Here is a 127823-nt window from a genome sequence, read left to right as displayed (position 1 = left end):
GCTTTCAATCAGGATCAAATAAAAGTCGATTAAAGCACAATGTGTTTCTGTAGTTAGTGAGTTTGGCCATCACCTTCTCTATAGTAGGGAGCCAATCCAGCAAATTAATTAAAGAAGGAACATCACAAAAGTGAACTCATTTTCATCTTAGTTACGATCAGTTGCACTGGCAGCTTTACCCTCCGTTAGGAGCGTGGATGGTCTGTGCCGTTCCACAAAGCTGAGACGCAAACACCATGAAAGCTCCAAGTTCTGCATACACCTGCGCGAGAACCAAGTGCATGGGAGAGAACGTGCAGTTTGCTCCCGACAGATTTCTCAAAAATAAAAGCCCTCCTCCTATTATTGGAAGCTATTGCAATTCTTCAGCCAAATTTCCATGGAAAATCAGTGGATTTACCCTGTGAGAGCTTTATTGTAAATCTTCAATGTCAGACAGACACATTGAGATCTCAAGCACATGATAAATATTAGTCCATTTGCTGAAAATGGTAGTAAGACTAGCAGAGATCACACGCAGCTATAGCAGAGTGAGAAGCCGTGTGAGGTGAAGACTTAAGCCCTTAGGGAAACAGTTCAGAGAGCAGTAAGGAGGATGCATTTAAGTATTTGTATTTATGAAAAAATGTCACTAACCTGTTCTGTAGAGACTGGAGGAACTGTCAGAAATATTAAGCCAAATCTTGGTAAACCAGGTAAAAATTAGGTAAAACAAGAATTCATGTCAGTTCTCTCCTACTTGCTGCCAATTATTTCTGATTCCTGAAATGATGTCTGAATCCCCTCCTCGTAAAACCAAAAATTCAGTTAGTCCTGCGCTAGAGTCAGATAAGTATTAGGTTGCAATCAAGTTTTTTTCTATTGATTAAGGAAAAGAAAATCTAAAGATCAGTTTCAGGATTGCGTAGAGAGGTTCTTTTCCTGAAAAACTAGACCTTTCTTTCCCCCTCTTAAAAAAAAAAAAAAAAAGTAGATTCAGATGGAAATGTCAGGTACTTGGAGCTGAAACCTTGGTCCTTTCTGATCAGAATCACTTTGCACTGAAAAACACAAAAGAAAACCCCCCTTCTACCTTTGTACCCAAAAAAAAGGCAACTGTATAATGTTACAGAATTAGCATCCACCGCATGGGATTAGAACTGCAAACAAAGCTGCTGCCTCTAACATTTAAATGAAGTTGGTTTCCTACTAACATTTTTTTTGTGTGTGTGTCTCTGGTTTTGAACAGTTGCCACAGATAGACTCTACTCTGGTTTTTTCACAGGTATGCATGAAGTATTTAAAGGCACTTTCTCAAACTTTTCTAGGTTTTATTCCTTCTCTTTTCTCTCTGATACGCCACTGTGCAGCATGATAGGGCCAGGGCACGATCCTGTAAAAGGGAAGGAGGTAACCAGTGTAAGGCATGCTCTTTCACCAGGAAAAGAACTAAACTGTGTCCTGAAAACCTCCATTGAGGCCCCAGGACGGTCCTCGGAGGGAGAAGGTGGTGACAGACCCCTCCTGATGAAAATTTGCAGTAAGTAAATAATTTAAGAGGCATTGTACATGTTAGATTTGATTCAGGATGAGGAAAACAGCCTAAAGGCATAAACTAAGACAAAATATTCAAAAATTACTCCAGATTTTTCTCTGACTAGACATTTAAATGCCCATTGTATGAAAAACCGTAATTCCAGTTTTGAGCAAGTTGTCCTAAAATGATCAAGAGTGCTTGGGGAACTAATTTTTTAGTCTATCTTATTCAACATTTCCCCCCAAACCTACGATAATTTAGTAGGTTTTGCACATTAAGCCTACTCTATCACTACTATTATGAACCCTCCACGTAGATTTCCTTACAGATGTGAAAGGACTTTTGCATCTGAAAGGCACATGTATACATAACAGAAAATCTAACTTTTAGGGTGCCGATTTAAAATAAAATTAAATGCAAATCTAAGACCTCCTAGAAAAGCATTCTCCTTGCCTAGTCTGTATGAAGACTTTACCCCTGTAGTCAACCTAAATGTCTTATAGCAAAACGGTTGGCTCTATTTGAAAAACTGCTAGTGACATTTAATTGCTTTGGTTTTCTTTCTTTGTGTACTCAAGGATATTAATATCTCAGCCCTTTTGACCCCTATTAAATGCATCCTTGAGACAGCACTGGGATAAATCCCATCTGGGCATAACCAAATACAAAAGATGGTGGTGTAAGTGAGTCAGAGTGACTTTGAGAATCTGGGTGCAGGCTGGTGCCAGGTGCTTGAGGGGAGACTGGCCTGGCTTATCACTGGTTGGGCTGGGAAGCTGGTCAGTGAGTGTGTGTTCTGGGTGTCCGCTCAACGGTCACAGACGGGGGAATGACAAAAATTTTCTTTTCTGCCATGTCATGTGGGCAGGAGGGCTTGTTTTGTTGAAGGTGCGAAGTGAGCGAAGATTTTTGACAAGATGTAGACCGAAGGTGGTGGGGGGTGGGGGGGGGGCTTGGAGCTAGTAACCCAAGATGCATGCACTTTGCAAAGGTGGCAAAGATCGATGCTGCTTTTCAGACAGGAGGAAAGACGCCTCAAACAAAACCAAAAAATGTAACTCCCTAAAAACAAGTGGAATGGACCTTATGTGCTGATTGTTTTTGTTTTGTTTAATATTTCCTAGGTTTCCTGTACCTTTCCCATGAAAGAGATCGTCAGATTTGAGCCAGTGGGAATTGATGGAGTGAGAAGCGTGGTTGGCCATCAGTCTCCAGATGTTAGCTCCTTCAGACTTAGCCTCAGTGGAGGAGCAAAAGGCATACTCTTCCTGGGGCGGCCCCCAGCCACTGACTGGGCAGGTGGTAGAACAAGAGTCCAGCACTTTCCACCCAAAGCAAGCCTTCTCTAATGAGCAGTTTTGCTCTGGAGAGCCTAGTTGAGCTGACAAAGACACAAGTACTCAACAGAGGCAGCTCCAGTATGCCAAAATCAGGACCTAATTGGAAAAATCTTGTATATGTATATTTAATGCAATATAATTACATATATAGAATTTATTATATATATGTACACGCTCATACGTGTGTGTGTGTGTGTGTGTGTGTGTGTGTGTGTGTGTGTGATGGCATTATTTGGGTAGATAGATTTTGACTCTCCAGATTTCTCAAAATTTCCAAGCCCTCAGACATGTCCCACTCCACCTCATTAAGAGCTAACATTTATCCTAGCACAGGAAGACAACAGAGACGATTCATGCCCCTCAGAAGCTGCTCCCATCTCCTCTTCTGACTGCCAGGCCTATAATCAAGGCCAAGTGGCAGCAGAACCCAGCCAGGGACATGTTGGGCCTGACGAGGGAGGAAAGGGGCCACATTCCAAAGGAGTTGCAGGACCTACCAACATATCCTGGCATGGGACGGGGGAGGAGAGTATCCATGGGACTGGATTGTGAGGGTGCTCAGTCAAGGAGACTGGGCCATAACACAGAATAAAGGAAGGTTTTTGGATTTGGGGGCACTCTCTAGGGATACAGGCCTTAACATGCAAGGACCCCAGGGGGTGGAGCAAACTCGCTGCTAGGTCAGCTCCTGGAAGCCTGGAAAAAAAGTGAAGGCCCACACTGAGTGATGCTGAAATGTCTGGATTACTGTGGCAGATGGTAGAAGGGATTAAAGGCTCAGAGAAGCAAACATGCTGGATCAGATATATTATGTGAGTCTGGGAGACCCACCAAATGATCATGTCCCATGCTAAGGCCCAGAGGACAGACACATCCTCCACCAAAGCCAGCAGAACTATACTGGTGAGAGAAGCACTAGCATCACTAAGAAACTCAGGGGTGGCTCCCCTCTGCAGGCCAGGGCTGATGGCGGGACAGGTGATCATAAAACTTGGCTACCTGATAGCAGTGGAGGAGATGGGCTCCTGAAATGATAGAGACCAGGGGGCAGCACTCTACTGCCTGAAGCCAAGGAGGTCATAATCTTCATAGTGACCAAGCAGATCAGAGTGGCAGCCAAGGGGGCCTGATCCATCGAGAGTAAAGGAGATGATTAATAGAGCTTGGCATTCCAGGGCAAAGTAGATGAGCCGCTGACAATGGGATTGCTTACCATATATAATTAAAAAGTACAAAAATTGTTGATCAAGAGACTGAAGGCAGTTGTCTTCCCACCCTCCAAATGTTTGATCCCTTGCTCAGTTGATAGATCTGAGTCAGTTTTCAAACCTGGATCCTATACACTAAAAAGGTAACCAGGTCCCCAAAGAGAAGGAAACTTCAAGACCATGACATGTATGTGTGGTAATGATTCTCCCACTCCTTCCCCCAAAGACTTATGGCCATTTACTCTAGGGACTCTAGTAGAAAGAGGTAAGAAGTATTCCTACATAGTTGGAGGACTGTTGGATAAGGGGTTTGAGTTAAGATTGATACCCAAAGTCCCTGGTAGAGTGGGAATACCTAGGGACTAGGAAAAAAAGTGGTTCTGCCCAAGTCCAGCTTATAGTGGGTCCACAGGGGCTACAGACCCACCTGGATGTCATTTTCCAAGTCCTAATTGTAATTGGGATTGTAATTGTACTTGGCCCATTGGGCCTTTTGTCTTTGATGTAAGAGCTATCCTAGCAAGGAAGGAAATGGATCTCCCCACTCCAGCTAAGGTAGCAAATGTAAGAGTACTGCACTGGGGGTCAGAGGAGGATAGTAAAGATCAGCTCACTCTTATAGAGCAAGGGTGGTGGACTCTACCGTATTTCCATTTACCTGGCCAGGATGGATCCCGAAGAATGACTGTTGACTACTGCAAGCTCAATCAAGCAGTAGTGCTAATTTACAGCTCCTCTGTTAACATGGTATCTTTGCTAGAGCTGATTAATATGGATTCAGGTACATGGTATGTGGCCATTCATTCGGCAAATACTTTTTTTCTCTGTCTGAATCAGGAACAAGAATCAGAAGTAGTTCACATTCAAATGGGACAGATAGCAATATACGTGTATAGTTTTGCCCTGGGGCTGAGATATGGACCATTTGGATCCTATAGAACATCACCTTGATTCATTACTCCGGTAACATCAAGCTGACTGGGCATAATGAGCAAAAGAAGGCTACAGCCAAGAGGCCTTGGGAAGACACATGTGCTCCACAAGATGGGAGATAAATCCCTCAAAGATCCAGGGCTAGTACCTCAGTAAAATTTTTAGGAATCCAGTAGTCAGGGACATGCTGAGACCTCTCCTCCAAAGTAAAAGGCAAATTACTATATCTTGCAACCTCTTTACAAATAAATTCTTCCTTTTTTGTTGGTTTCCTTGGGTTCTGGAGGCCACATATTCCATACCTAGGAAAACTGCTCCAGCCCCCATTCCAAGTGATATGGAATTCAGCCAACTTTGACTTGGGCTGAGAGCAGAAAGAACTTTGTTGTAGCTCAAGGCTGAAATGCAAGTAACCTTGACACTGGGTCATATGTTCAGTAGACCCTTTGTTGGAGGTGTCAGTGGTGGAAAAAAAGATAAAATGGGGAGTTTCTTGCAAACCCTAGTGGGAGAACCACAATGCAGGCACCTGGAGTTTTAGAGCAAGGTCATGGCATCTGCAGCAAAGAATAACCACATCTCCTGAAAACCCACTCATGGCATGAAACTGGGCTTTGTGATGGAACATTTGACCAAGATACAAGTGACCATGTGTCCAGAACGTCCCATCATGACCTGGGTCCTATTGGATCCCCCAAGTCATAAAGTCAGGTGGATCCAATAGCAATCTATCATAAGATGGAAATGGTAAATCTGGGACTGGCAATGGCGAGCTGCCTGACTAGTAGCACAGACTCCACACCACCTGCCATAGCTGCACCAGCACTCCCCTAGCTCAAATTACACATACGGCTATATGTGGGGTGGGGGGTGCACACAATGAGCTGAAAGAGGAGGAAAGAGCCTAAACTTGGTGTATGGATGACTCAGCTTGGTGTGCGTATGAAAGCCTAAAGCAGATGGTAGCTGTTACAGCCTCACTCAGGGGTAGCTTTGAAACACAGTGATAAGGGGACATCTTCCTAATGTGTTGGAACTTGAGGCAATATATCTTGTCGTGTACTTTGTGTCAAAGGAGAAGTGTTCTGAGGTTAGACCATGCACAACCTTGTAGGCAGTGGTGAATCATATAGCCAGCTAGACAACGACCTGGAAGAATAAAGCTTGGAAAATCAGTGACAAGGAGCCTGGAGTAGAGACATGTGGATAGACAGATGGGAATCGACACGAAGTGTGAAGATCTTTGTATCATATGTTAACACCCGCAAAAAAAAGCATCCACTACAGAAGAGGGACTAAACAACCAAGTAGACAAAATGACTTCGCCAATTGCTGTGAGGCAGCCTCTGTCAGTGTTGGTACAATGGGCGACATGTATGAAGTGGCCACACAGCAGGGATGGAGGTTATGAAGAGGCCCAGGAGCAGGAACTCCCATTTAGCGAGGCTAAACTAGCTTCCATTGCCTCTGAGTGTACAACCTGCCAATCACAGAGACTAAAGCTAAGCCCTCCGCATGTCTCTGTTCCTTGGAGAGACCAGCTGGCCGCTTGGAGGCAAAATGACTACATTGGAGGGGTCGGTAGCTCCTTCTCCCAGGAGTAGACCTCTACTCTGTGTTCTGGGTTCGCCTTTCCTGCCCACAGGACCTCAGCCATTACCATTAATAAGAGGCTTGCAGAATGCCTGACCTATAGGCATAGAATTGCATCCTCCTGAAGGTGCCACCCTCCAGGATACTGCGGATGTATCGAGACCTTTGTGTGATGCAGTCAGTGTCCCCCATAGGAAGAATACATGGATCTGGGAACCGACGTGTGGAAGCAGAGGTGGCCTTGCTTGCCACTACTCCCAGTGATAACTGAGGGACTTTGTGCTTCCCACCCCTTGTCTCTGGGTTGTGCAGTTTGACATCCTCATCCCCGAGAGGGCACACTCTCACCAGGGGATCCAGCGAGAGTCCCACAGAGCTATACACTATGGCTGTGATGCTATGTGGGCACTTGGGCTCTGTGTTCAGAGACTAGCTGGGAAGAAGATGGGCTACCATCCTGTTAGGTGTCACTGACCTTGATGGGGGGGGGGCTGATGTCACATGACGGATTCAAGGGATAATGTGTGTGGGGCTCAGGTGACCCATTTTGGTGGCTCTCAGTACTCCCTTGCCCAAGTCTGAGCAGCATATGGTTCCCAGGGGCTCAGGCTATGTAGGAATTAGGGTTTGGGAGAAACCACTAGGTAAACACAGACCAGCAGAGGTGACAGCTAAGGTGATAAGAGGGACAGTCGAAGAGGGAGACAATGGGTACCAGTTGTGCCCCTGAAATCAATTGCAGTGATGGGGGCTATGGTTCATTCCCCTAACCTCCCTCTTCTAAGGTTCCACTCAGGAAGAGAGAGCCCCCGGAGCATGAGAGGAGCTGGTCCTCATCATGGAGAACTGGATCTATACATTGCATGGAGTGGTCTGTGGTAGATACAAAGGTGCACAGCTCAGATCCCCCTTCAAGAAAGGAATGCTTTCCTGCCACAAGGAGTATGGTTAGCTGACAGCTTCCAGCCATTGGCTCCTTCAGGATTTACATCAGTGTTCAAGCTGAAGTTATGTTCTCATTGTGTTTCCCCAATTGATGACTGAGAAAAGCGTTGGTCGTGGGCCCCAGGCAGGACTCCTCGTTGCTCCAGAGCATCGTACTGGGCTGGCAGACTGTCAGGTCTACAGCATGGTCTGTGGCCTCTCCTTGTACCCCTTCACTTTCCCAGGGGTTATTCCCCAATAAGCCCTTTGCACTTCTAACTCTACCTTAATGTCTGCTTCACAGAGAACTGAATCTGGGATGTTGGTGTCTTGAATAAGTTTGCAAGCCCTCTACAACGGAATGTTTTGCTTTGTTGTATGATCTGTCATGGAGGTTCCAGATATTTCTGTAGTGTAGTTGTTTCTACCCCTTAATCACTGATTCGATGACATTCGACCTCCTAGATCTAGTTCAATAAGGTGGCTACATCTAAGGCTATACTTACATTCTCCCTGAAAAATGGTAGTTATCCATAGCAGGATCCTTGAAATGGATGAGGTCATGTGGAAGCAGTTATGCTTCTGAAGACTTCTCCTGAACAGTAGAGACATTCAGAATGAAATGATTCTGAAGGGCATCACACATCTGGATGTTTACTTCTCTTACTGCCTTGGAATCCTCATTCTTAGACATCTAGATTAATGTTCATAAAATGGGATGTTCACGTAGTCTGTTGGGTTTTAATTTTTTCTGAATTAAAAAAATTAAAATTTAATCAAAGTATAGTTGACATATAATATTAAATTAGTTTCAGGTGTACAACATGGTGATTCAACTATTATATACATTACAAAATGCTCACCACAATAAGAGTATTACAATATTCTTGACTATATTCCCTATGCTGTACTTTCAATCTCGGTGACTTATTTATTTTATAATTGAATGTGTGTACCTCCTAATCACCTTCACCCCTTTAATCCACCCCCTCTCCTTTGGCAACTACCAGTTTGTTCTCTGTATTTATTTACTTAATTTTAAAGATATCATTTATTTATTTGAGACATAGAGAGAGAGAGAGAGAGAGCAAGAGCAGGGGGAGAGACAGAGGGAGAGGGATAAGCAGACTCCCTGCTGAGCAGGGAGCCCAATGCAGGGATCTATCCCAGGACCCTGGGATCATGACCTGAGCACCCAGGTGCCCCTGTTCTCTGTATTTATGAGTCTGTTTCTCTCTCTCTGGTTTTGTTGCTCGTTTGTCTTTTTAGATTCCACATATAAGTGAAATCATATGGTATTTGTCTTTCTCTGTCTTATTTCACTTAGCATAATACCCTCTAAGTCTATCCATGCTGTCATGAATGGCAAGCTTTCCCTTTTTTATGGTTGAGTAATATTCCACTATGTATACACACCACACCTTCTTTATTCATTCATCTATCAATGGGCATTTAAGTTGCTCCCATATCTTGGCTATTGTAAATAATGCTGCAATAAACATATATCTTTTTGAATTAGTGTTTTTGTTTTCTTCGGGTAAATACTCAGAAGTGGAGTTACTGAATCCTATGGTACTTCTATTTTTAGTTTTCTGAGGAAGCTCCATACTGTTTTCCAGACTGGCTGTACCAGTTTGCATTCCCACCAACAGTGCACGAGGGTTCCCTTTTCTCCACATGCTCACCAACGCTTGTTATTTCTTGTCTTTTTGATACAAGCCATTCAGTAGTTTTGTTTCTTAAAAGCAAAGTAAAAAAAAAACAATCCTGATGTAAAAATTATTTCTAAATTTTTTCATATAGATTAGTATCATGGTAATAATCATTTAACTGCAAGCTGAAAACATCAGGAGTTCAAATTGTAGCACAAATGATCTGGAATATGTTTTTTAAAGAATTAATATTATTTGCCTTTAAGGATTATTTCTTTTTTGGGCTGGCCTTATTCATTCTAGACCCTGAACTTGGACTAAGCTAAGAAATATGGCTTAATTATACAAAAAATGGCATTGGCTCTTTGAAAACCACATTGAATGACATTAATGTTTATTAACTAATCAGCAAGATTTTCTAGATCTAAGATCTAATAAAAGATGGTCATCTCTGAAATCCAAATAAGCATTCAAAGATATTTTCTGAAAGCAACTTTAGTATCTGTATCTAGCCAAGAAGTTTGGAAGAGTTAATTCTAAGGAGACCCATATAATCAAAAAAGCTCACAATTGGCATTATTCTAACATCCTTGCCAGCACATTAGCAATAAAGCTGGAAAGGGTGGGGGGTGCAGACACACTATATTCCCTCTTCACCACGTAGTACCAAGTAGTTCCTCTAAAAGAATTTCACTGATCTGTAAGAAGCAGCTCTGATCAAAGCTTCCTGTAGACAATAAGCAGAGGGTATCAGCGCTATTCATCCATCACTTTTCAAGAGCACTCAGCTGAAACAAATGCTCATACATTGTTATGGATAAATAATACATATACCTTCTCCTGCAGAGGGGAAATCTCACCAATGATTAAAAATTAGATTCCAGAGGAAAGATGGCTCATAAGATAGACGATGTGCATGGCTCATGCAAATCTATGTGTTGAATTCAGGTGCCAAGCTTTGCATGCCTAATTGGGTAGAACCCTCTCTTAGTTGCACATAACAGGATTCATATATCAAGAACAAGATCAGTAAAGTCTTTGACTTTGCAGGGATGTGACAAATAATAAAGCCAGGAAAAAAAATTCTTTTTATGTATCTCTCATGGAGAACAATTTGGCAATATCTACCAAAATTATAAACACATTGACCTTTTGATCCAATGATCCCACTTCTAAAAATGTATTCTATAGATTCATTTCAAATATGAACATATGCTGTTTACTGCAGCAAATTGAACATAGTAAATAAAAGAGAGGGAGATTGGGGTGGAGCGAGAGAGAGAGAAAGAGGGAGGAAGAAAAACTCAAATGTCTATCAATGAGGTTTGAGTCAAACAAATTATAAATTATGTCTATAAATGGAATATTATATATTATATTGCAAACAAAGGATAGTGTGATTCCCTGTATACTGCTATGGAGAGATCTTCAAGATATATTTCAAGTGAAAAAAGCAAGGTGCATGTTAGTGTATAATATGCTAACTTTGCTGTATAAAAGGGGAACAATATATATTATTTGCTATTATTTGTGTGAACCCTGGAAAGACACAGAAGAAACCAATAAACGGTGAAGGACAGGGAGTTAGAGTGGGATTTTCCAATGTATACCATCTTTACGTTGTTTGAGTTTTTGAAGCATGTGAATATTTTTTATTTAGAAAATAAATTCAAATGGTTTTTGAAGAGACTTCTTTTTGCAAACAAATTGAAAATCAAACCAAACAAAATTTTAACACAGCCAAAGCAATTCATAATGTCCCGTTTCTACTCTTTGGAGTGGAGTAAATCTTACATCTGCCCTCAAATATACCAGATATTTCAGAAAACATTTTTTTCTCTTTTGTCTGTATTTTTTGTCTGCCTCCTTTTATTCTCATTTGTTTAGCACCTTAATTGTATTACTTACAGTGACTACGAAGCATTCAAGGAGGAAGAGTCTGTGTAAGACTTGACAAACTGAAATTGCATTGTACTTTTTTTGGCAGATCTAGATCTTGCAGACCATAATAGATAGCCTGTCTCCTCTATTTTGTAAGCAACATTTATATTCTTCACAAGGCGCTGACTTACATTTTAAGGAGGAACAATAGCAGTGACAGCCTCATCCTTTCCTGTAACAAAACATTTGCAACAGGTTGCAGTCAATTATAAAACTTTTTTCCCTCTATAAACACCCATTTTAAGTCTACTTAAACACTCTTGCCTCTGACAGAAGTCTGAGTCTGAACTGAGTGACCTCTCTCACCTCTGACTGTTTACTGAAACAAAGTTTTAAGGCTCTAGAATGTCCTCAGGTTAAAAACCAAATTCTCAGTTTTCTTGCATCATATTATTGTCTCATTTATTCTTGTCAACAGCACCCATCACAAGTGTCCAAGTGGCACGTCAGAGGGGCAGGGAGGACAGTAGGTACATACCAATGGTCATCTCACAATTCTGCACGTGGCCTGAGGACAAATTCCAATTTGGATTTAGAGCCATCAGCCACATCAGTGACTTTGTTATAGAGCAAATCAATTTAGCAAATGGATACTGAGGAGCATCTCGTTTTAATGAGACTTAAAGACTGACAATAAAGGGGTGTGTGTGTGTGTGTGTGTGTGTGTGTGTGTGTGTGTGTAGGGTTATGGAGAACTTTAGCAGCGAGTACTACATAATAGATGTCAAATGCCTGGATTCCCCAGCCAAATTCCTTGGGTTTGAATCCTGGCTCTGCTACCCAACTGTTCGGCAGGGACCCTGCTTCTCCTTCTGGCTCCGCCTCTCTCTGATGAATAAATAAAATCTTAAAAAAAAAGTTATAAGTATATGAAATGACCTATACAGGTTATAAAAGTTATCTGGCTGAATTTGAGCTCTAAACTAAGTTGGAGACCACAGATAACTAACTTCCTTTCCAGAGGAGAGTTGGAAAGAGAAAGTGACTTCATTTCTTGAAGGTTAACTTTCTTGATTTACATGCATTCTAGAAACTGGTGGGAGTCACAATATCTTTCAGTCCAGTGGGTACTGGGTGTCTTGACATATGTCTACTTTGTAAGTATACTCGGAGAGGCTCACAATAAATAACTAAATAGCATTTAGTACAGAAGTTAAAAGTATACTCTCTGAAATTTGAGTAAGAGGCAGAAATATTTAAATTTAAACAGATCATGATACTCACACCCTTCTGGAGCACTGAGAGAGAAGTTAATGGTCTCTGTCTTCTAAATACAGAAATAAAGTATAGTTCTTGGACCTTCATTCTTGATATAAGGTTAACTCATTACAGCTTACCAAGAAATTATTGACAAGTGGGTAGGGTTTAAGTGTCCAAAACTCTAATTCTTACAGGAAATCATTTTCTGAAGGCACAAAAGTGTCGCTTGAAAGAAATGTAAATTTTTAGTGCATTAAATTGAGGTTTTCATCCTTACTCAAAAAAGAGGATGCCAAGTATCTCAAAGGGAGGTCTTTATCCTTAAAAGGATAAAAAGGAATTATCAACTACATGTTACAAGTATAAGAATTTGCTAACACAAAAGCAATGACACGCTTCCTATAAATCTTTGTTTTGCAGTTTTCATTTCTAACTGGCAAAATTCCAATGAAATTTGTCAAAATGGTCCAAGTCTTCCCGGCTTTGGCCAATTCCCCAGAGGACTCAGCCACAGCAGTGATGTCAACCTTTAGCTATATAAAAATAAGCACGTATCTTGACCCCAGAACTCCAGAAAAAATCAGAACACAAAGAGAAAGTGGACTTGGATTTTTAATTTTTTTTAAAGATTATCTCTATATATATACACGTATTAATAAAAAGTGCAAAGAATAGACCTTCATGTTTAAATTATACTCTAAAATAAAATATATATTTCCATTAGCTGCAGGAGACAACTGGCAAGTAAAGAGCCTGAGAGAACCCAGTCCCTCTCCATCACTACAACGGACATATTATAGTAAAGGAAGCACCTATGAAAAATAGAGTGTTCGCAACACATCTGGTCACACAGATAGATAGCTTCTGGGGGTACTGGAAAGCAGTTTGTTTTGCGTTTTCAATCTAACATGAAATGAAGGGAAAAATCAAATTCATAAACAGAAATGACATTGCTTAGAACAATCTATTATTTTGTATTCCTGTTTTATGTGCCCTAGAGCCTAGCACTTGCCATGGAGCAAGTCATGCTCACACATGCATTAGGAAGAGCCATCAGCGGCGTGCCTCGAATGGGGGTCAGTTCCTTGCGCAACCAGTGTTCTCTGGTCTGGACACTGCTGACTTAGCAACAGAGCAGAAACATCTGGTGAGGACTGAACTTGCATTTCTTTAAGTGAACAAAGTTTTAGGACATAGCATTGTAACATGTGGCTCTGTTACACATAGCTCATGTTTTGGGCTTCTTTTCACCTAAAGGTCTTCAAGAAACAAGGTGTTGTAGGATATCTGCTGCTTTCTTATGTGTTTATGGACATGGTGGCAATAGGTTGCAGAAACAATAGAAACTTTTAATAATAATAATCATCATAATCATAAAAGACACAGGACTCTAAACTTTTTTTTCCCTCCTTTAAAGCAATCTGAGATATTTCAACAATTCCATTTCAAAAGCTGATTTCTGTTGTGGCTTCGGCAGCTACATGTGGGCACAGAGGATCCCTTGGTTTTGATCTGGCTTTCTTCTATTACTCCTTTCCTTTTTCTCCACTGAAAAGAATTTCTATTTTAGAAAAGATATGTTTTATACACTGTGGCTGCAGCAACATATCTGTAATACTGGCTCTGACAGCATCTTGCCTTATAAATGCCAATAACAGGCTCTCGCTGTATGTGGATGAAGTCAATATTAAAACACAGAGAAGTTGCAGCCATCCATTATGCATAACTTTTAGACTCAAAGGTCCATGGTCTCGTGTCTCCTTCTTTTTGGCCTGTTACAAAAATAATTTGGGTTACAAGTGTCTACACAGCACCAATTTTATTTCAAAAGCAGCATCTTTACTCAGCCGCCCAAATAAATCTACAAGTACACATGCTCAAATAGCTTTTCTCTTTTACTTCTGTTCTGTAGCTCTAAAAGACCGGTAATTGCATTAGACTTTGTCTCAATCAAAAATTGTTCAGCAATTATTAAAACCATCAATTACAATGCCCTAAAAATAACCACATCCACTGAATTTGATGAGATGTTCCCCTGACATGCAACTGTATAAGAGAGGAATTATCCTGCAGTTGATGGACACTGTGTTCTGTCATAACAGAAGGAACAGGTCTCTGATAGTAAAAAAGCATCTCATAAAACTTCGTCATATATAAAATATCTTATTAATTGTGACCATTCCACTTATGATTAAAGCACAACCCAAGTGTTTGCTCTGCCTTCTGCTGCGGGACAATCAGGGGTCATACTACCTCAAAAAATAAGAGTGCATCTGTTTCCCAGGCTGACAAAAGGGACAGGCTCAATTACACAGTTTCTCTCTCAAACTCGTCTGCACTCATGCGCACATACACAAAGCACCCACAGTTTTTATCTTCATGACACTGTTTCCACACTTTTTTCCAACTTCCAAAAATCTGTCCGGAAAATGTGATTGCAAAATAATTATTCTTGTCTCTACCCAGCCTGGATCTCCATTGCTCATTCTTAGGATTTTGAAAGATCAAGTCTGCAGCAGGAGAACAGGCTTCATTCATCTTTCTCAAACCCTTTGGTTTCCACCTTTAATGTTACAGTGAATGTAGACTTGACTCAGTAAGCCTGGGTCAAAGGCTTTACAGATACTGAACCTGAAGTGCATTAAGAGAATAAACATCTGCTGTTATGGCATAGGAAAAATTTAAAAATAGCAATAATAATCACAACTCTGCAGAAGTGAAGAATTTACAAGAGTTATCTAAAAATTTCGTTACGAAATTAAAGAATTTTGTAGGAGCGGTGGAATCCTATAACAAAGGTCAAAAGGTCAAATGCAATCAGATAATGATTACATTCTTGGAAAAAATACTTCATGTGCACATCGCCTGCCCTTAGTGATGCCAAGTCTTCCCCGAGTCTCCCATCTGTAAACATGGCGGACCAAGAAAGACGCCTGTCACAGAAAGGGGTTAACCTGATTAACGAAGGACTACAAGAACAAATGCAAAGACTTCAGGGCAGGTGAGGAACGGGCTTTTAAAGAAAAGTGCTTTAAATATGCTTCTGCAAAAAATATGACTTGGAGGCAATTCTGAAGTTTTGACACTTAGACTTTACTCATAGATTAGGCAGAGTTGTTCTTCGGGAGGGGCAGCTAAGTTGAAACGTAAAACAAAAAGAACCGTCCAATTATGACATCACAGAATCCCAGGGAAGAACCGGGAATCAGAAATCCCTTTGATTAAGCTTTCCCACTTGTAATGCAAAGTGCAAGAGCCGGGGCTTCAAATGACGACACGGGCAGGAAGGTCACAACACGCTTTCTCCTGGATGGCTGGACTTCTCTCCCACTCTACTCCCTCACACGCACCAAGAACAGTCAGCTCGCTAACTCCCCACTCTGCAGGCACGTGTATCCTTTACTCTCCTGGGTCCCTCAGAAAGTCAGGCCTCTAGTCCCAATGGTTTAGAGTAAGGAGAAAGACCGCTAGAGATGAGGAAATACATTGGACAAGCAAGAATAAAAGAACTGGGGCACGTGACACGTTTTGGATTATGGAAGTGGGGGTGGGCATCAGGTGTGCAGGACGCGGACACGGGCCTGGGCACGTACAGAGGGGCCAGGGCAGCAGCGAGTCTTCCCGGGGTTTTAACTCTCCGTCGGCTCCTCTTCAAGATCCTAACAGAGTTCCAGGTTCTTACGGAATACCTGAGTTCAGAATCAGGTTGAAAATGCTTAAAGCACTACAATTACTTCAAAAGGGAGAAATGAAGAAAAAATTGCCCACACTGAGAAATGAGAAGTTACTTATGGGCAGGATAAAACTATCAGGTGAACACGTGCTGACAGGAGTCAAAATGAAAAACTGAACCGCAACAGGAAAGGAGGGAGAGAGGGAGGGACAATGCAAGAACTGGGGGAGAGAAGTGCTGGCCCTTCCTTTCAAGATCCCTGCTCCCGATTTAAATCCCACAAGTTGCCCTTCTGAGGGGGGACACACTGCTCACGCTATCTTCACAAATATACCTAAATGGTCGTGATAACCAAGTGGTAGACACAGCCCAGTGAACACAGTAAGAAGTCGGTGATTTCTTGGTCATCTTTCATGAGGGAGGGCACATGGACTGGAGACGTGGCCAATTCTGCTGGGTGAGCTGAAGAAATCTGTGGTAGAAAATACCAAAAACAGCCCCCTACCCATCCTAGAGGGAAAAAAAATATACAAAACCCCCTGAAACCTAAACAAAACAAAACAAAAACAACTTTCTCCCTCCTAAAGGAAACCATATTGGAAACAAATGCCCTGCAAGAAGTCCTTATGTATGTGTTTTTTACAAGGCTGGTCGAGGTTATTTTGTTTTGGATTCCACATAAATTTTATCTCCATCCCTAATGCCAAAAGAATGCAGTGCCCGAGAGCTGTACTTCATTTCCTCTGGGCCAAAGGGTGCTTCATGGTCAAAATAGTAGAGAAGCATGTTGCTTGTGGGTAACTGCACTAGAGTTTTTAATTGTTTCTTTAGTTCTGCAACTGTTTGGTCCAGACGAATGCTCATTTCTTCCACCTGATCGTTAAAGTGGACTTCTACTTTCGCACTGCTCTGGGGTCTTAGGTCCACTTCTGCCAAAGGCTCCAACTTCCCATATTTTGTAATCAGTTCATGATACCTAGAAGGATAAAAAAACAGTGTCAGCTTAAGCCAGTAGCACATGAACTACGAACTTCTTCAGAACTTCAGTAAATGACACTGCTACAGCGCTATCCTAATATCATCTCCATCTATTTGCCTGATGAACTATTTGTGTATCTGTGATCTCATACAGTTGCCCTTTTGAGGCCACAATAAAACCACATTCTTGTGGATAGGAGAAGAGTTTGTCCTAAAGATGGCCACCATGCCTGCTGTTAATCGTTATAGAAGAACAGACTTAGGGAGGAAAGGAGAACCTAGAAAAGTAGACAGCACAGGATTACAGAGAGAAGTCTAATCACTCTGTAGAACTTGCTTTCTTGGGTGTCATCATCAAGGGCATATATGTAAGCACATGTTCCTTGGTGACAGATGGGAAGATGGAAGGAAGATGGCCAGTTTCTGACCATCAGAGAAGACAACTTACAAACAACAATAAAAAATCTAGTTGTATGTGAGCTGTTAATCTAGCTTTTTCAGTGATGCTTTATTTGAATGTTCCAGTGTAGTCTCATTGGCTATAATATAAGGTCTCTGTAGAAGAGTCAAGAATATGGTCTTGTGGGGTGCCTCAGTGGCTCAGTCTGTTGAGTGTCTGACTCTTGATTTCTGCTCAGGTCATGATCTCAGGGCCATTAGATCGAGCCCCCTGTCAGGCTCCATGCTAGGTGGGGAAGGCTGCTTGAGATTCCTTTTCCCCTTCTCCCTCTGCCTCCCCACCCCCCCCAAAAAAAATAAATAAATCTTAAAAAAAAAAGAATACAATCTTGTGAAAAAGTGGTAAACGGCAAACGAGGAATACAAGTTCCTTGATCAAGGCAGGAATAAAGAGCAGAAGATACTAAGAGGAAAGTGAGTTATAGAGGTGAAACTAGGGCCCATAAGGTCAAATTTCCCATGTGGAAAATCCTGTCTCCACTGCCAGCCTTGGAGGATCTAGGTCTGATTTTACCAAGAAAGCTGAGCAATTTTCTACAAATCAGAGAAGGAAAAAATGATGAGAAGACCTGATATCAGCTTTATTATAACCAAGAAATCCTGAGGTTAATTCAGGATCAGAATACAATGGTCATGTAAGATTATCCCCCCACCCTACTTTCGGCTTTAACTCAGTTAAATCAGTGTTAAAAGTTTGGTAGGAATATTAAAGATGGAGTAAGACATGTGTGGGTAAGGACGGAGGTAATCATTTTCATTAAAGGGAGTAACAGGATATGGTAAAATGGTCCTGGCTTTGGAGTCAGAAGATCTGACTTCAGAGTCTTGACTCCATCTTAAAATTAGCTGTGTGACTCATCAAATCAATCTCTTCATATCTCAGTTTCCTCATTAGTAAAACGGATTAAAAAGTCTGCCCTTCCTACCTTATAAAACAGTCAAGAGTATTATATAACATAATAGATGAATAAGTATTTTGTAAATTCTAAGTCTGTATACAAATAAAAAATAAACATTACACTCCTATTCTGGAATTTACATTATTAAAATACACACACCCCTTTAGAAAATAAATGATTGAAATCTATTTAGAACTTCTTTGAAAAGATGGTGCTATGATAAAACAGATTACAGAATCTTCTTCTCCCGGAACTTGTGTCAAAAACAGTATTTTTTAAAGGGTAAGAATGTTACCAGCAACAATTAACAAAAGAAGAGAGGGAATAACCTTATTATGATAGGCTTTATTTAAAAGGAACCAGAAGCTGTGTACTATGTGGTTCTGCTAAGCAAAGATCCTAACCCCCAGAATCCACTATGGAGGAAGAAGATAAAGAGCAAATTCCTGAGTGTGTTAACACTTCCCAATTTAGAGAAAATGGGGCTGAAGGGCTAAGGAGTAAGCCAGGAGAAAGCCTGAGGAAACACTTTGGGGACTAGAAGCCTTTATGTCCCAGGCGCCTGGGTGGCTCAGTTGGTTAAGCGACTGCCTTCGGCTCAGGTCATGATCCTGGAGTCCCGGGATCGAGTCCCGCATCGGGCTCCCTGCTCAGCAGGGAGTCTGCTTCTCCCTCTGACCCTCCCCCCTCTCATGCTCTATCTCATTCTCTCTCTCAAATAAATAAATAAAATCTTTAAAAAAAAAAAAAAAAAAAAGAAGCCTCTATGTCCCCCTACCAGTATGTCAGGATCTTAGCAAAGGTGAACAAAACAAAACAAAACAAGCCCAAAAAGCAAAACCACCAGGACTTGAAATTTTCCAAATTGAAAGAGTGAAATGATTCAAACTCTAAGGGTATCTTTCCCTACCCCTATCTCCTACTATATGCCTTCAAACAAGTGAAACTAGGCTATGATAATTTCACAAAATCTTAGAAAAGACAGCAGGGGTCAAATAGAAGGTGAACCCAACTCAGAGATGTTTTCCCTTCAGACTACAGAAAAGTCGAATTGTAATACCCCAGCTCTCAAACTCTGCCTCAGAGGGACAAAAGAAACAATGGTGAAGGGGTCAAGGAGAGTTTACTTATACTATGTTTCAGTAAAGAGATGGTCTGGAGAGAGGTGCCCACTTTTAAGCAAAAGCAGGAGACAAAATGGCAACTAAACACATAACCGCAGCAAAAGGAATAAAAGAAAGAAACACACAGTAAGTAAAATGCAGAGGCAGAACTCAAACTGAAAGAAAAAATAATTGAAGGCAGGCGGTCCAGAACTTATTAAGTGCATGAATTTAATAAAACAAGAGCTCAAAGACAAATGATAAACAGAAGGAGATGAAAAGACAGATCGCAGATGAAACAAATTGAGGAACACAACAATGCCACTGTTGACCAAATAAATGAATTAGAAAGTGTGACCCAGGAATAGTATACCTCGCCAAGCTTTGTTCAGAAAGAAATTTAAAAGCCAACTATTCTGAAACAAGAAGAACTTAGGGAATAGGGTACCCATGCTTCCTTCTGAAAAAGAAAAACTCTGCTCAACAATGAGATTAAAACTAGTGATTAGCCCTAAATCTATTTAAATATAAAACTAAAACTTACAATAATCATTATATAATTCTAGACTTATTTATATTTGGCACTATGGCCAACTGAATTAATCTCAACCATAAACAGATTTGTACACAAAATTATGATCCACAGGCAGAAACTGGCCTACTTGCTACAACTGGCCAAGTCCATCTACAAATTAAATGACCTATAAATTAGGACACCAAGGTCCCATAGTTTTCTCAAATTGACACATCCAGAGATAATTCATTGTCACTCCCCAACCATCTCTTCCGGTCTTTCTCATGTCAGTAAATGGCACCAGGAATGATCGACTCATCCTAGGCTGTAGCTGGACAGTCATCCTGATTCCTTCCTCTCTCTCTTCTCTGCCTCTCTGATCCAATCAATTGCCATGTGCTAACAATTTGATTCCCAAATATTTCCTGAATCTATGTGCACCTCTCTTGCCCACTTGTAATCTTATAAATTCAAGCCACTGTCATTAATAACCTGGAGTGCTAGAACATTCTGTGGATGAGCTTCCTCGGGATCTGTTCCAGCCTCCTCTGGGATGCCTTCCTCCCATACTGCGAAGACTGGGAAGGTAAAAACGGTATTTTCCACACTCATTTGCAGGTGAGATTTGGCTTCTATCAGTTACATTCAGCAGCCCTGGGGACAGATATAATGGATCTAGCAGATGCTGTGGGCACGGTTTGGGTATAGGCTCCCCAATTACCAAACTGCAGTTCAAACACTGTGTTCCTGGAGTTAAGACCCCTGGCAGCAGTTTGCTGAGCCCCCAGATCACAGCTAAGCTGGTGTGATCCAGCACCAGGGACAGCAGCTTCATGAATGTCTCCTTATCTGATCCCACCAGAGGCAGCAGTGCCATTAGTGGGCCGGTTCTGTGGTAGCACTTTAAGGCAATCCTAGCGACACAGCCCTTCCAAAATTTTTTGTTAAGCACCTACTCCCTGTATTAAATTCCTTTCTTCTTAACATAGCTAGCATGACTTCTGTTATCTATAACCAAATCCCAAATGATACTCCTTCCAAAGGTTTCCCATAACTTTAGGGCGGCCCCACACTGACCCTTGTCTACATTACAGCCAAAGTGACTGCTATAAAACACAAATGTGACCACATCACTCCTCTACTGAAAATCACACAAAGCCCATCAGAATAAAGCCTGAACTCTTTATCATGATTGTGGAAGGCAGAATTTTGGCCCCCACAATCTTCATCCCCTGGTGCTATTCTCAAGATTATATTATATTGCACTGTTGACCTTAAGATAGGGAGATTCACTGAATGGGACTAATCTAATCATACCAACTGTTAAAAGCAGAGAAGCTTCTCCAGGCAGCAGCAGAAGAGGAAGTCAGAGAGATTCTAAGCATGAGAGAACTTGCTATATCATTGCTGGCTTGAAGATGAAGGTGGCCACATGGAAAGCAGGAGAAAGTACAGAATTCTCCCACCATCCTGAAAGAGCCTGCAAGGTGATTCTTCACCAGAGCCTTCAATAATGAACACAGCCCTGCTAACCCCTTGATTTTGGCCTTGTGGGACCCTTAGTAGAGAACCCAGTTAAGCCACATTGTGCCCATACTTCTGACCCACAGAAACCATGACATAATAAGTACGTATTGTTTTAAACCACTAAGTTTAGGGTAATTTGTTATAGCAGCAATAGAAAACTAAGTGACCTATAAAAGGCCCTTCATTATTTGGTTCCTTCATAACTTTCCATCCTTATTTTGTACCATAAACATTACCACTTCTGCACCTGCCTTTCCACTTGTTTAAATCTTAAAATCAATGTTTATTTATTAATTTGCAGGTAAAGCCAATAGACTTTTGTATATGGATAAAGTTTTGATATGGGCTATAACAAATATTCATTCTTTATTCTATAAAAATGAAGGAAAATATCAGAATTGTGTATCACTATACACACTAAATATGCTCCCTTAAAAGTTACATAAGTAAAAATTATGACTTTTTTTTTAGAGGCTGGGGAGGGGCAGAGGAACAGGGAGAGAGAGAATCTTAAATAGGCCCGAAAAGGGATTTGATCTCACGACCCCAAGATTATGACCTGAGCTAAAGTCAAGAGTTGGATGTTTAACCAACTGAGCCACCCAGGAGCCCCTAAAAAGCATGAAAGTATGATTTTAAGATAATATGTTTAATCCCCATTTTCTTATTTTGTATTATCTTTAAGCAGGGCAAATCAGTAAATATAAGAAATCATGATTCTACAAAATGCTCAGTAAATTTCAGGAACCAAATTTTTCCTAGTCTTCCAGTTTAGGTATTTTATTCATTATTCAACAGTCTATCCAAGCTGAACTATAGCTGCAACCTTGGTATTATCTGAGCTTTTATCATCAGCCCCAAAGCTACAGTCTTGAGAGTAAATGGTTTCTGATGACTAAGTATTCTTTAAAACGAATAATCTTGATTTATATTAATATTCTCAATCAGTACTTCTGACTGAGAATAGAAGTACTGATTAAGAATATTAAACACCATTCCACCATGACCTTCTAACAGAAAATGACCAATCTCAAGAGAAATAAAATTTACTACACACGGCATAAAGACCAACATGACCACAGGAGCAACTGAGAATGATAAATGGAAACCAAACGCGAGGTGCAACCTTGTGAAGACTACCACAGGCAAACTGGCATCGTGCTTTTTTCTTTCTTCCTATTAAGGAAAAACACCCACTGAGAGAACAGCTCCTTCCAATTTGAAGGGTCTTTGAATCACGAGCAGTTAGATAACAGGCTGCTGGTAAAGTGGGGTTGAAGGTGGCACTGACAAAGAGAGGGATGGGGAATGGAGCCAACCTTAGTGGAGCGAGAGCAGCTCTGCTTCCAGGGCACAAAGGCAAGCCCTCACACACGAGGGGCTCCTGGGCCGTGGCACACCTGCCTGATGTGATAGACACATGAGCAGATTTCAGCAGCACGACAGTCAGGCTGGGAGAGGTATGCCCCTTCTTCCTATAGCCCATTTTCATTCTTGACTCCTAAGTTACCTGAGAGCATTTCCTCAATCACAATTCAGTCACAGGTCTATGACTCTAGAATAAATGAAGACTTGACACACTACTTAGACTGCATTTCTTACCATAAATCTTAGTCTGAGGGTGAATTTAGAATAAAACCTAAAACTCAAAGATGGATGGAGACAAAAGGTTAACTCATTCTCAGTTCTGAATAGCCTTATAAACTAAATAATACAAACAGTAAATATTTTATATAATATTTAGGAAGTTGGAGAACTAAAGTAAGCTTAGACCAGGGGCTTTTAAGCAGCAGAAAGCTTCCACATTTGGACTTCCAGTTTCCATTTCCATAAATGTATGTATAGCTACAATCTCAAGGAACATCCTAGAGAAAAGTGATGGGATTTACATTTTATGCAGGTGCCTAGACCGCAGTGGAACAATTAAGTATCTAGCCCTTACAACTGCCTAGAGGTATACTCAAATGTGGCCTATATAGTAGTCATAAGCTAACAATTCTGTTAATATATTGTTCCTCAAATGCAGACCCATATTGAACCAACTGGAGTCTTTATTTTAAAAAAGACCATCTTACTCCAAAATAAATACCTAATACATACATCTCTCTAAGAAATGTGACAAATAAAACATGAAATATCTCTGATGGTTCATTTGTTTTGGTTGAACCAAATCACTTAAGTATAACTAGAAGAAAAACATTCATTTAGTTTACTTCATTTCCCAAGGCATTATGAAGGACTAAAAATATTTTCCACACATCTGATTGCTGTTATTTAATCTCTCTTGCTATGGTATGCTTCCTCTCATTTTGATATGGTGTCATATCATGGCATATCAAAGAAATCTCCTTAACATTTTACAACTGGGCTTTCACATACCACTGAAACAGTTTTCTCACGGTCGCCAATATACTACTTACTAGAACACATAAACATCACATCTTAGACACAGAAAGGACCTTAGAGATCATCTATTACATATTTTACAGATGTAGTAATTGGGGCCAGTTTGTTAACCCAAAGTCTAGTAGCTGGTGAGTAGAGGGTGGAAGGCTCTCAGACCATTGTTCTGTCTTGGTTCTCATCACTTCAGTGGTTTGCTAGAGTAATGAATACTGTTCTAGAAATTCTCTTCTCCTTTCTACATTTCAAATGCCCCTTTTCAATCTCTCTTTATGGGTTCTCATTCCTCTTTTGACCATCTACACTTGGGTAGTTCTCAAGATTCCTTCCTGGATTCTCCTTCCTTTTCTCTTTATAATCTTCCATCACAGATCTCATTCTCTTACTTAGCTTAAGCCAGAGATATTTTCCCACTTGTCTTCTTCAAGCTTCTGTATTTCACCTACCTCCAGGAATATTTATTCTCACATTTCATACATAGCAAAGTATCTTGAATTGAACTTGGTACTTTTCATATAGTATTTAATCAAGGCTTAAGTCATAGAATTTGTTTCAACTCACTATTTCTTAAACTCAAGTGCTGTCAAAATTACCTCGTGAATGGATAAACAGAATGGATAATTGAATACTATACAGCAGTTAAAGGAATTATTTTGATCAATATTTATCAGTATGATTAGGATTTTGATCAAAATGACTCCATAAATTCACATTTTAATACACTTCTGCTCCAAACATAGAGTAAAATGGATAAAATATGAAAGGTTGAATTCCAAGAAGAAGACATAGCACAGGCTCAAAAATAATAGATATTTCTGTGGACCAGACACAGAAAAGAAATACAAAGCATACAACTAACCACAGAACCAATGGACTCTAAATCCAAAGCAGGCAATGGCAGTCAGGAGCTAAAGTCCTGTTAGGCAAAGGAGATTAAAAGATTAAAAGAGTCAGTTTCACTGCGTGAAGCAGGGGTAGGGCTGGAGGGATGTGAGGCTGGACATAAAATAAGAATGCAAAAAACTGCTGCAGATCCACTGCCTAGGGCTACCTCTTTATAGCAAAGAATCTAGATAAAAGAAGGAAAAAGATAGCTCTACCACCAGGAATTGCATTAAATCACCTGCTGCTTAGGTGGCTAGATATGTACTAACTGCAATTACTGTGGGATAGGAGTCTGGGGAGCTAGTTAGAGACAACTGCAAAGTCATTAGGTAGGGAGAGGTAAATTCGAACAGGAAGTGTGTATGTACCTAACAACACAGCTCTAGATGTATGTATGTACCTAGCAATCTTCAGTGTGTATGTACCTAACAACACAGCTTCAAGATAATGAAGCAAAAACTGATAGAGCTGAAAGTAAAAATAAATCCATAATTACAGCTGAAGACTACAACACTCCTTTCTCAATAATTGATAGAACAAGCAGACAAAATACTGTTAACAATATAAAAGACCTGAATTCTACTAAAAACTTGACCTGACATTTATAAAACACACTTCTCAACAACATTAGAACACACATTTTTTTCTAGTATGTATGGAGTATTGACCAAAACAGACCATATTCTAGGCTGAAAACATACCTCAATAGGCTTAAAAGAATTAAGATAATACAAAGTATGTTATCTTACTATGATGAAACTAAACTAGAAATCATTAACAGAAAGATAGCTGGAAAATCCCCAAGTATTTGGAAAATATACAACACACCTGTAAATAACCTATAATAGGTCAAAGAGAAAGTCACAAGGGAAATTAGAAAATAATTCTGAATTCAATGAAAATGAAAATACAATATACAAAAAAGTATAGAATGTAACTAATGCAGTGCTCAGAAGGAGATTTATATAATTAAATGTTTATAAGAGAAAGAAGGAAGGTCTCAAGACAATGATCTAAGCTTCTACCTTAAGAAGCTAGAGAAAGATCAAATTTAACCCAAAGCAAGAAAACAAGAACTAGTAAAGATATGAGTAGAAATCAGTGAAATAGGATGCAGAAAAAAATAGAAAACCAATGAAACCCAAATCTGGATTTTTAAAAGATTTTATGTACTTATTTAGAGAGAGAGAGAATACACACAAGCAGCAGGGAGGAGCAGAGTGAGAAGGAGAGAGAGAATCCTCAGCAGACTCCACACGGAACCTGATCCAGGCTCAATCTCATGACCCTGAGATCATGACCTGAACCAAAATCAAGAGTTGGATGCTTAAGTGACTGAGCCACCTAGGTGCCCCCAAATCTGGATCTTAAGGTGAGCAAATTTGATAAATCTCTAGCCAAACTGATCAAGAAAAGAAGATACTAATATCAGAATTGAACACAGGTACAACACTACAGACCCTATAGACATTAAAGGTTTATAATAAGTGAATATTATGAACAACTTTATGCCCATAAATTCAATAACTAAGATGAAATGGATGAATTCCTGCAAAGACACAAACTACCAAAGCTCATTCAAAAGGAATAGGTAACTTGAATCATCATATCTATTAAATAAATTTAATCATAGTTAAAACTTCCAGCAAAGAAAATACCAGGTACAGAAGGCTTCACCAACAAAATTCTACAAAATATTTAAGAAAGAATATTAACACTACAAAAATTTTTTTAGAAAAGAGGAGCAAAAACTCACAAATTCATTTTATGAGGCCAGTGCTATCCCAATATTAAAATGAGAAAGACATTGCAAGAAAAGAAAATTACAAATCAATATGCCTCATGAACAGATGCAAAAATCATCAAAATATTAGCAAATGAAATCCACCAATGTATAAAGAAGATAATACATTATAACCAACTGAGATTTACCCTGGAAATTTAAGGCTGCTTAAACATTAAAGAAAAATCAGCCAATATAATTCACTATATTGACACATTAAATGAGAAAAACTGTATAAATTTTCAACAGATGCAGAAAAAGAATAAGAAAGGTAAAAAATAAAAATTTTAAAAGTCATATGGATTGGAAAAGAGAAGAAAACATACACCGTGCCTCACAGACAATATGACTGTCTTCAATAAATCTACAAAAGAACTACTCAAACTAATAAGTTTTTAGCAAGGTTGCAGAATACAAGGTCAATATACAAAAATCCCATGATTTCTACATCTAGCAATGAATAATTGAAAATTGAAATTTTAAAAATGTACTATTTATAACAGGACTAAGATACATGAAATCCTTAAGTATAAGTTTAACAAAATATGAGCAGGATCTATATGTGGAAAAAATACAAAACACCAATTTCTGAAAGAAATCAAGTAAGAAATAAATGGAGAGATCTACTGGTCATGAACAGGAAGACTCAATATTATTAAGATGTCAGTCCTACTCAAATTGTCCTGCAGATTCCACACAACAACAATCAAAATCCCTGTAGATTTTTTTCTATAATTCAACAAACTTATCTTAATATTTATATTAAAAGGCAAAGGAACTAAAATAGCCAAAATAACTTTGAAAAGAAGATCAAAGTTGGAGGACCTACACAATCTGAATTTCAAAACTTACTATAAAGCGACAGGAATCAAGACAATGTGATACTGGCAAAAAGGACAGACACAGAGATCAACGGAAAAGAACACAGAATCCAGAAATAGTCTACCTATATGGTTAACTGATTTTCAACAAAAGTGTAAAATCAATTCAAGAAAGGATAGTCTTATCAATAAATACTGCTAGACCAATTGACACTAATATGCCAAAGTTAAAACAAAACACACAAACTCAGGCACTACACTATATACAAAAATTAACTCAAATGAATCAAAAGCTTAAATGGAAAACTTAAAACTATAAAATGTCTAGAAAACATATATGAAAATCTCTGTGATCTTGTGTTAGTCAAAAATTTCCTAGATATCACACCAAAAGCATGATCCATAAAGGAAAAAAGCCAGTAAGTTCAATGTCATCAAAATTTAAAACTTCTGCTTTTGAAAGAAACTGTTGAAAGAATGAAAATGACAAGCCAGCCTGAGAGAAAAAATTTACAAAACACATATCTGGGAAGCAATATATATCTGCAGTATATAAAGAACTCTCAAAAGCCAGTAATGAGAAAATAACCTACTACAAAAATGGGCAAAAGATTTTAACAAACATTTCACCAAAGAAGGAATTTGGATGGCAAAAAAAGCTCATAAGAATATGTTCAACATTAATAGTCATCAGGGAAATGCAAATTAAAACCACAATGAGATACCACTACACATCTATTAGAATGGCTAAAATTTAAAAAATGAAACAAAACAAACAAAAAAACAGAACAAAAACAAAACAGAAACAAAAAAACGGAAAATACCAAGTGCTGATGAGGATGTGGAGCAACAGGAACTTTCACACGTTGCTGGGGGGAAAGCAAAATGGTGCACCACTTTGGAAAACAGCTTGGCAAATTAAACATACACTTTCAATGTGACTCAGCAGTTCCAGTTCTTGGTATTTACCCAAGAGAAATAAGAACTAATAGTCACACAGAAACCTGTGACTGTTTATCCCAGCTTTCTTCATAAATTGTAAAAAAAAAAAAAAAAAAGAAAGAAAGAAAGAAAGAAAGAAAAGAGGAAACACTTCAAATGTACTTCAGCTGATGAATGGCTAAACTGTTTTACATCTATATAAAAGAATACTACTGGGGTGCCTGGCTGGCTCAGTCAGTAGAGCACGTGGCTTTTAATCTCAGGGTCATGAGTTCAAGCCCCACATTAGGCTTGGAGCCTACTTAAGAAAAAAAAAAAAAGAAAGAAAGAAAAAAAGAAAAAGTATACTACTGAGGAGTAAAAAGGATCTCACTAGTGACACACACAAGACAGATGAATATCAAATACATCATGCTAAGTAAAAGAAAGCAGACTCAAAAGGCTGCCTACATCTCTTTTCAGGAAATGATAGAACTATTAGACAGAAAATCAGCAAGAATGGGGAAGATTTGCACAAAACAATCAATCAACAGTATCTAATTGACATATATAGAATACTACACTCAACAACAGCAGAATACACATTTTTTGAAGTTTATGAAATAATCACCAAGATAGGCCATAAAATTAACTTTAACAAATTAAAAAGAATTGCTATTACCCAGAGTATGTTCTCTGACCATACGGAACCAAAGTAGAAATCAGTAACAGAAAGATAACAATTTAGGAAAATTCCTAAATACTTGGAAATTAAACTTCTAAATAATCCATAGGTCAAAGAGGAAGACTCAAATGAAATAATTTTTTAAGGACAAAGAACTGAATGAAAATTAAAATATAACATATCAAAGCATGTAGGATGCCAGTAGTGCTATGAGTGAAATTTAGAGCACTACATGTTTATTAGGAAAGATCTCAAGTCAATAATCTACATTCCTACCTCAGAAACCAGAAAAAGAAGAGCAAATCAAGCAAAAGGAAGGAAATAATAAAGAGAGTGGAAATCAAAATGGCATTTTTTTTTTAAAAAAAAGGAAAACACCACTGAAAACTACAAAACATTGCTGAAAGAAATTAAAGACAAATAAATGAAAAAACATTCCATGTTCATGGATTAAAATACTTAGTATTATTAAGAAGTTATACTACTCAAAGTAATATACAGATTCAATGCAATCCCTGTCAAAATTTCAACAGCATTTTTTTTGCAGAAAAAGAAAAAATCATCCTCAAATTCATATGGAATATCAAAGGACCCTGAATAGCCAAAATAATTTCAAAAAGGAAGAATAAAGTTGGACGAACTCACACTCCCTTACTTCAAAACATATTACAAAGCCACAGTAATCAAAACAGTTTGGTACTGGCATTAGGACAGACATATAGACCAATGCAACAGAATAAACAGGCCAGAAATAAAACCACATGTACATGGTCAAATGATCTTCAATAATGGTGCCAAAACCACTCAATAGAGAAAGGACAGTTTCTTTAACAAACAGTGCATGCAAAAAGTGAAAGTGGACCCTTATTTTAAACCTATACAAAAATTAAGTCAAAATGCACTAAGACCTAAATATTACAATGCAAAACTATAAAACTGCTAGAAGAAAACATAGGGGAAAATTTCATTGACATTGGATTTGGCAATGATTTCTTGGCTATTACACCAAAAGCACAGGCAACAAAAGCAAAAATAGACAAATGGGACTACATCAAACTTAAAAATTTGTGCACATTGAAGGATATGATGAGCAGAGCAAAAGCCAACCTACATAATATTGGGAGAAAATATTTGCAAATCATTTATCTGATAAGAGGTTAATATGCAAAATATATAAAGAATCTCTTCAGCTCTGTAACAAAAAAATTAAAAAACTGATTTAAAAATAGCAAAGGACTTGGATAGACATTTTTCCAAAGATGGCATACAAATGGCCAACGAGCATATGAGATGTTCATCATTGTTAGTAATCAAAGAAATACAAATCAAAACAACAATGAAATACCACCTCACACCCATTAGGATGATTACATTAAAAAAAAAAAAAAAAGCCCCCCCCCACATATACAAAATAACAAGTTTTAGCTAGTGGAGAAGTTGAAACTATTGTGTACTATTGGCGTGACTGTAAAATGATACAACCACTATGGACATAAATGGTATGGTGGTTCTTCAAAAATTAAAAAGAGAATTACCATAGGATCCAGCAATCCCATTTCTGGGATCCAAAGAATTGAAAAGCTGGGTCTTGAAGAGATATCTGCACACCCATGTTCACAGCAGAATTATTCATAATAGCCATGAAGTGGAAGCAACCCAAATGTCTACTGATGAATGAATGGTTAAACAAAATGTGGTCTATACATACAATAAAATATTCAACCTTTTTAAAAAAGTAAATTCTGTCACATGCTACAACATGGATGAACCTCGAGGACATTATGCTAAGTGAAATTAAATCAGTCACAAAAAACAAATACTGTATGATTTCATTTATATAAGGTCTCTAGAGTAGTCAAATTCATAGAGACAGAAAGCAGAATAATAATTGCCAGGTGACTGCAAGGGGTGGGAGGGAATGGACAATGGGGAAGTAATGTTTAATGAGCATGGAGTTTCAGTTTTACAAAATGAAAAATGTTCTGGAGATTTGCTGTACAACAACGTAAATGTATTTAACACTACCAAACTGTGCACTTTAAAATGGTTAAGACAGTAAATTTTATGTTATGTACATTTTACCACAGTTAAAAAAAAATGGTTAAGATGGTAAATTTTGTTACATGTATTTTACTACAATGAAAATGTAAAAGAATTTTTTAAATGACAAACAAACAAAAAAATTTAACACCAATTGTACACAATCTTTTCCAGAAAACAAAAGAGGAGGAACACTTACCAACTCACTTTAGGAAGCCAGTGCTACCCTGATACTAACAGCACATAAAATACAGTTTGTCTGTTTGTTTTAAAGAAAAGAATACTACATACTAATATCTCTCATGACCTTAAACACAAAAATCCTCAACAAAGTATTAGCAAACCAAATCAAACAATATATAAAAAGAAACATACACTATGATAAAGAGGAATTTATTCTACATATGTAATGCCAGTTCAACATTTGAAAATCAATCAATATAGCTCCCATATCAATAAGCTAACAAAGAGAAATCATATTAATTGACAGAAAAATCATTTGAAAAAAATCTGATATCTATTTATGATAAAAACTCTCAGCATGTTAGAAATAGAGGGGAACTACTTCACCTTGATAAAGAGCATCTAGAAAAATCCATAGCTAACATTATTCTTAGTGGTAAAAGGCTGAATGCTTTTCCCTAAGATTGGGAGGAAAGCAAGGATGTCCACTCTTACCACTTGTATGCAAGACAGTACTGGAAGTTCTAGCCACTGCAATAAGGTGGAAAAAAGGAAAAAGGTCATACAGATTGGAAAGGCATTAATAGAATTTTTGTATTTGCAAATGACATGAAATACTCAGGCATAAATCTAACGAAAGATTTATAAGACTTGTATGTTGAAAATTACAAAATGCCGATGGGAGAAAATAAAAAGGCCTAAATAAATGAAGAGACATACTGTGTTCATGCATTGGAAGATCCAATATAGTAAATATGTCAATCTTCCCCAAACTGATCTACAGGTTTGATAAAATTCCTATCAAAATCTCAGCAAGATTTTTTGTAGACAGAGACAAACTTAATCTAAAATTTATATAGAAAGGCAAAGGTCCTGGAATAACTAAAATATTCTTGAAGAATAAAGTGGGAAGAATCATTCTACAGGATATGAAAGCTTATTATATAGCTATAAGACAGTGTGGTACTTGTGCAACAATAGACACATACATTGGTGGAACAGAATTAAAAAATCCAGATAGATACCCACACAAATATACTCTCCCAATTTTTGTTAAAAGTTGCAAAGCAATGCAATGGGGCAAGACAGGCTTTTCAACAAACAGTGCTGGAAAACTGGACAACCAAAGGTCAAAAAAATGAACTTCAGCTTCAACTTTTCATCTTGCACAAAAATTAACTCTAAATGGACTATAGATTTAAATGTACAATGTAAAACTATAAAACTTTTAGGGAAAAAAAAAACAAGAAAATCTTTAATATCTATGCCTAGGCAAAGAGTTCTTGACACTAAAAACACAATTCATAAAAGGAAAAATTGGTAAACTCATCAAAATTAAAAATTTTTGTGCTATAAAAGCTCATGTGAAAAGACCAAAAAGACAAGCTACATACTAACAGAAAATATTTGCAAACCACATATCCAAAAAGAACTAGTATCTAGAATATATAAACAACTCTCAAACTCAACAGTAAGGAAACAATCCAATAAAAAAATAGGCAAAAACCATAGAGATATTTCACTGGATGTTTTACAGATACAAGTAAGCATATGAAAAGATATTCAAGATCTTTAACCATCAGGGAAATGAAAATTAAAATCATGAGATATTATAAACCTATTAGAATGGCTAAAATATAAAAATACACCAAATGCTAGCAAGAGAATGCTGCAGAGAAACTTGATCACCCATTTATTGCTGGTGGAAATGTAAAATAGTACAGCCATTTTAGAAAACCATATAGTAGTTTCTTATAAAACTAAGTATGCAATTACCACACTGCTCAGCAATTGTACTCCTGGACATTTATCCCAGAGGAATGAGAACTTATGTTCACAAAAAAACCTATACAAGAATATTCATATAATTATGTCATTTGTAATAACTCCAAACCAGAATTGATCCAGATGTTCTTCAGTAAGCAAATGGCTAAATAAACTGTGGTACATACATAACACAAAATACTACTGAGCAATAAAAAGGCATAAACTACTGATACATGCAACAATTTAGCTGAATCTCCGGGGAATTATGCTAAGTGAAAAAAAAAAAAAAAATCCCAAAAGGTTATATACAGTATGATTCCATTTATGTAACATTTTTGAGATGGCAAAATTTTATAAATGATGATAAGATCAATGGTTGCTAGGGAGTAGAGATGGGAGTAGGGGAGCTGGCAGGGAGCTGAGTGTGGTTATAAAGGGCAATCTGAGAGATCTTGGTGATGGAACTGTTCACTATCTTGACAACAGTAGTGGATATGTAAACCTACATATGCAATAAGATGTAGAGAACTAAAATACACACAGAGACACACACATACACACACGTGTACAAGTAAAACTGGGGAAATCAGATAAGATCCCGGTTGTGATACTGTACTAGAGTTCTGCAAAATTTTACTATTGGGGGAAAGTGGGTAAAGGGTACATAGGATCTGGCTTTACTATTTCTTACAACTGCATGTAAATCTATAATTATCTCAATAAAATTTTCAATTGAAAGAAAAGGTTACATACTATATGATTCCATTTATATGACATTCTGGAAAAGTAAAAACTAGAGGGCAGAAAATAGATCAGTGGTTGCCAGATGATGGAGTCAGGGAGAGTTTTTTGGGTGATAGAATTGCTGTATATTCTGATTGTGTTAATAGTTACATAATTGTAGTTTTGTCAAAACTCAGAAATGTACACTTAAAATTGGTAAAACTTACTCTATGTCAATTATACCTCAATAGCCCTGGTGTTAAACAAAGGATAGTTCTAAAAATATAATCATTTAGTGGACTAATCAAAAAGAGAGAGAGGAGATACATAGAAAGAAATAGAGATATGAGGGCAAATATATAATGAGGGCATTGTAGAATGTTACTGAACATCTGTTAAGTGAAAAAAGCAAGATGTATATTGTTTTGTGACTGTGTACAAAAATTATGCACTGAATAGCAATGGTGACTATAACAAGAAAATGGTGTTAGTAGTTGCCCAGGGACCAAATATCTGAATAGCTGCTAAGGATAAAAGTGGGAATAAGACTTGGTTTATGGTCTACACCATTTCAAAAACTTTTTAATTGGGTTCCACGTGGAAGTATCATCTAGTCCAAATGAGAATTAAATAGGATAAAATAATTGAAAAACTTAAACAGCTACTCCCAAATCATAAGAATTTTATGAATGACTGTAAAATTTTAAAACTAAATGGAACAGTTACTTTAATAGAAAAATATAAAATTACCAATCCATTTCATTTTATAGAGCTAATTAACCTTCAATAACAAAACCAGAAAGGAACAGTAGAAAATTACAAACCAATATGAAATATGGTTTGTTTCATCTAAATATGAAAATAGATGGAAACATACCAAATAGCATCATAAAATTAAATTCTGCAGTGTTGAAAGGAATGCAAAGATGGTTCATTATCTGAAAAGTGTATCCCTCAAATTCAGATTCACCTATCAAAACAACATGTTCATCTCAATACAGAAAGAACATTCTATAAGAAATCAATACTCATTCATATTAAAAGAAACTCTTAGAAAAACAGAGGTAGTAACTACTTTAACCTGAAATGAAAGACTGAAAAAACAACAGCAAAAGTCACATTTCATATCAAAATACTTCAAACTGAAACTTTGATGTAGTCCCTTTAAAGTGAGAAACAAGATAAAGATGACCTCTTTCACTGTTCATTTGTAATATTATACTGGAGGACTGTCTACATAGAAATCCAAAAGAAAGTAAAGATTACTTTTTACACAGGCAAGACTGATGGATACGTGATCAACATGCAAAAATACATAGCATTCTTATACACCAACATGAAGCAATTAGAAAGCAGTGACAGAAAAAATGATTTCATTTAAAATAGCAACAAAATGCATAAGATGCCTAGAAACAAAATTTAACAAATATGTGCAAGGCCTTTGAGAGACAATTAGAAACACTGCTGAAGGACATAAAAGATGCTTTGAATTAAATGGGAAGATATCCTATGTTCACAGATAAGAAGACAAAATAGCATCAAGCTGTCAATTCTCCCAAATTAGTCAGTGAATTCAATGCAATCAGAATCCAAATTACAGCAGGATTTTTGTGGTTCTCCTAAAATTCATAGGGAAGAGGGGCTACAATCTCTAAGGTAACTTGAAAAACAATTAGGTGTGGAAACGTACTGAGAATTTATACTCACTACAATTTAGCAATGTAATTTTGCAATTTTGTAATGGTATAGGAATGGACACATACACCAATGGAACAGAACAGGGTGGAGGCATTAACACAAACGCATATAAAAAACAGGACATATGACAGAGGTGGTATTAAAGATCAGTGGTGAATACCAATTAACCATATGGGGGAGTGAGGAAAAGATGGTGGAGGAGTAGGGGAGCCTATTTCAACCAGTCCCCAGAATTGAGCTGGATATCTACCAGACCACTCTGAACACCCACAAAATCAGCCTGAGATGTAAGAAGACAGATCTGGATTTCTACAAACAGAATATCGCAGGCGGTTGGTTTCCACGTATGAAGCGGGGAGCTGTGATTCTGTGGGCAGATATCGGAGGATAAACGGAAGGGGGAGGGAGCCCAGCTGCCCAGATCCTATACCGCCGGAGAGTGATAGCCTCCCGCGCTGGGGACTGGGCACAGACTCGCAGACTGGTAGTGACGGGGAAAGGGCTTTAGGGCAGCCCCCTCACGGAAACCCAGACTGGCGGGGCCACGTGTGCAAACTGGGGGTGGCTAGCGGTTTTAGAAGCACAAAGGGCAGAGACGAGCCCTGACCTGGAGGCGAGGACTGGGAGTGCTGCTGAGGGGCACACAACCCAGGATGCTGCAGTTTATAGCAGCACAGACAGAAATGGAGATAGTGTGGCCTGGAGAGCTCACTGAAGAACAGACTGCAATCTCTCTGCTCTGAGGCGGAGGGTTGGAAACGGTCTCTTCTGCACTGACTCTCGGAAGAGATGCAAAGCTGCCAGGGAACGCCGCCAGAGAACAAAAGCCGCCAGAGAACAAAAGCCCCCCAAAACCGGTTTCACTAAGCCCATCCCCCACCACAGGGGGCAGGGCAACTCTGCCCAAACAGGGTTGCCTGAGTAACAGCACGGCAGGCCCCCCTCCCAGAAGACAGGCTGGGAAAACAAGAGGCCAGCAACCCTAAGGTCCCTAGAAAACAGGTGCATCTTGCTTGGGTTGTGGTCAATAATTTGGACTCTATACATTCCCTCAACCACCTCTCAACGGAATGACTAGGAGGAGGAACCCCCAAAATAGGAAAGACTCAGAGACTATGACTTATGCCACAGATTTAAAAATGGATTCAGATATAACCAAGATGTCAGAGATGGAATTCAGGCTAGCAATTGTGAAGACAATAGCTAGAATGGAGAAATCAATTAATGGCAACATAGAGTCTCTAAGGGCAGAAATGAAAGCTGAATTGGCAGAACTTAAAAATGCTATCAATGAGATCCAATCTAATCTAGATAATCTAACAGCTAGGTTAAGTGAGGCAGAAGAACGAATTAGTGACCTAGAAGACCAATTAACAGACAAAAAGGGAAAAGAGGAAGCCAGGGAAAAACAACTCAAAATCCATGAAAATAGAATCAGAGAAATAAGTGACACCATGAAACGTTCCACTGTCAGAATTATTGGAATCCCTGAGGGGGTGGAGAGAGAGGGAGGACTAGAAGATATATTTGAGCAAATCGTAGCTGAAAATTTCCCTAATCTGGGGAATGAAACAAACATTCCAGTCCTAGAGGCAGAGAGGACCCCTCCTAAGATCAAGGAAAACAGGCCAACACCTCGGCATGTAATAGTAAAACTCGCAAATCTTAGAACCAAGGAAACCATCTTAAGGGCAGTTGGGGGAAGAGATTCCTTACGTACAGAGGGAGGAACATCAGAATAACATCAGACCTATCCACAGAGACCTGGCAAGCCAGAAAGGCCTGGCAAGACATATACAGGGTACTAAAGGAGAAGAACAAGCAGCCAAGAATACTTTATCCGGCAAGGCTGTCATTTAGAATGGATGGAGAGATGCAGAGCTTCCAAGACCAGCAGAAACTGAAAGAATATGTGACCACTAAGCCGGCCCTGCAAGAAGTATTAAGGGGGGTTCTATAAAAGGAGAAAGACCCCAAGAGTGATATAGAAAAGAAATACACAGGGACAATCTATAAAAACAAGGTCTTCACAGGCAATATGATGACAATTAATTCATATCTTTCTTTTTTTTTTTTTTTTTTTAAAGATTTTATTTATTTATTTGAGAGAGAGAGAATGAGAGAGAACACATGAGAGGGGATAGGGTCAGAGGGCAAAGCAGACTCCCTGCCAAGCAGGGAGCCCGATGCGGGACTCGATCCAGGGACTCCAGGATCATGACCTGAGCCGAAGGCAGTCGCTTAACCAACTGAGCCACCCAGGCGCCCATTAATTCATATCTTTCAATAATCACTCTCAACATGAACAGCCTAAATGCTCCCATAAAACGGCACAGGGTTACAGACTGGATAAAAAGACAGGACCCATCCATATGCTGTCTACAAGAGACTCATTTTGAACCTAAAGATACATCCAGACTGAAAGTGAAGGGATAGAGCTCCATCTTCCATGCCAATGGACCTCAAAAGAAAGCTGGGGAAGCAATTCTTATATCAGACAAATTAGATTTTAAGCTAAAGACTGTAGTTAGAGACACAGAAGGACACTGTATCATTCTTAAAGGGTCTATCCAACAAGAAGATCTAACAATTGTAAATATCTACGCCCCCAACATGGGAGCAGTCATCTACATAAGCCAACTGTTAACCAAAATAAAGAGTCATATTGATAACAATACGTTAATTGTAGGAGACCTCAATACTCCACTCTCAGCAACAGACAGATCATCTAAGCAGAAAATCAACAAAGAAACAAGAGCTTTGAATGACACACTGGACCAGATGGACCTCATAGATATATACAGAACATTCCACCCTAAAACAACAGAATACTCATTCTTCTCAAGCACATATGGAACTTTCTCCAGAATAGACCACATACTGGGTCACAAATCAGGTCTCAACCGATACCAAAAGACTGAGATTATTCCCTGCATATTCTCAGACCATAATGCTTTAAAACTGGAACTCAATCACAAGAAAAAATTTGGAAGAAATTCAAACACTTGGAGGCTAAAGACCACTCTGCTCAAGGATGTTTGGGTCAACCAGGAAATCAAAGAAGAACTTAAACAATTCATGGAAACCAATGAGAACGAAAACACGTTGGTCCAAAACCTATGGGATACTGCAAAGGTGGTCCTAAGGGGGAAATACACAGCCATCCAAGCCTCACTCAAAAAAATAGAAAAACCCCAAATTCACCAACTAAGTCTACACCTTAAAGAACTAGAGAAAAAGCAACAAACGATGCCTAAGCCACGCATTAGAGGAGAAATAATTAAGGTTAGAGCAGAGATCAATGAATTAGAAACCAGAAACACAGTAGATCAGATCAACGAAACTAGAAGCTGGTTTTTTGAAAGAATTAATAAGATCGATAAACCACTGGCCAGACTTATCCAAAAGAAAAGAGAAAGGACCCAAATTAATAAAATTATGAATGAAAGGGGAGAGATCACGACTAACACCAAGGAAATAGAAACAATTATTAGAAATTATTATCAACAACTATATGCCAATAAACTGAGCAATCTGGATGAAATGGAGGCCTTCCTGGAAACCTATAAACTTCCAAGACTGAAACAGGAAGAAATTGACAACCTGAATAGGCCAATAATCAGTAACGAGATTGAAGCGGTGATCAAAAACCTCCCAAAAAACAAGAGTTCAGGGCCTGATGGATTCCCTGGGGAATTCTACCAAACATTCAAAGAAGAAATAATACCTATTCTACTGAAGCTGTTTCAAAAAATAGAAACAGAAGGAAAGCTTCCAGACTCATTCTATGAGGCCAGCATTACCTTAATCCCCAAACCAGGCACAGACCCCGTCAAAAAGGAGAATTTCAGACCGATATCCATGATGAATATGGATTCCAAAATCCTCAACAAAATCCTAGCTAATAGGATCCAACAATACATTAAAAGGATCATCCACCACGACCAAGTGGGTTTTATCCCCGGGATGCAAGGGTGGTTCAACATTCGCAAATCAATCAACGTGACAGAACACATTAATAAGAGGAGAGAGAAGAACCATATGGTCCTCTCAGTTGATGCAGAAAAAGCATTTGACAAAATACAGCATCCTTTCCTGATTAAAACTCTTCAGAGTATAGGGATAGAGGGAACATTCCTCAAGTTCATAAAATCCATCTACGAAAAACCCACAGCAAATATCATCCTCAATGGGGAAAAGCTGAGAGCCTTTCCCTTAAGATCAGGAACACGTCAAGGATGCCCACTCTCGCCACTATTGTTCAACATAGTACTAGAAGTCCTAGTAACAGCAATCAGACAACAAAAAGATATAAAAGGTATTCAAATTGGCAAAGAAGAAGTCAAACTCTCTCTTTTCCCAGATGACATGATACTTTATGTGGAAAATCCAAAAGACTCCACCCCCAAATTACTAGAACTCACACAGCAATTCAGTAATGTGGCAAGATACAAAATCAATGCACAGAAATCAGTTGCTTTCTTATACACTAACAATGCAACTGTAGAAAGAGAAATTAGAGAAATGATTCCATTTACAATAGCACTAAAACCCATAAGATACCTTGGAATAAACCTAACCAAAGAGGTAAAGGATCTATACTCTAGGAACTACAGAACACTCATGAAAGAAATTGAAGAAGACACAAAAAGATGGAAAAACATTCCATGCTCATGGATCAGAAGAATAAACATTGTTAAAATGTCTATGCTACCCAGAGCAATCTATACCTTCAATGCCATCCCAATCAAAATTCCAATGACATTTTTCAAAGTGCTGGAACAAACAATCCTAAAATTTGTATGGAATCAGAAAGGCCCCGAATCGCCAAGGATGTGTTGAAAAAGAAAAACAAAGCTGGGGGCATCACGTTGCCTGATTTCAAGCTATATTACAAAGCAGTGATCACCAAGACAGCATGGTACTGGCACAAAAAACAGACATATAGACCAATGGAACAGAATAGAAAGCCCAGATACGGGCCCTCAACTCTATGGTCAAATAATCTTCGACAAAGCAGGAAAAAACATGCAATGGAAAAAAGACAGTCTCTTCAATAAATGGTGCTGGGAAAATTGGACAGCCACATGCAGAAGAATGAAACTCGACCATTCTCTAACACCATACACAAAGATAAACTCAAAATGGATGAAAGACCTCAATATGAGACAGGAATCCATCAAAATCCTAGAGGAGAATATAGGCAGTAACCTCTTTGACATCGGCCACGGCAACTTCTTTCAAGATGCATCTGCAAAGGCTAGTGAAACAAAAGCAAAAATGAACTATTGGGACTTCATCAAGATAAAAAGCTTCTGCACAGCAAAGGAAACAGTCAACAAAACAAAGAGGCAACCCACAGAATGGGAGAAGATATTTGCAAATGACACTACAGATAAAGGGCTGGTATCCAAGATCTATAAAGAACTTCTCAAACTCAACACCCAAAAAACAAATAATCAAGTAAAAAAATGGGCAGAAGACATGAACAGACATTTCTCCAAAGAAGACATACAAATAGCTAACAGACACATGAAAAAATGTTCATCATCATTTCCATCAGGGAAATTCAAATCAAAACCACACTGAGATACTTACACCAGTTAGAATGGCAAAAATTGACAAGGCAAGAAACAACAAATGTTGGAGAGGTTGTGGAGAAAGGGGAACCCTCTTACACTGTTGGTGGGAACGCAAGTTGGTATAGCCACTTTGGAAACAGCGTGGAGGTGCCTCAAAAAATTAAAAATAGAGCTACCCTATGACCCAGCAATTGCACTACTGGGTATTTACCCCAAAGACACAGATGTAGTGAAAAGAAAGGCCATATGCACCCCAATGTTCATAGCAGCAATGTCCGCAATAGCCAAACTGTGGAAAGAGCCGAGATGCCCTTCAACAGATGAATGGATAAAGAAGATGTGGTCCATATATACAATGGAATATTACTCAGCCATCAGAAAGGATGAATACCCAACTTTTACATCAACATGGATGGGACTGGCGGAGATTATGCTAAGTGAAATAAGTCAAGCAGAGAAAGTCAATTATCATACAGTTTCACTTACTTGTGGAACATAAGGAGTAGCATGGAGGACATTAGGAGAAGGAAGCGAAAAATGAAGGGGGGGGATCGGAGGGAGAGATGAACCATGAGACATTATGGACTCTGAGAAACAAACTGAGGGTTTTAGAGGGGAGGGGGGTGGGGGGATGGGCTAGCCCGGTGATGGGTATTAAGGAGGGCATGTACTGCATGGAACACTGGGTGTTATATGAAAACAATGAATCGTGGATCACTACATCAAAAACTAATGATGTATTGTATGGTGACTAACATAACATAATAAAATAAAATTAAAAAAAAACCCATATGGGGGGAAAAATCTGTTTACATCTCTATTTGACACCATACACAAAGACAGATTCTAGGCAGATCAAAGACACAAATGTGAAAACACATTTAGAAAAAAATCCAGGAGATTATCTTAAGTGATCTTTGGAAAGGAAAAGATTTTGTTAAATAAAATGGAATAAGAATAAACCATAAAGGATTGATACATTTAATGTTAAAATTTTGAAACTTCTTTTCAACAAAACACAAAGTAAAAAAATCAGACTGGGAATCAGCTACAGACTGAGAGAAGAAATTGTAATGCATACTGACAAAGAATTATAAAATCCCACTTTATAATTCAATGGATATATAAAATATAGTAAGTAGACACCAAGTATACACATCAAATTCTTGCCAGGGGTTACTTCTTGGCATAAATAGGATTGAGAACAGGGGCAAAAAATGACTCTAATTTTATCTGTAATACTATTTCTTTTAATTAAAAAATAAACTTGAAGTAGTAAAATATTAGTAATCACCAGTTCTGAATAATGTGAACATGAGTATTTATTTTTATTATTCTCGGTATTTTTTTAATCCTAAAAAGCAAACAAAAACAAAAAAGATAAGACTGGCCCCTGCCCTGGCCAAAACCAAAGTTGACACCAAAGATAATCTCCCCCAAGACCATGAGGTGGGAGGGATGGTTCTTATTCTTTCTCTCCTTTGCAGGTATATGCAAATTCTCATATATAACTCCAATCAAGATTAGGAAGGGAGCCTCTCTTCTGCTGGGCTGGGAAAGTGGCAAGAAGTCAAAATAAAGTCCAAGGTAATTGGAATGACAAAGGTTGTAAGCGACAGGGAAAGCTAACATTTCAGATGCTCTCCACGGTGCGCAAGGGAGAAAGCCCCTTTTGTTTCTCAGGAGACTGGAAGCTGAATGTGAGGAGTGCTGTGTCATGGCCCTTGTCAGAGGATGATGGAGCCTGGCAATATGGAGAACCCCAGGAGACTCATGCCCAATGTAGGAATGTTCCTTCACAACAGCAGGTCCTCTGTCTGGAAGGAATATGAGGTAACAGACACAGTACACTAGGATTTCTCCAGCATCCAAGACAAAGTAAGCCTTCATTGAGGTGGTGTCTGGATACAAGCCTCTGCCCTGCTCTCACAATAATGTGAAGATACAATCAGCAGTATTTAGAAACGCCATTAGTCTGAAGGAGGAAAAAACATACTCTCCATATTTTAAAAAGCCTACCACTAATTACAATCCAATAAGCATTTGAGGAATGTCTAATATAATCCTTGACATCATAAATAAGGATTTCCCAGGGTATAGTTTAGGGACTCCTTGGGACAAAGAGAAAGTGAGGTACCGAAGGAGAATAAAAGTAAAGCAAAGCCCTTTAAGAAAGCCTATTTCTGGCTTTGCCACTCTGTCTCTGACAACAGTGTTTCCTCCCAGCACATAATTGTTCACTAGAGCTATGCCTCATTCTAAGTCTTTATGAAAAACAAAATTTTAAAGTCTGAAAAAAAGAGAGACACCCCAAATCAGTGAATTTACTTCCTTCCCACTACCATCAAAAACAAAAAGAAACAAGGGCGCCTGGGTGGTTCAGTTGGTTAAGCATCTGCCTTCGGCTCAGGTCATGATCCTGGGGTCCTGGGATCGAGCCCCAAGTTGGGCTCTCTGCTTAGGGAGGAGACTGCTTCACCCTCTCCCTCTGCCTGCTGCTCCTCCTGCTTGTGCTCTCACTCAAATAAATAAATAAAATCTTTAAAACAAAATATAACAAAACAAAAAACCAAAAAGAAACATCTTCCACAAATGGTGTTGGGAAAACTGGACAGCTACATGCAAAAGAATGAAACTGGACCACTTTCTTGTACCACACACAAAAATAAATTCAAAATAGATTAAAGATGTAAATGTGAGATATGAAACCACAAAACTCCTAGAAGAGAGCACAGGCAGTAATGTCTCTGACATCGGCCGTAGATTGGTCCCCTGAGGCAAGGGAAACAAAAGCTAAAATAAACTATTGGAACTACATCAAAATAAAAAAGCTTCTGCACAGCGAAGGAAACAATCAACAAAACTAAAAGGCAACCCGGAGAAGACTTGCAAATGACATATCCGATAAAAAGTTAGTACCCAAAATATATAAAGAACTTATAAAATGCAACACCCAAAAAGCAAATAATCCAATTAAAAATGGGCAGCAGACACTTCTCCAAAGAAGACATCCAGATGGCCAACAGACACATGAAATGATGCTCATCATCACTCATCATCAGGGAAATGCAAATCAAAACTACCATGAGATATCACCTCACACCTGTCAGAATGGCTAAAATAAAAAACACAAGAAACAACAGGTGTTGGCGAGGATGTGGAGAAAAAGGAACACTCATGCACTATTGGTGGGAAAGTAAACTGGGGCAGCTACCCTGGAAAATGTATGGATGTTCCTCAAAAAGTTAAAAATAGAACTACCCTAAGATCCAGCAATCATATGACTAGGTACTACCCAAAGAATACAAAAATACTAATTCAAAGGGATACATGCACCCCTATGTTTATAGCAGCATTATTTACAATAGTCAAGATATGAAAGCAGCCCAAGTGTCCATCGACAGATGAATGGATAAAGAAGAGGTGACATATTTATATATATCAGAATATTATTCATCCATAAAAAAAGAATGAAATCTTTCCATTTGCAATAACACGGATGGAGCTAGAGAGTATAATGCTAAATGAAATAAGTCAGTCAGAGAAAGACAAATACATGATTTCACTCATATGTGGAAGTTAAGAAACAAAACAAAGGAACAAAGGGAAAAAAGAGAGACAAACCAAGAAACAGACTCTTCTTTTTAAAAAATATTTTATTTATTTACTTGAGAGAGAGAGACAGAGAGAGAGAGACAGAGAGAGCTCCAGCATGAGCAGGGGGAGGGGCAGAAGCAAACTCACGCCGAGCAGGGAGCCAGATACAGGGCTTGATCTCAGGACCCTGGGATCATGACCTGAGCCAAAGGGAGACGTGTAACCAACTGAGCCACCCAGGGGTCCCAAAACAGACTCTTAATTATAGAGAACAATCTGATGGTTACCAGAGGGGAGGTGCGTGGCGGGGTGGGTGAAATAGGTGATGGGGATTAAGGAGTATATGCCTAGTGATGAGCACCAGGTGATTAAAATAAAAACTTAAAAACAAAACAAAGAAACAGTTCAATCCCAAAAGATACATGGTATGTTGATTTCTAAGAGAAAAGTTACATGGTTTTTCTTTTTGTCTCTCTTTAAAACTCAACAGAAGAAGAATGGTATTAGTTCAGTATTAAATAAGCAATTTAAATTCACTCTCTCAGAGGAAATTAAGAGATAAAGCAAATACAACATAAAGGAAACTGATAAACATAGGCAATGTGGACAGACATTTGATAAATGGAACGTAATGATAGATTCGTACAGATTCATAAACGCAGAGGTTTCTTTCTCTCTAAAAATGATACTCTTCTACCCCTAGAGATATCAGGGCCATAAATATCAGAAAACAAGTAGAACTTCACAGCGTGTTTTTAAAGGACTATTTCAAATTCTATAGCGAAATTCAGTCCTAACATGTGTACCTCTGTCAAAGGACATAAGCAGCCTCCAACGCACACTTCCTTTACCAAAGTATCAGTTATTAACGAGGGCTCTCTCTGCCTCTCCCTCTAAATATAAACCAAAATCGGCCCTAGGAATTTCCCCACTTGAAACCTTTCAATGATTTCCCACTGCATTCGAGAAAAAGTCCTTGTCTCCAGCAGGGCATAGCAAGGTCTCTAAGGGCCTGCCCTGGCTCCCACCTTCCTACCCAGCGCTATCTGCCACTACTTCTTTCCCGCTTACTACTTTTCACGGAGTCCTATCAAACTGCCGCACTTCACTACACATAGGAGTTATTTCCTACCACTGTGTCTTTACTTCCCATGTAGTCCGTTCTGTCTGGAATATTCTTCCCTCACTTTCATCAGGTTGACTCAATCATTTTCTAGGAAGTACCACCTCTTCCAGGAGAGCTAAGTAACCCTGCTTCGTGTTCCGTGAGCATAACGTGAAGATTCAGTCATTTTATTGAACAGCTGCTATTTTGTCAGGCACCACTCTAGGCATTGAGGGTATAAGCAACATTCAAAACAGAAGTCCCTGCTCTTACAGAGCTTATAGTACAGTGTGGGGAGGCCAAGAGTATATAAGAAATGCCAGTTAGGTATTGCTAAATAAGAAAAATACAAGTGGGTTAAGAGAATCGTGGAGGCGGGGTGGGGCTCGCCTGGATGGCTCAGTCGGTTAAGCATCTGCCTTCGGCTCAGGTCATGATTCCAGAGTAGTGGGATCGAGCCCAGCATTGTGCTCCCTGCTCAGCAGGAAGCCTGCTTCTCCCTCTCTCACTCCCCCTGCTTGTGTTCCCTTGCTCGCTGTGTCTCTGTCAAATAAATAAATAAAATCTTAAAAAAAAAGAGAGAGAGAATCGTAGGGGACAGAGCTGTGCTATTTGAGATCGGCTGGTCAGGGAGGTATCCCCAAGGGAGAGAGCCACAGAGCTAACCTGGTGCATTCTGAAGAGGGACAACAGTGCAGAGGCCTGAGGTGGGAGCGTGCTTGATGTGTTTCGGGAACAGCATGGAAGGTTTTTTTGTTTTTTAAATAAACTTGAGTTCTTATAAACTGACTCCTATGTGGAGAATAAACTATAGGGGGCAATGGCAGATTCGGGGAGACCCAACAGGAGGGAGACATGATGAAGGCTTGAACTAAAGTGAATGGTGTAAGAACAGTCAGATTCTCTCTGTGTTTTTGCAAGTACTACTGAAAGAAAGAAAAAAAAAAACCCAAAAGACTAGATGTGGGGTATGGGAGAAAGAAATCAGGGATGACTCTGAGGTTTTTTTCCCAAGCAATTGGAAAAATGGAGCGATGGAAAGCTTGCAGAGGAGATGTGACAGTAGAGGAGGGGTCGGGGAAAGGTAAGGGAGGCGATCAAAAGTTTGGTTTTGAACACATTAGGTTTAAACATCCAGGTGGAGATGTCAAGTAGGCATTTGGAAATACTAGGCTGGAATTTAGGGGCAGATAAGAGCTGGAGGTGTAAGTCTGGCAGGTATTAGAATACAGAAAGCATGCAGAGCCACACGACTGGATAAAAGTATCTAAGGGACGAGGACAGAAGAGAAGAGGTCTGAAGAGCAAATCCTGCAGTAACTTTATTTTTAGAAGTTGGGAACATGAAGAGGATCCAGCAAAGGAAATATGTCTCAAGAGTAGCCCAGGTGGCAAGCTTCTTGGGAGTAGACACTACTTTTTTGTCTTTTTGTCTCCAGCTTCTGGCCCAGTGCCTCTTGGTTCGTAGTAAGTATTCAGTAAATAAATTAAAGTGTCCTTTGAAACCCAGCTAGAATCCAGAGTTATTTCCTAGAAGTTCCTCTGGTAAACTATAAGGGCCCAATAATTGAAATAGGACCGGCCCAATGAGGACATCTTTCCAACCCCCTGCAGCACACACTGAACTTATTTTGAAATAGCACACCACTCCTACACAAGCCATGAAAAGACAAGGCACAGATGAAGGCTTTAGAAGAAAGAGTCCATTGATTGGAAAAGCAAACACTATGATGTTTAAAGGCCAAGAATCGGGAACAGAGATCTTTCACCTTCTGTTATTTCACAAAGTAAATAAACATGAAACACATAAGAGATTGCTCAGATTTTCGTGTTAGTCCATTATTACCATAAATATCTACAGTAGAGAAGCTAAACTTCCAGCTCCACATATCAGTAGAAAACAATAAAAAAGGATGATCGAGCACATGTAAGAAATTATAAAACTCTTAATTAAGTACATCTCCCTTTTGCCCTCTAAACATTTTATTCTGTTCATCATAAAAAATTGAAATGATTCAGGTAACTGGAGCCTGTATTTTATTCTGAGGTAGAAAAACTGAATATGTAAATTTCTAGATCATCTTTAAAGTCTCCTGTTGCTAAAACAACTAATCACATGGAAACAGATGTGTGTGAGTAATCCAACTGACTCACAAAATAACTGTGCTACCATAAAGGACATTCAACTGATCATAATGGCTTTTTATTCATGCCCTCAAAAGACATATTGCTTAATTTTTCTTATGTCTAAGTTGAGTAGAGGTATTACATGTTTAATGACACAAGACAGGAAAATAGAAGGAGAAGGAAAAGCTCAGGGAACCTAACAACTGGAAAAGGATGTTGTAGAAGTTAGAATTTACAGGAAAATCAAGTTAAGTACTGACTTAAAAAAAACCCATGGTCAAATGAAAAGGAATGTTTCCTCCAAAACAAATGGATACCCCCCTCCATCCTACCTGGAAACCAAAGCTCAAATGTGGTTCTGTATGAAACACCGAATTATCCAGAGTCAAATTTTCACCTTTTACTAACTACACACTTGGCTAATCACTGTTCATTGGTATGTTAGGGAGAGATTATGCATATAATTTGGAAGACAATTAAAAAGATAATAGGTGTAGTAAACACCCTGTTTATAGATCAGTATTCTTAATTCATAATAAATGCATTTTAATACAAAATCCTCTATGTTCATTCACCATTCTATCTTGAGATCAGCATGAATGCTATTATAGCTCTTTTTTAAGTGCCTAACAGTTCCTGGCATATCACAATGGCTCAAAAAATATTTGCTGAGTACATTGATCATTCTACCAGAGGACTTACTAGGAAAACAAAAGAAAACAAAACAAGGGGTGCCTTGGTGACTCAGTTGGTTAAGCGTCCAACTCTTGATTTTGTCTCCGGTCATGATCTCAGGGTTGTGAGATCGAGCCCCGCCCCCCCCAACAGGCTCTGCACTCAGGGCTGGGGTGGGGTGCGGTTTCTGCTTGAGATTCTCTCTCTCCCTTGCCCTCTGCCCTCTCCTTGCTTGCATATGCGCGCTCTCTCTCTCTCTCTCAATCAATCAATCAATCCATCTTAAAATAAAAATAAATTTAAAACAAACAAAACAAAACAGACAAAAAACTACTAGGGAACAGGTATTACCGTGGATATATGTCAACTTTGGCTATCCAGCATCTGAATGCCCTTCTGAATTGAGGGGAACCCAAGATAGACGAGAAGTAGGAACTACTTTCCACTAGAGAAGCTAAAGAGAAGTAAATGTTCTCTTTCTTCTTTCCCTGAAAGCCAGAACACAGAAAGGTAACAAACCTACCTAACCACAACTGCAAATACAAAGACACGAGGTCTAACAGGCTTATTCAGAGCAGATATAGAAGAATCAAGAATTCGAAGGCATGACTATAAATGTCGCAGGGTGGGGCAGGGGGCAATGAAGTCTAGCAGTGTGTGATGACTGGCTGGTGAGCAGTGTTAGAAGCATACTGTCTGTAGAGTGAGATACAGAAATCTTGGCTGTGCCCGGCTTTCCATCAATCCTGCCCAAGCCTAATTCTCTAATCTTCTTGTCAATTCTGTGAGCCACACAGTATTCATTATTCTTTTACTCACTTCTTACCTTACTTAAGTTGGCCAGAGTTGGTTTTTGTTGTATGAACTAAGAAATCAGCAGCAGGGAGATCATCAGCAAGAGCCCCTCAGGTAATTATGGGCAATTTGAAATTGGTTTCTGGCCTAGTAGGGCCCAGTGAGTGTCATATTGGTGTTCGTGGAAGGGATTCTGCAAAGGCCTTAACAAGGAGCGGTGAAAAAACTGTTGACCACTTGTGGTCCCGTGGAAAGCTCCAGGTGATTGAGAGAGTGTTGCCATGAATAAGCCAATGTGAAGGGCAGGAAGAAGGCAAGACTATGAGGTAGAGCATCTGCTATTCTAAAGGCACAAGACAGCCTAAATCAAGAGAATATTAAGGTTGAATACCTATGAACTAGGCTCAAAGCACAGACTGAAACCCAGGTACTTTTAAGAAAAGGCTCTTTTCTCTCTTACAACAATAAAGCTGAGGTAACTATAAAAACAATGCACAGTTTGATGCTCCGGATTGCTGAATTACAGATCAGTTAAATTTGTATCCATACTGGGACTATTATGTGAAAGTTGAAGCACTGGCTGGAAAGAGAGCAGGGTCGGGGTGGGGGAGAATGAATTGGAGTGGAGGTTTACAGACAGGAAGACGCTGAGGGATGGGAACATCCCGAATCCCTAATCCTCACGTAGGCCCCCTTGTGAGCAGTTTGAATGAGACTGTTCCTCTCTTGCTTGAGAAGGCAGTAAAATCCCCCCTGACTAAGGGAATTAGCTTGCAAGAGTAAATGAATTCCCACCTGCCTCATCCTTCCACATATACACTGCGCTCTCCTACCATCAGATCACAGCATGCTCTGTGGGGTTGACTACAAACACATCAAAAGAATTATAAGAATTGGGTTATATGGACAAAAATATAGGAAATTAGTAAAGGAATAGATTCTGAGCATGCTGACCAAGAAAGGAGAAACAATTTTAGATCTCACTGATGTTGTTGATATAGGTACATTACCAGAGATTCTGAGTTCAAAAAGCTAGCTTCAGTGGCTGAGAGTGGTTCTAAATTTTCATCTAGTTGGATGATTAGAAATTGGACTCTTGGTGGTCTATGCTAAAGGAAGCTGAGATGCCATGAATTTGGGGGATAATGTAGAAGGAGAAAATAAAACATTTCAGGACACAGGAATCATGGAAATTATTGTCACCCATGACCTCTCACCCATTCTCCATCCATGAACCCTAAAAGGACCCAGAAGACACTTCCTTTTCCAAGGCCTTGAAAAATACATTACTGAGTAGAACACTCACATCTTTGAAAAATATTTTATAGGCCAGGAAGATACTGAAATCAGTTTGCCCACTTCAATTTCAAGAAGAATGGAAGAGACTAAGCAGTGACATTTAACCACTAGTGAGTGGTAAAGTGGGCATCATTACAAAACAGGCAGCAAGGCCAGAGTGGTAATTAAAATAGCTTGAATCTTTTACAGTAGCTAATTGGTCACGGTCTTTAGGATTAGAATAAATAGGTTATCTCACTTCATGGAGAAAGAAGTGTGTTTTCATTTGTAAAAGGACTGCATTAGGACAGGTGAGGATAATTTTTTTATATCTACAACTATGGGGAAAAGGTATATGCATAGATGTTGGATAGTCAAAATGGCAGACTATAAGAGATGCTCTTTTTGCTTAATTGTTCCTATTTGGGGAAATGTTCCAAGACAGGGGAAGATTCTACCTCTCACTGCAGAAGCCAGAGTGACAGATAATCCCTCTCCCTATCTCTCTGAAGACAGTATGTGAGCACATACCCTAAACATAGCCAATCAGTTGGTCAGACACAGATTTCTGACCCTTGGGGAATGAGGCAAAGGTCAGTGAGAGATTATGTTCAGCACAGCCCGTGGTCTATAGAGCTACAAGCGTCCAGGGGTGAAAGTCTGGCCTTGTGGTGTCTGGGGAGGACAGCGCCAGCAGAGACCGGTGAAACCTTGGCTGTCCTTGCCCCCCCGGTTCCTGTCTACGTCTGGTTACTCAGCTTGCCTAACAATTCTTGTAGTTTCTCAACATCCTTCTAATAAATTCCTCCTATGATTGAAGATGATTTCTGTGACCTGCATTTAAGAATACAGACTAGTGCAGAGGCCTATATGCACTTTAGGATAATTATGCTAACAGGACAGAAAACAACATACTGCCTGTATATATATTCTACTCCCTGTAGCAGACGAAATTAAATAAACTATACGCTCAAAGCCCAAATATTTACTTCTCCCACTAATAAGTTAGACGGAATCAAATGAAACTATAGATATTAGACTATTTTTTACCAAAACAAAACAAAACAAAATTCATGCTGCTTAACCTGGTATTTCTAGGTGGTATTAAAGGCATAGTAATATTTATTTCTCCCTACTTGGTTGTTCTTAGCTAACTTTAAAAAACAATCTTCAAAATTCTTACTTAATTTTTTAAATGTTTAGGCTTTATTTTTTATTTATTTTTTATTTATTTATTTTTGCTTATGAACAAAATTTATTATTTATTTATTTTTATTTTGTTCAGTTGGCCACTGTACAGTACATACATCATTAGTTTCTGATGTGGTGTTCAGTGATTCATTAGTTGCGTGTAATACCCAGTGCTCATCACACACGTGCCCTCCTTAGTACCCATCACCATGTTACCCCATCCTCCCACCCCCCTCCCCTCTGAAACCCTCCGTTTGTTTCCTGGGGTCCAGAGCCTTTCCTGGTTCATCTCCCTCTCTGATTTCTCCCCCTTCAGATTTCCCTCCCTTCCCCTATGGCCTTCTGTGCTATTGCTTATGTTCCACATATGAGTTTAGGCTTTAAAATACTACTAACAAAATCACAAAATCTTTTTATATAGTACTGATTAAGCCTTACAGAGGGTTAACCCCCTCAAAGCTTGTAAATAATGGAAAAGTCTGGGGAAAATTAGATATGTTTAGTAAGAATGAATTAGAATTGCAGGAATTTGTAACCAGAAGGACCAACCGATTTGACTCACACACACTCCTAATTTGCATCCTATTTGTCTAATGTGATTTCATATTATTTGTTAAAGTGATTAAGGAAAGCATATAACATTTTTGGTAAGTGGTTCTAGTTACCAAAACCTAGAAACCAGTTTTGGGGGTATTTTTTTTCTTGTGTATTTACCTATATCATACCTGCGACTTTCCTTTACATTTATGGAGCATTAAATGTAGCTCCTTCCCAACCGTCATGCACTGTTGGTGGGAATGCAAGCTGGTGCAGTCACTGTGGAAAACAGTGTGGAGGTTCCTCAAAAAATGAAGAATAGAACTACCATATAATCCAGCTATTCCACTTTTGAGTATTTACCCAAAGAATACACAAATATTCATTTGAAAAGATATATGCACCCCTATGTTTACTGCAGCATTATTTACAATAGCCAAGATATGGAAGCAACTCAAGTGTCCACCAACAGAGGAACGGATAAAGACGACGTGGCACACAGACACACACACAAATACACACACGTACACACACAATGGGATATTATTCAGCCAAAAAAAAAGGGGATGAGATCTTGCCATTTGCGACAACATGGATGGACCCAGAGGATATTATACTCAGTGAAATAAATAAGATAAAGACGAATGCCGTAAGATTTCACTTATATGTGGAATTTAAAAACCAAAACAAACAAGCAAAAAGCAGAATCAGACCTACAAATGCAGAGAACTGGCAGTTGCCAGGGAGAAGGGGGCTGGGAGGTGGGCAAAATGGGGGAAGGGGAGTGGGAGATACAGGCTTCCAGCGATGGCACGGATAAAAGGTACCGCACAGGGAGGACAGTGAACGGTACTGTGACGGTGTGTGTGGGGACAGATGGTAGCCGTACTTGTGGTCAGCAGAGCACAACACAGAAACCCGTGGAATCACCATGTTGTACACATGAAACGAATGTGACATTGTGTGCCAACACTACTCAGATAAAAAAATAAATGAATATAAAAAAAGGCAGTTCCTCCTCAAACCATGTATATTACCTCTTCATATACTGAAGGCAATTACAAATTCAGCCCTCAGCATTTCTCTTCATATGCAACCATCCTAATTCCTTTAGTGTTTCCCCCAAAGAGTCTGTTTTCTAGTCCTCTCCTCATATTCTCTAAACCTCATGCCTATTTGCCAAATCTTCCAAACTGCAGAACTTAGTATATCCTGAAAGCAGATCAATGTGAAAGAAGACACCAGCTTTGGGGGTAGGTGGAGATGTGTCCCTGGAGAAGAGGCTCAAACAGGAATCAATGATATGGAGTATGGAAGGGAAGTAGTCGAATACTTACCCAAACATTCTTAATACAAGTGCAAGGCTAGAAGAAATACACTGTGGAAAATGAGATAAAATGGGTTTGCTTTGTGTTTCTTCCTTTTTTTTTTTTTTTTTAACCTATCACCAAAGTCCTCTAAGAGGGTCCAGTAACAAATTATTAGATTTGCTCTAAAACAATAGTTCTTAAATTGCCTCAATACTTGCTAAAATGTTGTTAAACCGATGAGGGGTTTTTACCTGAATGGCACTTCTTCCTGTGGAACATCCACATAGTAACGGATAAAAAATCTCTCAGAATCTTCTCGCTCACCATCGGTAACAACACTGCCATTAAGTTTGGAAACTGATGGCAATCTGTAAGTAAAAACCAAAATAAAGGCATTTTAAGACAGTGAGAATATTTAGCTTTAGAAATAAAATCATTGGTTTGAGGCCCCATCTTACTCTCTTGAGAGGACACGTTTGATGTAACTCTGCTCATGTACAACTACTTACACGAACTAAAGTGGTATAGAATAAAAGGACCAAAAATATCTAGTTTCATTTTTAGATGGGACACTGACCTTTTACAATTATATCTTACCTTTCAAAATAAGATTCTAGCCAGCACTGTCCAACTTAAATATATAATGTAAGCCACATATATAATTTTAAATTCTCTAATAGCCATATTTAAAAAAACAAAAATAAAACAGGTGAAATAGTTTTATTAATATATTTTATTTAATCCAATAGATCGAGGATTCAATCATTTCAACCTGCAATCAATACTAAAAAATAACTAATAAGATATTTTACATTCTTTTTTCATATAAAGTATTCGAAGTCCAGTGTATATTTTACACTTAAAGCACCTTTCAGTTCGGAATAACCATAACTCAAGTGCTCAAAAGTCACACAGGGCTAACAGCACCATAGTGGACAGTGCAGGTCTACGTGTAGTCAGGACAAATGGGTTCTACTGTTCAGCAATTAATTTATTATCTTTACAAAAGAATTCTGTAAAGACAATAAAGCATAAGGTCTACAACAAGCCTTATTCTTTTTAGAAGAAAAGTATGCTGAAATGTATTTCTTCAGTGAGATATTAATGTATATGTCCACAACCGGAAAGCAGTAAGGATCTGCCAGGTGTTAGCTGGGCAGGAAGATCAACACCCTGCTTGAAGAACCACTCTTCTTTAGGGAACTGTAAAGCCCCTTTCAAAACTACTAGGCATAGTACACAAAGAAAATGAATGAAAGCTCCATGGCCCTTTATATCTTAGCCAGAATCTTAGCGTTGCTGAAGGCTCAGACCTAAATCAACACTCATTTCAATGGTCTTGGGAGGCAGAGTCAGTGACACAAAAGGCTAGGGAGTCAGAGAAAGAACATAACGATGTGGTGGTCATGTTTGAGTCGATGTATATTCAAGAAGAAAACACAGATGCTGCCCTCTTAAGTTTCACACTAATGAAACAGCCCAATTTTTAGGTATTTACACTTTAAATGACCACTATGTTAACAGAGAAAATAAAGACAACTAAAATAGAACTCATTCTCTATTACACCTAGTTTTTCTTCATAATCCAAAATAGGACTTCGAATATTGTGAATATTAAAAAGTATAAAAATAGAATAGATTTGTGAGGGAATGTTTCAGTGGTCCTGGCAAGCCAATTACCTTTTATATCTTTTTTACCATATTGTGTTCCTTTTCTTCTAGGATTTGAAGCTACAGAAGTAGCTCCTTCAAGCACTGTCTGCTCAAGAGACAGATAAACTTACAGTGCACTCCCCCCAGTAGTGCATTACCCTTCTAATGAAACAAGGCCGAGAGAAGAAAGGAGAGTAATCAGGACAACAGACCTGGCTATTACCAATTTCCTCCGCTCCTCAGTGGTATATGGCTGCAGAAGAGGAATTCCTAACAATCTCACTTCTTCAAGTTTGGGAAATGAATTTAGTTTGTCAATGTCTTCCCAGGACTGCAAACCTAATTTGAGAAATATATTGTTTAAGTAAATCCAGAAAAGCAAACCAATAAGAAGATGAGCATAAAAAAAAAATTACTTCCATTAATTTCTGAGATGTTAAAATCCTTATAACCTAGTTAGAGATCCTGACAATTGTCTTCATCCAAGGAAAGAACAGAATACAGTTAAACACCATAAATGTGTGATCCCAGTGGTCCCAGTGGTCAAGGAGATAGAACTTTATTCTCCAACATCCCACTAATGTACTGATTCTCCCCCCAAAAGGATTTGTAAAGAGGGTCTCTGGTGGTTCCAATAAGCAAGACGTATGCCGTCATTACATAAAAAAGGTGATGTGGTCAACTCTTTCATCAAATATAGACTCACGGAACGGAACTACTGATCAGAGTTGATACCATCAGACTGAAATTTTTACCTAACAAATTCTAAAATGGGGCAAGGTCAGTAGAACCAGAAACTAAATATTATCTTTCTTACAAACTGTCCTCATTTGGGGGACAGGGAAAACAGATTTTAAAAGTAAAACAAATAAACAAAACAAAAACAGAGAACCTGAACCATTGGGTAAGAAGAACATGCAACAAATTAAAACTGTTTCATGCTAAAAAAAAAAAAAAAAACTCTTCTTATGGCTGTGAGCAAATATATCATCCAAGTCGATACTTGGCCCTGCCAGGAAAAGTATGCCTGTAATAATGAAGCTGGTCAATTTTAAAATATGTTAAATCTATTTCGGAGAATGCAGTCCCTTCCTATTTCTATCCACCTGCAGCAAGGGCAAAAGCAGAGGGGCAATATACAAGGGCTCCGGTGCGTAACTATCCCCAGTCACAACTGTTCTCTTCCCCTCAGAATGGTATTTCCATCTAGGAGGAAGAACAGAGTTAGCTCAAGGGGTGTTGAGTTGTGCAATCAACAGCTTCCTTATGCAAGATAATGGTTTTTGAAACCTAATTCCTACTCTTATGACTTCTATGGCAAATTAAACTGTCTATGTTTTTTCAATTGTAGATTAGAGTTATTTTTAGTTACGAAGTTATTTTAAGAAATAGGCTGAAAGACAATGTCAAGAGAATGAGAAGAAAAGCCACAGACTGGAAGCATATATTTGCTAAAGACATATCTGATAAAGGATCGTTATCCAAAATATGCAAAGAACTCTTAAAACTCAACAATAAGAAAATAAACAACCCAAATAAAAAAATGAGCAAAAGACCTGAACCGACACCTCACCAAAGAAGATATACAGATGGGACGTCAGCATATGAAAAGACGCTCAGTGTCATATGTCATTAGAGAAGGCAAATTAAACAAGGTTCCACTACACACCTATCAGAATGGCCAAAATCCAGAACACTCGCAGCACCAAATGCCGATGAAGGCATGGAGCAACAGAAACTCTCATTTATTGCTGGTGGGAATGCAAAATGGTGCAGCCACTTTGGAAGACAGCTGGCAATATCTTATAAGACTAAACATATTCTTACCATATGATCTAGCAATTGCACTCCTTGGCATTTACCCAAGTGAACTGAAAACTTATGTCCACACAAAACCCTGCACACGGAGGTTTACAGCAGCTTTTTTAATAAATGCCAAAACTTTGAAGCAACCGAGATGTCCTTCAGTTTGTGAGTGGATAAACAACAAACTGTGGTGCATCCAGACAATGGGACATTACTCAGTGCTAAAAAGAAATGAGCTATCAAGCCATGAAAAGATATGGAGGAAACTTAAATGCATATTCTTAAGTGAAAGAAGCTAATCTGAAAAGGCTACATGCTGTATGATTCCAGCTATCTGACATTTTGGAAAAGGCGAAACTATGGAGCCAGGAAAAAGATCAGTGGTTGCCAGCAATTGGGGGGTATGGGGAGATGAACAGGCAGAACACAGAAGGTTGTTAGACAGTGAAACTACTATGAATGATACTATAAAGGTGGAGACATGTCATTATTCATTTGTCCAAACCCACACAATGTACACCAACAAGAGTGAACTCCCGCGTAAACCGTGGACTTTGGGTGATGTGACAACGTAGGTTCGATTATAAGAGATGTATCACTTTGGTGCTGACACACTGACAGTGGGACGGCTGTGCGTGTGTGAGAGCAGGGAGGATGTGGGAATGCTGTATTTCCTGATCAGGTCTGCTGTGAATTTAAAACTGTTCTAAAAAAATGGAGTTTATTAATTTAAAAAATAGGCTAAAAATATGCATTCCCGTGAGACACAGAACCAGATGGCAGTAAACTGGTAATCGATCATACATAAATACTAGAAAAGAAAAGTGAGCATTTACAAGGCATAGTAGGGTGAAATTCCTTAACCTAAATCCAGACAAAATAGTCTAGTTTGTAATTCTTTGTACTCCTCTTACTCTGCCTTTTACTGTCCAATTCATCAATTTCATCTCACTCTTTTCATAGCAGGACCTCTTCAATAGATAAAATATAAATAGCTAATAGGATGCTCTGCATTTATGAAAACGAACGCCTTAAATTTAGCTAATCAATAGGTATCTGCATGTCACTCGTGAAAATGCATCCTGTAAGAAGGCAGAGCCACGACTACAAGAAATAGGCTTTCATTTATTTCATGCATAAGTTCAGATCGATTTGCACGGAGAACGAGAACAAGCCTGTACTCACCTGACTTGTGGAGGCTGATGGATCGCAGATTAGGGAACAACCTGGCCAGTGAATCATCAGGCTCCTCAATAGCATTCAAATGATTGTTAGCCAGGACGAGAGTATCCAGTGAAGGAAACATAACTCCCAACTTTCGGATTTCAGTCCAGTCTTGGAGGTTATTGTCTGTTATATGTAGTAGCTTAAGAGAATGACAGCAAATAGAAGGACAAGACACTGTTTCATAGTCATTAAGGCACAGGAAGAGCTCCTCCAAACTGCAGAGAAAAAAGGAAATATTTCATTGTTTAAAGCAGTTAAGTTTCTACTTTGCAGCTACTTTCATTTGTTCAGTAAGCGCCTACTATGTGGGAGACTCTGGTAGGGATTGTGGAGAAAATATAAAGACGTCTTCCTAAAGCTTAAATACAGCTGGGAAGACAAAACCTAAAACACATAAAACAGCAGAGAATGATATAATCCAGGACTAAATGAATTTTGTGCTTAAATAACTAAGTGCTAAATAAAGCTTTCCTAACTCCAAGTACAATAGCAGTTCATACAGGAGGGGCACTGAAATTGCAGTTAGAATACTCAGGAAAGAATACATGGCCTGGAGGGAAGGGTAGACTTGCATAAGTTGCAAGGACATAGAGGAAAATCCCATGAACAGCATGAACAAAATGTTTAGAAACAGAAATAATAACTATCATTTACTGAATTCCTACCCTGAGGCAGGCCCTGCTCCAAGTGCTTCATAGACTGTCCTGCTTTTTCTGCAAGGTAGATACAGTTATGTCCATTTTATAGACAAGGAAACAAAGCTTACTGAGTGAGGCTAATTACCTTATCAGAGGTCATATGGCAGTAAGTGGAACTGGGACTTAAAAGCTCATGCTACGCCATGCTAGATGCTGCATGCGGTGAGGAAACCAATCTCATTAGAGGGATAGTGAGAAACTTGGATGGAATAAATGGGGAGAGAGCAGATTCAAAAGGCCTTGATCATTTCTGTAGTTAGACAAAGAAACTATAGTTTCATATATTTCTTTAAACTACTTCCTTTGAACACTTACGTGCATACTCTAAACTAGATACAAACAAATCTAAGAAAGTATTTCTAAACTGACAAACAAAAACATAATTTCTTGTTTAAATTATTGAAAAGAGCTCCATTTTCCCATCAGGTCAGCGAGGCACTTAATCATCTGAGTGTTAATATATTTTATAGATACTATGATTTTTTTTCCTCCCAAAGAAAAGCACGGAGGCAAAATTCTGAAATCAGGTAATCAGAAGATTAAAATGGAGAAAGGGTGGGTTGATATTGAAATGATAAGTGCTTCTCAGGGATATTTTCTAGCCAAAGGATGACAGATCCTATGTCTTGGTGCTACTCAACACTGAACAAGTCTTGCAATGAAAACGCTACTAAATGACCCTCACATCCTGGTTCTAATTACTTTGTTCTTCTGACCTCATTCTCCGTCCACTCTGCTGTTCTAGTGTCTCTGAGATGGGAGATCAGCAGTAACTCTATGTACTAACAAAGATGGCGGCACTGCCCCCTCTCCATCATGCCTCCAGGCTTACTCTGGTAACTCCTGCAGTATCGTGTGGACTGTCTCCCAAGAAGCTTTGCTGTTGTTGAGGACAAGTTTGCGAACCCCAGAGAAGGACCCAGCACATGTTCTTTCTAAAACCGACAAATTCAGAGGGTTGGAACTCAGGTTTAGAAACTCCAACTGGGGAACATTTGACACAATTTTACTGACCTAGGGAGAAAAAAAGAAATGCATATCAGGCAGTAATCAGAGTTTTTAAATAGCAATCATGCTCACAAAGCTTAAGTGAGTGGGTCTCCAGGAAAGGGGCCATTCATATTAGGGAGTCCTGTGTTAGTGATGGTACCTACAGAGAGGCAAAGGTAATTTCAACAAATCTTGGCAAATAATTTAATCTTTCTATGAAACAGTGACATAATTGAAAATTAATGGTACAAAAGAAAGACCTTCCATGTTGCCTTGGGCAAGGTTTTTGATTTTGTTCTATATGATATTCTCTTTGATAAATGGAGAAAAGACAGTTTAGAGGACATTTTAGACTGCAAGTTTCTAAAGAGCTGAGACTGGGTCATGTAATTCTCTTTGAATTTCTCCTTCCTTTTGTCCTCAGTACAACATTAAGGCTTTACTGAAGAACACATGGTAACAGCTCACGTGTTCAAAATTGACTACATAGCCATGATCACTTAGAAACAGTTTCAGCTTGGCTCAAAGATGACCGAACTTCAAAATATATATACTCAAAAACCAAAAAGCATCCATAGCTATATAAGAAAAGAGAAAACATGATCATCAATTTAACGATTTGGCTAGCAACTTGGTAGGCAAGAAGATTCTTTTTTTAAAAAAGGAAATCAGCATTACTGACCTTAACTATTTGCTCTGTATAGTACTAGTCTCTTTGATATAGCCTATTTCACTCAGTTCTCAAAACAACTTGCAAGATAACTATTTTCATGTTAAATAATGAAGAAACTGAGGCTCAGAAACGTTAAATAATTTGACTAAGGTCTCAGCGACACAAAAACCAAATCTAGGATTTAAAAATCAGAGCCACTACATCAAAAACTAATAACATAATGAAAAAAATAAATAAAAATAAAAATCAGACCGTTGTTCTTCCAGCATACCACCACTAGTAAATTATAAATATACCCCGAAAAAAAAAAAAAAGAAAGAACTAGCTTAAACAAGTAGGAAGTAAATGTTAGAAGCCCAGTAAATGGATTAAGCATCAATGTGGTAACTAAACTTTATGAGAAAAGAAGTACAACAGAATAGTTAGGATTGGTTTCACAGTCAAAAAACCTGGGTTCAAACCAGGTTCCAACACTTCCTAGCTGTGTGGTCTGATGGGTTATTTCACCTTCCCAGGTCTCAGTGTTCTCATTTGTAACACAGAGAAAACAGGACCCACCTGTTTCCCAGGACTGTGGATTGGATTAAATGAGATACATGTGTAAAGCATTTAACACAGTGATTGGTACACCTTTTAGAAATTTATTTTCTTACCTATTCCCCAATAGGATATAAACTCTATGAAAGCGGGGATAGTACTTACCTAGTTCATTACTGCATAGTGGGCGCTTAATGTTTGCTGAATAAATTAATGGCACAAAATCATTCAGTAAATGTAACTATTACTAACATAATAAGTATAGTATGAACCAACATGTCAACCCTAGCTATATGTTATATTGTATTTATCTTTATTTTAATATGTCCTATTTAAAATCATTGGTATGGGGCACCTCGGTGGCTCAGTATGTTGAATAGCTGCCTGGGTCATAATCTCGGGGTCCTGGGATTGAGTCCCACATCAGGCTCTCTGCTCAGTGGGAAGTTAGCTTCTCCCTCTCCCTCTCACTCTCTCTCTCTCTCAAATAAATAAGTAAAATCTTTTAAAAAATAAAATAAAAATAAAATCCTTGGTATAATTTCAAAAATACACGAATTCCCAGGTTCTACCATAAACTACTAAATCAGGAGCTTCAAAGGTGAGCTAAGTTTCATGGTTGGGACCTAGATTCGGTTTCTTGTCAGAGCCCCATAGGTTATGCCAAAAAGGCAGCCAGCGTTGAGAACTACAGGTGGAAAGAAAAAGTAATGTGCACTTCACCTCAGATTTGTGCAGACCACACAGGTCAGGAGCTCTAAAATCACCGTGAAGTGGACTAATTCCAAGAAGGTTCAGAGTAGGTCAGAGGGCCCGGTCCTCATGCTAGTTCAGCTATGCCACACACTAACCTTGTGAAGTGGGACCATTTTTATCTTCATTTTGCAAATGAAGAAATGAGCTATTTTTTAGAGAAAAACACACTAGGCTTCAGTTTAAAATATAAGTAATTTATACCAGTCTGCGCATATTCTCTTGCCTGATCCCTTTAGTGATCGAATGGTACCAAGCATTTGTGTGACGTACGGCCAGGGTTTGGAGTGGAGTCTGTGGCTACAACACAGCTAAATGGTCCACACACTGATCGGTCCTCTACCTCACTCTACCGCCTGAATACCAGTGCTGGGAAGGGCTCCCACACGGGATGATGGCCGCCTGGCTTCAACTCTTTTAAGGGCAAAAGAAGATGACGAGGAATTGCACTCCAAGTACAGCATGAAGAATAACCAATTATCATATAACCCCAGTTAAATAAAAACAAAACATAAACCTCTGGCGAACCACCATTCCTCGTATTTTATCTTTATAATAAAAAGAAAAAATATCCCCAAATGGATAATTTAAAGGTTTTTGAAGGAATTCTCCCAGAAATTATGTGATAAAATCTTCTTCATATTTTGCACCTATGCAGCTGTCCCGTGATAATAAACATTTAAAATAATGACTCATTAGCTTTGGAAGAGTCTAAAAAATTGCAACTGGACTACAGTATAATAATTCAAACAGGAAAAAATAATGTATTTTAGAAATAAATAAATACATTCTTTAAGAGGCTAAAGTTAAAAAGGATTCAGGGGTAACCTTACATTAACGATAAGATTTTAGAAAGTATATTAATTACACAGGGAAATTTACTTATAAAAATGTCCTAACAGCAAAGTCTGCCAAACAAACATTCAGGAAGTCTCTGGGACAGTACACGGACTCACCTTTCTTAAATTCTAAAAATCAAGAAGAAAAAGACTCGTCTAGCTACGGTGATACAGTTGACCCTTGAACAATGCAGAGGTTAGGGGGCACAACACCCTACAAAGCTGAAAATCATCAGGTAAATTTTGACTCCTCCAAAACTTAACTACTAACAGCATACTGTGGACAGGAAGCCTTACAGATAACGTAAACAGTCGATTGACATAGTTTGTATTTTGCGTGTATTATAGACTGTATTCTTAAAGTGAGGTAGAGAAAAATTTTTTTTGTTTTGCTTTTGTTTTGTTTTAGTAACGTGTTTTGTTTTCATATAGAGAAATATAAAGAAAACTAAAAAACACTATAAATTCAACAGCCCACTATCCTCAGTGACGTCAAAACAAAACAATAACAAAATCTTCACAGTTATGAAATTCGAACAGAACAAATGAAATTTTTGTGATTCTTCCCAGAAAAAAAAAAAAAATGTATGCATATTCCAACATATACACTTACATCTCTAGATATTTTAGAATTTTACACAAAAGAGACCCTCTTGGGGCGCCTGGGTGGCTCAGTCGGTGAAGTGTCCGACTCTTGATTTCGGCTCAGGTCATGATCTCAGGGTCGTGGGATTGAGCCCGTGTTGGGCTCTGTGCTGGGCGTGGAGCCTGCTTGGTACTCTGTCTCTCCCTCTGCCCCTCCTCGCCCTCTCTGTCTCTCTCTTTCCCCATCTCAAAAAAAAAAAAAAAAAGAGAGAGAGAGCCTCTTTTATAGCAAACCTTTTTTTTTTTTATGTTTCAAGTTTTAATTTAAATTCGGGTTAGTTAATAGATAGTGTAATATTGGTTTCAGGAGTAGAATTTAGTGATTCATCACTTACATATTAACACCCAATGCTCATCACAAGTGCCCTCCTTAATTCCCATCACCCATTTAGTCCCTGCCCCACCCACCTAGAGAAAATATTATTAAGAACACCATAAGGAAGAGGAAATTTATTTACAGTACTGTCCTGTAAGAAGTCTGCATGCAAACAAACCCATGCAGTTCAAACCTGTGTTGTTCATGCGCAGAAACACGGAGATGAACTTACATGACCTTCTAGGTCTCCACAATTCTATGATTTAATTGAGGACCCTCTAACTCTGGCTTCTAAAAATGAAGAAACTAAAGTTTTAAGAAAAATGGGGAAAGGGTTGTAAGATAACCATCTGTAACTTATACCCAAGCTATTCTCTGCCTCACCTGAGGGGCTAATTCCTCTCTCCTCTCAACTACTTGGTTTAATTTCTTTTATAAAACGGTTTTGATAAGGAAGGGAGGAAAAAGGAGATGCCTTGGGAAAGGTGAGACGAAAATGTACTTAGCTAAAATTCAAGTCAAGAGCTAAAAAATGCATCTTTTTTCACACGCAGATGCCCAATTTTAGAACGATGGAGACAGATCTTTGCCTCCCTCCACAGTATTACACCTCTCACTGGTATTTATCTTTATCTCTGGATATCCAGCAGCCAGTAGTTTAAACTACAAAAGAAGTTACTTATAACATTAGTGACCACTCAAAAGACTCAAAGAACAAACTATATTATTTTTGTCCCACATCGCTATCTCAAATACAGGCCAAAATAAACTTACTTAATGGCCAGGGACAAATTATCTTTTTGGTAATCAGGTACACGGGTTGCAATGGGGTTGAAATGTAATGTCTTAAAACTGTGACCTATGAGGCATTAGTAGCCTGGCAAAAAGTTTAATCAATCCTAAAAATCAATATGCTTCTGCTGTCAGTACTTCTCCCACCTCTCTGTGCTCTGATAGATATTCTAGAAGATTGGAATCAACTACAGTTAAAGCAAAGGACAAAAAATAAAGGGATGATGAAAACAAAAATAAATGGGAAGATGGAAGCCTAAAGGGTAGAGCAGCGAAGACTTATTTGAAAACTGCCTGGAAACAGACTATAGAGCACATGTAAGAAGATACAAACTGAGCACAAAGGAACACAGGACCCTCTGTCCATATATGCCCACGTGGCCTGGAAAACATTTAGTGTAGACCTTTGTCTAAGCAGAGAAAAGGCTGAACTGCCTAGTGTGAACTTTGTGTTCTGATCCATATTGACATAGATTGTTCTTCTGAGGCAGCAGCTATAAAACTATGAAACTGTTGGCAGTTGGCAAAAGCCTAGCTTATGTACATGGTCAGAGCACAAAGCACAAAACCTTTCTGAAATTTTACACTCCCAAAGAAACACATTTAAGGGAATCAGCCTACGAACATAGGTGAAAAGATTCAGAGGAAGATGTGGTCTGACTTGTTGCCCATGCAGGTTAAAAACTCTCACCAGACGTTCAGCAGCAGACTACTGTGGGAATCAGGGAGGAGGAGGATGAACAAGGCAGTTCTTTTGGCATCTGTGCAGTGTGGACAGAGCACGCACGTCGCTTAAGCATCTCAAAGGACCAAGAAGGCACAAATTGTAATTTGTGGAACAGTGAACTATACCAGTTGTTTAGATAAATGAATTAATAAATAAACACATGTACAGAGACTATTTCTTGGAACAGCCCAGTAAATCTGCATATATTAACAAGTCACTTAAAAATCAAACAACATGCATCTCAAAGAATTTGGTAAACATCTCAATAAAAATAGGAAATACAACCAGAAGCACAGTTATCAGATTAAGCTAGACTATGAAATAGATAAATGTAAGAAAAGCTGAAGAAAACTAGGTTATAAACAGATTTTTCTTAAACAAAAAAGCTGTCTTAGAATTTGTACAGCATTTAATACCTACAAAGCACCTCAATGATTAATTTTATCTGCAGCCCTGTCTTAGGGTTGAGCAAAGTGAAGCACTAAAGGATTAAGTGAGTTTCTTAAGATCATAGGAAAAGTTGGACCAAGTGGTCTTGATCAATCCTTAAGATGCAATCATTTGTTCATTAATGCATTCAACAAACATTTGAGTACCTAGTATGACACTCTGGGTGCTGAGGGTAATAAAGACAAAAATCTCTACTTTGAATAAACTCACAGTCTAGTAGGAAAACTGTCAAGTAAGCAAGAGATTGCACTACATTGTGATAAGTGATTGCATTTATCACAGCATCATGATATAGGTACTGGAATAATCTGCCTCTGCCTGAGCAAGAACCAGGGAAAGTTTCATAGAGGAATAGCGACTTGGGCCAAGTCTTGAAAGATACATAGGAGGAGATCAGGTAGACAAGGAAAAAGCAGTAGATTCAGAATGAATAAAAGCAAGGAAGCTTTTCATGTCAAGAGTTTATCATGAGCTGCAAGAAAAAGCATATGGCTAAAGATGGAGATAGAGCTCTAAAAGTAGGCAAGAGCCATATGGTGGAAGGCTACATTTAGAGAGTTCAGGCCTTAGTTTCTAGGCAGTGAAAAGCAACTACAGGACTTTAAGCAAGAGTGTCATAATCTTATTTCATTGATTAAAAGGAGTCTGGTCGCACTATAGAAGACAGCTTACAGGAAGCAGAATAAAACCAGAGTCAGGAAAATCCATCAGGAAGCTTTCTCAAGAAAGAAGATCCTAAATTAAGGCAGGGGAATGAATCAAGGAGAAAGAACTAATTTTCCCTGATTCTTAAGCATAGCTTCCACGAGGTAATGTTATCATCATGTAGGCAATGTTACATAAATAATAAGAAAGAATGTTGTAATATTTTTATTTGTGTACTTGGTGTGCCTTACTCTGAGGTCAAAAGACATCAGTTATGTCAAAACAACTAGGAGACTTCATAAAATAAGGAAAAGTTCTAAAATATTTGGAGTGAATTTCAGTACCAAAAATAAATATTTTTGTAATCTGAGTTTCGAGCTTAGGCAATTTTTATGTCAATTTAGAGCACTAAATGTTGAAGTGGTGGTACAGAATGAACACAGGATGTGTACACTAGTGAGACAGTAAAAAGCCCAATGCATGGTCAGCAGTCTAAACCTCTGTGTCTTATTAACCTCTTGATGCCTGGAAAAAAGCTCCCCAGTGCTTTCCATATTAATGAAAAACAAATTAGCAATAACAACGTTAGCTGAAAAAAATCACCACAGAACAGCTGAAGCAGTCAATTATTTATCTTGAGACACAGAAATGAGAATCTCAAGTGAGAACCAGAATTCATCAGAAGTCACCAAAATGCGGGAATATAAAAACTACCTCATGCCAGTCTTCGAGTTTGTTGTCAGAAAGATCTAGTTCCGACACATGAGCACAGAAGGCAGCAATTTCTTTTTCGTCTCCTGCACATGTTATTCCACAGCTGTTCAACACCAGCACACTTGGGAGGTTGAGGCGATCTGAATCATGGGGGAAACACAACACTTTTTAAATCAGCCTAATTCTTGTCTAACATATATTCAGCCCCCAGGAATCAAAATCAAATAGTGTGAAATTACATGAGGACCTGAGGAAAAAAAAAAAGAGAATATGATGGGGTCCAAGGGTACTGAATTCTAAGGGGAAACAGCCAAATATGGCCCAGGAGGAGATTAAAAATACTGGACCAGTACCACCAAAAAAGTCTTGCAGGCTTTACCCCTGGCAGGATGGTTGATCTCAACTACCAACAATACAGCTATTATCCTTGCTGTCATCTCATCATCCGAACACTAGAACATGTGATTCATCTGGACTCCCACTGTCTTCTAATTGGCCTCAATTCTTTCTTTTTTTAAATTTAGTTCAAAAGTATCATTCTGGAGAGCTCTTTTTTGTCTGATGTGTATTTCCGCCTATTGCTGCCCTTGAAAATTATCTCAAACTATTAGATGGTCTACTATGAAACCACTTCTGTTCTTCAAATTCATATCATTGAAGAAATCTTCCTTGCTTAAGTGGATCTATTTAAAAATCTAGGTCTTTCTTGTCTATCAATCATTTCCATTTCATATCCACATAGAATGTGTCCCTTATGAAAATCAGACTTTTAAAAATACATAATTGTAGTGGGAGAAACTGTTTCAGAGTCTTAAACTATTTAATGAATTTGGTCAAACTGGGGTAGTTAAACTACTGCCTGATTCAAAAACACATGTGTCAATAACCACATTTGTCCTCGTAGAAAGGATAGACATGAGAATCCAACCACTTTTTCCCTCTTTGGTATAAAATAAGGACTCAGGAAATATTTTATTCATGGAGGCCTCAAATTACATAATTTTTCAACTCAGTACTTTTCTCTATCAAATTTTTCAGAATAGGAATGGATCCTGAAAAAAAAAAAAATGACCAAGTAAGAAATCTACCTCTTTCTGCCATTCCAGTTTATATGGAGTGGTAAGACAAGTTGTATTGAGGAACACAAGACCTAAAACACTGTTCCATCCTGATCTCCCATACTCAAAAAGAACTACTTCCAAGAACTATTAAATACAAATGAGGCTACGATGTAAGTGAGAGACACACCTTGCACATTTCTCCATGTTGTAGATCTCTCTCACACCATAACCCTTCTCCTACAATGTCTTGATCTCCCCTCTAACCAAGTTCTATATTCTTAAAGGGTTAGTTCAAGTCTCATAGCTTTGAATCCTTTCCTGATCATACTAATTAACACTCTCCTAAATTTTTGTGCCAATCATTTGGTTCAACATAAGCTGCCTTGTGTTATATGTCTGTAAATGTGAATATCTTGTAATCCAGTTAGGCTGTAAGGTTTTTGAGGACACACACCAGTCTTGTACTGTCTCGCATCCTCCAAGCTCCTCAACAGAATACGTATTTGAAACCTTACCACTCAAATATTGTGTCTTGTGCAACTAAGATGCCTTCTGGCCAATCAGGAGGAAAAGAAATCCTTTTGAGTTTTTCAAAAAATTGAAGTCATGACCAGGGAGACTATGCAATTCTAATTCCGAAATAAAGGAAATAATCTGCAAACAAGACAATATTCTGGTTTGAGGTCCTAAGTACTAAGCTCCAGTAAGTAAACGTTTTAGGTCACATCTTTCTTACCTTTCATAGGAGAGCCCTGAGGTGTGGCTGGGACATGGACTCCCATCCCAGGACCACGACGGTAAGGGAAATTTTCAGGACTATATTTTTCACATAATACTTGCATAAAACTCCTTCCACTAGGCTGATCCATCTTCCTTTCCTAAAATTCTACAAGAAACCAAGAAATCGTCAAAGTTATTTATTGGCCATATAAGAAACTTTTATTGCTAACCAATTATTTATAAGGCACTAGCCCAGGCCTTGCAGACATATAAGACACGGTCACTGTCCCCAGGAATTTACACTGTGGTGAGACCTTACGATTTAGGGGAGCTATGTATGCAGAAAAATGACAGCAATGCAGTTCAGCATATGATAATTTCAATACGGATTAACAGTGCCACAAGATGTAGATGAGGAGACAATCATTTCCAGTCAAGGGTAACAGGAAGACTTTTTGCTGGTACATAGGGTTTATGTGGTAAGTAAGAGGAATAAGGACTAAAAAAAAAGGTGCAGACTCAACATCAGACTAAAGAGTTTGTAGGACTACTTTGATACTTATCCCTCAAAATCCATTCTCCTCTTCTTCCATAGTAAAAGAACTTTTTTTAAGTAGGCTCCACACCCAGCATGGAGCCCAATGCAGGGCTTGAACTCACAACCCTGAGATCAAGACCTGAGCTGAGATCAAGAGTTGGACATGTAACCGACTGAGCCACCCAGGCACCTCAGTAAAAGAATTTTTAACTGTGTACATAGTACTTAGGAATGAGTATATGGCTAAATTCTAGTTGATGAGATAGAAATAGTCTATGGCAGCTTCTGGGAATCATCCTTAAAAGACAGCCAGAGTGTATCCTTTGCCTCCTTCTTTGTCTCTGGGTCGATTCTTTTGCCTAGAAAACAAATGCTACTTTGCACTATGGGCCCAAGCAGGAAGGTGGAGCAAAGAGCCGAAAGGAATTTCTTTTTTAAGATTTTATTTATTTATTTGACAGAGAGAGACACAGCGAGAGAGGTAACACAAGCAGGGGGAGTGGGAGAGGGAGAAGCAGGCTTCCTCCTGAGCAGGGAGCCCGAAGCGGGGCTCAATCCCAGGACCCTGGGATCATGACCTGAGCCGAAGGCAGATGCTTAATGACTGAGCCACCCAGGCGTCCCGAGCCAAAAGGAATTTAAGTCCCTGAGGACTTCATGGAACTGAGTTGCCATAGTGGTGCTAGATTGCACATCTCCGGAAATTTCAGTGAAAGATACATAACCCTCTGTTTTATTTAAGCCACTGTTCAATTTTTCAGTTACTTACAAATGGACCCAATCCTGACTAATACAGAATGTCGTTTCTTTTGGTTTTGAGTTTGGGTAGAGTCTTCACTGTCTAACTTCAGCTACGGGTCCAACTCCAGCATCCTCTCAGTACTCATACATAGGTTAAAACAGGTAATATTAAAAACATGCTAATTTCTGACAGCCTGCTAACCCATTATCTTGAGGGGCTGGTCTATGATCTATATTAAATATGAATCAAAATACAGGCAATTGACTTCTGTAGTTTGAACTATCAGATGACAAGCTTTTTACTAAGGAAAATAAAGAGTACTCTAAGAAGAAGGGATATCATGAAAAAAAGGTATAACAATGTGAATATATGTGGTCTAACAGAAAACAGCATCAGGACTAACTCAACAGGAACCTCAGAGGAGATCATGTGTGCTACATTAAGAAGCTGAACTTTATTCCATAGAAAACAAGAAGAAATTAACAGGTTTTAAGGAAGGGAATATAGGGGCGCCTGGGTGGCTCAGTCGTTAAGCGTCTGCCTTCGGCTCAGGTCATGATCCCAGGGTCCTGGGATCGAGTCCCGCATCGGGCTCCCTGCTCCGCAGGAAGCCTGCTTCTCCCTCTCCCACTCCCCCTGCTTGTGTTCCTGCTCTCGCTGTCTCTCTGTCAAATAAATAAACAAAATCTTTTAAAAAAAAAAAAAAAAAGGAAGGGAATATAACAACCAAATCTTCTGGAAAACTCATTCTGACAATCAAATAGCTGATGAATATGAAGGAATATATACTGAAAGTAGGGAGAAGAGCTAGAAGGATACTATAAAAATATAGGATATCTCAGGCAAGGAAAATAAAAGCAAAAATAAACTATTGGATCTACATCAAAATAAAAAGCTTTTGCACAGCAAAGGAAACCATCAACAAAACAAAAAGGCAACCTACTAGATGGGAAAAGACATTTGCAAATGATATATCCAATAAGGGGTTAGTATCCAAAATGTATAAAGAACTTATACAACTCAACACTAAAAAAACCAAATGATCTGATTAAAAAATGGGCAGAGGATCCGAATAGACACTTTTCCAAAGAAGACTACAGGTGGCCCAACAGGCCCATGAAAAGATGCTCAGTATCACTAATCATCAGGGAAATGCAAATCAAAACCACAATAAGACACCACCTCACATCAGTCAGAATGGCTACTATCAAAAACACAAGAAATAAGTGTTGGGAGAGGATGTGGAGTAAATGGAACCCTCATGCACTGTTGGTGGGAATGTCAATTGGTTCAGCCACTGTAGAAAATTGTATGGAGGTTCCTCCAAAAATTAAAAATAGAGAAACCATATAATCCAGTATTTTCTCTACTGAATATTTACCCCCCAAAAATGAAACCACTAATTTGAAAAGGTATATGCACCCCTATGTTTATTGCAGCATTACTTACAATAGCCAAGATAAGGAAGCAAACCAAGCATCCATCAACAGATGAATGGATACAGAAGATGTGGTATATATATACACACACATATATATACATACACACATACAATGGAATATTACGCAGCCATAAAAAAGAATGAGATCTTGCCATTTGGGACGAAATGGATGGACCTAGAGGGCATTATGCTAAATGAAATAAGTCAGAGAGAGAAAAACAAATACCATGTGATTTCACTTATATATGGAATTTAGAAAACAAAACAAAACAAAAAAACAGACCTTTTTTTTTTAAAGATTTTATTTATGTATTTATTTGGGAGGGGGAGGAGGGGCAGAAGGAGGAGAGAATCTCAAGCAGACTCCCCACTGAGCACGGAGCCCGATGCGGGGCTTGATCTCATGACCTGAGCAGAAATCAAGAGTTGGATGCCCAACAGACTGAGCCACCCAGGCACCCCAAAACCGGACTTTAATTTTTTAAAAATTTTTTAAAAAAGATTTTATTTATTTATTTGACACAGAGAGAGAGAATACAAGCAGGGGGAGCAGCAGGGAGAGGGAGAAGCAGGCTCCTGCTGAGCAGAGAGTCCGACGTGGGGTTCGATCCCAGGACCCTGGGATCATGACCTGAGCCGAAGGCAGATGCTTAACCGACTGAGCCACCCAGGCGCCCCAAAAACCAGACTTTTAAATACAAAGAAAAACTGATGGTTGACAGATGGGAGACAGGTGGGGAGATGGGCAAAATAGATAAAAAGGATTAAAAGATACAGACTTCCAGTTATAAAATAGTCATGGAGATAAAATAAAAAGAACAGCATAAGGAATATAGTCAATAATATGGTAATAACGTTGTATGTATGTTGTGTGTATGTAATAATATTCTAATAATGTTACATGCATGTAATAACATTGCATACTAACTACACTTATCATGGTGAGTATTGAGTGATGTACAGGATTGCTGTACATCTGAAACTAATATAACATTATATGTTAGTTACACTTCAATAAAAAATAAAGTGCAATGCTGTAAAATGTTTTTTTTTTTTAAAAAAACACCAAAAACAAAACAGGAGAGAGATGACGAGGGCCTGAGGTGATAACAGTAAAACAGTGGCAGATTCAAGGTCAATTTAGAAAGCAAGCTTTTCAGGAATTATGGGGGCTGAGGAGAAGGTAAAGACTGACCCTCAGGTTTCTAGTACAGGTGACCAGGTGACTGATGATACCATTAAGTAAACAGAAAATATGAAGAGATTGAGTTTTGCAGAAGAAAATTATGAATCCCACTGTATACACATTCAGCCTGAGGCATTTGTGGACTATCCAAGGAAACAGTCTGCAGTTGGGTGAGAACTGTGAGCTGGAGGGGAAGATTGTGACATCATCACCATATAGGAAATATTATTAGTAAGAACAGCAGAACAATAGAACTCTCTGGGACACTGATGTTTAAGGGACAGGCAGAGGAAGCAGGGTCATGAAGGAAAATAAAAGGAACAACCAGAATAGAGTGTACAGTCAACATTTTGAGAAGTTTGATTAGAAGGGCAGCTGACAAGCAGGGGAGGATGACATGGGCTGATAAATGAGGCAGGAACAGGAAGGAGTAGTGAACCGGGGGCAACTGTCCAGATTTTTCCTCTTAAAATAGAAGAGGGCTGAACATGGTTATAGATTACAGAGAAGCAGCCTGTGGATCTGAAGAGGCTGAAGATGACTACTGGTATATGGTCCTAGAAGCAACCAGCGGGTATGAGCATTAAAAACTTCTCAGAAGGCTGCTTGATACCAGCCAGATAATGCTCCGAACTGTTTACCATTGGAAGTGACACATTTACTTCACTGTGTTACACTGGTTTACTTTTGCTTATACAGTTTAATGATACTGAGCAGTAGGTATTTTTCTCATGTGGCTGTCCTAACGCCGCCATTACATTATAAAGGGGAGCATAGGTGTGTCATTTTATTTCTCCCCCATGAATTCACAGCATCTGGCACAGTGTACTACACATAACTCAATAAATGTTGCTGAGAAGTGATACTAGCCTTCAGTGTGCTGAGTAGAAAGAGCAGGGAATTCAGGATGGGGAGTAGGTGTAAGCCCCACTCAGTTCTACAGTTTTGTGTCATTGGGCAAGACACAATTTTCTAGGACTCCAATGTCTTCGTAAAGTAAGATATGAATATCTATACTACTTGGATTTCAGGGTTTCCATAGAGCTCTAAAATATACAAATGCATTATTGGGATTGCAGGGCTGTTGTAATATTCTAAAATACACAGATGTTACTAATTATACATTACAGGGGGTTGTAGCACGGTAGAAAGCACGTGAACATAGAAGACTTAGGCTGTTATTTACTAGCTGGGTAGAACACAAGCTAGTTATGTAACCTCTCTAATGGGCTAATTTTTTCTCTTGGGTTTGTAACAAGAATTTGAAAAAACTCATGAATATAAAAGTGGACTTTAGCGTTGCCTGAGTGGTGCAGTCAGTTGAGCATCAGACTCTTGGGTTTCAGCTCAGATTGTGATCTCAGGGTTGTGAGATGGAGCCCCACGTCGGGCTCCACACCGGGCGTGGAGTCTGCTTGGGATTCTCTCTCCCTCTCCTTCTGCTCCTCCTCTCTCTCTCTCTCTCTCATAAATAAATCGTTAAAAAAGAAAAAGTGGTCTCTAAACTTGGTTCATTCCCTAGATTACTACCAGGACCATACCCACTGTACTTTGTGAAATCAATTCTCAAATGCCTAGAACATAGAGTAAGATACTAATAAGCACATGTCCATCTACTGAACAAAAGTTTCATTTACCAAGGTTTAGACTATCAAGTACATTTCATAATAAGGATATCACAGGTCATCTTGAAAATTCATGGCTGCCCTCGGTCAGGATCCTCATTTGTAAGCTTAAAGACAGAACCAGTTTTAGCACAAGACAGTGTGTTCTTTCTGTCCACACAGAGTGATAAATGTCCGCTACTGTCCTCTATTCCAGCACTGATTGTGTCAAAACTGAACTGTGTGTGTTCATCTAAGACTCCAGGAACTTTCAGGTGGAAGGTTCTTCTACAATGTAAACTTATCGCCAACAGCAGACGACACAGAGCAGGACCTAGGCCACCAGGGACAGACAGTACAGTTCTCATCAAGGACCTGTCTCCAGCAGAATGCCAACAGAATTTGTAGATATGTTTAACAGACGTCAAAGAAGTTACACTGCTACCTTCTATACAATTAGCAGTTCAAAAGAATAAAAAGTGTGTGGGGAGGGTGCTACACTGTCAAAATAATACCGAGTTTAAATAGCATCTTTAAACTGGAGGCTTTAGAACCACCTCCACCAATTCAAGGGCAACAATCTCATACACAATTTAAATATAGGCAAACCGAGGGATGGCAACATTACAGACACACTCAAATAAGTGTGTCTCTTAAAATAAGTGCTAGTAAGCCAGCAATCATGGGAACTTAACAAGTTGTTTCTCGTGGCCTCATGCCTTAACAACTCTTCCAAATACTCTGGGTTTTGTTTTTGGTTTTTTTTGTATCTTCTTTTTTCCCCTAAAGACTTAAAAGCAATGCCAGGAGCCTTCCCCTGGTCATTTTCCAGGATAGTCTACTGGAATAACTTTCCAGGAATGTAGATAGTGTACGCATTAATACACGAGTTTTGAATTAGAACATTAAGACTGCAAAATGGATCAGTAACATAAATCTATGTAAAATCTGTTGGGGCAGTTTTAGGAGGAACAGTAGGTGGGAAAGGAAAACTGAAAACCAAACAGACTGAAAAATGAGGAAATACAGGATGGAAAAAGATCTTTAACTGGAGCCTTTTAAAAGGTTTTTTTGGGGGTGGGGGTGTAATCTACGATTTCTGGAAAGAACCGGTGTCAAATTACATCTGACTACCTCTACAGCTGGCAAAGTTTTAATGCATTTCTAAAGTATTCTGAATTGGTTCAGAAAGCCAGGAGCCAGGAATCTTGGGTGATGTTGCTTGGTTCCATTACCAAGTCCTGGGGTGTGCCTGTGAAAATCTCAACTGCTTTGTGCCTCAGATCCTAACTATAATGCGCTCTTATAAAGTGCTTGGAGAAAGTCAGGATGAAATGAAAACTGGAGGATAAGCTGCTCAGTACGTTTTTGCCAAATAGATTAGTATCAGAATAGAACATCCAGTCACCTAAAACTCCACATACCTGTCAAACTATTTGTACTTTATGTTCCCAATCAAAGGGTCAGGTCAAAATCAGTATGAAACTGAACACAACCGAAAATAGAACATTTCTGATCACTAACACTGGAAGGTATACAAGATAGATCTTTATGCTGGTACGCAAGATCAGTATTGACTTCACAAATAAACTTTATGGTAGAGTACCATACTTCATAAAGTGTGAATACTACTGGCCTCACTCACAACTTAAAAAAAAAAAACCAAAAATACCACCCTATAAACTCTCAAAATATACATTTTAAATCTTACAAAGAAATAGATTGATCTGCTTATATATGCATATGATAAAATAGAAATTAGTAAAATTAGTACCTATGGTTGATGCCAGAGAGAGGAAAGGAAGAATAAGGGTGGGACGGAGATTTGCTTTAAGAAATAAGTTCACCCACTTGAACCACCTGAACTCACTGCATACACACATCATCTTTTGCTTTCATATATTATCTCTCTGAAATATAAACGTTTTTAAGTGATATATCTGGAAATGACCTAATAATTTGTCACATGGGTTTTTAATTCCTCATTACTGTCAATTGTCTGTGAAAAAATTCCAAACTGGACCATGTGAAATATATAATATTAATTTTAAAAAGGAATCGGGGAGTGAGGAAGCCAAGAGAAATAAAATAGTGGCTGAAAGGAAATAAATAGTTTTATAAAACAGCATGGGAAAGAAAAAGACTGAAATATCAGAATAAACTAAATTGAAATGAGGGGGTAAGACAACAGAGACAGAGCACAGTATTCTCTTGGGTTTTCCACGGCCTTAGGAAAGGCAAAGCAAAAGTCCACTAGGATGTGTACAGAAGGGTTGAAAGAATACCCTTCAGGCCTGCTGGGTCCCTTCCTTTGCTAGCCAGGTCAAATGTGTTAATAAAAGTTAACTAAACATTTCGTACAAATCACCCAAACTGTACCAGAACCCTTGTGACTTTGGGAACCACACGGGCTCCAGGAGGCTAGGGAGGCACTGGGAGCCCCAGGCCTCCTGGTCACCTCTCACTGTGGAGACTAACAGCAAGAGTGGTGCCTCCTGCCGCAGGAAGCTGAACATGCAGGATTCACATCCCTGCAATAGTCAATAGTTGGGAACGATACACAGTTCTAAAAAATAAATTGTAATCCTTCAAAATACGCATTAATTTAGGATGAGCCTAAGTATCAAAGGAAGAGTTTTCAGAGCATTAAAAATAATGGAGAAGGGGCGCCTGGGTGGCTCAGTCGTTAAGCGTCTGCCTTCGGCTCAGGTCATGATCCCGGGGTCCTGGGATCGAGCCCCACATCGGGCTCCCCGCTCCGCGGGAAGCCTGCTTCTTCCTCTCCCACTCCCCCTGCTTGTGTTCCCTCTCTCGCTGTGTCTCTCTCTGTCAAATAAATAAAATCTTAAAAAAAAAAAAAATAATGGAGAAGAGGGAAACACTCCTGGGTGGTTGAAAATTATTTTCAGTCATCTGACATGGACCCATTTATATACAACCAACCCATCTTATCTATTCATCAGAGAAGGGCAGAAAAACTACACTCTAAAAGCTACCTGCCAATATTTTGCTACCAAATATTTGAAAACAGAACTTGAATTAAACATTTTGGCAAAGGCTCTACAATGTCACCGCTGGGTCCTTTGGCCAGATGACACTTCATTCCAGCCCGCTTTCTCCACTTAGCTGCCTATTTCCTTTACAAGACAATCTGAGACCAGGAATGTCTTTATCATTTGTTTCATAAAAATGGAGACAACAAATATGTTTAGTTTTCTCTACTATTTGTTTTTTCACACTTTATCAAGTGGTTCCCATTAGGCCTATTTGCCCATTCATTTATTCATAAAATGTGTGCCCTCACAAAGTTTACCATCTCATTTAGTTTCATTCAACAAAGATGAACCTAAAACAAACAAAAACAAAGATGAACCAGACATTGAATCTGTGCGAAATGCTGCACTAAACATGAAAGAAAGTGTGAATGAGTACAATCCACATTCTGCCCTCAGGGCATCCACAGTCTAGAAGGAAATACATGGAGATAACACAATACCTGAAATAAGCCACACAGAAATAGTGAATTCAAACAGAAGAAGTGATTCACTTTTGGAAGTATGATCGAGGAGGCTGAAGGTAAATCCTGAGCCATTTTGAAAGATGATGAAGACTAAGTTAACAGGGTGGAGGAGCGCATTCCAGGCACAGGAAATAATAGAACGTGAACAGGCACAAGAGACAGGAGACATGGTATGATGTGATATGCTAAAATATAAAATACATGTGGGGAGAGCAGGTGAGGCAGGAGGTGGACATGGTCAGCTCATGACTGACCTTGCTCAGGTTTGACTTCCTCTTACAGAGATAAAAGAAAACTTTTGATAGATCGCTATGAATGCAGTACAAGGATGGAGGGCACCGATCTTTACCAAGTATATCAAGAGATCAAAAATGATGAGAACTTTTTAATCCCTAAAGGACTGGGCAGTTAGAAGTTTGTTCCTCTTAAGGGAAGCACTTTCAGTACAGACAGGGGGTAGAAATCATAGCATGAGGAATTCAGGAGATAAGTGAAGACTGATTATAGACCAGCCTTTGAGAAGCTCAGATGGAAGAAGAGGGACAACTGATGAAGAAACACCAAGTGTTTAGAAAGAGAGTTTTATATCTTATTCTTTTTTAAAAAGGTCAAAAGAGAAATTTATAGGCTGAATTTGGGGGTGTGAGTAGGGGGAAGAGGTTGACAAAAGAAGTCTAAAGAGGAAAATCTCCTGAATAGCTTCAAAGAAATCTCTTAGATTAGTAGCTTTCTCAATTTTTGCAAGTTTGTTCTTTTTAAAGCCCACTTAACTTTTGCTTTGTGGACTCCTAATATCATCACCAGAGAGCTTCCTTTTTAGAAAAATCCCCACTATACCCAAACGCTGCCAGATTCTTAGACATTTTAGGTAGCTGGGACTCCAGTCTGTTTCATTTTCTAAATCTTTCTGATTTTCAGCATAAGTGCACCCCAATAAAACATAATTACTCTGGGAAAGTATATAGGTATGTTATATATTTTTCCCTTCAGGAAAGATTAAATAAATGAATGAATAAAGGTCTATTAATAAGCTTCCTTCTAGGAGGAGCAAGATGGCAGAAGAGTAGGAGACCTGGATTTCATCTGGTCTCAGGAATTCAGCTGGATAGGGATCAAACCTTTCTGAACACCTACAAACTCAACAGGAGATCAAAGAAAAGAATAGCAGCAACTCTCTGAACAGAAAAGCGACCACTTTCTGGAAGGTAGGATGTGCGGAGAAGTGAACCCAAGGCGATATTTGGGAAGATAGACGGCGGGGGAGGGGGCCTCCGACGGCCGCTTCTGGCAAGTGATAGAGCCCTGGAGCACAAAATCGGAACTTTTAGAAGTCAGCTATGCTGAGCGACATCGCTCCAGTGGCTAAGCAGGGGGTGGAACCCTCGCGGGACAGTGTGGTCTCAGGACCCTCAGGGTCACAGAAAGACCGGGGGTGCCTGAGTGTGGCAGAGCTCCCAGGTATCAGAGCGGGGAAGCCGGCTGCAGAGACGGAGCCCAGGCGTGGGCTCTCAGATCAGGGTTGCCATAAACCATGATCCGCGGCACAGTCGGGCCACTGCTCCTCCAGCAGGGACCCAACAAGCGGCAGATCCGGGGAGACTCTCCTTCCTCCCCCGGGAGGAGTGGCGCGGGAGCACACCGCAGGGATCTGCTGGGTTTGGAGACTCCACACGGGGTCGGGTGCCAGAGATAGAAAAGCTCGGTCACAGGCCGGGGGAGCACAGAGTGCGGCCGGAGACCGGGGAGACGGGAGTGACTGACTGCTTTTCTCTGGGGGCTCACTGAGGAGTGGGGCCCCGAGTTCTCGGCTCCTCCGGGGTGGAGATTGGGAGGCCACCGTTTTCACTCTCATCCTCCAAAGCTATACAGAAAGCTTGCAGGGAACAAAAGCTCCCGAGAGCAAACCCTAGCAGATTACTTAGCCCGGACATGGCAAGGGCGGGGCAATTCTGCCTCCAGCAAACACATTTGGGAAACACGGCAACAGGCCCCTCCCCCAGAAGATCAGCGAGAACAGCCAGCCAAGACCAAGTTTACTGATCAATGAGAACGGCAGAACTCTAGCACTAGGGGAATAACGCACATAGAATCCATGGCTTTTTTACCATGATTCTTCAGTCTTTCAAAGTTAATTTTTTTTTAACTTCCTTTTTCTTTTCTTTTTTTGAATTTTTCTTTTTCCCTTTTTCAACCAACATCTTATCAATCCCTTTTTTAGAAAATCTTTTTTATTTTTCATTTTTAGAGTCATATTCTATCCCTTCATAGTAGTTAACCTTATTTTTGGTATATATATATATAAGTTGTTCTCTCTTTAAAATTTTGGGATACCGTTTCTTCTAACAGACCAAAATATACCCTTAATCTCTAGTGTATGGCTTTGTTCTAGTCTCCTGCCTGATCACATTCTCTCCCTTTTTTTTTTTAAATCATCTTCTTTTTTCAACGAACTTCTTATCTTATCAATTCCTTTTATAAAATCTTTTATAATTTTCATTACAGTCATATTCCATCCCTTCATTGTATTAATCCTTATTTTTGTACATATATAAGTTTTTCTTTCTTTAAAATTTTGGGAGGCACTTTCTTCTAACAGACCAAAATATGCCCAAAATCTAGTGTGTGGCACTGATCTATGCACCAGCCTGATCATATCTGATCATATTCTGGTCTGGTTTTTTTGTTTGTTTGTTTGTTTGTTTTTATATTTTTCTTTTTCTTTTTTTTTTTTTTTTCTTTTTTCTTTCTTTCCCTTTCTATTCCCCCAGTTTCAGGTCTCTTCTGATTTGTTTAGTGTATATTTTCAGGGGGATGTTGTTACCCTGTTAGCATTTTGTTCTCTCACTCATCTATTCTCCTCTGGACAAAATGACAAGACAGAAAAAATCACCTCAAAAAAAAGAACAAGAGGCACTACTGACTGCCAGGGACCTAAACAATAGGGACATTAGTAAGATGTCGGAACTAGAGTTCAGAATGATGATTTGAAAGATATTAGCTGGGCTTGAAAAAAGCATGGAAGATATTAGAGAAACCCTTTCTGGAAAAATAAAAGTACTAAAATCTAACCAAGTCTAAAAAAGGCTATTAATAATGTGCAATCAAAAATGGAGGCTCTAACTGCTAGGATAAATGAGGCAGAAGAGAGAATTAGTGATATAGAAGACCAAATGATGGAAAATAAAGAAGCTGAGAAAAAGAGAGATAAACAACTACTGGACCACGAGGGCAGAATTCGAGAGATAAGTGATACCATAAGATGAAACAATATTAGAATAATTGGGATCCCAGAAGAAGAAGAAAGAGAGAGAGGGGCAGAAGGTATATTGGAGCAAATCATAGCAGAGAACTTCCCTAATTTGGGGAAGGAAACAGGCATCAAAATCCAGGAGGCACAGAGAACCACCCTCAAAATCAATAAAAATAGGTCAACACCCCGACATCTAATAGTAAAACTTACGAGTCTCAGAGACAAAGAGAAAATCCTGAAAGCAGCTCGAGAGAAGAGATCTGTAACTGACAACGGTAGAAACATTAGATTGGCAACAGACCTATCCACAGAGACCTGGCAGGCCAGAAAGGACTGGCAGGATATATTCAGAGCACTAAATGAGAAAAATATGCAGCCAAGAACACTATATCCAGCTAGGCTGTCATTGAAAATAGAAGGAGAGATAAAAAGCTTCCAGGACAAACAAAAACTAAAGGAATTTGCAAACACAAAACCAGCCCTACAAGAAATATAGAAAGGGCTCCTCTAAGCAAAGAGAGAGCCTAAAAGCAACAGAGACCAGAAAGGAACACAGACAATATACAGTAAGAGTCACCTTACAGGCAATACAATGGCACTAAATTCCTATCTTTCAATAGTTACCCTGAATGTAAATGGGCTAAATGCCCCAATCAAAAGACACAGGTATCAGATTGGATAAAAAAACAAGACCCATCGATATGCTGTCTGCAAGAGACTCATTTTAGACCCAAAGACACCTCCAGATTGAAAGTGAGGGAGTGCAAAACCATTTACCATGCTAATGGACACCAAAAGAAAGCTGGGGTGGCAATCCTTATATCAGACAAATTAGATTTTTAAAAAAATTTTTTATTGTTATGTTAATCACCATACATCTCAGACAAATTAGATTTTAAACCAAAGACTATAATAAGAGATGAGGAAGGACACTATATCATACTTAAAGGGTCTATCCAACAAGAAGATCTAATAATTGTAAATATCTATGCCCCTAACATGGGAGCAGCTAATTATATAAGCCAATTAATAACAAAAGCAAAGAAACACATCGACAACAATACAGTAATAGTGGGGGACTTTAACACCGCCCTCACTGAAATGGACAGATCATCTAAACAAAAGATCAACAAGGAAATAAAGACTTTTAATGATACACTGGACCAAATGGACTTCACAGATATATTCAGAACATTCCTTCCCAAAGCAACAGAATACACATTCTTCTCTAGTGTCCATGGAACATTCTCCAGAATCGATCACATCCTAGGTCACAAATCAGGTCTCAACCGGTACCAAAAGACTGGGATCATTCCCTGCATATTTTCATACCACAGTGCTTTGAAACTAGAACTCAATCACAAGAGGAAAGTCGGAAAGAACTCAAATACATGGAGGCTAAAGAGCATCCTACTGAAGAATGAATGGGTCAACCAGGAAATTAAAGAAGAATTAAAAAAATTCATGGAGACCAATGAAAATGAAAACACAACTATTCAAAATCTTTGGGATACAGCAAAGGCAGGCCTAAGAGGAAAGTATATAGCAATCCAAGCCTTTCTCAAGAAACAAGAAAGGTCTCAAATACACAACCTAACCCTACACCTAAAGGAGCTGGAGAAAGAACAGCAAATAAAGCCTAAACCCAGCAGGAGAAGAGAAATAATAAAGATCAGAGCAGAAATCAATGAAATAGAAACCAAAAGAACAGTAGAACAGATCAACGAAACTAGGAGCTGGTTCTTTGAAAGAATTAACAAGATTGATAAACCCCTGGCCAGACTTATCAAAAAGAAAAGAGAAATGACCCAAATCAACAAAATCATGAATGAAAGAGGAGAGATCACAACCAACACCAAAGAAATACAAACAATTTTAAGAACATATTATGAGCAACTCTAAGCCAGCAAATTAGATAATCTGGAAGAAATGGATGCATTCCTAGACATGTATCAACTACCAAAACTGAAGAAAGTTCAGGAAGAAACAGAAAACCTGAATAGACCTATAACCACTAAGGAAATTGAAGCAGGCATCAGAAATCTCCCAACAAACAAAAGCCCAGGGCCAGATGGCTTCCCAGGGGAATTCTACCGAACATTTCAAGAAGAATTAATACCTATTCTTCTGAAACTGTTCCAAAAAATAGAAATGGAAGGAAAACTTCCAAACTTGTTTTATGAGGCCACCATTACCTTGATCCCCAAACCAAAGACCCCATCCAAAAGGAGAATTATAGACCAATATCCTTGATGAACATGGATGCAAAAATTCTCACCAAAATACTAGCCAATAGAATCCAACAGTACATTAAAAGGATTATTCACCACGACCAAGTGGGATTTATCCCTGGGCTGCAAGGTTGGTTCAACATCCGCAAATCAATCAATGTGATACAATACATTAATAAAAGAAAGAACAAGAACCATGTGATCCTCTCAATATGCAGAAAAAGCATTTGACAAAGTACAGCATCCTTTCTTGATCAAAACTCTTCAGAGTATAGGGATAGAGGGTACATACCTCAATATCATAAAAGCCATCTATGAAAAACCCACAGCGAATATCATTCTCATTGGGAAAAACTGAGAGCTTTCCCCCTAAGGTCAGGAACACAGCAGGGATGTCCACTATCACCACTGCTATTTAACATAGTACTAGAAGTCCTAGCCACAGCAGTCAGACAACAAAAAGAAATAAAAGGCATCCAAATCAGCAAAGAAGTCAAACTCTCACTGTTTGCAGATGATATGATACTTTATGTGGAAAACCCAAAAGACTCCACCCCAAAACTGCTAGAACTCATACAGGAATTCAGTAAAGTGGCAGGATATAAAATCAATGCACAGAAATCAGTGGCATTCCTATACAGCAACAAGACAGAAGAAAGAGAAATTAAGGAGTCTATCCCATTTACAACTGCACCCAAAACCACAAGATACCTGGGAATAAATCTAACCAAAGAGGAAAAGAATCTGTACTCAGAAAACTACAAAATACTCATAAAAGAAATTGAGGAAGACACAAAGAAATGGAAAAACGTTCCATGCTCATGGATTGGAAGAAGAAATATTGTGAAGATGGCAATGCTACCTAGAGCAATCTACACATTCAAAGCAATCCCCATCAAAATACCATCCACTTTTTTCAAAGAAATGGAACAAATAATCCTAAAATCTGTATGGAACCAGAAAAGACCCCAAAGAGCCACAGGAATGTTGAAAGCAAAGCTGGCAGCATCACAATTCCGGACTTCAAGCTCTATTACAAAGCTGTCATCATCAAGACAGTATGGTACTGGCACAAAAACAGACACATAGATCAATGGAACAGAATAGAGAGCCCACAAATGGACCCTCAACTCTATGGTCAACTAATCTTCGACAAAGCAGGAAAGAATGTCCAATGGAAAAAAGACAGTCTCTTCAACAAATGGTGTTGGGAAAATTGGACAGCCACATGCAGAAGAATGAAACTGGACCATTTCCTTACACCACACACAAAAATAGACTCAAAATGGATGAAAGACCTAAATGTGAGACAGGAGTCCATCAAAATCCTAGAGGAAAACACAGGCAGCAACCTCTTCGACCTCAGCCGCAGCAACTTCTTCCTAGAAACATCGCCAAAGGCAAGGGAAGCAAGGGCAAAAATGAACTATTGGGACTTCATCAAGATAAAAAGCTTTTGCACATCAAAGGAAATAGTTAACAAAACCAAAAGACAACCGACAGAATGGGAGAAGATATTTGCAAATGGCATATCAGATAAAGGGCTAGTATCAAAAATCTATAAAGAACTTATTAAACTCAACACCCAAAGAACAAATAATCCAATCAAGAAATGGGCAGAAGACATGAACAGACATTTTTCCAAAGAAGACATCCAAATGGCCAACAGACACATGAAAAATTGCTCAACATCACTTAGCATCAGGGAAATCCAAATCAAAACCTCAATGAAATATCACCTCACACCAGTCAGAATGGCTAAAATTAACAAGTCAGGAAATGACAGATGTTGGTGGGGATGCAGAGAAAGGGGAACCCTCCTACACTGTTGGTGAGAATGCAAGCTGGTGCAGCCACTCTGGAAAACAGTATGGAGGTTCCTCAAAAAGCTGCAAATAGAGCTACCATACGATCCAGCAATTGCACTTCTGGGTATTTACCCCAAAGATACAAATGTAGGGATCCGAAGGGGTACGTGTACCCCAATGTTTATAGCAGCAATGTCCACAATAACCAAACTATGGAAAGAGCCAAGATGTCCATCGACAGATGAATGGATAAAGAAGATGTGGTATATATATACAATGGAATATTATGCAGCCATCAAAAGGAATGAAATCTTGCCATTTGCAATGATGTGGATGGAACTGGAGGGTATTATGGTGAGCAAAATAAGTCAATCAGAGAAAGACATGTATCATATGACCTCACTGATATGAGGAATTCTTAATCTCAGGAAACAAACTGAGGGTTGCTGGAGTCGTGGGGGGTGGGAGGGATGGGGTGGCTGGGTGGTAGACACTGGGGAGGTTATGTGCTATGGTGAGCGCTGTGAATTGTGTAAGACTATTGAATCACAGACCTGTACCTCTGAAACAAATAATACATTATATGCTAAAAAAAAAAAGAAGAAGAAGAAGAAGATAGAAGGAAGGGAAGAATGAAGGGGGGAAATCGGAGGGGGAGACAAACCATGAGAGACTATGGACTCTGAGAAACAAACTGAGAGTTCTGGGGGGGTGGGGTGGGAGGATGGGTTAGCCTGGGGATGGGTATTAAAGAGGGCACGTTCTGCATGGAGCACTGGGTGTTATATGCAAACAATCACGGAACACTACATCAAAAACTAATGATGTGATGTATGGTGATTAACATAATAAAAAAAATAAGCTTCTTTCTAAATGTTTTAAAAAATACAAGTGATAGACATTCTGAATTTTTTAAAATTTCCAATTGAAAATTAGCAAAAAACCTATAACCCCATATAGTTTTCATTTAGGTATAGTTTCCCTTTTTATTAGGTGAGCTAAGCATATAACTAAGTGTTACCAAAAGCTTTTCATATCTGAAGCATATCATAGCATATTTAGAGCCACAGCCAAACCAGGAAGCTTTGGTCAACAGATTTAGCAAGTAGGTTAAGCCTGAGGATGCACCTAATGGTGTGTGTTTTTTCTGGGCCATTTTTCCATGCTATGTAGATACATTTTTTTTTAAACTTTTTTTATTGTTATGTTAATCACCATACATTACATCATTAGTTTTTGATGTAGTGTTCCATGATTCATTGTTTGTGCATAACACCCAGTGCTCCATGCAGAACGTGCCTTCTTTAATACCCATCACCAGGCTAACCCATCCCCCCACCCCTCTAGAACCCTCCGTTTGTTTCTTAGAGTCCATAGTCTCTCATGGTTCGTCTCCCCGTCTGATTTCGCCCCCTTCATTCTTCCCCTCCTACTATCTTCTTTTTTTTTTTTTCTTAACATATATTGCATTATTTGTTTCAGAGGTACAGATCTATGATTCAACAGTCTTGCACAATTCACAGCGCTCACCATAGCACATAACCTCCCCAATGTCTATCACCCAGCCACCTCATCCCTCCCACCCCACCCCCCACTCCAGCAACCCTCAGTTTGTTTCCTGAGATTAAGAATTCCTCATTATCAGTGAGGTCATATGATACATGTCTTTCTCTGATTGACTTATTTCGTTCAGCATAACACCCTCCAGTTCCATCCACGTCGTTGCAAATGGCAAGATCTCATTCCCTTTGATGGCTGCATAATATTCCATGATACATTTTTTTTTAAACAAAACTGATTCACTTTTAGGTCCTTGTGTAACCTGCCTTTTTGCTAAATAGCTCATGAAAAACTTTCTATATCAGTAAATACATATCTACATAATAATCATTTTTAAAGTTTGTAAAGTATTCCATTAACAAGCTTTTGCAGCTAAAGTCATAAATGGCAGCTATCTCACCCATAAAAACACTTCAGGGACACTGTCCAAGGCAATATCATTAAGCTAGACAGTGTCATCCTGTATGACTTCTACTTTCATTTATCATACAGTATGTATACCTGCAATTTTATCTTACTTAACCTCCCCTGACCATTATTTAATACACCTAAGTGGATGGCTTCTTTGGATGAAAAATAAGGAAAATAAACTATAAAGCTTCAGAATTAGTCTGTAGAATTACAGTTCAGTAATTCATAAATTTACTCTGGGCATTCCAAGTCCCCAACTTGACTGTAGCTGATAAATCCATTATCAGAACACACCATGCCACCACAATTTCACACCCTACTCTGAACCACCCTGTTTCTCAGTCTCAGCTGTACACTAAACTACATCCAAGTGTAATAATGTGGCACATCAACTCTTCTTGGTAGACGATTAAAAAAAAAAAAAAACAGCAAAAAACCCCCAAACAAACCCAACATTGCCAAATGAAATGTGAATTCTGACTCTTGGTCGGTCCTTGGGATTATGCTTTTTTAGTAGGGCACTGCTACTCTCTTCACTTAGCACAGCACTTGGCTTCACCTTAAGAGCATGACAGACATTGAAATATCTAACCCAGATTCATTTACTTCATTATTATTAGTGGTACCAAAGATGTGCATAAAACTGTGACTCTATGCTATGGGCAGGTAGGACTTCAGAGCTGTCTGTATCATCTACTAAAGAACTACACTGTACATGCAGCACGTCTGATGTTGGACAAAGAGTCTGTTTTCTCATCTACAACAGCACGTTAGCAAACGTGACTTCCTGTCATGCCCAGGGTCTACTAGATGTAAACACAGCACTTGAAATTTCTGATCTGAATGCTCTAGCCCACGAATTTTATGATTTTGATGGAAAAGTATTTGAGAAGACAAAAGTTAAGAAAACACTGCTATTTAAAAAATAAAATAAAAATAAACACATACATAAAAAAGAAAATACTGCTATTTAGACTTAAGTACCTCCTTATGTGAAAATATTTCTAAGCACTTCTTTCTTGATTTGCACAGCTTCTTACTGTCCAGAAATGTTGGCTTAAGTGAGTTGTCTATATCCTATGAAATCAGGCATTCTGAAATAAAAAAAAAAAAAAAAAAAAAAAAAGCACTTTCCATACACTTTCAGCAATCACAAGAACAATGAAAAAAGTTTAACATTCACTATACCCTTTACTTCAATGGCTTCTAAGGAGAGTTCCCCTCTTAATTTCCCCTCTCGACTCCTTCACCAACAAATTTGCATCCAGCCCTACCTTTCTATGCGGCCAGATTCCATTTGGGAAAATCTCAAGGCTTTAATGTTGCACTCACTCAAAATTCAAGAGGTAGATACATTTATTCTTGAGTTGAAGTTCCCCAAAAGCCAAGTGTCCCCACACCGAGATTCACAATCTTTTAAAGCCTAGTAATTTCCATAACCACCTTCTGAAATAGACAAACTAATACTTATCTCTGTTCACAGGACACTAAACTGTGGTGACTTGTTTGGGTTTCCATGGCCCAATCAGCATGCTAAGTCATACTTTTTGTACCCCTACTCTGTTGAGTCATGCATGCTATCTTTACTAAAAACAAGAATATTTCATGTCAACAGTATATGGCATCACACACAAATCATAGAAATACAACTTATTAAAATAACTGAAAACCTTTACAGCCAAAACACCTCTTATAACCATATCAATGTACCCGAACCACAAAACTAAGTAGCAGGACTGACTGGTCTAGTCACCAAAGGCGCAAAAATTATCAACTTCCTGGGCGCCTGGGTGGCTCAGTTGGTTAAGCGACTGCCTTCGGCTCAGGTCATGATCCTGGAGTCCCGGGATCGAGTCCCACATCAGGGTCCCTGCTCAGCAGGGAGTCTGCTTCTCCCTCTGGCCCTCCTCCCTCTCATGCTCTCTGTCTCTCATTGTCTCTCTCGCAAATAAATAAAATCTTAAAAAAAAATTAAAAAAAAAAAAAAAAATTATCAACTTCCTGTTCTCACCAAAAAGCAATGGATATTAGTCTCTCTCTTTTTTTTTTTTTAAAGATTTTATTTATTTATTTGACAGAGAGAGTGAAAGAACACAAGCAGGGGGAGCAGCGGAGGGAGAGGAAGAAGCAGGCCCCCTTCTGAGCAGGGAGCCTGATGCGGGAGTCGATTCCAGGACCCCGGGATCATGACCTGAGCCGAAGGCAGATGCTTAACCATCTGAGCCACCCAGGCGCCCGGATATTAGTTTCTTGAACAGAGTAGTTTTCATTAGAAGAAAATCATATACGCAGGCTATCTTTCAGCTGTGAATACACAAGTTTAAGGTCATTACTCAGCTGTTTACAGAAGAGATTACCCCCATTATCTCTCCTCCTGAACACCTACAGAAGTTATCAAGTTAAAACAAGACCTTACTAGGAACAAACTACTAGTTCACTACTCTGCATGCAACCTTCTAGAGTTGTTTACAAACCATTCTGGCTCATAACCAGGGATTACCAGAATGTTAAACATCAGCCACACAGAGAAGTTGCAAAGTTTACAAGTCATTAAAAAAAAAAAAAATTCACTAGCCCCTTCACATTTAGTGTCATGGAGGTATTGCCCAAGGGTAACACCTGCCATTCTAAAACCAAACTGCCTGGAGGTAAGTCAGGACTGACTCCACTACTCTGTGTGGTGGTGGGCAAATTACTTGGGTTCTCTGAGTCTTGTCCATAAAAAGGGGTAAGAGATAGCCCCTAGCTCATAGCTCATAGGGTTGCTAAAGAATGGAGATAAAACGGGTAAAAAGTGTTTAGCACAGTGTCTGGCACCTAGAAAGCACTTAATAAATACCCATTTACTATTGCTTCTACTGCTACCCCTATCACTACCACCATCACTACCCCGGGAGCATGGGAGCATTAATATACACCTGGGGGTATATTTTTGTTAAATAGATTTGATCTAATTTTTTTTGGTCCCGGGACTATGCCAATTAGTGCCACTTAATTTTATGTATTCTTCAACACCTTGCTCAGAATATACTTCACAGATAAAGCTTTTCAGATATTGCCTGCCATAATGATCTGTTTCCTTTGAGCTGAGCTCATGGAATCTGTTGCCTAAAACATTCAGTGGGCAATTAATCAATCACATGTTGGCATGGCATCATTTTTGTCCCACATGCCATTATCATTTGAACTGTGCACAGTGATGTGATTTTCACGTGTTTGTGTCTCATGGCCTTAGACTGTATAGATCTTGAGGGAAATGACCATACCATAATGCTTCTTTGTATCTATCAAGGGCTGGAATTTTGCATATAATTGGCACTCCATAAATGTGCTAATCAATGAGTTTTCTAATCACTTCTGAGTGTGTATATCAAATGTATTTTACAAAATAAAAAAAAGCAGGTTTATTAATAAACTCGGAGATCTGAGTACTTGTGAACAAAAATGCTTTGTAGCTACCACTGAAATGCATAATTATGTGTACCTCTCCATGGAGATTCCAAAAATAAGAGATGAAATGATAGAGAAATGAATCGAGCAGTCAGAAATACTTGCTACCTAGCACAAGTTAAATTCTTCTGCAAAAACTATAGCCACAACAAATTTAATACCGATTATTTTAGTATCCATATACTTTACATTTCATACACAAAAGCTAATGATTTCTGCCATACTTCAGAACAATAGGCACTGTTCAGTAACTAAAGATGAATATACGTGCCTTTCTGGTGAGAATGTAAAATGGTATAGCTGCTGTGGAAAACAGCATGGCAGTTCCTCAAAAAATTAAGCCTGTAATTACGGTATGATCCAGCAATCCTACTTGTAGATATATAAAAAAACTGAAAGCTTGGACTTGGGAAGACTTGTACACCAATGTTCATAGCAGCATTATTCACAACAGCCAAAAGATGAAAATGACCCCACTACCCATGGATGGATGAGTGGATAAGGAAAATGTGGTCTATCCATATGATGGAATATTATTTAGCTTTGAAAAGGAAAGAAATTGTGACACATGAATGAACTTTGAAGACAATGTTAAGTGAAAGAAACCAGATATAAAAAGACAAATACCATATGGTTATGCTTATATGAGGTAGCTGGAGTAGCCAAATTCATAGAGACAGAAAGTAGAATGATGGTTGCCAGGGGCTAGGGAAGAGTGGGGAATAAGGAGTTCCTGATTCATGAAGACAGAGTTTCAGTTTGGGAACATGCAAAAGTTCTGGAGAGGGATGGCACCATGAATGTACTTCATGCCACTGAACTATACACTTAAAAATGTTGCTTAAATGGTACATTTTATATTTTACCACAATAAAAATATTTCAAAAAATTAAGGAATAAAATATATGCTGTGTATGTAAAAAAAGATGAACATAGGTGAAGCCCAAAATTTCTGGTTATTACTCTCTCAGCACACTTATCAAATTAACACCAACAATTCACTTAAGAATCTTAAATGGTGAGGGCGCCTGGGTGGCTCAGATGGTTAAGCGTCTGCCTTCGGCTCAGGTCATGATCCCAGAGTCCTGGGATCAAGTCCCGCATCGGGCTCCCTGCTCCGCGGGAAGTCTGCTTCTCCCTCTGCCTCCCTCTCTCTCTCTCTCTGTCTCTCATGAATAAAAAAAAAAAAAAAAAAAAAAAACTTAAATGGTGAGTAAGGGATAAACTAGCCAAGTCTCAATAAATGCATTTTGTGAGAGGTTTGATTTATGAAGTATACAATCTTCATTTATCTTTCTTGGACTCCTTTACCTATGTTCACATGGAGAAATATCACTAATGGATGAGGAATTAATAGAGTTAATTTTAAAATTAACATTTTAAAAACCTCCAAAGGGCACTTGCCTTTACAAAACTTACGCCCTAAGTTACTAAGAGTGCCTATGAGAAAATATGATCCTCACACAAAAGTCACAATAATAAGAGTTTAATAATTTACACTTGTTTTCAACATTTTAAGGGCTGCAATTCTTTCCTAAAATTCATTTATCTATGAACTAAATAATGATACTGAGATTATAAATAAAAATATTCTCTAACAAAAAGTGTTTTTATTGAGACAATGGCATTTAGCAATCAGAACTTAGTATCTGAGAGATCCATTGCATTAAGTTATTCTCTTAAAATGTTATAAAGACATGCGTAAGTTATTCTCTTAAAATGTTATAAAGACATGTGTAAGCATGAAAGAGGGAAAAAAAGTGCTGAAGGTAATGGTGTCCTGAAAAACTGCTTCTCACGAGATTTCATAGTATAATCGAGCGTCATTATTACAGCATTATTTGCAAATTGGCCCACTCCATAAAATTTGTTTCTAACCCCAAAATCAGTACTTGCAGCATGTTCCTAGTTATTTGTAGATACTAATTTGAGGTGTCCAACGTGCATGCTTCCCGCTGAGATAGAACAGGGCCGCACTCTGTCATCCTGCGTCAGCTCTCCTACTGTAAACAAGTGCCCTTTTCGTGATTTAGTGCCATGTTTTTCACATTTTTTGTGTGTTTTTGGTTGGTGAATTCACTACTGAAAACGGCTCCAAAGTGAACTGCGGAAGTGCTGCCTAGTCTTCTTACGCACAAGAAGCCTGTGGTATGCCATATGGAGAAAATCCATGTTAGATAAGATTTACTGCGGCATGAACTATCAGTGCTATCCACTCTGAATTCAGTTAATAACCCAACAGTATATATTGAATAACGCGTCTTTAAACAGACACACATACAAAAATGTAAAAAAAAGGGGCTCCTGGGTGGCTCAGTCGTTAAGCATCTGCCTTCAGCTCAGGTCATGATCCCAGGGTCCTGGGATTGAGCCCCACATAGGGCTCCCTGCTCGGTGGGAGGCCTGCTTCTCCCTCTTCCACTCCCCCTGCTTGTGTTCCCTCTCTCGCTGTCTCTCTCTGTCAAATAAATAAAATCTTCAAAAAAAAAAAGAAGTAAAAAAAAAAAGTTAAAAAAAAATGTAGCAATCAGTTGACAAAAATGTTATGATCAGAAGCTGGCAGGAACCTAACCTTGTATCTCCTGTAGGAGCAATGGTTCCATATTCACTCATTCAGTGTTCATGGCAACTTTACATAAGTACCATAAAAAACAAGAATCAAGAACCGACTGTACTTTGTTAAACAATGGGGTGGGGGGAATCAATGGAATAGAAAAGACAGCCCACAAACAGGCCCATATGAATATGGCAGCAAATGGCAAAGACATCAGTAGGAAAAAGGTAAACTTCAGTAACTGGTCTTGGGACAAGTGATTATCAATCTGGGAAAAGGAAAGTGAATCGTCACCTCACAACACAGAAAAACTCAACTCCCAATAAAATGCGAAAGTCAAACTTTATCCCTATGAGAAGAAGATAGTTATTTTTTCTCTAATAGGAGAAGAGCTTTAAGATCTTCATTTAGGGAAATATTTCATAAACAAAACAAAAAGAATCCATTAAGGAAAAATCAACAAGAAAAATAAAAAAATTTTGATCAAAAGACATTAAACATGAAAAACTACAAACCAGAAACAGGAAAAAGATGCTCCCAACACATGTAACTAATACGGAGAACTAAAAATAATAAGAAAAAGGCAAACAATCCAATAGAAAAATGACAAAAGACATGAACAGTATTTAATAGAAGATAAAATTCAAATGACTAATATATGTAAAAGATGTTAAAATTTAATAATATTCAGAAGTGAAAATGAAAACCTCAGTAAAATACTACTTTATATAAATCAGCAAAACTTAAAAAACTTTGGGGCAGCTGGGTGGCTCAGTCGGTTGGGCATCTGCCTTTGGCTTGGGTCATGATCCTGGGGTCCTGGGATCGAGACCCACATTGGGCTCCCTGCTCAGCGGGTAGCCTGTTTCTCCCTCTCCCTCTGCCTGCCGCTCCCCCTGCTTGTGCGTGCTCTCTCTCTCTCTCTTGCTTTCTCTGTTAAATGAATAAATAAAATCTTAAAAAAAAAAAAAAAACTTAAAAATTCTGATAATACCAAAGTGTCAGAGAAAATGTAGAACAGAAACTCTTTCACTGCTAGTGGGAATACAAATACCTTAATAAAAACTGGTATGAATACCTTGGAAAACACTTTATCATTGTCTAGTGAAGTTGAAGATGCATGTACCCTGTAATATAGCAATTCTACTTCTCAGTGTAAAATCTATGGGGACTTGTAATATGTGCACCAGGAAACAAGCACAAGAATGTCCACAACAATACTGCGTGAAATTTTGGAAAATCCTGGCCCGAAAAAGGCCCTTATATCCAAGAACAGGTAATGGGATAAATTACATTATACTCATAAATGAAATGTTACAGAGCAATGGAAATTAACAATTGGTAGTTCTCTATGGTTTTCTAATCAAAATGAATGACTTTTAAAATCAAGAAATTGAAGACACAAATACATGGAAGCATATTCCATGCTCATGGATTGGAAGAATTCAGATTGTTAAAATGTCCACACTACCCAAAGTAATACAGATTCAATGCAATACTTATCAAAATTCCATTGGCATGCTTCACAGAACTAAAACAAATTATTCTAAAATTTGTATGGAACTATAAAAAACCTGGAACAGCCAAAACAATCTTGAGAAAGAAGAAAGCTGGAAGTATCATGCTACCTGATTTCAAACTAGACTATAAAGCTACAACAATCAAAACAGTATGGTATAGATAAAGGGGATTAAGGGTACTTATCTTGAGGAGCACCGAGAAATGTAAAGAATTATAGAATCACTGTATTGTACATTTGAAACTATTATAACACTGTACATTAATTATACTCCAATTTTTTTAAGTGTGGTACTGGTACAAAAACAGACACACAGATCAGAACTGAGAGCCCAGAAATAAACCCACACAGATATGGACAATTAATCTACAACAGGAGTGTACAATGGAGGACCGTCTTCAATAAATGGTGTTGGGAAAACTGAACAGCCACATGCAAAAGAAAAAAACTGTATCACTATCCTATACCATACACAAAATTAACTCAAAATGGATTAAAGGCTTGAATGTGAGACCTGAAACCATAAAATTCCTAGATGAAAACATAAATGGTAAGCTCCTTGACCTCAGTCTTAGCAAAATCTTTGTGGATCTGACTCCAAAGGTAAGGGAAACAAAAACAAAAATAAACAAATGGGACTACGTCAAACTAATGTGCTTATGCACAGTGAAGGAAACCATCATCAAAACAAAAGGCAACCTACTGAGTGGGAGAAGATATTTACAAACCACATATCTGATAAGGGGTTAATACCCAAAATATACAAAGAACTCATACAACTTAACAACAAAAAAAATCCAAACAACCCGATTAAAAAATGGGCAGGGCATCAAAATAAATATTTCTCCAAAGAAGACATACATATGGCCAATAGGCACATGAACGCTCACCATCACTATTAGGGAAATGCAAATCAAAACCCAAAATGAGATATCATTTAACACCTGTTAAAATGGCTATTATCAAAAAGCAAAGAAACAAGTGTTGGCGAGGATGTGGAGAAAAGGGAACCCTTGTATACTGCTGGTGGGATTGTAAATTGACGCAGCCACTGTGGAAAACAGTATGGACATTCCTCAAAATATTAAGAATAGAACCACCATATGACCCAGCTATATCCCACTTTTGGGTATTTATCCAAAGAATACAAAAACACTAATTCAAAAAGATATGCACCCCTATGTTCACTACAGCGTTATTTACAACAGTCAAGATATGGAAACAACCTAACTGTCCATCGATAGGTAGATGCATAAAGATGATGTGGTATATTCATACAATGGACTAGTACTCAGCATAAAAAAGAATGACATCTTGCCATCTGCAACAATATGGATAGACTGTAAGGGTATTATGCTAAGTGAAATAAGTCAGACAAGCACCATATGATTTCACTCAAAAGTGGAATCTAAAAAACAAAACAAATGAACAAACAAAATACAACAAAAATAAACTCATAGATACTGAGGATAGAATGATGGTTATCAGAGGGGAAAGGTGGCTCTGGGGAGTGAGATAGATGAAGGAGGTCAACTGACTGGTGATGGATGGCAACTAGACTTATGGTAGTGACCACTCTGTAGTGTATGCAGATGTGAATTATAAACCTGTATACATGAAACTTGTATTTTTTTAAAAAAAAAACACTGTTGAAAGGATAAAATAATCACAATTATATATATATATATATATATATATATATATAGTACAATTCCACTTATACAAAATTCAAAAACAGAATATTAATCATCGTATTGTTTAGGGTCTCATACATATGTAATACAAACTATGAAGAAAAGTCAGAGAGTAACAAACCCAAAATTCAGGGTTGTGGTATCCTTGGAGGGCAGAGATGTATTATCAGGGAGAGGCACACAGAGGGCAAAAACAGAACTCTTATTTCCCTCTTCAAGCCTGTTCTTCCTCCACCAGTCCCCACCTTTGGAGCTGTATTTGGTTTCTCTCTTCCTCTCACACCCTCATGCAATAATTAATCAGCAAGGTTTATCAACAGTATCTCTCAAACCCAACTCTTCCATCTCCATTACTTTACTCTGGTTGAAGCCTCCATCCTCTCACTGGGACTGCTGCGATAGCTCCCTTCCTGGTCTCTCACGACTATACAACGCATCCTCCACAACGAAGCCAAGGGATCTTTTCAAAATACTAAGCCAAATCATGTCCTTTAAGTTCTCCAAAGGCTTCGTTCCCTTCACACTTAGAATGAAACCCAATCTCTATCGGGGTCTTCAGGGCTCCCTCCAATCTGTTCTCTGCTCACCTCTCTGACCTCACCTCCTCCCACCCACTAGGTTTCAGCCAGCATGGTTTTCTACTTTTCAAAACTTGCCAGGCTGATTCCCTCCTAAGACATTCTCACAGGAATGCCTTTTACCTGGCTCTCGGTTTTGCTGGCTTCATCTCAGCATCCAAGCCTCAAATTTAAACATAAATGTTACCTTCTCGACAAGGCTGCCTCTGACCAACCCATCAAAAATAGCCCCACTGCTACCATCAATCACTCCAGCCTCTCTCATTCTTTATGGCACTTTCCACTATATGTTAATTTAGGGCTTCAGTCCCTTTCCACCAGAACCTAAGTCCCACAAAGGTAAAGATTTGTAGGTCCAGCTCAGTGTGACATGCAGGAATATCTGGCACAGGGCAACAAATATTTGCCGAATGAATTAAAGAGTGAATTTTACTTTGATGTAACACCTTCTGGCCGTGAAATGAAAATCAAGTATACTGGTGATGAGTATGACAAAATCGAAAGAGGAATTAAGAAAATCACCGGAAGAGCATTAATCTCAGAACTTTTAAATTATCCTTTTCTTAACAGTGCCAGTAATAGATCACATTCCTAAGGGCCATTAATGAATTATTAGTAAAAGTTTCACAAAGCCACAGTCTGGAGTTTTGGAAGTGTGTCATCTTGTTCAAATCTGTTTTTAGAAGAGCACTGTAAGAGCACGGGGCTTCAGTTAGGCCTAAGTTCAATCACAGATCTGCACTGGAATTTGAACAAGTTACTTACCTCTTTATGCCTGCCTTCTCATTTGTAAAATGGAACTATTAATAGCTATTTTGTAGTCATTAGTCACTGTGAAGATTAAATGACGTTTTTAAAGCATCTAGTTGTATCTGGCATGCAGTAAGTAGTCAACAAATTGTCATTATTATTATTATGAATGCTGAGAAAGAAGTCCAGACAAATGGGACAGCTCAAAAACTGTGTGTACCTACTGCAATGTAAAGCATAATGCTAGGTAAGTAATTCTCAAATTTTACTGTACAGAAGATCCACCTAGGCAAATCCCAAGATTCTGATTTACTAAGTCGAGGGTGGAATTTTCAGAGACCTGCAATTTTCACCATAAATTCAGTCAATTCTGATTCACTTGGTCCATGAACTCTGATAAACCCTGTGCTAGGTGTCCTAAAGATTAGAGGTTGAGCCTCCTGTCCTCTATGAATTTACAATCTAACAGGGGTACAAACAACATATACAAATAATACAAAGCAATGTAGGAAAAGTAATGTAGATAGTACAGGCAAGAAAGACTTTAAGGAAGAAGGGTCATCTGTAATAAAATGATGAGTAGGAATTCATGAAGAACACATTTCCCAGACTTTCAGGAATAATGTTACAAAAGAAAGTACAATGAGCAGACAGCTTGGCAGGAACAGAGGATCTGAAGTTAGGATGGAAAAACAATGTCAGGAAAAAAAATAGAGGCTCTAGAATACCATCAATGTCAACCTAAACAGTATGGGCTTTATTCAGTGCTGGCACTAGGAAGTTAATGGTTTTTGAGGAGAGAAATGATAAATTCGGGTGTTGTTCTTTGGAAGAGTACTCTGATGAAGCTATGCAAGATCAAGTAGAACGAGAATAACAAACAATGGCAATAGTGAGGCTGTTAGCACTCTAATCTCAAAAAAATGAAAGTCAGGAGAGGGTAACGAAAACGACTGGAAAGGAAGGAACAGCAACTCTTAATGACTCAGGCATGTAGGGCAAAGGCAACAATCACAGCTGATTGCTTCACTCTCAAAGTCCAAACTGTATCACTGTCAGTTTCATGTTACTTTTTAGAACTTTTTCTTATATAGCTAATTAGACTAAGTATATAAAGAGTTCACTTAAAACACAGCCCACAATTAAGAGGTCAGTAAATAGGCCTCTGACCAGCCAAAATACATATCACATAGTTCATACACTAAAAAGAGTATTTGTGTATATATAATAAACATATATACATATACAATAGAAAGAACATTATTCAGAGCTGCATAATCTTATCTTACACAAAGTTCTAACAAATATAAGCATCTAATTTCCAAACCCACAGCAGTTTGGAAGCAAAAATTAGGAGAAAAGAGCCTGCTATAGGTGGACATACCTAAGAGTCTGAGGTTCAAGAGAAAAAATGAAAACTATAAAAAAGCACACACAATCACTCAGGGTAAGTTCTCCACAACTGTTTATTGACAGGTACACATGATTCCCAGAAAAACGAAATTAATGAGATTCTTCCTTCATGTTCCAAGCAACTACCACAAAAAGAAAGCTTTTAAACATTCTTTAAAGCTAAAGATTTCAAAACAAATATTCACCTGATAAAAAGATAATTTTTAAAGGATGGCTGATACATGCCAACATAGATCCTCTCACCAGTACCCAAGATATAGTCAATAAATATATAATTTACAACACACAAAGTTTGAAGATAATTAAAAATACTTTCATAAGGCATCTCATCAAGAATATGGCCCCAATGATGAAGTTTAATTTGGGTAATTCTTTCCTGATGGCTATGACTTGGAATTCCATGTCCCAAATAATATGAAGGCATCCTCAACAAGAATTAACACCAATAAACTGGTCTTAAATACATATCCTATAAATTTACCTACTGAAATCAGGCAACATTACTTGACACTCAACATCATGTAACAATAGGCTGGATGACAATCTTTAAAAAGACTTTTAAACATAGCAAATTCATGAAGGTCTCTCACTTTGTTCACCAATACTTATTAATGTTCATTATAATACTGTTCATATAAAGACCTAATCTATTTTATAAACAGATGAAAACATCACGGGGGGAATTAGATGTTAACTGACTCAAAGTTACACTTAGGTTTATGATTAAGTTTAAAATATATACTAAAGCCATGAACCTTTATCTTTAATTACGTAGAATTATTAAACTATATATTATTGGAATAAGAAGAGTTTAGGTTTCAGCTTGAGAGTTTTTAAATAGCAGAAAAGCAAATCAGTGTATATTTACAACACTATAATATTAAAATTACCTTAAGTATATTGTAGGGATAAGTCAACTAAATGGAATTAGGCCTCTCATTTTCTTTCACATGGCAAAGGATAGAGAAAATTAAAGCATACACTTCAAAAATTTCATAAAATAATCAGGCCAGATTAAGATATCAAAGATTAAGATTATGTTCCAAAATGCCAAATATGCTACGTCATAAATATGTAAACAAACAAAGCAGTCAGTTGCACCCCCACCCAAACCCATCTCCTTATAATCATCCTGGCTCTTTAGAAGCATACAACATGAGAACACTAACTGAAGCCAAAGAAATGTGCCTAGGACACAGCGTTTTTCAAAGTGCAACCTGTGACCCACAAATCAATTTAGTGGATTTCAGTCAGCATTTTTAATGAAAGAGAATGGAACATAATAGAAATTATCAGAACGCATCACATGTAATAAGGGTAAACAGTGCTCTGTGAAACTTTTCATTCATATATAGGTATGTACTAGATGATAATGTAAAAAGTACTTCTTAACATGGGGCATGATTAAAAAAAAAAAAAAAGTCTGAAAGCTCTTACCCTAGAGATCTAGTTCTAATGCCTCAGGACCCAAAGGCTGAGTGTTTTCATTAGTCCTCAGCACCTACACGTAATCTCTTTGCTCAAGATGGCCTCTTGGAAACCAATTTAAGAGCTCCAGGGCAGCGTAAAAAGAACAGGGACAGCCCCAGCTAAGCCTGTGTCTGGACCTAAAAGGGTTGCTAACTTCCCCAAACAACAGCCCTAGGCGGTGCCTACAAGCTCCCCGTAACTGAGCAACCTTCAGACTAGAGCTCCTCCTTCCTCAACTGGCTGTCAACAGTTGAACTCTTCCAACCAACTTTCCTTAACTACAACTTCTAAAATCACTGTTTCAAGAGAAGACAGTATGAAATCTTCTCGCTTCATCAATTCCCAGATGTCTTCCTGGGAGAGGATCTAGAACTCTGCACTCCCCGTTCTCAACAAAGAATGAAGCTCCACACAGGACCCTTACACTGCCCCCTTCCCAGATCCCAGGACAAGGTACTCCTCCCAGGCCCCATCTTACTCCAATCCCCTCACTCTCAGCGTCTCCCAACTTGAGGGCAAAACGATTCTCCCAAAAGCCCGTCTTAAACTAACGCATCCTTTCATCAGCCGCCTGGAAGGAGCAGGCCTAGTGTCCCAAGAGCCTGGAAATGCCCGCCAGCTCCCTTCCCCACCAAACCTCCCTGGGGACATGTCCTCTACCCCCCCCCCCCCCACCCGCCAGGCCCTCCGCCTCCTCCCAGCCCAGGGCCCTCCCTGCGCCTCCCCAGCCAGGCCAGGCCCCATTCTCCCTCCAGCCGCGGGCAGGTGGCCCATCCCTCCCTTCCTCCCAGGTAGGCCTCGTCCCGCTCCGAGTTCTTCCCCGCGTTTCCCCACACTGCGCCCCAGCAGAAACGGCCCTCCGCGCCTCGGCTCCGGAGGGGAGCGCTTGGGGCCTCGAGAAGCCGGCGGAGCCGGCGGGCCCGGGCTCCACTCACCCCTCAGCCCGGGAGGCGGGGGAGCTGCTGCGGCGGCTCCTCGGGCTGCGCCTCTCCTCCCCCCTCCCGGCCACTGCCGTCGCAGCCGCTCAGCCTCCGGCCTGGTCCCGGCCGGCCCCGGCCCGGCTCCGCTTCACCTCGTCCCCCACTCTGGCCGCCGGAGCCCAGTGTCCTGCATTGACCCGGAAGCAGCTTTCACGGCCCAACAACAACACGTGACCCTGCCGCACGTGTCACGTCCGCTGCGTGAATGGGAGGGGGCGCCGCGGGAGCAGATCCTCCTCCACCAACCTCGGGTTGCCATGGCAACGGGGAGGCCTGCACAGGCCTGGTCCTCGATACTAACGCACTCCATCAGCTCTTCCGCTTGGCCGTCCGGAGGGGACACCCTAGATGCCAAGGAGGAGTAAATTGTCCCATCAGAGTGCGGTGGGGACGGGTCAGAGCAGAGCCTGGGCAGCCGAGAGGCCGTGGCTTTACAGAAAGGAGCATTGGGCTGAACCTTTGCAGACTTACCTGGAATTTTGTCCTGGCTCTGTCACTAATTTTCTGTGTGACCCTGATTAACTCACTTCCTGCCCCTGGCTTCAGTTTCCTCACCAGGGGAGCTCTAGGCTGTAATCTAATAAAAATCCCAAGATGCTTTTGCATGAGGTTGTGCTAGCACTCTGACCTTTCTTCTGTGTCCCCTTTGCAAGGCCGGTGGCATCCTGAGCTTTCAGCGCTTCGGCACCAATGGAGTAAACCAGTTTCCATGCATTGAGCACCTTCCAGGTTCTAGGCACTGTACGCAGGCTATTTCTAATTTTAACAACTTGCAAAAGTAAGCATTTTGTAGAATTGAAAACTGAAGCTCACAGAGATTCAGTGATCTGCCCAAGACCATCCAGTGAGTAAAAGTGATCAGACTGAGATTTGAATCCAGGTCAGTCTGGCGCCAAACTAAAGTCCATGCTCTTCACATTATGACATGCTATTACTCTAGCTCCAGATACATTATATGTGACCATTGGGCTGTGATTGCTTATGGACTTATCTGTCCATTTCTTTTGCAGGAACAAAATGGAATAGGGATGGCGTTGGCTGGTCCTGAAGAGAATTCAGCCTTGTATGGATATGTCAGCTGAAGTGCTAGGAATCGGAAAGGTCTATGTGCTACACACATAAGGTGTGTGTGTTTTTATGTGGTGTGTGTCATGGAGCTGGTGAGGAGTTGTGATATGCATGCACACATATATATTGGTTCCTAGAGTGGGGGAGACAAAATTCTTTAAGGGGGACCCAATGGTAGCTTATCACCACAACTCCTAGGGACTTACTAACTCTCTCATCGTGTTTTGTCTTACCCCATAGGTAGAGCTTAGAGAAGTTAGAGGGGGATAAAAGCCCAAAAGAGCTGGCTTTTTAAAAAAGATTTATTTATTTTAGGGATAGAGAGAGAGCAGGGGGAGGGGCAAAGGGAAAGAATCTCAAGCAGACTCCCCACTGAGTGCAGAGCCCAGAGTAGGGCTTGATCTCAAGATCTGAGATCATGACCTGAGCCAAAATCAAGAATCAGACGCTCAACTGACTGAGCCACCAAGGTGCCCTTCCAAAAGAACTGGTCAAAGAAAATGCTTTGAGGATCAAGAGGAGGGTGAGCCAAGCAGGGTGACTTAGGTTGCTGAGGTGGGGACTTTCCTCCTCCTTCTGCAGAGAACAGAGCCGTACCTTCAAAGTACCCTCAGTGGCAAGGACCAGAGAAGAACAAAGGGATATGTGCACAGAGGAGGAAGAACAAGGTTGATGCTGCATGGATATTTTGTTGATAGACTTCCCTGTGAGCTCAAGTACCACTGGGGACACACCGAAATACTCAGGAGGCTAGATGTCCTGTGAGCAGCTAGAAAAAGGCAAGAAATGTGGATCACTGGTGGACAATGTATATAAATACATATATGAGTATTGTCTGATTGGGTGTGATTAGTTATATATGTCTTTGTTTCTTTGAGATATCGTCGAGTCATTTTGCTTTTGTTCCCATCTTTCTCCTTGTAGAGCAAACTCCTGAAGACAAGATCAGTTTCTCCACCCTTCTCCTGTCTATCTCCATAAGATGGCCAGAATTATGTTTCTAAAACTCCTATCTGATCATGTTATTTTCTGGAACTTAAAATCCTTCTGAGACTTTACCCTCAGGGTAAAGTCACAATTATTAACATGCTCCTCAAGGCTTTTCAGGGTCTGGAACCCTGCTGACTTCTCCAGTCTCATTTCTTGCCCTTTTATCCTCTTGCATTATTGCCCTCTGTTCAGCCTGGTAGCCACTAGCCACATGTGGCTATTTACATTTAAATTAATTAAAATTAAGTTAAATTAAAATTGCATTTCCTGAGTTACATGACACCACATTTCAAGTGCTCAGTAACCATATGTGACTAGTGGCTATCATATTGGACTCTATTGATACAGAATATTTTTATCATCATAGCAAGTTCTTTGTGCAGTGCGGCTCTATACTCTCAATACGTCATGTATGATATATTCTGTGGGAATTTGCTCAGCTAAGCCCTTTGCTTGAAACGTTCTTCTTCCATGGGGTGCCCACGTGGCTCAGTTGCTTAAGCGACTGCCTTCGGCTCAGGTCATGATCCTGGAGTCCCAGGATCGAGTTCCGCATTGAGTCCCGCATCGGGCTCCCTGCTCGGCAGGGAGTCTGCTTCTCCCTCTGACCCTCCCCCTTCTCATGTGCTCTCTCTCTCTCAAATAAATAAATGAATAAAATCTTAAAAAAAAAAAAAGAAACATTCTTCTTCCACCTCCTTGAATCTGAAAATTCTACAGAATTGCTTATTTTGTTGTCTCCTTGATAAGCATGTAAGCCTCAATGAAGGCAGGAGCTAGGTCTATCTTCTTCCCCATTGATTCTCCATTATCTTCAAAGGATTGTCATGTAGAAGAAAAGAAGAAGTGTTGAACTAAAGTGAGAGGCAGTAAAAGAAAGGCAAATTTCTGGTCTGGTTGGTTTTTTTGTTTGTTTGTTTTTGTCTTTGTTTTTAGAAATTGTTGATAATTCAATTATTTTGACCTAGAAACAGCAATTTCATACGGTTCAACCTAATAGTAAGGAAGAACTTTGGAAGAACTGGAGCTGCTTCAGTTGGTTCTAATGAGTTCCCTGTCACTGGGATAGGTTAAGCCAAAGCAGACTCTGTTGGAACAATGTGTGAGTATTTCCTGGATTGGGTAGACTACTTGACTGGTCTGAGTCTAAGAATCTAAATCAGGGTTGGGCGCCTGGGTAGCTCAGTTGGTTAAGCGACTGCCTTCGGCTCAGGTCATGATCCTGGAGTCCTGGGATCGAGTCCCGCATCGGGCTCCCTGCTCAGCGGGGAGCCTGCTTCTCCCTCTGACCCTCCTCCCTCTCATGCTCTCTCTCTATGATTCTCTCTCGCTCTCAATAAATAAATAAAAATCCTTAAAAAAAAAAAAGAATCTAAATCAGGGTTTCTCCAACTGATTCTTTAATTCAAGGGTTGAGTAGACCATAATGACAGTCATAGCTAGCCAAAGTCTATGTACCAGATACTGCTCAAGATACTTCACATAGATTATTTCCTTAATCCCCACAGTGATCGTATGAAGTCCATTTGGATTTACCAAGTGAGACTCAGGTTAAGCAATATATCCAGAACATACAGCTAGCAAATGGCAGAGGCTGAATTCATATTTAGGTCAGTATGAAGCTGAGCTCGTAATAACCCTGTAATTAAGGGATAGAGTTCTACCATGAAGTTTCAATCATATATTTGCACATCCTCTTAATGTAACAACTGTTGGTTTTATAATGAATATATTCCTTGCACTTAGGTAGTTTGGGGAAAACAAAGATGGATAAGGCATGGCTCCTACAGTGTAGTTGGGAAGGTAATGCATATACTCAAATAATAGTGATAGAGAACAATTAATTGTATATTATTTTAAAAGGGAAGTCATCTTCTTAGCTGAAGGCATCTCTCAAGTAGGCAATAGGATGAGGACAGAATTATATGAGAATTCAATCATATATATGAGAATTACATGAGAACAACAACAGTACACATATGCGAACACAGGAGAAGGGAAAAACAACCACTTCACTTGAAAGAATAATGATTGGTTTGGAAATTAAGTCTGCAATATTGGTCCTGGTTTTTCCACTAACCAGCCATGTCACTGGGCCTCTTCCTGCTTTATCTACCAAATAACCTGGACTGGAAAAACTACCAGGGTGAATAATTATAATTAAATAATAATTAAAATATTATGTATATACCTTTATTATACATACATGCATTTTCAAGAGAAAGTGTCAGAGATTCCATCAGATTTACAAAGAAATCACAACTCAAAAAAATGTTAGGTTTCATTGTCACTTTAAATTCTGCAATTCTGAGATTCTATATTTTACTTTTGTCAACATTATTGACATATCTGTCAGGAAATGGACTGTCATGCCAAGCTTACTGACCAAGCAAAGGGCAGAGATATTTTTATTTTAAACTGGAGATTCATACCTAGAACGATTTAGAAAGTATCCAGATTTCCTTACTGGGCAGAATATGGTCTTAAAAAAACAATTCTTAATTTGCTTTTCTGCAATTTACATAAATGGATCAGTCATGTGGAGCTTAATTTTCAAGGAGGTCTTGCATTATTAAAAATCATTGGCAACAAATTGATGTAAGCCTTACTAACATACATACAGATTACTACACATACAAATGTACACAAATGTACAGCCCAATGAATTATCAAAAGCAAAAACCAGTGTAACACCACCCTACCAAGTCATCGAACATTGCCAGTTTCCCAAAGCCTCCTCCCTAGTCACTACAGCCGTTATTCTCCCCAAACTACTATTCTGACTTCTAATATTGTAGCTTATTTTCCCATTTTTAAACTTTATATAAGTGGAATCATGTGAGATGATTTAAATGCTTAATGCTGTGAGAGTTATCCATTTGTTGCATATAGCTGTAGTTTACTGATTTTTGTTGCTAAATAGTATTTCATATTGTAATCACACTACCACTTATTTATCCATTCCCCTGTTGAAGGACATTTGAGCTATTTCCAGTTTTTAGTTATTGTGCATAATGCTGCTATAAACATTCTTGTGCTTAACTTTTACTGCATATATATACATATTTCTGTTGGGAATATACCCAGGAATAAAATTAATGGATCTTAGCTTTGGATCAGAACTGTCCTAGAAATGTAGTACAAGTCGCCATCATATGTAATTTAAAATTTTCTAGTAGACACATTAAAAAAAGTTTTTTAAAAAGTGAAATTGATGTTAAGCATGCATTTTTAAAAAGATTTATCTATCTATCTATTTATTTTTAGAGAAAGACAGAGAGTGCGAGCAGTGGGGAGGGGCAGAGGGAGAAGGAGAGAATCCCCAAGCTGACTCCCCACTCAGTGCAGAGCCCTGCATGGGGCTTGATCCTATGACCCTGAGATCATGACCTGAGTCAAAATCAAGAGTCAGACACTTAACCCACTGAGCCACCCAGGTGCCCCAAGCATGCATTTTATTAGCCCACGACATCCAAAATATTATCATTTCAACATGTTATCAAGATCAACATTATTAATCAGATATTTTACATTCTTTTATACATATTAAATCTTCAAAGTCCAATATGTATTTTACATTTATAGCAATTTGGATTACCCACATTTCAAGTGTTCAATAACCAATGTGGCTATGAACTACTACATTGGATGGAGCATCTTTAGGTAATACTACCTAACAGTATTCCAAAGTGGCTGTGTGCCAATTTACATTCCTGAAAGCAGTGTATGAGAGTTACAGTTGTTCCAAATCTTCATCAAAACCTGGTACTATGAGGGTGACTAGGTGGCTCAGTCAGTTAAGCGTCTGCCTTCGGCTCAGGTCATGATCCCAGGGTCTTGGGATTGAGCCCACCTGGGATCCAGACCACCTGGGAATCCCTGCTCAGCGGGAAGTCTGCTTATCCATCCCTCTCCCTCTGCCCCTCCCCCCTGGTCGAGCTCTCTCTCTCTCTCTCTCTCTCTCTCTCTCTCAAACAAATAAAATCTTTAAAAAAATCAAACCAACCTGGTACTGTGAGCCTTTTTAATTTAGCCATTCTGATGGTTCTGCACTAGTATCTTAATTTGGATTAATTTGCATTTCCTTAATGACAAGGAAGTTGAGTCTCTTTTTATGTTTTTTTTTTTTAAGATTTTATTTATTCATTCGAGACACAGAGATACAGAGAGAGAGAGAGAGCATGAGCAGGGGGAGAAGTAGGGGGAGAAGCAGAGGGAGAAGCAGGCTCCCCGCTGAGCCAGGAGCCGGACGTGGGGCTCGATCCTAGGACCCTGGGATCATGACCCAAGCCGAAGGCAGACACTTAAACCATCTGAGCCACCCAGGCGCCCCTCTTTTTATGTTTATTGGCAAATTGATATTCTCTTTCATGAAGAGTCTGGGTCCTTTTTTCTACTGAGTTGGTCTTTTTCTTATTGGTCTCATAAGATTAACTCAAAGGCATTCTCTTTTTTTTTCTGGAAAATCTTGTATATTGGCATTTTTAACTCCTTAGCTGATTGTTCTCCAACAAAGCCGTCTGACCTAGAGTTTTCTATATGGGAAGTGTTAAATTATAGATTCAATTTATTTCTTAATTACAGCACTATTCAAATTTTCCTATTTCTTCTTGTATCAGTTTTAGTAAGTTGTATTTTTCAAGGAATTTGCCCACCCCGTATAAATTTTCAAATGCATTAGTATGAAGTTGTTTATAATATCCTATTATCTTTATCAGAGCTGCAGGGTCTGCAGTGACATTTCATTTTTATTTTAGATATTGGTTACTTATGCCATGCTTTTTTCCTTTATTAGTCTCACAAATTTTGTTGGTCTTCTAAAAGAATTAATAATCAGTTTTGTCAAATCTCTCCATTCTATTTTTTCTTATTTATTATTTTCTATTGCTTCCTTCCTTTTGCTCTTATTGGATATAATTTACTATTCTTTTTCTAACTTTCTTCTTTTCTAAAAATACACATTTAGAACTACATATCTGCTTTTAAATACAGCTTTAGTTGTGTGTCATAGTTCTGATATGTAGCATTTTCATTATCATTCGATTTTAAATATTTCCTAATTTCTCTGGCTTATTGGTAGGGTGGATTACCTTAATTCATTTTTGAATGTTAAACCAGCCCCGCCTACTTCGAATAAACCCTCAGTGGTCATGGTATATAATTCTTTTTACACATTGTTGGATTCGATTTGTATTTTTTTTTTTGAGGATTTTTGCATCTATGTTCATGAGCGATATTGGTCTATAATTTGCTTGTCTTATAATCTCGTTGTTTAGTTTTGGTATTAGGGTAATCCTGGCCTCATAGAGTTAGGAAGTACTCCTGCTTCTATCTTCTGGAAGAGATTGTAGACAATTTATATAATTTCTTCCCTAAATGTTTGGTAGAATTAACTAGTGAATTCTGGGCTTAGTTCTGTTTTGAAAGGTTATTATTGAGTCAGTCTCTTTTTTAGATTTAGGGCTATTCAGATTGTCTGTTTCTTCCTACATGAGTTTTGGCAAATTGCATCTCACTGAATTGGTTCATTTCATCTGGGTCATCACATTTCTGGGCATAGGGTTGTTTGGTGTATTCTTTTATTTTCCTTCTCATGCATGGAGTCCATGGTGATGTCCTCTCTTTCATTTCTGATCATTGTAATTTATTTTTCCTTTCTTTTCTATTTAGATAGCCTGGCTAAGGACTTATCAGTTTTATTGATCTTCTCAAAGAAACAGCTTTTGATCTTATTGATTTTCTCTATTGATTCCCTGTTTTCAATTTCATTGATTTCTGTTTTAATTCCTTTTTCTTTTGCTTAGTTTGGATTTGATTTACACTTCTTTTTCTAGTTTCCTAAGGTGGAAGCTTAGATTACTGATTTTACATCTTACTCCTTTGCCTAATACAGACATTCAATGCTATAAATTTTCCACTAAGCACTGCTTTACTGTATCCCACAAAATTTGGTAAATTGTATTTTTATTTTCACTCAGTTCATGTTTCACTTGTTGTCATAGTCACTTCAAGCTGCTATAACAAAAATACCACACACTGAGTGGCCTAAACAACAAGCTGGAGGCTGAGAAGTCAGAGATCAAAGTACTAGCAGATTGGTGTCTGTTGAGGACCTACTTCCTGGCTTTTGATACCTTCCTTCCCCATATCCTCAGCTGACAGAGAGCAAGCTGTAGTCTTTTCCTCTTCTTATAAGTACACGAATCCTGTCATCTGGTCCCCATTCCCAACACCTCATTTAAATTTTACCTCCCAAACCTCCTAAAGGCCCCACCTAATACCATTCTATTGGGGGTTAGGATTTCAACATAATGAATTTTGGCGGGACACAAATACGCAATCTATAACCCTTGTGATTTCGTCTTTGACCTATGTGTTATGTTATACACGATTAATGAAGCATTGAACACTACATCAAAAACCAATGATATACTATATGTTGGCTAATTGAACTTAATTAAAAAAAAGAAGTATATTTCTTAACATCTAAATGTATGGAGATTTTAAAGGGATATTTAAATCAATTTCTAGTCAAATTAAACTGTGGGCAGAGAACACATGTCATAGGATTTCAATCTTTTGGAAATTATTGAGCTTAGCTTTATGGCTAAGCATATGATAAACTTGAGATAATTTTTCTGAGTGCTTGAAAATATGTATACAACAGTTGTTGAGTTCAATGTACTATTTAAGCAATAGATCAGGTTTGTTAATTGTGTTGTTCAAACTTCCTATATTCTTACTGACTTTTTGTTAGCAATTGATTTTATAACAATTCTTACAAGCAGATCCATTCCTTGTTTCATTAGATGCCGACAGCGGTATGTTAAAATTTCTGACTATGACTATGTATAAATTTGTTTTTCCTTGTAGTTCTGAAAATTTTTGATCTGCACCTTTTGATACTATGTTATAAGATAAACACCAATTTCAAATTGTATTCTCCTGCTGGTAAGTTGAACTTTCTCACTGTGAAATATCCCACTTATCTCCAGTGGTGCTTATTAGCTTAAAGACTATTTTGTCCGGACTTCTCTTTGTTGAAAGGTTTTTGATTACTGATTCAATCCTCTTACTAGTTAGAAGCCTATTCGGATTTTATATTTCTTCAAGCTTTAGTCTTGGTAAGCTGTATGTTTCTATGAATTTGTAAATTCCATCCAGGATATCCATTGTATTGCCATACCACAGTTTCTCATACTCTTTTATAATCTTTCTTATTTCTGTAAAATCAGTATAAATATCCCTACTTTCATTTCTGATTTTAGTTATTTGAGTCTTGACTCGTTTTTTTCTTCATCAAACTAGCTAAAGGTTTGTCACATTTGTTAATATTTTCCAAGAACCAACTCTTGGTTTCACTTGATTTTCTCTATTATTTTTCTATACTCTATTTTATCTTGGCTCTAATCTTTATCATTTATTTCCATCTAATACATTTTGATTTAGTTTATTCTTCTTTCTCTAGTTCCCTAAGGTATAAATTAGTTTGTTGATTTGAAATCTTCTTTTTTAATGGAAGCATTTATAGCTATACATTTCCCTCTTGGCACTATTTTCACTACGTCTCAATGTTCGGTATGTTTCCATTTTCATTTATCTCAACATATTGTCTAATTTCTCTTGTGATTTCTTTCTTGACCCATTTGATTGTTTGAGTGTGTTGTTTAAGTTCTACATATTTGTAAATCTTCCAGTTTTCCTTCTACCATTGGTTTCATTTCATTCCATTATGACAAGGAAGAACACTTGGTATAATTTTAGTCTTTTAAATTTATTAAAAATTGTTCTGTGGCCTGAGAGATGATCTATCCTGGAGAATGTTACATGTGTACTTGAGAAAAATGTGTATGCTGATATTGTTCGGTGGAGTATTCTTTATATGTCTATTAGGTCCAGTTGGTCCACAGTGTTGTTGGAATGAATGTTTATGTTGAAGTCCTAATCCCAATGTGATGGTATTAGGAGGTGGGGCCTTTGGGAGGTGATTAGGTCATGTGGTTGGAGTCCTCATAATGGGATTAGTGCCCTTATAAAAGAGACCCCAGAAAGCTCCCTTTCTATTTCTACCATGTGAGAACATGGTGAGAAACTGGCCATCTATGAATCAGGAAGTGGGCTGTCAGTATCTTGATCTTGGGCTTTCAGCCTCTACAACTGTGAGAAATAAATTTCTGTTGCTTATAAGCCATCCAGTCTATGGTATTCTGTTACAGCAGCCCAAATGGATCAAGGCAGTTTCCCTAGTGCTCTCCTGTTTGTCCAGTCTTGAAACGGGGATACTGAGGTCTCCTAGTATTATTGTAGAGCTGTCTATTTCTCCCTACAATTCTGTCAATATTTGCTTCATGTATTTTGGAGCTCCATTTTCTTGTGCATAGAGGTTTATAATTGTTATATCTTCTTGGTGAATTGACCCTTTGATCGATATATACTGCCCTTCTTTGTCTCTTATAACAGTTTTTGACTTTAAAGTCTACTTTTGATATTAGTATAGCCACCCCTGCTCTCTTGACTATTTGCTCAGAATATCTTTTTCCATCCTTCCAATTTCTTTTTTTTTTTAAGATTTTATTTATTTATTTGACAGAGACAGAGACAGCGAGAGCAGGAACACAAGCAGGGGGAGTGAGAGAGGGAGAAGCAGGCTTCCCGCTGAGCAGGGAGCCCAATGCGGGGCTCAATCCCAGGACTCTGGGATCATGACCTGAGCTGAAGGCAGCCGCTTAACGACTGAGCCACCCAGGCGCCCCTCATCCTTCCACTTTCAACCTAAGTGTGTCTTTAGATATAAAGGGAGTCTCTTTAGAGACTGTCATTGGATTCTGTTTTGGTTTTTTATCCATTCTGCTAATGTATGTCTTTTTCTTGGGGCATTTAATCCAATTACATTGAAAGTACTTACTGACAAGGGGGTGCCTGGATGGCTCAGTCTGTTGAGCATCTGACTCTTGATTTCAGCTCAGGTCATGATCTTAGGATCCTGAGATCAAGCCCCAAGGTAGGCTCCAGGCTCAGTGGGGGTCTGCTTCAGATTCTCTCTATCCTTCTCCCTCTGCCCCTCCTCCTGCTCGTGCGCGCTCTCTCTTTCTTAAATAAATAAATAATAAATCATCAAAAAAAAAAAAGAACTTACTGATAAGGAAGGACTTAATTTTACCATTATGTTATTTATTTTCTATATGCCTTATAGATTTTTTGTCTCATATCTTCCATTATTGCCTTCTTTTGTGTTTAGTTGATTTTTTTGCAGTGACATGGTTTGATTCCATTCTCAAGTCCTTCCATGTATATTCTATAGATACATTCTTTGTGCTTACATATAACATCTTTGGGCTTACATATAACATCTTAAAGTTATAACAATCTATTTTAAATTGATACCCACTTAACTTCAATTGCATACAAAGACTGTATTCCTTTATAGCTCTTTCCCCCATTTTATGTTATTGATGTCACAAATAACATCTCTATATACTGTGTGCTGATTAACAAAGATTTATAATTTATTTCACACATTTGTCTTTTATTGTTTTTAAATTTTTATTTATTTATTTGAGAGAGAGAGCATGAGTGGGGGGAGAGGCAGAGGGAGAAAATCTCCCTCTCAGAAATATCTTTCGGGGTACCTGGGTGGCTCAGTCAGTTAAGTGTCTGACTATTGATCTCAGCTCAGGTCTTGATCTCAGGGTTATGAGTTCAAGCCCCACATTAGGCTACATGCTGGGTGTGGAGCCCACTTAAAACAAAAAGTATTAAAAAAAATGAGGGAGGAATTAACACATTCTCAGATAAACAAAAGCTGAGAGTTCATTACCACCAGACCTGGCTAAGGGGAGTTCCTCAGTATGAAATGAAAGGATGCTCTACAGTAACTTGAAACAGTATGAATATATGAATTCATGGAAAAATATGAAAGTTAATATTATTGCTATCTTTTGTAATTTTTGTAATTTTGTAATTTCAAATTTGTAAATTTTGTCATTTTGTAATTTCACTTTTCATTTTCTACAAGATGTAAAAGATAAATGCATGAGGGGCACCTGGGTGGCTCAGCAGAGGCTGCTTGAAGATTCTTTCCCTCTGCCCCTCCCCCACTCATGCTCTCTCTCTCTCTCAAATGAATACAAACTTTTAAAAAATAATAAAGACAAATGTGTGAAATAATTATAAATCTTTGTTAATTAGCACACAGTATATAGAGATGTTATTTGTGACATCAATAACATAAAATGGGGTGGGGAGAAGAGCTATAAAGGATTCCCTATATGTGATGTGTTGCTTGTCACTGCTTTCAAGATTCTCTTTTTGTATTTGGCCTTGAACATTTGATTATAATATATGTTAGTGTGGGCATCTTTGTATTTCTCTTACTTGGAGTTTGTTGAGATTGTTGGATTTGTAAGTTTGTATCTTTTATCATACTAGGGGAGTTTTGTCTAAGGTTTTACCTTCGAAAAATCTTTCTGCTTCTTCCTTTCTTCTCTTTCTGGGACTCCCATCATGCATATGTTTATCCACCTGATGTTGTCTCACAAGTCCCTTAAGCCCTGTTCACTTTTCTTCATTTTTTTTTCTTTCTGCTCATCATACTGAAGAATTTCAAGTGTCCTAAATTCAAGTTTACTGAGTTTTTTTCTTCTGTTGACTTATATCAGCTGTTGAACCCCCATAATGAGTTTTTTTTCACTTCAGTTATTATACTTTTCAGCTCTAGAATTTCTGTTCTGTTTGCTTCCTTTTTATATTTTCTATCTCTTTGTTGATATTCTCATTTCGTTCATATACTGTTATCCTGATTTCCTTTAGTTCTTTGTCCATTTTCTCCTTAGGCCTTTGAGCATATTTATGACAGTTTTGTTTTTGTTTTTAGAGAGTGATAGCACTTGCGTGGGGGGAGGAGAGAGGGAGAGGGAGAGATCGAGTCCTAAGCAGGCTGCACGCCCAGTGCAGAGCCCGACACAGGGCTTCATCTCACCACCCTCAGATCATGACCTGAGCTGAGATCAAGAGTCGGACACGTAACTGACTGAGCCACCCAGGCGCACCAAAGACATTCATTTTAAAGTCTTTTTTTAGTAAGCCTGATGTCTGGACTTCCTTGGGGATGGTTTCTGTCAATTTATTTTATTCCTTTGAATGAACCATATTTTTCTGTTTCTTTGTATGCCTTGTGAATTTTTGTTGTTGTTGAAAATTGGATATTTGATTACTATAATGTGGTAATTCTGGAAATGAGGTTCTCACCCTTCCCTAGGATTTACTCTTTTTTTTTAATTGCTGAAGGCTATAACTTGTTGCAGGTTTGTTTGTTTTGAGGCTTTTACAAACTACTTTCAGAAGGACTATTCCTTGTCATGTGAGCTCACTTGAGTCTCTGTTTTCATGTTCAGCCAATGTTTTTATGGAGATTTCCTTGAAAGCTAGGAACCAACAAATACCACACAAACATACACAGAAATACACACACACACACACAAACACCCGAGAGAGAGAGAAAGAGAGAGAGAGAGAGAGAGGGAGAGAGAGAGAATAACCTTGTTTCCCAGTCTTCGAAGATAGGATCTGTGCTGAGCAGTCCTTTACAGATTAGCTGTACTTCCTCTGAGCCTAGAGATCAGCCTAAGGTGAAAACTTAAAGTCCTCTCACGACTTTTCTGAGAATGGGTTTTTTCTGGGTATGCATGTGACTTCTAAATTCCTCTGTATATGTGGTTGCTTTTGAATGTCCTAATTTTCCAGAGTCTCACCTCAGCTTCTTCCCAGGGCCTTTGATGTTATATTGTATGTCTCTACCTAGAATCTCTTGCCTCGGGGGTCTGTGGGTTTATAGCCCCCTTATAGCTTTTACTAGCCATGCCCACCAGTTTCCCCACCTATAGTCCAAAGTATATAAGGCAGAATGAGTGAGTCAATCATGTCAGAACTGAGTACACAGTAATTTTCAGGTAAAGTCTGTTCTGCTCCCTTTTGTTCAAGATGGAGAACTGGGTTGCTGGTGTTGAAAACCAAGACTGTCACGGCATCAGGGAGGTGGTGGGATGAGGATAAGCAAAAGCACCACAGCGCTTTCCTACAGTTTTGAAGATGTTTTTTCTTGATTAGATATGCTTGATTGCTGTAAACCTTTAATTGTTTTCAAGGCTCCTACAAAGTTTATTCAGATAGTTTTGGGTTTTTTTTTTTAATGGTTTGTGGGGAAACAAAATCTTGGATCTTCCCAGTCTTCTGTTTTCCTGACGTAACTCAAATTTTATTGTTTTTCATCCTTCCTATTATCTACAACCTTATTTCTGGAATCATTTCTTTTGTGTGAAAAACACCCTTTAGTATTTCTTATAGCAATAGACCAAATGTTATTAATTTTCTCACTTCTGTCTTAAGTAAAGGTCTTTATCTAACCTTTGTATTCCAAAAAGATATTTTTGTTAGTTTAGACTTACAGATTGGCAGATATTTTCTTTTTTCTTTAATTTTTTATCTAAATTCAATTTACTTAACATGTAGTGTATTATTAGTTTCAGGGGTAGAATTTAGTGATTCATCAGTTGCAAGTGCCCTCCTTAATGCCCATCACCCAGTTACCCCATCTCCCCACCCACTTCCCCTCCAGTAACCCTCAGTTTGTTTTCTAGAATTAAGAGTCTCTTATGGTTTGCCTCCCTCTCTGTTTTTATCCTATTTTTCCTTCCCTTCCCCTATGTTCATCTGTTTTGCTTCTTAAATTCCACATATGAGTGAAATCATCTGGTATTTGTCTTTCTCTGATTGACATATTTCACTTAGCATAATACCCACTAATTCCATCCATGTTGTTGCAAATGGCAAGATTTCATTCTTTCTGTTGGCTGAGTAATATTCCATTGTATATAGTTACCACATCGTCTTTATAAATTCATCTGTCGATGGACGTCTGGACTCTTTCCATAGATTGGCTATTATGGACATTGCTGCTCTAAACATTGGGGGGGCCTGTGCCCCTTTGAATCACTATTTTTCTATCCTTTGGATAAATACCTAGTAGTGCAATTGCTGGGTTGTAGGGTAGTTCTATTTTTAACTTTTTGAGGAACCTCCTTTCTGTTTTCCACAGTGGCTGTACCAGTTTAGCTTGGCAGATATTTTCAGTCAGCACTTTGAAAATATCATTCCATTATCTTCTAGCTTCCACTGTTTCTTTTGGAAGGTCATCAATTTTGAAAAATTTTACCGACTATATGACACATTTGTTCTTTCCATCTGAGACACTCGTTACACGTATGTTATACTTTCTTGATCTATCCTCTATGTCTTAGGAATTTTCCATGTATTTATCTCTCTACAATCTAGTATGGATATTTTCTTCTAACCTGTCTTCCAGTTCATTAATTCTCTCTTCAGCTGTCCGTAATCTGTTTTACAATCCATCCATTGAGTTCTTTTAACTTTTGAGTTTTATAATTTAAAGTTCTCTGCCCAAATTCTCAATCTTTTATTTTTTTTAAACATTTTGTCATAGTTATTTTAAAGTCTGTGCTTTATAGCTTATTATTCATAGGTCTTACATTGCTTCTCTTGGTTTTCCTTCATGTTTTCTTACCTCTTCACATGCCTGATTAATTACAGGACATGAATTGTAGGTTAAACATTGTGGCAATAATTTAAGGCCTAAGGAAATGGCGATACTTCTCCAGAAAGAATTTAGATTAGCCTTGGGCATGTAACTAGGGCACCAGTAATCTCTGAGCACTCTAATCCAATTTTAGACATTATTTGAATTTAGGCTTCAAAATCTTTGTGAGCTAGTCTAATTCCAGTTCATCCTTCCTTCTAAGAAGTAGTTCTCTGGAGACCTAACCAGAACATGGTAGATTATCAAGTCCTTCCTTGTCAGGTCTCAGACAAATTGTTGTCTTCAGTTTTGTATTCCTAGTCCCATGAGGCTGTCAGAAACACTGCTCAGCTTATAAGCCTCTCAGTGGTCTCTTCCTGAATCAGCAGACACTACCAGGGGAAAACAGCTTCAGTGCCTCTCTGGGTACTGTCTTCCCTTGAATCTTGATCCCTTTCTTTACCTTACTAGTTATCTGATGCCTACAAACAAATTAAAAAAAATTTTTTTGTCCAATTTTTCTAGCTGTCTTCAAAGGGAGACTTAGTTTCCAAGGGTTCGTGCTAGAAGTGGAAGTTGCCAAATCATTTCTACCACAACATTTTTTTTTTTTTTTTTTTTTTTTTGCTATTTTTACTAGTCCCTGACCTAATTCAAGAAAGACAGTGAGAAGGGATATGGGAACTTGAGAGAATGTTAGGGAGCATTTTGGCCTTAATAATAATAGCAGCTGAACATGCATTGAGCTCCTGCTAGAGCCAGATATTGTTCTTAGCTTTTCATACACTTACTCCTTTAACTTCTAAAGATAAATTTTAGGCAAAGCCAACGTATTTTCTCCAGTAAAGAGTAATCACAAAAGTGGGAATCTCTCTAAAAATGACAAACTCCTTGATCTATAGTTTGTTGATAGCATTCAGTGACTAGCTCAAGACTTGGTCATGGTAGCTAGGCAACAAAATTTGTGGAATAAACATATTAATAAAGAGTGTCGGAATGTAATTGAACTAGTAATTGTATTATTGAGTTACACTTTAAAGAACCATTTGTAGGCACAGTTGAAGACGCATAGAAGCATCTAAGCAAATGTGTTCTTAGGCACAATTTAAATGCTGGCTCACAATAATGCAGCTGTTTGTTCTTCACTCTCTGTAACCATTTAGCTCAGCAAAGTTGTGTCCCAGTAAGCATTGCTTCCAAGCCAGGAACATGTCATACATAAACCTGGCTTGCAATTAAGATTAAATATTGCTCACAGGTATCCATCTGTCTTGGAAAGTTTAGCTGTTCACCTACCTCAGGAGGTTCCACTGAGCAATATGAATATGTCATTTTAAAAAATTGTACCAATTTTGAAATAACACTGAGTGTAATTAAAAATATTATACATAATGTTAGCCCAAAAGATTCAGCCAACTATTGAGGTACTGGGAAGCTAATCCTCTTCAATATAAAATTCCATTATGTTATTTCATTATTTACTTGTTAGAATTTTATAGCTGTTTTTCTCTAAGAACCTTCAAGGTACTCCCATATGACTCTTTTAAAGTTGGCTCTTCTCATGTAAAGTTATAAATGAGGGAAGTAAGGTAGCCCAGAAAGGGGAAAGGAAATGAGAAAAAGAAAAGTTCAGGAGGGTCTTTGGCAGAACAACTAGTATTATTCCGTACATTTTATGTGAGGAAGTTGTATAGCAATAAACATCACTTCAGTGGTAGTAGACTGGTTTTTCATAAATTAAAGATCCCTCTTTATTTAATGACCTCACTTACTGACTCTGTGATAATTTTAAAGTATGTCACAAATTCTTTGACACTCCTTCCACTGAGTGGTGGAGCCTGTGTCCTCTCTCCTTGAACCTCAGTGGGCCTTTGGTCTGCCGCAGTCAGTGGAGTAAAATGCCACATACTATGCTCTTGTTCTCTTGGGACACTTGTGCTTAGAACTCAGCCACCATGTTGTGAGGAAGCCACACGGTCAGATCATGGAACAACCCTGGCCAACAGCCTTGGCTAAGGTCTCAGCCAACAGATAACGTCAACAACCAGACATGTAAGTGAGCCTTGAGCGTTCATATATTTCCAGCCCCCAGCATTGAGTATCCCTAGTGGAGGCCTCAGGCTTTATGGAGCAGAGACAAGCTGTCCCACTGTGTTCTCTCTGAATTCCTGACCCACCAAATTTATGAGTATAATAAAATGATTCCCCCACAAAGTTTGGGGAAGTTGGTTGTACAGCGAATAGACAACTAGAACTCACTCATAATTGAAGACTAGAATCTAGTCACAACCTAGGTTTCCTAGCTCATCTTCCTTGTTCTTCTTGTCCCCACTCCTGTATTCTCTCCCTGCTCTGCCCCTGTCCAATCTGCTCTCCCTTACACAGGCATCTCATGCACTTGCACCTTTGCCACAATTTTGCTGGTGCTATTTCCTCTTCTTGGGCTTTAGTGTCACTAAGATCTGGTTTGAGTCCCATTTGGGCCTCTCAGTAGCAAAGTGATCAATCTCTCTAATCTTTATCAGAAAAAATAGGAGTCAAAATAGAACCTATTTATAGATTAAATGGCTAAAGTATATAAAGTGCTTAGTGCCTGACACACACATAGTAAACACTCAATAAGTGTTAGCTATTATTATAAGTTCTTTCTATACTGGAAAGTGAGTTTCTATTGAACAGTTAAGGCTTAAATGAAACTTTTGTCTTTTAAGTCTGAGCTCATATGTCAATTCCTCTGTGAAGGCATCCCCATTTACAAGAAAAAATTAAATTGCTCCTTCCATTATGCTTCCAAGTACTTTTCACATTCTCCTATTATAGTTTTGACAAGTAACCTATTATATATGTGACACCCCACCCTTGGACCCCACATTCCTCAAGGGGAAGGTTTAAGGCAAAGACCTCACAAAAATAAAGAACATCCTTGTCTCTTGTGTAAGTATATGTATGTGTGTGTGTGTGTATTTGATATATATGTACATCAAATACCATAATGAGGAAAGGAAAGTGAAGAATTAGTTAGATGATTATAGTAGGATAAGACTCGAGAATTTATGGAATCTGGGTCCCTGCCCAAATACTCTTTCCACTCACAAGACTTAAATTTTCCAACTTTGTTGAGGATATATAAATGAATTGTGGAAGCCATGTAAGGGGAGGTGTACATTCTTCACTAGTTCATAATTGTCTACTGTGTACCAGTCACCATAGGGGGTGTTATACAGTTTAGACCCCATGGTCTATCAATATACTCATCCCCTTGCAAATATCCCCAACTGCAGTGCCTGAGGGTGAACCTAACTGTGCTAGGACTAGAGGAGCTGAGTGCTGCTAGAGAATACCACACAACTGAGCTGACTGGATGCATTTTAATTTCTAACTGCAAGTGGACACTTGGTACTGCTCACCCATCTTACTGAGATTTTCTAGTTCCCCACTCCTTAAGATGACTTCCTCATTCCTCAGACTTCCTATATCCCTGGCCTGCCTTCCTGCTAGGTGGATGACCTCACTTCAGATTTCATTAGTAAACATAAATACCATCAGTGGAAACTTATTTATCTTTCTACACCTCCCCCCAAAGACCTGCACTTGCCCCTGTTTCTTCTTCTGCTAAAATGGAGGATGTATCCCTCTACCTATCAAAGGCCAATTCCTCTCTTTGTGTTCCAGATTTCTTTTATTCTCAGCCACCCAAAGTCTTCTACCTTCTGGTTTTCCTCTTCTTTTTATGCTTCACCAATGTCTTCCTCTCTATTGGATCATTCCCATAAACATGCTCTAGTATTTCCCATCTTCTTGACTTCACATTCTATACCCTTTCTCCTACTGCTCTATTTTTCTGCTCCTTTCTCAGGAAAGTTTCTTCACAATAGTTGGCTACACTTGTTGTCTCTGCTTCTTCTCTCACCATTCCCTCTTGGGTTGACTCCAATGTAGATTCTCTTTCCAGAGCTCTCCACAGACCATTCTTGTGAGGGTAACTAATGGTCTGTTTTCATTTTAAATTCACAGGAGCATTTGGTTCACTCAAGTTCTCCCTTTTTGGCCTCTGGGACATTACTTGCTCCTGGTTTTCCTCTGTCACGCTGGCTGCTCCTCCTTAGTCTCCTTGACTAGTCTATTCTCTTCTGCCCTACCTACAAATATTAGAGTTCCTTAAGGTTCCCGGGACCTCTTCTTTCCTTGTCCTCTCCCATTTCTCCCTAGCTCATGTCATCTATTGCCCTGAATTTAAAGAACATCTTCATGCTAATGAATTCTAAATCACCAGCCCAGATATCTCTCAGCCCCCAGACTTGTATTTCCAAAATATTTCTATGTAGATAGTCCTTAGACATCTCAAATTTAACATGTGTCAAAGGAATCTCAGTCCTGTCCCTGCTTTCCCTCCCAAACTAATCTTCCCCATCTTAGTAAACAGCACCGCTTTCCACACCAGCTGCCAAAACCAGTAACATGGAATTCATTCTTGACTCTACCAAGTGCTGTCTACCTCCAAAATATACTTATCTCTATCTCCAGATGCCTGACTCAGATAGGAACTCTATAAATATTTGTTTAATGAACAAACAAATAGGAAAAAGATTTATGTTTGCCCACCAGAGAAACATGGAACAGGTTCCTGTGAATCTTATGGGATGAGAAGTTGGTGTTCCTGTTGTCAACAGGATCAGAAGATACTGGAATTAAAGCACACTAAAAAGAGGTGGGAAAAATATTTCCCCAGCTTCTGGGATAGGAAGGAAACTTGCCTGGGGGTAGAGAAGAGTCAAGGTGGCTAGATCATTCTGAGTCACAACATTGTGGTGTGCAGAAAGGAATGCTCACATAGAACAGGCAGAAAACTCTTTAAGGCCACTCCTTGGGAACATTCTTATGGAAGAGTTTGTAAATGCAGAGAGTGAGGCAACACTTTGGAGAGCCTATTTAAAGGGCTATAGTATCTTAAGAAGAGGGGCGCTCTGAAGTAGGTAGCATGGAGGTCAACAGCAGTGTTGGTGGTGGAAGTAAAGCAGCAGGGGAATTTTAGAAGCTACTGAGCATTCCTGCCAGCAAAAGGAGGTCTGGTGAAGGTGAGTTTCCAAGCTCTCATGTTCTCAAGTTGCTATAGGTGCTCTTACACACACACACACACACACACACACACACACACACACACCTTTGGTCAAAAATGTCTGGGAGAAGCAGCATCTTATCTTTTGGAGAATCACTGAACATATTTGCATTATAAATACTCCAAGATGTCCTTCGGTAGAGAAAAATGGTTTAACTTTATTTCATACAGCATGTCCCCAACATGTTTGGCCTTGGAGCCCTTTGTCATGGAATACCTTATAACATGTCACTGCACCCTACTGTTCCATAAAACACAGAGGATTGATTACAGGGAGGCCATGTTTCCTTAGCTATGGATTCAGACTTGGTGAGGGGTCTGCAAATCCCCGTGTGCACCAAACCCTGAATAAATAACAGCACCTAAATACACATGGCTGCTTAAAAAAAAATGTATGTCAACATCTGTAATCTTAAAAATAACCAATTCTTAATCACTCAACACTAAACATATAACTGTGATCCTATTATGTGGGAGCATGAAGAATAATTTCTCATTAAAAAGTGATCTTTATAAGTAAAAATTTGTGGATCAACCATCCTTAAAATGACTTTGATCTTATAAATAATAATGACTGACATATTTTGGTGCTTAATATGCTCAGGTACTATACTAATTGCTTTATTGAGACTGTCTCATTTAATCCTTACAGCAATCCTATGAAGCAGGGACTATTATTACCATCTTCAATGTATAGGTGAGACAAATGAGGGTTAGTGAAATTAAGTGCAACAGTTTGCGGAAAGCCACACAATATAAAGTGGTAGAGTTGGGAATTGAACCTACAGAGCCCACAGCTCAACTGTTAGGGCTTTGTAGCCCTCATCTGAGCAACCTGTCCTGAAGGGAATGAAGCCGTAGGTTTGAGCTTTTTCAGGAAAGAATGGAGATTTTTGTGTCCTGTTTTATGGCAGCTAATTCTGTTCCTACATGTTCTTGAGGAACTTCTCTGTGGACCTCTCTTCCACAAGACCAAGCTCTCCCCTTTTCTCCATTAACTCCACAATTAAAAAAGAAAGCATGCAGTCCAGCATTTCGAGGAAAATGAAGGCATGAAAGAGGGACCTTTCCTCACACTTTCCCCTCGTGACATCACATCCATGCCACCGCACCTCACCAGTACTTGGCTCAAAAAGAATTGGGGGGGAAAAAAAGAATTACAAACAGTTATGAAGCAAAATAGTCTGGCCGGAGGAATGTGTCCCTGTGCCTTTTCTAAAAGGGGAGTATGCGTGGCTCAGAATGGAGGCCCATTACCTCACTTTTAGTCATCATGCTGAATTGTGTGTCCTCTTCTCATTCAGGGACAAGGCATGTGATTTGAATGTCTTAAGATATACCTTTGAACCTGCGGCAAACGTTAATATATATAATTTTTTTTTCAAGCAGAAACACCAGAGAGCAAGTCAGAAAGTGTAATGGTGGTCCTTCATGCATAACAATGACAATGATTGGGTAGGGTCCTTTATGGGGCAGGGTCCTTGACTCTGCCCCATAAATGATCTGCTGAGTGCTGCTGGTTAATGTCTCAGATGGGCACTGCTCTGCTCTTTCTTTCAGCATATGAAATAGATTGTTGCTTACACATAAACAATGGCAACCCATCCCAGAGAGAATCCCACCAGGAAAATGGAAGATAAAATTGCTTCCCTGAACTGTTCTCCTTTTAGTAAGTTATTTTCCAGCGTTTTCTCAGCACGTCTCAAGCAGCACTTCAATACCTCATCTCCCGAGGTGCAACACTATATTATAAATGATGTCCTGGGAAAACACTTACTTAGGATTTGGATGGGAGTTAACAATTTAACAATTTAACTGCCTTTTTAAGAGCTGCGCTTTAACATGTGCATAGGAAGGGTCTATGGGAGAAACAAAGCCTCAGACTAGTCTATTGTATACTAATCTATCCTTACACCACCCAGAATGACAACACTACATAATTTCTTTTATAGATTAGTATGGAGCACTATATGGTATATATGTATGTCTCTATGTGTCTTTTCTCAGCTAAAAGCAGGGTGAAAGAAGAAGAGAAAAGAGGGGCAGGAACAAAGATGACTCCAAGGTGAGGCCTAAAACATGCGCACGGTGACGACAGTTTGCAGACTTCATGCTGAGCTTTCCAGATATGGATTCGAAGGAAGGGAACCTTGTATGTTCAGAGTATCCACAGGATCAAACCAATTGCTCGAGGGATTTTTAGCCATTTTTGGCACTAAAATCAGGTAGGAGGTTTTCCCCAGAGGCCTGCTGAAATGGACACCATATGATGCAGTGAATATCATACCCAAAGAAAGTCTTGAGTAGAGTCAGTGAGGTTCACTGGGCTGTTCCTTATAAAGACCCTCCATCTTAGCTAGAAGCATCTCACCAAAGGGTAATTCCGTGAGAATAATTCTACCAGAACCCAGTCTAGTCTATAGAATCAGCTCTCTGCTGATCAATAATGTGCAAATGATAAAGTCAAAATGAATCCAGAAAACACTATATTAATAAAATGGACTGACTGGCTATCATCTGAATGCAGAAAATTACATCTTGCTAGTAAATGCTTTACTGACTTAAATTTTGATCAGTTTGTAAGTTTCCTATGCCTTTCCCATCAGCATCATAAATATTAGAAGCAGGGTATATTCGACAGCAATGAGAAATAGCAGCCTGAAAAAGGATAGTCATCATCATCACAAGCTCTACCATTTCTTGGGCTCTTCTTATTTCCTAAGCCCTGTACACATGCACTTTATATGCATTATCTCTGCAATCCTCCCAGTAACACTGCAAGAGGTACTATCTTACAAAAGAAGACATTGGAGATTACAGACATACCTCATTTTACTGAGCTGTGCTTTATTGTGCTTTGCAGATGTTGCATCTTTTGCAAATTGAAGGTCTGTGGCAACCCTGTGTTGAGCAAGACAATCATGGCATTTGTTCAACAGCATCTGCTCACTTCATGTCCCCGTGTCACATTTTGATTATTCTTGCAATATTTTAATCTTCTGTCTTCATTATATTCTTTATGATGATCTGTGATCAGTGATCTTTGTTGTTACCATTGTAACTGTTTTGGGGTGCTCACATACGATGGCAAACTTAATTGATAAATATTGTGTGTGTTCTGACTATTCCACCAATCAGCCGTTTCTCCATCTCTCTCTCTCCCTCTCCTCAGGTCTCCCTATTCCCTGAGACACAATATTGAAATTAGAACAATTAGTGACCCTACAATGGCCTCTTAAGTGTTTAAATGAAAGGAAGATTCACACGTTTCCCACTTTAAGTCAAAAGCTAGAAATGATTAAGCTTAACAAGAAAGGCATGTCGAAAGTGGAGATCGGCAGAAAACTAGGCCTCTCGAGCCAAACAGTTAGCCAAGTTGTGAATGCAAAGGAAAATTCCCTGAGGAAAATTAAAAGCGCTACTCCGGTGAACACATGAATGATAAGTAAGTGAAACAGCCTTATTGCTGATATGGAGAAAATTTTAGCGGTCTGGATAGAAGATCAAAACTTAAGCCAAAGCCTAATCCGGAGCAAAGCCCTGACTCTCTTCAATTCTGTGAAGGATGAGAGAAGTGGGGAAGCTGCAGAAGAAAAGCGTGAAGCTAGCTGAGGTGGGTTCATGAGGTTTAAGGAAAGAAGCCGTCTCCATAACGTAGAAGTGCAGGTGGAAGCAGCGAGTGCTGATGTAGAAGCTGCAGCAAGTTCTCCAGAAGATCCAGCTCAGATAGTGGAGGTGGTTCCAAGAAACAACAGATATTTCAGTGTAGACTGCACAGCCTTCTATTGGCCAAAGATGCCATCTAGGACTTTCATAGCTAGAGAGAAATCAAAGCCTGACTTCAAAGTTCAGTCTGACTCTCTTGTTAGGGGCACATGCAGCTGGTGACTTTAACTTGAAGCCAGTCCTCATTTACCACTCCAGAATCCTAGGGCCCTTAAGAATTACACTAAATCGACTGCCTGAGCTCTATAAATGGAAAAACAAAGCCTGGATGACAGCACAGCTGTTTGTAACATGATTTACTGAATATTTTAAGCCCACTGTTGAGACCTACTGCTCAGAAAAAAAGATTTCTTGCAAAATATTATTGCTCATGCAATGCACCTGGTCAACCAAGAGCTCTGCCAGAAATGTACGAGGTTAATGTTGTTTTTATGCTTGCTAACACAGCATCCATTCTGCAGCCCACGGATCAAGGAGGCATTTCGACTTTCAAGTCTTATTATTCAAGAAATACGTTTCATAAGGCTATAGTTGCCATGGATAGTGATTCCTCTATGGAGCTAGGCAAAGTTAATTGAAAACTTTTAGAAAGGATTCACCATTCTAGATGCCATTAAGAATATTCATGATTCATGAGAATAGGTCAAAACACCAACATTAACAGGAGTTGGGAAGATTTGATAGCAACCCTCATGTAGACTTTGAGGGGTCCAAAACTTCAGCGGAGGAAGTACCTGCAGATGTGGTTGAAACATCAAGAGAACTAGAATCAGAAGTGGAGCCTGAAGACAGGACTGCATTGCTAGTCTCATGATAAAACTTGAATGGATGAGGGTTGTTTCTTATAGATAAGCAAAGAAAGTGGTTTCTCGCGATGGAATCTACTCCTGGGGAAGATGCTGTGGAGATTGTTGAAATGACAACAAAGGATTAGACTATTTAGAATATTAACTTGGTTGATAAAGCAGCGGCAGGTTTGAGACGATTGACTCCAATTTTGAAAGAAGTTCTACTGTGGGTAAAATGCTATGAAACACCATCGCACACTACAAAGAAATCGTTCATGAAAGGGAGAGTCGGGTGATGTAGCAAACCTCACTGTTGTCTTATTTTAAGAACTTGCCACAGCCACCTTAGCTTTTAGCAACCCCCACCCTGATGAGTGAGCAGCCGTCGATATCAAGGCAGGACCCTCCACCAGCAAAAAGAGATTATGACTTTCTGAAAGCTCAGATGATGATTAGCACTTTTTAGCAATAAAGTATTCTTAAATTAAGATATTTACTTTTTTTTAGATATAATGCTATTGCACAGTTAATAGACGATAGTAAAGTGTAACCAGAACGTTTACATGCACTGAGAAGCCAAAACATTCATCTGATGTGCTTTATTGTGGTGGTCTGGAATTGAACCCCCAATACCTGCAAGGTCTGCCTGCATAGCCATGAAATGAATTGTCCAGAGCTCATTAAGTAGTGGAGCAGATTGCAACTCCAGTTCTGACTTTCCACCATACCAGGCCGCCTCTATATTTCTACCCTTTAATTAGGAGGTTCCCTTCTCCCCCCATGTCTTACGATCCCTTTCTATTTTGTATGATTTTCTTCCCAGTGGCACAAGAGGACTAAACATCATTTGAAAAAAGAAATCACTCTGTTGATCTTTTGAGTAGAGTTAATACTCTAGGAGAGAGGGAGAAAGCACTTCTCAACCCTTGTACTCTGTTGGTAGCAACAGTGCAATCTGAGTTCTTGAATAGTCTCATCCAGATTTCTGTTGACTAACACATTCTCATTAAAAACCACTTATCTGCATTCCTGTA

At 38.9% G+C, this 127823-nt stretch overlaps 1 protein-coding gene across 2 annotated transcripts; it reads right to left on the bottom strand.

Moving 5' to 3' along the window:
* Positions 1–12398: 12398 nt before the first annotated feature.
* Positions 12399–101664, bottom strand: TBCEL (tubulin folding cofactor E like). 2 transcript variants are annotated; one of them, XM_032427781.1, is made up of 9 exons: positions 101466–101664; positions 88087–88196; positions 68828–68977; positions 67031–67170; positions 59782–59963; positions 58210–58466; positions 55431–55557; positions 53817–53933; positions 12399–16956 (listed from the first exon to the last, which is right to left on the bottom strand). In XM_032427781.1, the coding sequence occupies exons 3-9, from the start codon at positions 68958–68960 to the stop codon at positions 16638–16640; spliced, it is 1275 nt and encodes a 424-aa protein (XP_032283672.1). In that variant the 5' UTR covers positions 68961–68977; positions 88087–88196; positions 101466–101664; the 3' UTR covers positions 12399–16637. The 2 variants fall into 2 exon arrangements, with proteins under 2 accessions (XP_032283672.1, XP_032283673.1); XM_032427782.1 differs by lacking the exon at positions 88087–88196.
* Positions 101665–127823: the final 26159 nt, after the last annotated feature.

Source organism: Phoca vitulina, unplaced genomic scaffold (assembly GCF_004348235.1).
Source record: "Phoca vitulina isolate PV1807 unplaced genomic scaffold, GSC_HSeal_1.0 scaffold38, whole genome shotgun sequence".
Taxonomy (NCBI): domain Eukaryota; kingdom Metazoa; phylum Chordata; class Mammalia; order Carnivora; family Phocidae; genus Phoca; species Phoca vitulina.
This window is presented reverse-complemented; position numbering and strand designations above follow the sequence as displayed.

Bases quoted from the DNA above. Each gene is read 5' to 3' on its own strand.
- TBCEL (XM_032427781.1), bottom strand. From the start codon at position 68,960: ATGGATCAGCCTAGTGGAAGGAGTTTTATGCAAGTATTATGTGAAAAA. The intron at 58,467-59,781 runs GTAAGCCTGGAG...TTTTCTCTGCAG, and splicing joins ATACTGCAGGAGTTACCAGA to TTTGGAGGAGCTCTTCCTGT. The intron at 16,957-53,816 runs GTAAAAACCCCT...TTATCCTTCTAG, and splicing joins CAGGAAGAAGTGCCATTCAG to GTATCATGAACTGATTACAA.